This window comes from Xenopus laevis, chromosome 9_10S (assembly GCF_017654675.1).
Source record: "Xenopus laevis strain J_2021 chromosome 9_10S, Xenopus_laevis_v10.1, whole genome shotgun sequence".
NCBI classification, from domain to species: Eukaryota; Metazoa; Chordata; class Amphibia; order Anura; family Pipidae; genus Xenopus; species Xenopus laevis.
The window spans coordinates 100994165-101119481 of record NC_054388.1 but is presented as its reverse complement, the minus strand read 5'-3'; the positions used below and the strand labels follow the sequence as shown (position 1 = coordinate 101119481).

General features: G+C 41.8%; 2 protein-coding genes across 2 annotated transcripts; both read left to right on the top strand.

Moving 5' to 3' along the window:
- The first annotated feature begins 27729 nt into the window (after positions 1-27729).
- Positions 27730-98280, top strand: crebbp.S (CREB binding protein S homeolog). The gene is made up of 31 exons (XM_018239249.2): positions 27730-28922; positions 53809-54500; positions 62491-62667; positions 63620-63869; positions 65036-65146; positions 65315-65539; positions 66450-66549; positions 67269-67415; positions 68967-69084; positions 70699-70891; positions 70997-71050; positions 74817-74941; positions 76830-77009; positions 77129-77551; positions 80917-81072; positions 82463-82646; positions 84089-84207; positions 84358-84597; positions 84699-84787; positions 85039-85119; positions 85957-86013; positions 87290-87367; positions 88389-88456; positions 88808-88958; positions 89301-89447; positions 89571-89684; positions 91971-92136; positions 92968-93135; positions 93278-93439; positions 94356-94637; positions 94745-98280. The coding sequence occupies exons 1-31, from the start codon at positions 28835-28837 to the stop codon at positions 96872-96874; spliced, it is 7275 nt and encodes a 2424-aa protein (XP_018094738.1). The 5' UTR covers positions 27730-28834; the 3' UTR covers positions 96875-98280.
- Positions 98281-104070: 5790 nt separating this feature from the next.
- Positions 104071-121531, top strand: trap1.S (TNF receptor-associated protein 1 S homeolog). The gene is made up of 18 exons (XM_018239248.2): positions 104071-104282; positions 110760-110927; positions 111056-111138; positions 111274-111414; positions 111608-111679; positions 112239-112399; positions 112616-112725; positions 112856-112929; positions 113027-113182; positions 113571-113691; positions 115100-115169; positions 115751-115898; positions 117253-117438; positions 117558-117696; positions 117777-117862; positions 118931-119076; positions 119184-119256; positions 119765-121531. Exons 1-18 carry the CDS (start codon positions 104189-104191, stop codon positions 119864-119866), a joined length of 2130 nt encoding a protein of 709 aa, XP_018094737.1. The 5' UTR covers positions 104071-104188; the 3' UTR covers positions 119867-121531.
- The last annotated feature ends 3786 nt before the right edge of the window (positions 121532-125317 follow it).

The following is a 125317-nucleotide window of genomic DNA, read 5'->3' as shown; positions in this document are numbered from 1 at the left end:
AATAAGAGAAAGGCATTTAAAAACTACTAAGTCTGTGGTGACACTACAATAAATGTAAAACAGCAATACGGAAAGCAAAGATAGAAAATGAGGAGTGCATTGTGGAAGAGGCTAAGTCTAACCCAAAAAGTTTTTAAAAATATATTAATAGTAAAAAGATGTGGGTTGTGAGCGGTGCTTCTTTAAATAAAATAATGGTACCAGTATGATTGTAACAGATACAGAAAAGGCAAATGTGCTAAATCAGTTCTTTTCTTCAGTGTATACAGCGTATTCAACTGCGCAACATTGCTCGAATACGACCCTATCTCAGTTCAGAATCAACTAAAACACTGATTCAGTCTCTCATCATCTCCCGCCTTGATTACTGCAACTTACTCCTCACAGGTATTCCAACAAGTCACCTTTCACAACTCCAATCTGTTCTAAACGCGGCCGCTAGACTCATTCATCTATCTCACCGCTCAACATCAGCTGCTCCCATATGCATGTCCCTTCACTGGTTCCCAATCTCCTCTAGAATCAAATTCAAATTACTTACACTCACATTCAAGGCCCTTAATAATGAAACCCCTCCCTATATTTCATCTCTAATCTCCAAATACTCTCCTTCACGAAACCTACGCTCTGCTTCAGATCTTCGCCTCACTTCTCCTCTCATCACTTCTGCCCATTCTCGTCTACAAGACTTCTCTCGGGCTTCTGCTTTTCTCTGGAACTCTCTGCCACAAGCTGTCAGACTTTCTCCTTCCTTCCAAACTTTCAAGCGCTCCTTAAAGACCCATCTGTTTAAAGAGGCCTATTTGTTGTACCTTAATTAATCATTGCTGTATCAAAAATGACAAAGTGTTTATATGATCCTTTTGTCTCAATTGTACCCTAACCTTTTAGTTTGTAAACCCTATTGTACTCTGTAATCCTTGTCTGTTAGCCACCATTTATTCCCTGTTTGCTATAACTGCAGTAAAGCACTGTGTATCTTGACAGCGCTATATAAATAAATGATGATGATGATGATGATGATGATACAATAGAGGAGTCAGAGTTCCCAGACTCACTTTATAGCTGTACTGATGGATGAGCTCAATCTAGTCAGTGGCTGACTCAGGATATGGTTCATAAAGCTTTAATAAAAATGAATGTAAACAAGGCGCCAGGGCCAGATGGCATACACCCCGGGTTTTAAGAGAGCTTTGAGAGCTTAGTTTAGGTGTCGGACTGGGACACCAGCGGCCCATCCAAAAGCCTTAGACCAGGGGCCCACTCTCAATATTATTATTCTTCCTCTCCTCACTCAACCTCTATTCTCCTAGTCTCTTTTCTTTACATTCAGATGTGCAGGTTAAGGAGAGCTTGGGATGCTGGGTGCTATGGACCCCATGGCAGATAGTATGCACAAGGTTGCCTTATGCCCATAAGTAGGCTCGGACAGGGCCAGCGTGACACCAGGAAAAAACCTGTTGGGCCCCAGCACTTATGGGCCCCCACCAACCCAGGTCTGCTAAGTGCTCTTAAGAAATATAGACAAGTTAGAGATGTCGGCTCGCACACCCAGGCCTTCAGTCAGGATAGCCAGGTGCTCAATGCTGGAGGGATCGGCACCCTCCCCAGGGTCAATAGTAGAAATACATTTGACCCCCACAAAGGGGTACTGCCCCGAAACGTTGCTTCTCTGCAAATAAAGACACAAGGGATTTCCCTGTTTGAATTGCCGTGTGTGCCAGTGTATTTCTACTACTGCTAAGTGCTCTAACACTTGTGTCCAGGACTTATCGAAACGACTGCTATAAAATATATACAATGGAATGCCTCCATGGCCGCTGTAGTGCCTCCATTTAGCCACAAAGTGTCAGTGTTGCACCACGTCATCAATGAAATGCATCAGCTGTGAAATAACTTCCCATTCCTGCAACGGTAATTTTAGCGATTGTGTCCCAAATGCGCTCAAGGTATTAGTTTGTTCCTAATAATTGGGCCCAGGAAGCCACTTGCCAACAGCAAACAAAATGAGATTTCAATATGTCTGGCAGAAGAGCGATAACTCTTTTTTCCTGTGAAAGATATCTGCCGCTAATGCATTTTCCACATCATTTACAGGCCTGATTTGTATTTGTATTTCTTAAATTACAATGATGTAGATCAAGAATTATATAGAACAACTGATCTCCTGCACCAGTGGTATAACTTGAAGTTTCTGGGCCCCTCAGAAAAGCCATTCTCCCTTCCCCGATGCTGAGCTCCATGGGACCCCTCTGCAGCCTCAGGGTCTGCTGTCACTATAACTACACCCGGTGCTGCCCCCATTATAGAACATATAGAAGAATGTCCAGGGAACATTGCTGGAGCACTATTTGTATGTTATTTGTCCAGACGTATTACATAAGGGTTAAAGGGGTAGACAGTAGGGTGGAATGAGTTCACCCCCATACCCCAAACCTCAATTTTGGAACCGGTGCAGGCTGAGCAAGAGGCTCTCACTAACTAATGTACAAAGTGCTGGCTGCAGAAAGTTCGGCATGTTCTTTTTCCCACAATGCAGCATTTTAATAAACAATTTCCTGGGATAAAATGTGGGTTCAAGCTATGCAGCTAACCACAGTCCCACCTGTTCTCTCTCCAAATGCATTGCTCCAGTCAGGGCCTGGCAAAGCCAACCAGGAGACCTAACCCTAACCCCGTGCGCTCACATACCCAACAACACATGGGCCCATACCTCGAAACTGTCCCGTTTTTCACGGGACAGTCCCGATTTTTGTTACTGAAGTGTCCTGACTTTCTCGTTGATCTGCTCCACTGAACAGCTAGAAAAAGATACAAAATTTCTAAAACTGAATTTGCTTTTGGCAGAGAACCCAGGATACGTGGCAGGTTGCACTTATATACTTTTGTAACAATTCAAGATAAGCAAAGAAACAATTGTAACTATTTAAGATAAGCAGGTCTCTTGTGACGTGCAGCTTAAATGGCAGATCACTGTCATTTGCATAACTATAAAAACACAGAAATGTGTTCAAACTTTCATAACTTGGCAAATTTTGTAAAACGGACATGTAATTAGGGGGTGTGGCCATAAAATGGGCGTGGTAAAAATGTTTGCCGCGCTGCATGTGGCAAAACTTTTTTTCCCTCTTTCTCTTTTCAAAATGTTGGGAGTAATGCATGAGCCGTGGCCTGTGAAATGTATCTTGTATTGGATTTGTTCTGATTGGTTTCAATAGAATATCAATCAATAGAATAGAGAGGTGTTTGTAACTGCTGGTAGGGTCCTTAAAGGAATTGTTCAGTATAAAAATAAAAACTGGGTAAATAGACAGGCTGTGCAAAATAAAAAATGTATCTAATATAGTTAGTTTGCCAAAAAATGTAATGTATAAAGGCTGGAGTGACTGGATGTCTAACATAACAGAACACTACTTCCTGCTTTTCAGCTCTCTTGGTTTCCACTGATTGGTTACCAGGCAGTAACCAATCAGAGACTTGAGGGGGGGACACATGAGTCATAACTGTTGCTTTTGAATCTGAGCTGAATGCTGAGGATCAATTGCAAACTCACTGAACAGTTATGTCCCATGTGGCCCCCCTTCAAGTCGCTGACTAACTCAGAGTTAAGGTGGCCATAGACGCAAAGTCGCCAAACGAGCGGATCTTTCTCCGATATGCCATTAACGAGCATGGCTATATTGGGGGTAATCTGATTGTTCGGCCATATGGCCGAACAATCAGATTACGATGTGCCATGGGCTCCGGCGTGATCGGTCGGGTCAAAATCAAACATGACCGATCGACCAAACGACCGATCTCCGCCGGGCGAAAGTTGTCGGCACACGCCACACACGATCCGAAAATCGTACGAATCCTCGATTCGTACCATAGGATCTGTGTGTCTATGGCCACCATTAGAGAGCTGAAAAGCAGGAAGTAGTGTTCTGTCTATTATGTTAGACATCCAGTCACTCCAGCCTTTATACATTACATTTTTGCCTAACTAACTATATTAGAAACATGTTTTATTTTGCACAGCCTATCTATTTACCCAGTTTTTATTTTTATACTGAACAATTCATTTAACCACCTATGAATATGTACAGAGAGGAATAAAAGGCAGAAATTCATGGGGTTCCTATTTTTTTAATATGCTGATTTTTTTTTATACAGATCATGAACTCCGAGGTAACTTCTAATATCCTCATATTTTACAACTGGGGGTACTTTATTTATTATAATACACAAATGTCAGTGAGTCATGTGACAGAAATGAGATCAGAACTCACCGTTTATAACTGATGACATCAGAACTCACCGTTTATAAGGATATAATTTACAGGATATTCATGGCTTTTCTGTATTATTATTATATTATATATATATCTGTATATATATATTACATTAAACTGTATGAACTTTAGATTGTAAGCTTCGCTGTCACTGATGTAGTGGTGCATAGCATCTCAGCTCTGTAACAACAATAGGCCACAATATGAAGGCCTCTCCCTGGTATCAAGATGACAATGAAGAAAAGCAGTAATAACTGTTCTTTCCCCAGTTGCAGCAAAGAGCAGGATTAACCCTCATTATTAGCAGACTGAGCAAAAGTCGTCACCTATCAGACGGCCCCTTGTCTTTCTTTCATCACATGTCAGAGTCAATAAAGCCTCTCCCTTAACATGGTTCACAGCATAATCTTATTAACATTGGGAAAGCTTCATGCACAGCTGCCTGACAAACTATGTCACCTCCTTTCTTCTGCATACTCCTCATACTAACAACACATTGTCATGCAGGAGATCCTACACAGAAATGTCCCATCTTGTCATGTGGTCTGACCATTGGATAATAAATCCAAGTCTCTGAGAGCTGACACCAGTCAATGCAGTTGGTTTAGACCCTGAGCAAGTTCTTGTGCCACCACAGTGATCCCCAACCAGTAGCTCGTGAGTAACTTGTTGCTCCCCAACCCCTTGGATGTTGCTCTCAGTGGCCTCAGAGCAGGAGCTTATTTTTGAATTCCAGGCTTGGTGGCAAGTTTTGGTTGTATAAAAACCAGGTGTCCTACCAAACAGAGGCTCCTGTAGTCTGCCAGTCCACATAGGGGCTACCAATAGTCAATCACAACCCTTACTTGACACTAACCAGGAACATTTTTCATGCTTGTGTTTTTCCCCAACTCTTTTTACATCTGAATGTTGCTCATGGGTGGAAAAAGGTTGGGGACCCCTGGTCTAATGTAGAGTATCTATGACGATTGGGATTCCTCTACACTTGGCAGTGCTTTTTAGACACTTTTTTTGCCCAAGCTCTCCATCTAAGGTCCAACGTCTGGTCAAGGTGGTCCTTTTAGCTCATAGCTCATATCAATGTTACATATAACATTGTTACATATAATATAAAGAAATCTTTCAGTTAAGGTATTCTTTCTTCACTTCCAACTTACAATAACTGATCTCACCTTTCCTTGCTTCCAAGTTCAAGCCAAGTTCAATCTTTGACTGCGCCTCCTCTGCACCACCATCAGGGTCAGATTGGGGTGTGCGAGGCCCACCAGGACTGATACCCCAGGGGCCCCTATACCCACTTTAAGGCCCCTGCTGCCTAACCACTTACCCACCACCAGCCCATCCCCCCACAAGCGTACCATCCAGATGCTACTGGGGCATCTTTGGAGACACAGATCTTTACTGCTAAAGGGCTGTGGTTGCCTTGGGCTGGTACAGAAGCCCAAAACATAATGTACAACATTTCTAGCTACTTCTTTAGTTAGGTTTTAGTTCTCCTTTAAGGAAATACTGCATCAGAGCCCATAGTAGAGGGTGCTCTAACATGAAGAAGCATGATTTGTGCATCGTAAGAGGTGCTGGGCTTGTGTGGATCAGGCGAGGTTTGGGTTACCGTGGGCAGAGTTTCTGCAATCACTGGGGATCAGGGTGACCACCCAATGGACCCCAATGATTAGCCCACTGGTGACCTGGGCCGCCTGGGTGATCCCTGCCAACATAGTTGTATGGTTGTATGATTACTGATGGCGCCCCCTGATGATAATCATTATAATTACTATTTTCTATAGTAGGAGAGGACTTCACTCTATTCATCCCTGATCCATGCGATAAAAACCTGTTTAAATAGCACACGAATCCCTTCGGTGGGTGGGGGCACAATGATTTTGAAGTCGGGAGGGAATTTTTCCCCTTCTAAAGCAAGTTAGAGAATTGACATGTGCCTTTTCTCAGCCTCGAATACTCTGCTACAACAATACGACCTGAAATGCTGGAAACCTTTTGTCAGGGATTTGTGTAAAGCTACAAAGCCAATCTTGCAGTTTTGTGCCTATTTAAATGGGGTCCGACTCAGAAGAAAACAAGTTGTAACCTGATAAAGGAAAATAAACAAAGGCAGTTACTACCTGTTTGTCCAGCTGCTTTCTTAAAGGGGAAGCACAAGGACCAAAATATTAAATATACACAAAAAAGGGGTGTGTAAATAATTGGAAATCTAGGTTTAAAAACTGTAAGTGACAAAACTGATTGTGATCTAAACATTGACTACAATGGAGAGCAGTGTGCTCCCTCGTCCTTCATTATTTCCCCTGCTGCAGACAACTTAAGGGGGCCTGATATTGATCGGGGAGCCCGTCGGATGGTCCCACACACGGGCCAATAAGCTGCCGACTCGGTCTGTCTGCAGCTTTTATCGTCCCGTGCATGGGGGACTTTAATGGCAATGTCACATGGGGCAAAGCCCAGCATATATATCAGAGAAGCTGCTCTTGTGACAAATTGTTTTTTTTTTAATAAAAAAATAAAATAACATTTGAGTTGGTTTGCAGAGCATTTAATGAACATCAGAGGTACGCAAGGTCAGAAAACATGGGAGGAAATCGTACCACCCAAGGTGGAGGAGAACATACAAACTCCTTACAGATAGTGCCCTCTTTCCTATGGACATGGAGTCATTATTGGTTCTATTATTATTTATTATTTATAGTAAATATATTTATTATTACACTCTGGATGGTGGATAATCCCTAACTGCTAAATGTTTGCTTCTATTGACATTTTAGAATGTCGCATGGTGAACTGAAAGAATTTACCTCCCCCCCTTGCTCACCCAGTTTGTTTTGTATGAGTTTGTTCATAAAGGTTTCTCTCTTCTCCTCTTTGGTGGAATCTAAATGATCAGGTATCAGTCTAGTGCTCCAAAAATGATATCTCATCCATACCTCCCAACTTTTCTGTTTTCTGCAGGTCAGTTTCAATTTCGACAGCTCAGCCTGCAGTCCCGGGTTTCTTACTGAGAAGTCCCAAGTTTCTCTTTGATCTCCTGCGTAATTAAAACAAGAGGCTTTTTTTGGCAGAGAGCCCGGAATGCTGTGCAGCTACACTTAGATACATTTGTAACAATTCAAGATATGCAAAGAAACAATTATAACAATTTAAGATAAGCAGATGCTTGACTCACCGCTTAAAGGGCAGTTTCACCTTCATTAGCAAAACTGTTATGACAAATAAAACATGTCCCTAAAATTCCCAGAAATTAGATTTCATATTTCATATCCTGCTAAATTTTGTAAAATGGACATGGTAATTAGGGGGTTTGGCCATAAAATGGGCGTGGTCAAATATTTTGCAACTTATGTTTTTTGTCTCTCTTTACATTTTTCAATGTTGGGAAGTTATGCTCATCATCTTTCATAATCTTGACTGCCTATAAATAATTGTCGGAATTCCTTTCCCCCCACATGAGTTTTGCCCCTGGGAGTCAGACAGGTGTCTATTGCTAATATTGCTGATATCCTAACCATGACCAACGCATTTCTGGCGGGTGCCGGAGCTGACTCTGCCCACACCAAAAACGCAGCCGGTCAGGTTGGGACCAGATTGCCTTGGATGCGGGTCAACAAGTAGTATCCATCACTACCAGTGATGTGTCTTAAATGGTGAAAAATGTAATTTGTGGTATAGTATTTAAAAGGTTTTGTGAACTGCTCCTTTAAATACAGTAAATATAGAAGATCTGTCTAAGTGAATTAAACCCCCATTTGGTGGGTGCCAGGAAAGGTATTGGGGGAGAGATAAATTAGAAATACCGGGGGAAGGTTTATTTCTCAATTAAGTGGAGAAAATATATAATTACAGAGACGAATTAAGACTAAAAGGGGTCCTAGGCAAGGTGTTTTTTTTGTCCCCCCTCCATTGAGCCCACCTCAAAAGAAATGAGAAATAATCTGCCAAAATAATCTTGTGAATTTTTTTGATTAATATCATCGAGAGAGGAAGAAAAAGTATGACCCATATGATTGCACCTTCCCACATCCATTAACTGAGTCCCAAAACGAAAAAAGTAAAGCGTAACTTTTATTAATCACATTCTAAAATTAATATGGAGAAAAATAAACTAAGTGTGTATTAAAAACAAGGTTAGGTGAGGAAGCCAAACAAGACTCATGGTCCGTAGCTTATAAACGGTGTTTGAAAGTGGGAATAGTGTGGGTTTTTAGACACCAATGATGGCAATTTGTCCACACCTATCACCACAGTAATGGAATGCTGGCGGTCCACTGAGTATATATGGAGCGGGTGTAACGCAGGGTAAGGTTGGTATTGGAAATCTGGGCCACGTCTGATTAGGGCAGTCTGTAGTCACTTGAGCGCTATATTAAACCGTCAGAATTAGCTGCATATGGAACTTGGCGTGCGTGTTTGGGCAGTCGCCTACTATCCCCGTTTGATACGCCTGTCAGCGTCGGGGAGGAAAGAGCAGGTCTCTATTTTGAGCTTAACTGCCGACTTAACCCCGCACCGCCCTTCCTTAGTGAAGCAATAAGACTGCTAGACAGAAAGTGTCCAACACACGGAGCGCTATGCGCTGTGTTGGCGTACCGATACAGCCCAAACCAACCTTCCACCCTTCCACCCTTCCGTTTTAGCCACCAGTTTTTCCCTTGCACCGTCCCTGCCTAACAATTAAAAAAGAGAAATTCTAAGAGCGCCTGACGCGCATTTCGCTTGCTGAGCTGCAAGCTTTGTCAAAGAGGCGCAGTAGATCTCCCCACAAAGCCACAATTTCCTCACCTCATCAAAGGCTTCCCAGTAAAATATTTAATAATGCTGTGAACTATTCCATTTGCCTTATTCCTGTGATCCCAGATTGTGCCGGGCCTGTGGGTTCCAGGAATGGTGTTGCCCTATCATAACAAAATGATTACACAGTTCCGCCATTGGGCTTGATAACTGTGCTAGAGGTTGAGCAAGGGATCAGGATTAGGGGGTTCTAGGAATTACAGACTATAATTCACCCCACAGCCGTTTAAGCAATCTCTCCCAGAGTTCTTGTTCAGCTGAAAGCCACGTGGGTTGGGAGTGAGTTTCAGACTCTCCAGTTAAATGGGAATAAATTGTTATTTTCTATTTATATTTGTCTAATGGGAATAATAAGTAGTGACAGTATACTTATTGCCCAATAATTTGCCAATAGTTTGTATGCCCCATGCTGGCTGCTTGTTTGCCCACCACCTTCCCCTCTGGTCCCTTGCGCATCTTCCCCTGCCAACCGCTAGCTCACTGCCCTCCGCTCCAGTTGCACCCACCCACCCAGTTGCACCCACCCACCCAGTTGCACCCTACGCATGCACCTTTGTCACCCAACCCTAGTTCCAACTTTGAGCCATGCTACATTTGCTTTTATGCTCATGCCCAACCCACCTCTCTGACATGACCAAAGTGTGTAAGGTGGGCAGGAGTCCATAAATGAAAGTGGCAGATGGGTTGAGCTGAAGGAGGCACCCTAGTGGGGGCTGATGTGTGGGGAGTGATGCCACTGATGGGGAGGGCCCTAGGTACAGTTAGATCAGGGGTACCCAGACTTTTGTACCCCTACTCTTGCCACCTGACGCCGTCATGAGATCTACTTTAAGAACTCATAGAAGGTTGGCACAGAAGCAGTTCCATGTAGAAATACCCCAATTTGACAAAATACTTTAAAGTCTATGGGGGACTTTTACACGCAACAAATTTTTTCCACGTGACAATTTTTGACATGGTCAACTGGTATACCATGATAGACATCTTGGGCACCCCTGAGTTAGGTCTACAACCTGCCGACAACCTGCCAAAAAAGTAGTTTCCACCTTATATTATTGACTTTTAGGCTGTATATACAGTGGCGGAACTACCAGGGGAGCAGGGGGTGCGAGCGGGCCCGCACCCCCTCAGGGCCCCCCGGCAGTCTGCGCGCCGCTTTGCGCCGCATATTCCCGGCCAGTTCCGGGTGTACGGAGGGGGCGGGGGGCACGGCTGCGCATCCTGCGCCAGGGCCCGCCCCCCTCTAGTTACGTTTCTGTGTATATAGCCTTGTTTTTTCACCTCCTAAATCCCTCCTTCTGTGTTATAGCCCCTACGAAGAAGCTAGACAGGCTTGGCCTACTATTCTATAATGGAAGAGGGTCTGATATAATTGGGAGCAGGGAGACTAGCAGGGAGCAGAGAGATTCCTGCAATGGGTCCGTTACCTGTTGGTATAGGAACACTGGGATCAGACTCTTTTAGGGTTCACTCAGTTCTAAATATGTGAATATTAATACTTTGTTAAATGACATTTCTTGCACTATTCTATCCTTTAGCTCTAAACTCAAATTACGATCCCCTCCGGTTCATCCAGATATTGTTTAGGCTGGAGGGACAAACTGATCAGCCCCCATCATATTATATCTGGATCCAAGTAATCTGCCCCCTGCCTTGTTCTGCAACAGCCCCGTCCCTTCCTTTGCTCCCTCCCTGCTCCACTACTTTAGACAATGTTGCAGGACTAAAATACAGCCACTTCTTAACTACAGTATATCACCTGTATGAGAGGCGGCAACTTCATACATTTATAGGGCCATGGAATGCAGCAGCCACTTCTAACATGCTGATTTTTAACAGTATGAGACTTTTTATTCAATATGGCACTTCCGGTGGTACATTATTTGCTAAAGTGACCCTTAAAGATGTTAGATGTTTTATAGCAGAATGTTTATATTAGTATTATCTACATATACATGTATTTGATCATCACAATGAAATAAAAGGGAATTCCAGCAGAGAATAATGGAAGAGTATTATTTCCCTCCAGTACTTAGAGACTCCTGTACTTTCCCATATTATAAGAAAAAAGATCTATTCTGTATTGTGTGTTACTGTCATTGCTTTGTGCTCAAACAATTGGAGGAAAATAAGACCTCTGAGTATATTTGCACTGTACTGAGATATCCCTGGTGCTTATAGCTGCGTTCAGGTATAGATACAGTAACTCCTAGCGTAGCAATATTGGCATAAAACTGATTTAAAATTAAAAAAAAAAAAATTGTACTTTAAATTGCACCTTTAACGTTATTAAATGTACTACTGAGTCCAAGAGACAATTCAATTACATTAAAAAGATGTTTAAAGTAACAGTTCAGTGTAAAAATAAAAACTGGATTATTGTGCAAAATAAAAAAAAGTTTACAATGTTTCCAATATAGTTAGCCAAAAATGTCATCTATGAAGGCTGGAGTGACTAGATGTCTAAATTAACAGAACAGAACACTACTTCCTGCTTTTCAGCTCTCTAACTCTGAGTTAGTCAGCAACTTGAAGGGGGACCACACATAACTGTTCAGTGAGTTTCCAATTGATCCTCAGCATTCAGCTCAGATTCAAAAGCAACAGTTATGACCCATGTAGCCCCCCCCCTCAAGTGACTGCCTGGTAACCAATCAGTGGAAACCAAGAGAGCTGAAAAGCAGGATGTAGTGTTCTGGCTATTATGTTAGACATCCAGTTACTCCAGCCTTTATAGATTATATTTTTGCCTAACTAACTATATTGAAAATATTGTTTTATTTTGTACAGCCTGTCTATTTACCTAGTTTTTATTTTTATACTTTACAATTCCTTTAAGACAAGGCTAATACACATACCTCATAAGAAAAAAAAATTGTGTATAAAGCCACCTTCATTAAAGGGATTCTGTCATTATTTTTTAATATAGTTTTTATTTCTACATTACACTGTTTACACTGCAAATAACTCTACAATATGAAATTTCATTCCTGAACCAGCAAGTGTATTTTATTTTAGTTGTAATATTGGTGTGTAGGTGCATCTCAGGTCATTTTGTCTGGTCATGTGCTTTCAGAAAGAGCCAGCACTTTAGGATGGAACTGCTTTCTGGCAGGCTGTTGTTTTTCCTACTCAATGTAACTGAATGTGTCTCAGTGGGACCTGGATTTTACTATTGAGTGTTGTTCTTAGATCTACCAGGCAGCTGTTATCTTGTGTTAGGGAGCTGTTATCTGGTTACCTTCCCATTGTTCTTTTGTTTGGCAGCTGGGGGGGAAAAGGAGGGGATGATATCACTTCAACTTGCAGTACAGCAGTAAAGAGTGATTGAAGTTTATCAGAGCACAAGTCACATGACCGGGGGCAGCTGGGAAATTGACAATATGTCTAGCCCCAGATCAGATTTCAAAATTAAATATAAAAAAATCTGTTTGCTCTCTTGAGAAATAGATTTCATTTCAGAATTCTGCTGGAGCTGCACTATTAACTGATGTGCTTTGAAAAAAAAAAACATTCTTTCCCATGACAGTATCTCTTTAAAGGTACTGCATCAAAATGTCCTATTCACACTTCCACAGTGACCTAATTCAAAGGGCACGGCACAGATTAAGGTGCACTCGTCACTCAAAAGCTGAACACCGGAAATGACAGCAGACAAACTTGGTGCAACTGTACAAAGCATGTGTGCAATTGGATTAATTATTCCAAATCAGTGTATCTGTGTCAGAATCAATGACCCTTTGCTACCGCAAATTTGCTACTGGAATTCTAGGAAAATCACTACATTGTGGGCAAAAAAAAACATGGCAATTGAGCTCAAAATTGCACCTTGTTCACTGCGATTGCGAATGTATATGAGCCCTACAGTAATCGGAAAAGTTGATTAAAGGAGAAGGAAAGCTACTAAAGCAGTTTATTGCCAATAAATTAGCCACAATAATGCAAGCTATAACACTGTATTTATTCTGCAGAATGCTTTACCATATGTGAGTAAACAGATCTAGAAGCTCTCACTGTATGTTTAGGATAGCAGCTGCCATATTAGCTTGGTGTGACATCACTTCCTGCCTGAGTCTCTCCCTGCTCACTCATAGCTCTGAGCTCAGATTACAGCAGGGAAGGGAGGGAGGAGGAGCAAACTGAGCATGCTCAAGCCCTAGCCCTGGAGGTTTAAGCTGAAAACAGGAAGTCTGATACAGAAGCCCATGAGTACACAATAGAAGGAAAGAAATGCTGTGTTTCTTTTGACAGGAGATTCAGAGCACTACTTTGGGGGTTTATTGGTATATTTAGATGGACCTTTCTGATAAGGCTTACTTAGTTTTAACCTTTCCTTCTCCTTTAAGGAGGCCAAATAGTCATCCCAGATACACAAAACATTATCATGGAACACTCAGACAACTTTCTGATGAAGGATCATGTAAACCACTCTCTGCTCGCCCATCTAAAAACTTTTAAACAAACTGACCAAACTTATTGATGAGGCATTACAGAATTACATTATTGAAAACAAAATGGCAGATTCCATTAAAACTGCTATTTTTAATTACCTCCCAAAGACTTACAAACAGGAGAGGTCCCCTATAGGGCGACCTACTATTGCAGGTATGGAATGGTATTTAGGGGGCAGATTTATTAAGGTTTCAATGTTAAGTTATATATATATATATTTTATCACTTACAGTATCTTTCTATTCAGGCCTCTCACATTTATATCCATACACCACTGCTTGGTTTCTAGGGTATTTTGGGCCCAGCAACCAGAAATCATAAACTGGAAAGATAAATAATTCAAACACCACTCATAATGAAAAATGAACACCAGCTACAAATTGTCTCAGAATAACACCCTCTGTCATATTAAAAGGTAATTTAAAGGTGAACAACCCCTTTAAAGGAAGAGTAACACTAAAATGGTATCAGTTAATTAGACTTTTTTGTGTGAAATACAGGATGAAGCTAAACCACCCTTTTGTGGGAAGCAAGAATAAAGTGGTCACTGGTCTGTACAGCTTACAATCAAAGATAAAAAGATGCTGAATGTGAACAAAAGTATCCTGAGCTCCTGTGATAACAGTTTCCATACGTGTGGTGAGAATAAAGTTTGTGATCAGGGTGCGATAATGTAGCCCATTTATGCTTTGTTATATGCAGAGTATTGTTTCTGCTCTGTGGGTGCAATGTATGTGTCCCACTTTTACTTTAGTTACTTGCACTTCTACCCACTGAACCTAACTTTTAAAAGGGATCCTAGAATGAACAGTGGCAGGGGTGTAACTACAGAGGAAGCAGACCCTGTGGCTGCAGGGGGTATAGGGGCACCACGAGGCCCTAATAAACAAGCAATTTCAATATATTTTAGTAAAACAGGACAACCTCTGGATATATTGGGGGGCCTAAAATTTTCTGTGGGGCCCAGTAACATCTAGTTACGTCACTGAACATTGGGTGAATAAAGGCCACAGACCATATATGATATAATACACAGCTTCTGGTTGCAGATACAGATCAAAGGTATAAGGAAGAATTACCTTCTGCGTTCACGCCGACGCCATTTCGCATTCCAAGATGGCAAGGTCCACAAGGTTCTTCCTGGGCGCAGTGCTGTGATGCCAGCGTGTTTTCAACAGTGTCAGAATGGACGCCAGCACCTGAATGAACTCCAGCGTCAGGACGCCAGAGTAATGACGCCCGCGCAATGACATCATCACGTCCATCTTTTGGCGCCAAAGGAGGCCTTTTTAAGGAGCCTGAAGGTCTGCAAACATTGCCCAATTATAGGTTCTACCTCGTGAGTTCCTGGGTGTGTTATTGTGTATTCTTATTGATTCCTGATCTTGACCCTTGCCTGTTTATCGTCTATTGAACCCTTGCCGCCTGAACTGACCTTTGGCCATTCTTTTGCCTAATCCTATTGTCCCGCGAACTGTGCTGGACTAACAGCTTCCTCTTAGGTCCGCTACTCCAGACTGAGCCTTCGGGCCCTTACAACAGGCTTTTACAGCTGGTTTATGATCTGCCTTTGTTTTCCCATGTTCTGGGAAATAGAAGTGGCAACTGTGGAGCACATTCATGAAACTTGTCCACTGTTGTCCTGGAATCAAGAATCCCCAGCCATTTTGGCTAATTAACAACAATGAGATTAGGCAGGGCCGGATTTACATAGCGGGCACCCCTAGGCCCCTGATGTTCGTCTATTCCCTTTTATTTGCGCAAATTTTAATCATCAGTACCGGAGCAATGGGAATAAGAGCACAGGAAATTTTAAAAACTATTTTATCTCATGCACACCCCCAGTGTTGAACCAAAAATCCTGCCGCCCTAGGCCTGGCCCTTGGTGGCCTTTTTCACAAATCCAGGCCTGGGATTAGGGTTTTTACCACGAATAGAGGTTTTTTTGGTGTTAAAACTCACAAACTTGAATTATGTTAAATCAAGTATTTATTATGCTTTTTTAAACTCAAGAAACATGGATTTGACATCGAATTGCTTGTGAGGTCCTGTAGAAGTCAACAAAAGCTGTCCTAGGCAAAATTGTAACTATACATTGAATTTCGGGTTTTTGTTATTTTTTTTTAACTTTGTAAACTCACAAATTTGAGGTATTCGTGTTTCCCCCCCCCACAATTTTATCCAATTAAGTTTTTATATTAGTTTTTCTTAAGAAAACTTTTTATATTTGAGTTTATTCGAGGTAGAAAAAAACATCTAAAGTTACACAAATTCATATTTTGATAAATATTCCTCTAACAGACGTACTTTTACACTAACAATGTCAACTTACTTTTTTGAGGGGCGGAGGCTTTTGTGCACACACACCCATGTTGGTCACTTTATTTTGACCTCATGAAGTGTTTTTTTAACCACTGAAAGTGTTTTATTGTCCAACTTGCATGCTTTTTAAATTGCACAACTTTTTCATCATTACTTTGATGATTTAATTGTAGCCATTTATTGCCTTCTACATTGTACATTAGTTGATTGCTTGTTTGTGAGTATATAACGTTTGCCACAGCGAACGTTTACGTAGAACTGCGATTTTGACCACTGATCTCGCTGTGTGGTAAACTTTTATTGGCAGAATAGTGATTTTATTTAATTCCGCATAAACCTTTATTACTCGTTTCTGCCTATTGTGTGCGAAAATCTTATATTGCTGTCTCTACAAGCCAGATAGGTAGCAAAGCTATCGTTTTTTAAGAAATGAAAAGAGGGACATAATAAGCCGCCCAACTGAAAATTTAAAGGAGACATTTTTTTGTAAAAAAAAAAGAAAAATGTGCCAGTGCATTATGCTCTTTTGAATAGAAGGAATGTGCTTTAAAAAGTAGTGTTTCAGGTTTAATTATTGAATATCTCTGCATAAACCCTTACAATACACAAAAGCCATGAATATCTTGTAAATTATATCCTTATAAACGGTGAGTAGTGATGTCATCAGTTATAAACGGTGAGTAGTGATGTAATTTCTGTCACATGACTCACTAAAATTTGTGTATTATAATAAATAAAGTACCCCCAATTGTAAAATATGAGGAGTTCCATGACCTTCGGCCTCGTGTTTTTATATGGTCATGAAACTCCTCGGTAACTTATAATATCCTTATATTTTACAAGAGGGGGTACTTTATTCACTATATAATTCCTCCCTTCTCTTTCACTTCCTGCTCCCTGAATTCCCAGGCTGTGCAGGGGAGCCAATGGCTCTCAGCTCACTGCACTGTAGGGCAGGAACCAATCAGCAGCTAGCAGGACCTGATAGGGAACTGATGCCTGTCTTTGCTTGTGTGACTGCAGGGCTGTGATTGGCTGTTCCCCTCCTACTGTGCTTCTGGCAGGGACCGTTAGGACACCCCTCAATGGAAACACAGACAGAGACCAGAGAACATTTATGGGGAGCTCAAATAACGGGGCAATTTTTGAGGACAAAATTTATTTACAGCCAAAAGTAAAACCAACACCATATATTATACATGATTACCTATAAAATTAGGGGGGTTTCATTTATCCTATAAGTCTCCTTTAAAACATGGCTACTTTATAGGATACAATACAATACTCATTTAACAAAAGATTACTTTTTTCCCCAAGATATTTGCTGAAGCTCAGAGGCAAAATAAATGCACTTTGTTAAGCCTTATGGAGGCCACAGGTCTGAGCAGTCGCAACGGAGCTCTACAGTGTATATGTGTCAGTCATGCATGACATTTGACATGTGACTCGCGACTAGCAAATAAAAATCTATACATCTCACTCCGAGGTTACTTCTAATATCCTCATTTATTTATTTATTATAATACACACGTTTTAGTGAGTCATGTGACAAAAATGACATCACTAAGTTCTGTTTATAACTGATGACATCACTAAGAGCTGTTTATAAGAATATCATTTACCGGATATTCATGGCTTTTGTGTATTATAAAGTTATACATAAAGCTGTAATTTATGGATTCAGATAAATACCAAATCCAGTGGTGTAACTACTCAGTGCCCTCCTGCAAAACAAATCTTTGGAGGTGCCCATACACACATCTTTCCCTACCCAGTTCCTCGTCTACTCATGCCATTCACAGGGAGGAGAAGGGCTGGGAGGGGGAATTTCACTATAGAGGAAGCAGACCCTTTGCTCTGGGCTTCCCTGTCCCCTGTTTACCCCCACAAATATAGGGTCCACTTTCTCTATAGTTAAAGGGATACTGTCATGGGAAATTTTTTTTCCCAAAATGAATCAGTTAATAGTGCTGCTTCATTTTCTCAAAAGAGCAAACAGATTTTTTTATATTTAATTTTGAAATCTGACATGGCGCTAGACATATTGTCAATTTCCCAACTGTCCCAAGTCATGTGACTTGTGCTCTGATAAACTTCAAACACTCTTTACTGCTGTACTGCAAGTTGGAGTGATATCACCCTCCTACCTCCCCCCCCCCCAGCAGCCAAACAAAAGAACAATGGGAAGGTAACCAGATAGCAGCTCCCTAACACAAGATAACAGCTGCCTGGTAGATCTTAGGGTAAGGCCACACTAAGCGATAGCGCGGCGATTTGACTCGCGGCGACTTTTCGCGGCGACTTTTAATCCGCAATCGCTGGCGAAACTTTGGCACTGGCGTCTATGGGGAATCGCGCAAAATCGCCAGCGTAAAAACACACGCGGCGATCTTTTTTCTATTGTCGCTTGAAATCGCCTAGCGAGGCGATTTTCGAGCGACAATAGAAAAAAGATCGCCGCGTGTGTTTTTACGCAGCGATTCCCCATAGACGCCAGCGCCAAAGTTTCGCCAGCGATTGCCGTTTAAAAGTCGCGGCGAAAAGTCGCCGCGAGTCAAATCGCCGCGCTATCGCTTAGTGTGGCCTTACCCTAAGAACAGCACTCAATAGCAAAAACCCATGTCCCACTGAGACACATTCAGTTACATTGAGAAGGAAAAACAGCATTCTGCCAGAAAGCATTTCTCTCCTAAAGTGCAGGCACAAGTCACATGACTGGGGGCAGCCGCGATTTGACTCGCGGCGACTTTTCGCGGCGACTTTTAATCCGCAATCGCTGGCGAAACTTTGGCACTGGCGTCTATGGGGAATCGCGCAAAATCGCCAGCGTAAAAACACACGCGGCGATCTTTTTTCTATTGTCGCTTGAAATCGCCTAGCGAGGCGATTTCGAGCGACAATAGAAAAAAGATCGCCGCGTGTGTTTTTACGCAGCGATTCCCCATAGACGCCAGCGCCAAAGTTTCGCCAGCGATTGCCGTTTAAAAGTCGCGGCGAAAAGTCGCCGCGAGTCAAATCGCCGCGCTATCGCTTAGTGTGGCCTTACCCTAAGAACAGCACTCAATAGCAAAAACCCATGTCCCACTGAGACACATTCAGTTACATTGAGAAGGAAAAACAGCATTCTGCCAGAAAGCATTTCTCTCCTAAAGTGCAGGCACAAGTCACATGACTGGGGGCAGCTGGGAAATGACAAAATGTCTAGCCCCGTGTCAGATTTCAAAATTGAATATAAAAAAATCTGTTTGCTCTTTTGAGAAATGGATTTCAGTGCAGAATTCTGCAGGAGTAGCACTATTAACTGATGCATTTTGAAAAAAAACATGTTTTCCGATGACAGGATCCCTTTAAGCAAGATCCCTTTAAGCAAGAGACTGAATGCTCAAGAAAAAGATTGGCACAAATGCCAAACCCTAATTTGCATATTCCAGTTTGAGCTATAATCCCTCCAAAATTGCATCCCATTGAAAAGAACTGTCATCTTCAGCATTCAAGTCATATAACTTTTAGGGTTTGGTTTCAAGGGTTTTGAGACCAAATCCTGCAAAAAAAAAAAAGTGCTAGGATTTGGCTGAAACTAAATTTGGAGCTTTCCTACACAAGTGCATTTACCAGTGACTGTTCGCTGGGTCTCCTATGTCTCATCGGATTGAACGTTTTCCATGTGGTTTTCACATCAGATTTTTGCATCAGTCCCATTATATTTTGACCCATGTGACTACATCCGACTTGTAGGAGGCAATCTGCCGATCTGAGCCCATCCTACAAAATATTCCGTGGAGTTTAGCCCATTGGGTCTAATTTCACTTTGGTCACACACCTGAATAAACAGGAAAACTGGTGGCAAACTAGAAAATGAGGTTCGGTGTTGATGAATGCAAGGTTATGCACTTTGGAAATGTAATATAAATGCAAGTTATACACTAAATGGCATTGTGTTGGGGGTTTCCTTAAGGAGAACTAACCCCCCCTACCATATAAGCCCCCCCAAGCTTCCAGGTATTGCCCCCTCTCCCCATTATGTGCTTTAGTGTTAAAAAAACCATTTTAGAAATTGTGACCCTTAAATGCAGAGACGTGCAGTAAAGCTGGTCTTCGTGTCGTTTTCAGGTATCTTCGCTAAACAAAGCTTGCCAGCGCAGGCGCAAATCGGTGTTGAGACCTGAAGACTACGCGAAGATCCGCAAGATGGCGACCGGGAGCTCCGCTGCGCGTCTCTGCATTTAAGGATGAGAATTTTTTATAGGGTTTTTTTTACACTAAAGCACATGGCGGGGAGGGAGAGAGGGGCAATAGCTGGAAGCTTAGTGGGGTTTATGGTAGGGAAGGTTTAGTTCTCCTTTAACTAAGAACAGTGGCGTAAATAGCATAGCAAATTCAATTTAGGGCCCCAAAATATTGATAAATTGGCCTATTTTACCAAGATATATTAAAATTGCTCATTAATTAGGACTAGAGATGTCGCGAACTGTTCGCCGGCGAACTTGTTCGCGCGAACATCGGGTGTTCGCGCTCGCCGGAAGTTCGCGAACGTCGCGCGACGTTCGCCATTTTGGGTTCGCCATTGTTGGCGCTTTTTTTTGCCCTCTCACCCCAGACCAGCAGGTACATGGCAGCCAATCAGGAAGCTCTCCCTGGACCACTCCCCTTCCCTATAAAAACCGAAGCCCTGCAGCGTTTTTCACTCTGCCTGTGTGTGCTGAAGAGATAGTGTAGGGAGAGAGCTGCTGCCTGTTAGTGATTCAGGGACAGTTGAAAGTTTGCTGGCTAGTAATCGTTTTGATACTGCTCTGTTATTGGAGGGACAGAAGTCTGCAGGGGTTTTGAGGGACATTTAAGCTTAGGTAGCTTTGCTGGCTAGTAATCTACCTTCTACTGCAGTGCTCTGTATGTAGCTGCAGTGGGCAGCTGTCCTGCTTCTGATCTCATCTGCTGACTGCTGCAATAACAGTAGTCCTTGTAAGGACTGCTTTTATTTATTTTTTTGTTGTTTTACTACTACTACTACTACTACTATAAGAGCCCAGTGCTATTAGTCTAGCAGTGTTGGGGAGTGGGACTGGTGTGCTAATCTGCTGCTCCTAGTAGTTCAGCAGCACCAACTTTAATTTTTTTTTTTTAATATTCATTTTTTTTTATTTTACTTTTTTTTATTTTACTACCGCTGTAGTAGTGTATAAGTTGACCTTTTAGGCATTATTTGCCCTGTAGGCATTATTTGCACACTGTTTTCTTCAACCCGCCATCTAGCTGTGTGACCTTGTTCACATTCTGTCTAAATATCCATAATATTACCCGTCTCCAGAAAAAACACCGGAGTGACTTTTTTCAAGCAGCCATAATATATTTTACGTAATCCGTATCCACCGCTGTAGTAGTGTATACGTTGACCTTGTAGGCATTATTTGCACACTGTTTTCTTCAACCCGCCATCTAGCTGTGTGACCTTGTTCACATTCTGTCTAAATATCCATAATATTACCGTCTCCAGAAAAAACACCGGAGTGACTTTTTTCAAGCAGCCATAATATATTTTACGTAATCCGTATCCACCGCTGTAGTAGTGTATACGTTGACCTTGTAGGCATTATTTGCACACTGTTTTCTTCAACCCGCCATCTAGCTGTGTGACCTTGTTCACATTCTGTCTAAATATCCATAATATTACCGTCTCCAGAAAAAACACCGGAGTGACTTTTTTCAAGCAGCCATAATATATTTTACGTAATCCGTATCCACCGCTGTAGTAGTGTATACGTTGACCTTGTAGGCATTATTTGCACACTGTTTTCTTCAACCCGCCATCTAGCTGTGTGACCTTGTTCACATTCTGTCTAAATATCCATAATATTACCGTCTCCAGAAAAAACACCGGAGTGACTTTTTTCAAGCAGCCATAATATATTTTACGTAATCCGTATCCACCGCTGTAGTAGTGTATACGTTGACCTTGTAGGCATTATTTGCACACTGTTTTCTTCAACCCGCCATCTAGCTGTGTGACCTTGTTCACATTCTGTCTAAATATCCATAATATTACCGTCTCCAGAAAAAACACCGGAGTGACTTTTTTCAAGCAGCCATAATATATTTTACGTAATCCGTATCCACCGCTGTAGTAGTGTATACGTTGACCTTGTAGGCATTATTTGCACACTGTTTTCTTCAACCCGCCATCTAGCTGTGTGTATTATCGTTTCCAGAAAAACCAACTGAGTTTTTGTTGTTGTTGTTTTTTTAAAAATAATGCCAGGCAAAGGCAGGCCGCCACGCAGAGGCCGTGCTAGGGGCCGTGCTGCTATGCAATCCTGTGGCCCTAGCAAATTGCCCAGTTTTAAAAAGCCAATGACCCTGAACTCCCAAAATGCTGAAGAGGTAGTTGACTGGCTTACACAGCACACCCCATCCTCTACCGTTTCTAACTTTACCACAACATCCTCCTCATCCTCCACTGCTATGGCCACCCCACGTAACACTTCCTCCACCACCGGTGCCCCTTCTTCACTGGGGTCAGAGGAGTTATTTTCCCATGAGTTTCTTGAACTGAGTAATGCGCAACCATTATTGCCAGAAGAAGATGAAGGAGATGAGGACCTTACACCAGATTTAATTCTGGCAGAGAACACGATAGAGATGGACATAATGAGTGATGAGGAGGAGGTCCCCGCTGCTGCTTCCTTCTGTGATGTGTCAGAAGAAATTGATGCATCTGAGGAGAATGATGATGAGGAGATTGATGTTTTGTGGGTGCCTAGTAGAAGAGAGCAAGAGGAGGGTAGTTCAGATGGAGAGACGGAGAGTCAGAGAGGCAGTAGGAGAATAAGACTTAGAAGAAGCAGGGAGGACAGCCCGCAGGGATCAGTAGGGCAACAACATGTATCGGCACCTGTGTTCAGCCGGCCAACGCACCCGCCATTGCCGCCAATACCGCCAACTCCTACTGTTACCGCCAGATCGCACACTTCCAAAAAGTCAGCAGTGTGGGATTTTTTTAATGTGTGTGCCTCTGACAAAAGCATTGTAATTTGCAATGAGTGCAGTCAGAAACTGAGCCTTGGTAAGCCCAACAGCCACATAGGTACAACTTCTATGCGAAGGCACATGAGCGGCAAGCACAAAGCACTTTGGGAGCAACACCTCAAAGGCAACAGTCAAACTAAAAGCCACACTCCTTCTGGTCCAGCATCTTACTGCTCTACCTCTGCTCTCCTTGACCCGTCTGAACCACCCTCCACTCCGCCTTCCACCTTGACCACCTGTTCCCATTCCCAGTCATCTGCCACCAGCCAAGTTTCTGTGAAGGCCATGTTTGAGCGTAAGAAGCCAATGTCTGACTGTCACCCCCTTGCCCGGCGTCTGACAGCTGGCTTGTCTGCACTCTTAGCCCGCCAGCTTTTACCATACCAGCTGGTGGACTCTGAGGCCTTCCGCAAATTTGTAGCAATTGGGACACCGCAGTGGAAGGTACCCAGCCGCAATTTTTTTTCTAAAAAGGGAATACCACACCTGTACCAACATGTGCAGAGCCAAGTTACCGCATCTCTGTCACTTAGTGTTGGGCCAAAGGTCCATATGACTACTGACGCATGGTCCTCCAAGCATGGTCAGGGCAGGTATGTCACCTACACTGCCCACTGGGTGAACTTGGTAATGGCTGGGAAGCAGGGAATGGGTAGCTCAACAACAACAGTGGAGTTGGTGTCACCACCACGGATTGCACGCGGTTCTGCCACCACCTCTACTCCTCCATCGCTCTCTACCTCGTCTTCTTCTTCTTCTTACTCTGCTGCTGGGTCCTCCTTCTCCTCCTCCACACCTGTGCACCCCCAGCTCCCCCTAGGCTATTCGACGTGCCAGGTACGCCGTTGTCACGCTGTCTTGGGGATGACGTGCCTGGAAAGCAAAAAACCATACCGGATCTGTACTCCTGTCATCTCTGCAGTCACAGGCCGATCGGTGGCTGACCCCACACCAACTGCAGATCGGAAAAGTGGTGTGTGACAATGGAAGCAATCTGTTGGCAGCGTTGAGACTAGGCAATTTAACACATGTGCCCTGCATGGCACATGTGTTAAATTTAATAGTCCAACGTTTTGTCTCCAAGTACCCAGGATTCCAGGACGTTCTCACCCAGTCCAGAAAGGTGTCGGCCCATTTCAGACGTTCCTACACAGCCATGGCACGCCTTGCTGACATTCAGCAGCGCTACAACATGCCAGTCAGGCGTTTGATTTCTGACAGCCAGACTCGCTGGAATTCAACGCTCCTTATGTTGGAACGTCTGCTGCAACAACAAAGGGCCGTCAACGAGTACCTTTTTGAACTGGGTGGTAGGACTGGATCTGCACAGCTGGGGATTTTTTTCCCCCGTTACTGGGTGCTTATGCGCGATGCCTGCAGGCTCATGCGACCTTTTGAAGAGGTGACAAATATGGTCAGTCGCACCGAAGGCACCATCAGCGACCTAATACCCTTCGCTTTCTTCCTGGAGCGTGCCGTGCGACGAGTGACAGATGAGGCTGTAGACCAGCGTGACGAGGAGCTGGAAGCGCACGATTTCTGGTCGGAATCACCAGAACGAACCCAGGCACCTGCTGCAACGCAGGGAGAGGTGCCAGAAGTGGAGTCAGAGGAGGAAGGTGGCTTTGTGGAGGAGGAGGAGGAGGACCAACAGGAGCAGGCTTCCCAGGGGGCTAGTGGTGACCTTTTGGGGACCCCTGGTCTTGTACGTGGCTGGGGGGAGGAGACCGTGGATGATGCAGTCCTTGATAATGAGGAAGCGGAGATGGATAGCTCTGCATCCAACCTTGTGAGAATGGGGTCTTTCATGCTGTCATGCCTGTTGAAGGACCCCCGTATCAAGAGGCTTAAGGAGAAGGACCTGTACTGGGTCGCAACGCTACTAGACCCTCGGTACAAGCATAAAGTGTCAGAAATGTTACCAACATACCACAAGTCCGAAAAGATGCGGCATTTACAAACCAGCCTGCAAAACATGTTGTACAATGCTTTTAAGGGTGATGTCACTTCAGGAACTCATCAACATTCCAGGGGCAGAGGTGCCAGTAATCCTGCCACGAGCACACCTGCAAGGACAAAGCCCTTTGGCCAGTCTGTAACGTCAGACATGCAAATGTTTTTCTGTCCAAGGCAGCGCCACAACCCTTCTGGATCCACCCTCAAAGAACGCCTCGACCGGCAGGTAGCGGACTACCTGGCATTAACTGCAGATATCGACACTCTGAGGAGCGATGAACCCCTGGACTACTGGGTGCGCAGGCTTGATCTGTGGCCAGAGCTGTCACAATTTGCCATGAACCTCTTGTCTTGCCCAGCCTCAAGTGTGCTCTCAGAAAGGACCTTCAGTGCAGCAGGAGGGATTGTAACTGAGAAGAGAACTCGCCTAGGTCACAAAAGTGTCGATTACCTGACCTTTATTAAAATGAATGAGGGGTGGATCTCGGAGGGTTACTGCACGCCGGAAGACTTGTTCTGACTTCTATGCAGCTGTCCTTCTCTTCAAGCCTCATGACTCCACACACAGCTGTCCTTTAGCGTCCTCCTCCTCCCTCCGCCACCGTTACAAACTAGGGTGCAAACCCTACTGGTTTAATTTTTTCTGGCCTCTGTGCTTCAGTGGCTGCAACCAAAAAAACTGGGCAAACAATGTCTACAAGGTCAACGTATGGCAAAAAATGACTATTTTCAGCATTTATATGGCATATTTTTTCTGGCAACTGTGCTTCAGTGGCTGCGTCCAAAAAAATGCATATTTTCTGCATTTATATGGCATAATTTTTCTGGCAACTGTGCTTCAGTGGCTGCGACCAAAAAAATGCATATTTTCTGCATTTATATGGCATAATTTTTCTGGCCTCTGTGCTTCAGTGGCTGCAACCAAAAAAATTTATATTTTCAGCATTTATATGGCATAATTTTTCTGGCCTCTGTGCTTCAGTGGCTGCAACCAAAAAAATTTATATTTTCAGCATTTATATGGCATAATTTTTCTGGCAACTGTGCTTCAGTGGCTGCGACCAAAAAAATTACTATTTTCAGCATTTATATGGCATATTTTTTGACCTTGTAGGCATTGTTTGCCCAGTTTTTTTGGCCGCAGCCACTGAAGCACAGAGGCCAGAAAAAATATGCCATATAAATGCTGAAAATAGTAATTTTTTGCCATACGTTGACTCAACGTATATGGCAAAAAATGACTATTTTCAGCATTTATATGGCATATTTTTTCTGGCAACTGTGCTTCAGTGGCTGCGTCCAAAAAAACTGGGCAAACAATGCCTACAAGGTCAACGTATGGCAGTTGTTTAAAGAGAACAGTAGATTACTAGCCAGCAAAGCTACCTAAGCTAAAATGTCCCTCAAATCCCTGCAGACTTCTGTCCCTCCAATACAGAGCAGTATCAAGCAGATTACTAGCCAGCAAGCTTACTATCATCTGTCCCTGAAATCACTAACAGCTCTCCCCCTACACTATCTCTTCCAAGCACACACAGGCAGATTTTTCAGATACATTTTTGCCCTTGATCCCCCTCTGGCATGCCACTGTCCAGGTCGTTGCACCCTTTAAACAACTTTAAAATCATTTTTCTGGCCAGAAATGTCTTTTCTAGATGTTAAAGTTCGCCTTCCCATTGAAGTCTATGGGGTTCGCGAACCGTTCGCGAACCGCTCGCATTTTTGCGCAAGTTCGCGAATATGTTCGCGAACTTTTTTTCCGACGTTCGCTACATCCCTAATTAGGACCTCACTGGGCCCCCTACACTACTGGGCCTTGCTGCAACTGCAGGGTCTGCTTCCTCTTTAGTTACGCCCCTGACTAAGAAGGATCTATGGGTTGTCTGTCATTCTGTGGCCACTAATGGCAGAGACACACTCTCAGATTCGGGGAGATTTATTCGCCCGGCAATAAATCGCCTCTTCTTCGGGGCGACTAATCTGTCCAAATTACCTCCCGCCAGCTACCATTGTTTAAATTGCTGACGGGATGGCACTCGGAGCGCTTTGTTTTCTGAAGCCGCCTGAAGTTTCCTCGCCAGGCAACAAAGTGCACCGATTCCCATCCCGCCGGGGATTTACACAATTCTAGCTGGCGGGAGGCAGTTCGGGGAGATTAGTTGCGCGCATTTTCCGGTCACCTGACGATTCCCCGTCAGGCAACTTCGGAGAACGAAGCGCACCGATTGCCATCCCGCCGGCGATTTCCACAATTCTAGCTGGCGGGAGGCAGTTCGGGGAGATTCGTCGCCTCGATGAAGAGGAGATTTATCACTGGGCAACTAATCTCCCCGAATCTGAGCGTGTGTGTCTCTGCCCTAAAGCAAATAAAGCTCAAAACTGGCGGGGATGAAAATGAACAAATTGCCATTATGCAGCCAACAAAATGCCACTAGTGTATGCCAATAACAAACTAGGCCGGGCTCAGTACGTGTAGCAGGTATGTAAAGGAATGTAAAGGAATGCAGGTGCGACATTGTACTTGAAGGAATAACAACACCTCACAAAACGCCTAAAGGGGCTCAGTAAGGTTTGTTTTGTGACTGGGGTCTGTCACAGGTGCGCTCGTGATGTCGCAATGAGATTCTGCGTTACACCTTCCACACAGATCCCATTACTGACAAGTCACCGCACCTCTATCCATCCCTACTCAGCTCCCACCTTAGGCCCTGGCCTCTGGGCGTCGCCAACTAAACGTAAGCGGGCGCGGTCATTGACGGTGGGCGTGTCCTCCCCCTCCCCGGTGGGCGTGTCCATCTAAAAACACGGCTATACAGTCCTACGTGCTTTACCTTCAATCTTCGTTCTGCCTCCCGGAGGCCCCGCCCCTTTCCCCCTGTTAAGTACGCGTGTTATACGTATTGCGTAACCCAGCCTCCCTCCTCCCACCGCCCTTACAAGAGAGAGGAGGAAAAAAAAAACTTTTTTTTTAATTGAGGAATCAACAGCCGCCATCTTGTCGCGGCTCGGTCTGCGCCGGAGCTATCCGGGCCCTGCCAGGCGGTGGAGGAGGAGGAGGACAGGGAAGAGGGAAAGAAGGAAGCTTGTTCGTACACAGTGGGGCTCTCTGCGGCACAGGCGGCGGCTCCTTCTCCCCCCAACACCCGCTATCTCCGGACCGGGCTTCTACTGCTGATTATTCCCCAGTTCGAGGCCCCGCTCCCTGGCTGCTTCTCATTGTTTTCCCCTCCCCGAGAAGGAAGCGGCTGAGCGCTTATTGCGTGTGCTGGTTGGATCGGCGAAGGATTGGGGCACAGGCCTGACTCCCTGCACCTATCCCCGGGGTCGGGGGAGTGAGTGATGCTCCGGGCCTACACACAACCCCTCTGAGTCTGACCCATTCATTTTCAGTTTTGGGGGGAGCAGTCCCCTTATTAGATTCCCCCATTTCTAGTGTTGGTCCATCCCTAATTACCTTCTTCTCTGTATATGAAATACTGGGACTGCTCACTTCTCTGTTCACAGGGGGTCCCATTTTGGGGGGTGATAACAGTTTGGCTGGATTACTACATATCCCATCTTATTGCTAAAGGTTATTGGGGTTGTTTAATAAAGGGTTCACGTTAAGGATCACCCAAAGGGGTTTTTAGAGGGGGACACAGATTTCCAATGGTTATTTTTGTTGCTGTAGAAGAATAAGCGCTTTAGAGACCACCATACATATAAAAGGGTGGGTGCCCCCCATATTTTGGGGTGTTTTTTGGGCTAATAAGAAATTCTTGTTATTTGGACCCCCTGCAGAAGACGGGTCTGTTATTTCTCTCTATTAGGAGAGCCCCCCCCCCCTTTTAGGTTAGAAGAGTTTGGGTTCTGTAGTTGCATTGGGGAATAGGGGGGCTCTGCTCGCAGGGTCCCCCAAAGAATAAGGCATGCGGGACCCAAGGGGCTGGTGAGGATTTACCTGGCACCTGTTTCTTCTTGGAGTGATACTTTGACTGGCTGTCAAGTGACCAATCAAGAAAGGAGAGAAGATGGCTGAGAACCTGCTGGACGGGCCACCCAACAGGAAGAGACCCAAACTGAGCTCCCCGGGCTTCTCTGCTAGCACTGACAGCACAGGTATGCAAGGGACCGTCCTTGGGGGAGGCATAACCTAGTGATGGCTGAAGAGGATGCTGAGCAGCGGGGTGGGGGAGAAAGTGATCTTATACCTGTGGCTCTCTAGATGCTTTAGGATAACAAGTTTCCAACATCCTAAGACAGGTGCCGGGAATTTAGCAGTAGTTTGCGAAGCATAGGTTGAAGATGCCTGAATGTTGAGAATAGTGTTTGTTACCCCAATCTTGCAGTAATAGAAGTCCCCAGCATTCTCTGCTAGTTAAGGTCGCCATAGACGTGCAGATTTACCTTCACATCAGACGAACGATCATTCGCTGCCATCTCCCGACCTGCCACTAACCATTCAGATCAAATAAAGTAGTAAAAGAACAGATCAGACAATGTTCTGGCCCTTAACCGTAATTTTGCAAAAGTTATGTCCGACAGAAGCTGGTGATCGAAAGATCAGCAATACATGCAGAGATTATTGGTAGCTGACAGAAATTTTAAGGGTAATGTCACACCTGGAGATTTGGGGAGTCACCCGGCGACTAATCGCCTCTTCTTTGGGGCGACTAATCTCCCCGAACTGCTTCCCCCTGTTTTCCGCCTGCTACAATGAAAAAAAACGCCTGCCACATGGCACTCGCGGTGCTTCGTTTTCCGAAGTTTCCTCATGAGGCAACTAAGGAAAACGAAACACCGCAAAAGCAGGCGGAAGCTGGTTGGGGTAGATTAGTCGCTCCAAAGAAGAGGCGACTAGTCGCCGGGCGACTACATTTCTCCCAATCTCCACGTGTGACTTTACCCTAAATCTGCTACATTAGTGGTTGACATGTAGCAGATAAACTCTAGTATGCACAAGGTGCACATGCAACAGAATGAATTGCAAGCATGATTTATAGGATTTTTTTTTTATTTGTGTAAAGGGGGATTTTATTGTTTTTTAATGCTAAATCAGATGAGTAATTCAGTAGTTCATTATGGACGTAAAGACTGATGGGTGATTGTAATGGGGTGCTAGGACAAACTGTTGGGCAGAAAATGAGGTCCCAGCGGTCTTGTCATGGGTTAGATGGGTAACGTTTAGGAGAGTGAATGAAGATTTAAAGCGTATGTTGTTGGCTATTGTAATGGAATGTATGGAGGGAGCTGTCTGAAGCTAGGATGCATGGGAGCAATTGCACAGTATCGCTAAGAAATGGTTATTGAAATAAAAGTATTTCCTTTACTGGCACATCACGGATCTGAATAATCACATTGCACTTCTTGATGCCTTAAGGTGGCCATACACGGGCAGATAAAGCTGCCGATATCGGGCGTTTAGACCAATTTGACATCTAATCTGCCTGTGTATTGAGGCTTTCTACGGGTCTTTCCGATCGATATCTGGATATATGGATCGGGAAGGTTTGATTTTTCTCCCAACCGGCCAGTTGGAGCCCATTGCGCTCGTCGTCATCCGATTGTTCTGCCATAGGGCCGAACGTTCAGATTACCCCGATATAGTCCTGCCGTTAAGTGACATATAAGGGAAAAGATCCGCTCGTTTGGCGATATCGCCAAACGAGCGGATCTTATAGTGTATGGCAACCGTTACAGTGGCTGTTATCACATCATTTGACAGACAGAAGCAGAAATAAAGACGTCAACATAGTCTAAAAAGGCATGTTTTCTTTCAAAATGTGAATATAGTCCTTTAGTTACTGCAGCACGGTGAGGATTTAATTAGTCGTGCATGAGCGTTCATTCATTATTTCATTGCAAATGTGATCCGGAGTGGTGTGTGGTGGAAGCTAGAGATGCCAGCAGCACATGCTATACGTGATGAAGGCGTGATGCGGAGCAAATTGACAAGGAATGATGCTGGGAGATGTGGATCCGATTGTGAAATCACACTATGGTCCAGGTGTCATAAACTGTTTTACAAATGAAAAAAAATGTTGTGATGCTTTCAATGTTATGATGGTATCACATGCAATGTGCAAGCGATGCTACATAAAGTGTAATTGTTAAAATGTAATGTATTTGAGGCTGTTGGATTAGTTTGCAGTCACATGAAACAAGGTATCCAAAGAGTTCCCACTCCGTTAGAAAAGTGCTGGAAATAAATCTGACTTGTGCTGCCGTCTCATTTGACAAATTGTATCGACAATCACTGTGCATGGTTCATAGGTACATTCTTCAAGTACAGGGAGTGGTCAGTATAAATGTAAACAAAACAGGCTTTAAAATGTTACATCAGCCCTATTTGCTAAATAAAATAGTTTAAAGGAAATCCTTTCTTTTCCCCCTCAACATATATTTGCTTTAACTATTTTTGTTTATTCTGTATTTAGAAATAACATATTGGCTTTTAGAATGTTTTTTTTTTTCCCCTAGCGATTTTTGAAGTCCACTTTTAAGAGGCTATTTGGATTCAGATGTGTCTGTGGTGGTATTTTCCTCTTTATAATGGAGTGTTATTGTATTGGGGTGCACTGTATCGTCTCCCAGCTCTTGTTCAAAAGAGCAAACCAACTAAATTCTGCTAAGACAGAAACTTTGGTAATCGGGTAGTTTTAGAACTATAAATATCTGGCATACTGGAACTGTAGCAGCAACTGTTTCTGTTGTAGTGCGAGTGAGGTATGGCGAAAGCTGAAAACTTTGTTTATTATTTAGCAGTGTGTTTTGACTACGGTATATAATGTCTTATCGTCTTTGAATAAATTAATATATTTGTATTGTCTATTAAACTCTCATTTTAGTTTTCACATGCTGAGACTTTGGTTTTGTTCTGCTGAAAGTTATGATTATTGCTATGGAATAGTGTACTCATCCTAATGCTGGGGCACACTTGAAGTTGTGTGCCCGTCAGGGCATTATGGCGTATTATGGTGCAAAAATGCTTACTTTTTTTTTTTAACGGGAATCCGTTCCATTTGTGCGCTGACAGGCAGATGCCTTACCTGTCGGTGCACACGGAAGACGCAACTATCCTAAAAGTCAGACCTGCTGAGGCTTATTTACTCATATTGGGTAAATTGGACACCTAGCCTATTAATCCCTGTCCATTTAATGCCACACTAAGTGTACAGATGAAGTGTCCATGCAGCCTGTCATTTGGTTAAATGAAAGGTAGGCATGTTCCGTTTAGCAAAACTACGGGGTGCAGGGGATAAAAAAGCATATAAAAAGCAAATGGGATAAAAAAGCAAAATACCATGGGGTATATTTATCAAAGAGTGAAGTGAAATTAATGGAGTAATTAAAACATAATGTACCGTTTTCCTGCACTTGTAAAACTTCTGTTTGCTTCAGAAACTATTACTTTAGTTTGTAAACAACCTGCTGTGTAGCCATGGGGGCAGCCATTCAAAGTTGAAAAAGGAGAAATGCACATGATACACAGCAAATAACGGATAAGCTCTGTAGTATACAATGTGATTCTGTAGTGCTTATCTGCTGTGTATAATGTGCTTGAATGGCTGCTCCCATGGCTACACAGAAGCTGGTTTATATAAACTATAGTAGTACTTATCTGTTATATACTGTGTATCCTGTGCTTGAATGGCTGCCCCATGGCTACACAGCAGCTTGTTTATATAAACTATAGTAGTACTTATCTGTTATCTGCTGTGTATCCTGTGCTTGAATGGCTGCTCCCATGGCTACACAGCAGCTTGTTTATATAAACTATAGTAGTACTTATCTGTTATCTACTGTGTATACGGTGCTTGAATGGCTGCCCCCATGGCTACACAGCAGCTTGTTTATATAAACTATAGTAGTACTTATCTGTTATCTACTGTGTATCCTGTGCTTGAATGGCTGCCCCCATGGCTACACAGCAGCTTGTTTATATAAACTATAGTAGTACTTATCTGTTATCTACTGTGTATCCTGTGCTTGAATGGCTGCCCCCATGGCTACACAGCAGCTTGTTTATATAAACTATAGTAGTACTTATCTGTTATCTACTGTGTATCCGTATCTACGGTGCTTGAATGGCTGCTCCCATGGCTACACAGAAGCTTGTTTATATATAAACTATAGTAGTGTTATTGAAGCAAACACCCCAGTTTTACTAGTGCAGGGTAACATTACATTATTTACTCATTACTTAAAAACATGTATTTCTTGATGTGACTGTTCCTTTAAAACTGTTGCTGGGTGATGCCCATTCTCAAATAATCCATGTCAGGCAAATTGGTATTGACGGTCGTTAAATCACTACCAGTATATATAACCCTATTGCCAAAATTGGTCAAGCTATGCCATAGCTCTGCACAGAGGCCACTTTTGGAATTGATGTGCTCATGTCAGTTGGAGACCATTATTTGCAACAAGGCTACTTTTGTTTTGATGTTTGCTGAATATACAGAGATCCAGGGCAGCTCAGTTTGGGTGACCATGCTCTTTATTCAATTTGCCCCTTTCCTATTATGTTGCAGAGCTTCCATTCCCCCCTATTATGCCAGTGGCATAGCTTTGCCATTGCATATGCTGGGAGTAAGGGAGGTGTGAGTAGGACAACTTGCTTCCCCACCCTACAAAATAAGTGTTCTTTCATGCCGTCTGCCAGCAAATAATTAAGGTTTCTACCTACTGCCTGACTCTTGTTAGCAGTAGCTTTTATTTACTTAAACCTGCCAATACACATCCCATCTTTTACTTTTTTAAATGTACCCATAGACGCCCCACTACTGATTGAGAAAAATCCAACCTTTCCAACGCCAACTGTGCTCCTTCTCAAGGATATCTTCATTTTTGACAAGCAGTGGTGGCATGTGAGGTCTTGCACACATCTGTGTTTAAGGATTTGTATGCATCTCTATATGACTTTAATAATTTAAAATGTGGATAGGTTATGTTCACTTAATCTCTTCATAGGACAGTATATTTACAGGGGTAAGGTCATCCCATAAGATCCATCCCATTTTACATTGTATTAATCACACTGAAGTAGCTCTATTGTGCATCTGAAAGGGTGATGAAAACCCAAAATGAAAAAAAATTCTAATGCCGAGCAACTTTCCAATATACATTCGTTACAAATCTGCTGCAGTTTTAAAGGTATTCTAACTGCAATTCAAAGCAGTGTCCCTTTCTGCATTCTGTTTCTGGCTTGAAACAGTGTACAGGTATGGGACATGTTAACCCGGAAAACCCCTAGTCCCCAGAATTCTGGATAACTGATCGTTCTGTGATTTGGATCATCATACCTTAAGTCTTCTAGAAAATCATGTAAATATTAAATAAATCCAATAGGCTGGTTTTGCTTCCAATAAGGATTAATTATATCTTAGTTTGGATCAAGGAAATGATTTTAGAAAATCTTGTAATATTTGATAAAATTAAAAAAAAAAATTATATTAACTACGGTATCCGTTTCAGACGTTTGTATATGAATTAATATAAATATTTCCGTGTAGGCAAACCTATAAGTACAAAAGTGCAGCTTGTCAAGTGAAAACTAAATGGAATATATAGGATCCATTATCCAGAAAGCTCTTAATTACAGAAAGGTCATCTCCGATACTCCATTTTATCCAAGTAATCCAAATTTTTTAAATTCCTTTACTCTAATTGTAACAGTACCTTGTACTTGATCCAAACTAAGATATGATTAATCATTATTGGAAGTAAAACCAGCCTATTGTGTTTATTACATGTTTATGTGATTAGACATAGGGCATGAAGATCCAAATTACAGAAAGATCTGTTATCTGGAAACCCCCAGTTCCGAGCATACCTGTATAGGACTTGTGGTGCACAATACCCTATAAATGCCATGTCTTGGTTACTTCACTCACGAATGGTGCAAATGTAGGTGATATAATTATTATAGAAGCTAATGGCACTATGACAGGGGGTTACTTGAAATTAGGGAGCAGGTAGTTTGGGAAGAGAGTTTGGTATATAACCAGCTGCCATTCCTTTCTTATTGCTATCACTAATTTAAGCACTTTTTCCAATCGCTGGGCTGTCTGTACAACATGGGGACACAGGACATTGCATAGCAGATTCCATTTGATTTCTACATTATACCACCTCTGCAAAGACGAGCAGTCAAAAAAGACAATCAAAAAAGAATTAAGACCCACTCTAAACTAGTGGACTATTCATGTATATTATATGTATCTTATGTCCTTACCTGTTTTACTCTTATTTTAATTTTGGTTTCATTGATGTATTGTGCCACTTTGATAACATCTTACAGCAACAGGAGTTGTAACAATGTTCCTGACAGTAGAGCTAGAAAAGTCCCTTTGTTTCCAGGTTCCAAATCCATACCATATTTTGTGGTTATTATATAAATGATCTTGGGAAAGAATCTAATGAAGTAAACTGGTGGCAGTCTGTGTAAACGTGTTGGTTGTTCATTTGTCGCAGCCTGTTTAGCAGATATTGGTTCAGCTTGAACACACAGTAAAGGGGAAATTAAACACACTTTGGCTAAAATATATTCTATACATTATATATACATTATATGTATGTATGTGTGTCCAATGTATTATTGTACACAATTTCCACACTTGCCTATTGTACTTATATTTTGAAGCATCCTTGGCAATGTTGTAGTGAGATCCAAAAGTGGACACTAGCTGCGTTTTAAAAGCTTATGTTCTTTGGAGTTTTCTGATAGTATGCATTGGAAAATATCCTGTGACACCCGCATCTTTAATGCTTGCCTGTAGGCTTGACCTAGCTTGCACAGGAGAGTGGCACTGTGTGTTAGAGTCCTGCACGGGTCCATTTTTTTGAACCCCGCAATTTGACCCGCATGTTTTCTCTACCCAACCCACAATAGGCCAACTTAACTTCTGACTCGGGGGACATGTGAAACCGGGAGTAACATCACGTTTGCCCGGAAATGACATCACTCCGGTCCCAAATCTTCCCAATAAATTTAAAAACTGGAAGAACCATGTGGGTGGGAGGGATCAAGCCATCACCTTTGTTGGGTACCCAGCCATGTTACCCTGAGACTTTTTGCCCAAAAACTCAACCCAACAGGTACCCAACCCGATGCAGGACTCTACTGTACAGTGGTGTGAAAAACTATTTGCCCCCTTCCTGATTTCTTATTCTTTTGCATGTTTGTCACACTTAAATGTTTATGCTCATCAAAAACCGTTAACTATTAGTCAAAGATAACATAATTGAACACAAAATGCAGTTTTTAAATGAAGGTTTACGTTATTAAGGGAGAAAAAAACCTCCAAATCTACATGGGCCTGTGTGAAAAAGTGATTGCCCCCCTTGTTAAAAAATAACTTAACTGTGGTTTATCACACCTGAGTTCAATTTCAAAGGTTATAAAGCCATTTCTAAAGCTTTGGGACTCCAGCGAACCACAGTGAGAGCCATTATCCACAAATGGCAAAAACATGGAACAGTGGTGAACCTTCCCAGGAGTGGCCGGCCGACCAAAATTACCCCAAGAGCGCAGAGACAACTCATCCGAGAGGCCACAAAAGACCCCAGGACAACGTCTAAAGAACTGCAGGCCTCACTTGCCTCAATTAAGGTCAGTGTTCACGACTCCACCATAAGAAAGAGACTGGGCAAAAACGGCCTGCATGGCAGATTTCCAAGGCGCAAACCACTTTTAAGCAAAAAGAACATTAAGGCTCGTCTCAATTTTGCTAAAAAACATCTCAATGATTGCCAAGACTTTTGGGAAAATACCTTGTGGACCGACGAGACAAAAGTTGAACTTTTTGGAAGGTGCGCGTCCCGTTACATCTGGCGTAAAAGTAACACAGCATTTCAGAAAAAGAACATCATACCAACAGTAAAATATGGTGGTGGTAGTGTGATGGTCTGGGGTTGTTTTGCTGCTTCAGGACCTGGAAGACTTGCTGTGATAGATGGAACCATGAATTCTACTGTCTACCAAAAAATCCTGAAGGAGAATGTCCGGCCATCTGTTCGTCAACTCAAGCTGAAGTGATCTTGGGTGCTGCAGCAGGACAATGACCCAAAACACACCAGCAAATCCACCTCTGAATGGCTGAAGAAAAACAAAATGAAGACTTTGGAGTGGCCTAGTCAAAGTCCTGACCTGAATCCTATTGAGATGTTGTGGTATGACCTTAAAAAGGCGGTTCATGCTAGAAAACCCTCAAATAAAGATGAATTACAACAATTCTGCAAAGATGAGTGGGCCAAAATTCCTCCAGAGCGCTGTAAAAGACTCGTTGCAAGTTATCGCAAACGCTTGATTGCAGTTATTGCTGCTAAGGGTGGCCCAACCAGTTATTAGGTTCAGGGGGCAATTACTTTTTCACACAGGTTTGGATTTCTTTTCTCCCTAAATATAAAAACCCTCATTTAAAAACTGCATTTTGTGTTTACTTGTGTTATCTTTGTCTAATAGTTAAATGTGTTTGATGATCAGAAACATTTTGTGTGACAAACATGCAAAAGAATAAGAAATCAGGAAGGGGGCAAATAGTTTTTCACACCACTGTATGTGTCTGACATGGTCTATCAACTAGGAACATAACAGGCCAGCACTTCTCTGTTGTGATTCTGCCCGGTCATTCACCCCTTTGTTTTATTACTAATATCCCAAAAAATTGTTTGTTTATAAAAGGTGAATGTTTGCTGTATATTAAATCTATAACTTGAGCCCCTGAGAGTCACGATATACACAAGTTCATGTAAGGACATCCTTTAAATTGGCCTTTGTTTAGTTATAACTAAAATTTGTGGTGATTAGTTGCTAGTCCCTTCCAGAGGGAATTCCCAGCACAGTGTGTTTGTGCATTGGTTTTAATATCTCTGCTTGTCTCCTAAGTTTATTTAATTAAACAAATAATATTAAAGCCATTTCAGTTAAGAATATCAGCTGTGATTTGGTTTCACTATTATCAAATGTTTTCATTATTTTTATTTAGTGCTTTATGCGCCGGAGGTTTCTGCCCTGTGGGTTGCCTGGGAATGCATGGTCTCTGTATATTTCAGACAAACCAGATCTGGTGTTAATGGATTAATGGCACTTTAATGCCGGCACCATGTATTGTGCAGTGCTTGAGACTTAAATGCTAAAGAGAACTAAATGCTAAAAATGCCATATTTTATATACTGAACTTGGTGCACAAGGCTAAAGTTTCAGCTTGTCAATAGCAGCAATGATCCAGGACTTCAAACTTGTCACAGGGGGTCACCATCTTGGAAAGTGTCTGTGACACTCACATGCTCAGTGGGCTCTGATTGGCTGTTGAGAAGCTAAGCTTAGGGCTCGTCACTAATTATCCAGCAGAAAATGAGCTTCCCCTGTAATATAAGCTGATGCTACAGGTTTGCTGATTATTAAATTCTGATGCTAATTGCACTGGTTTCTGTGCTGCCATGTAGTAATTATCTGTATTAATTACTAATCAGCCTTATATTGTGACATTTCTATTCTATGTGTACTGTATATTGTGAGTGGGTCCCTAAGCTCAGTAAGTGACAGCAGTACAGAGCATGTGCAGTGAAACACAAAAGAGGCGGAGCTACTGGGGCATCTTTGGAGACACAAGATATTTACTGTTAAAGGCTGTGGTTGCCTTGGGCTGGTACAGAAGCCTTGCCTACGTCTTGCACGGTTCCATAGAAATCCATAGAATGTCCTATTCTTCAGCGTTTACTTTTGTATTGTTTTTGAGTTAATGCTGCGTCAGGCTACAATTGTATTGTCATTGTTACATATCTTTTCCATTAAGCCTTCTGTTTTTCATGTTCCACTCAAAAACGTCTCAGCAGTTCTTATGCAAACTGCAGCCTGGTTGCTAGGGTAAATTAGACCATGGCAGCCACTTAACTCTTGAACAAAAAGCTACATTTCAAAAACCATGTAAAACAATAGACTAACTGCATGCAGTGTTTTAAAATGTCTCTGTACACTTGGGGTTATCAAAATCCCAATTTTTCTTACCTTTTAAATTTAAAAAGTCCAACCAAACTAGAATCCATGATTTACCCATTTTTATCATTAAAAACCCACGAAAGAAACAACTTTCGAATTGTGACACAAAAAACGCGACTTTTTAGGACTGCCGCACAAAAAATCTGATATTTTTTTTCAGATTTGACGCCAGTAAGACCTGAATTTTGTGTGAAATTGGTGGAAAAGCCCGAATTGCTTGGATTGTGTAGGAAACCCAACACAGACTATAATATCTTCAAATTGCACATAGGACCTCTGTCATTGACTTCTACAGGACCTCGACAGGTTGAAGATGGAGTGTTTTTGGATTCTGAGTTTTTGCATCTCGTAAAATTGGGGGGGGGGAGTTTTTTTTCCCCACTAAAACTTTGGATTTTATAGTAAAAATTTAATTATTCAAGTTTTTGCATTCCGAATTTAAGAAAAAACCCCCTAAAAGTAAGAGGTGAACTACTACTTTAAATCTGCCGCTAAAGCAATTAGAAGTTAATGGACCAGTAAAAAAATAGTTAGTATACATAGGAAAAAAAAACCCACCAAGACAAATTAAACTTTAAAATCACAAAGCCTTTATACAAAAATAACTCGCCGAATCTCCACTTCCGATCCTCTTCAGAAAAGGAGACAGGACGGCGATCCATCGTGCGGCGCTCGATTTCTCCTTAGTGGCTGTCTCCTATAGGCAGGGAGGAGAAATCAAATGGCTGCACAATGGATCGCCCGATCGCTTTCTGAAGAGGAGTTACGGTAAGTTATTTCTTAATAAAGACTTTAAGATTTTAAAGTTTGTCTTTTAAAGTTTGTCTTGCTGTTTTTTTTTTTTTTTTATTTCGAACCCCAGCAGCCTCTGACTTATGTTCCTGTCTCGGATGAAATAATGTTCATATGTTATAAAGTCTGTAAATAGTTTATAGCAATACACAGATCAGTCTGCCAAAGACTGCTGTAACAGCAGAGCCCATACACTCTCTCGCTCACACTCGCCTCTCTGGGAGCGTTGTCTCTGGATCACCACCAACAACCCACTCATCACTTGTAGCGGCTGCACGCAAGGACTTTTACTTTGCTTTATCCCCTCCCCTTTATTATTGCTGTTTTAGAAGACCTATCGGTTTCTCTTGTCCACGCATAAATAATTGTGACGCTTGGTTTTAGCTGTCGGTATGATCCAGGAACACTCCAATGGCAGATACAAGATGACACTTTGCTAGTGAGTAGGGAGGGCAGGTGATCTAGCGACCTGATAAGTCTCACCCTTACCGCAAATCTTAGTGATGTGGTTTGTTTCTGTAAGCTAAGCAGCTTTGGCAACCCTTTTCAGTTCCTGAATACACACCACATTAAGAAAAAAATTAATGTATTCATTATGTTCTTAAAGGAATTGTTCAGTGTAAAAATAAAAACTGGGTAAATAGGCTGTGCAAAATAAAACATGTTTCTAATATAGTTAGTTAGCCAAAAATGCAATGTATAAAGGCTGGAGTGACTGGATGTGTAACATAATAGCCAGAACACTACTTCCTGCTTTTCAGCTCTCTTGGTTTGAACTGACTGGTTACTTTGGTTACCAGGCAGTAACCAATCAGAGACTTGAGGGGGGGGGAGATGCACATGGGTCATAACTGTTGCTTTTGAATCTGAGCTGAATGCTGAGGATCAATTGCAAAGTCACTGAACAGATATGTACCATGTGGCCCCCCTTCAAGTCGCTGACTAGCTCAGAGTTATAGAGCTGAAAAGCAGGAAGTAGTGTTCTGGCTATTATGTTACACATCCAGTCACTCCAGCCTTTATACATTACATTTTTGCCTAAATATATTAGAAACATTTTTTATTTTGCACAGCCTTTCTATTTACCCAGTTTTTATTTTTATACTGAACTGTTTCTTTAAAGGAAAACTAAAGCTTAACTAAAGAAGTAGCTAGAAATGTTGTACATTATGTTTTGTGCTTCTGTACCAGCCCAAGGCAACCACAGCCCTCTAGCAGTAAAGATCTGTGTCTCCAAAGATGCCCCAGTAGCTCCCCATCTTCTTTTCTGCTGATTCACTGCACATGCTCTGTGCTGCTGTCACTTACGGAGCTTAGGGACCCACTCACAATATACAGTAAAGATATAATTGAAATGTCACAATATAAGGCTGATTAGTAATTAATACAGATAATTACTACATGGCAGCACAGAAACCAGTGCAATTAGCATCAGAATTTAATAATCAGCAAACCTGTAGCATCAGCTTATATCACAGGGGAAGCTCATTTTCTGCTGGATAATTAGTGACGACCCCTAAGCTTAGCTTCTCAACAGCTGCTCAGAGCCCACTGAGCATGTGAGTGTCAGACACTTTCAAAGATGGTGCTGTGCCCTACACACAAGTGGGGGATGTGATGGGTGCATTGACATCCAGGAATTGCTGAATGGAAAGTGAAAGTAATTGACTGGCCACCCTCTATGCCTCCGGTATTGAGACGGGGCAGGTAATATTTGATTGAGAGCTCAGATATTTAAAAATCTTTATAACTAGGGATGCACCGAATCCAGGATTCAGTTTGGGATTCTGTTTGGTATCCGGCCATTTTCAGCAGGTTTCAGATTTGGCCGAATCCTTATGGCCGAACCAAATCCTAATTTGCATATGCAAATTGATAGAGAGCTCTGACATTTAAACTTGTATGCAAATATAATAGTTGCTTATTCAAATTAGGGGCAGGAGGGATATTGCATGACTTTTTGTCAAAAAACAAGGAAGTAAAAAATGTTTCCCCTTCCCACTCCTAATTTGCATATACAAATTTGTGTTCGGTATTTGGCCAAGTCGTTCACGTATTTGGGGGTTCGGCCGAATCCAAAATAGTGTATTCGGTGCATTCCTTTTTATAACCGGTATGGATGTTTTAATAATAAAAAAAAGAATTTGGCTTCCAGGTTTAATTTGCAAGGGCTTTAATTATACAGTTTTTTCTTGTATAGGTTACAGGTCTGTTTTAAAGGTGAATTAACCCCTAAAAATGAGTGGCTAAAACGGCCATATTTTATATACTGCGCTTATTGCACCAGCCTAAAGTTTCAGCTTTTCAGTAGCAGCAATGATCCAGGACTTCAAACTTGTCACAGGGGGTCACCATCTTGGAAAGTGTCTGACCTTAGATCCCCAATACTGGCCCATACACACAATTTTGGGGTGATACACAATTTGTTTAACAAATTCCCACTAAATGGTTCCTGCCTGCTTGCTGTAATTGTGTAATTCCAAGATTGAAGGAAACACAATTTTAATATAGTGTAAGTAAAATCTATTTTGCTCAACTAACATGATAGAAAAGAATTTGGAATTATTTTTTAAAGGATCAGTTCAGTGTAAATATAAAAACTGTTTAAATAGACTGTGGAAAATAAAAAATGTTTCTAATATAGTTAGCCAAAAATGTAAAAAATGTAATGTATAAAAGCTGGAGTGACTGGATCTCTAACATAACAGAACAGAACAGAACATTCGTTACTGCTTTGCAGCTCTTGGTTTCCACTGATTGGTTACCAGGCAGTAACCAATCAGTGACTTGGGGGAGGACCACATGGGTCATAACTGTTGCTTTTGAATCTGAGCTTAATGCTAAAGATCAATTGCAAACTCACTGAACAGTTATGTCCCATGGGGCCCCCCTTAGTCACCGACTAGCTCAGAGTTAAGAGAGCTGAAAAGCAGGAAGTAGTGTTCTGGTTATTATGTTAGACATCCAATCACTCCAGCCTTTATACATTACATTTTTGGCTAACTATATTAGAAACATTTTTATTTTCACAGTCTTATCAATTTACATAGTTTTTATTTTTACACTGAACTGTTCTTTAAGGTGACAGGTCCCCTTTAAGCAGTAGACAATAATCTTGTATCCTTCGGGCTGATATACACAGAAGTTCGCAACTCACGGCATCCTTGGCTGTCTGTCCTTTTGCCCTGGTCGCTGAGAGTTGCAGCAGTTGTGTAAAGTACTTGTGCAACAGCTGGGGCTTTGATGTTGCTTGCCAGTTGTATGGTAGCTGGCTTTTGTAATGTGAGCTGCAGGGAACATGGCCAGTAGATATGTTAAGGGATTGCTGAGGCATGTCGGAATCCATTTGCCCATATTTTCTAATAGTTGTAATCGTTTTCAGTTTTAATAGCTTTCTTTCTTTGATTTAATACACCGACTTGGGATCTGCGAGGAAGCACAGAATCCATACAATTAAACAAAATCCGGATGTAATTTGCATACAGATGTGTAAGCCACATTGAGAATCTTTGCTCCAGCAGGGGGAATACAAGTCTTATTCAGTTGTCCAGTGCAGATACCGTATGAGGGGATATTCAAATGTATTTTCAATCAGATAATCCTTGATCTGACAGGATTCCATTATTTTAAATTGTAAGCTCTTTTGGGCAGGCCCATCTTTACATCTTGGTTTTGTATGTTTAACGTATATACTGTACCCTTTAACATAGAAAACTGTGGAATATGGTGTTTTATAGATACACCTATTTACTAAATGTGCCCTGATCAACAGGTGGTATAAACGAAATAGGCCTTGTCCTTCCGTCTGTATGGTGTTGGCACCACGTGTATCTGCAAACAGTGCCAGTTTCTACAATGCATGGGTATGATGTTTGCTGAACTGTTTGGCTTAAAGCAGAGCTGCCACCCACACATAAAAAGCTGCATAATGAAAGTCCATAGCAAATTAAACATGAAACACAATTGTTTTTTTCTATTCAAACATCCCAATTGCAAATTGTTTCAGAATATCACTCTACATCATACTAAAATTTTATGTAAAGATGAACCCCTTTAAAGGGTATAAATCCTAGGGCTACTGTTCAGTATACACAGCAGTACATCTCTATGGCATCTCAGGGCTGGTCTCAATGAGAAATAGTTCCCTGGCCGGCGTGTGTCGTGCATGGGTTACTTTTTAACACTGGCTGATGTCTGACAGAATGTATTTGCTGTTTCTCTGTCAGGTGCTGGCAGGGACTGGTCGAGAGCACAGCGACATCTGCACTCCCAGCCCTGATTTATTATTGCAGCTGGCTAGTGCTTAAAGGAGTATTATCTGTTAATCTTGATGTCTTGGCACTTGAAGTGTTAATGTTTACCTCTTGATCAGGGACAAGCAGATGACAGCCTGTTCTTGTGTCTAAAGGTGGCCATACACGGATAGATCCGCTCGTTTGGCGATGTCGCCAAACGAGCGGATCTCCCTCCGATATGCCCACCTTGAGGTGGGCAATATCGGGCTGATCCGATCGTGGGCCCTAGGGGCCCAACGATCGGATCCTAGCGTTCGCCAAACGGGCGGTCGGATCGCGGGACCGCATCAACGAACAGATGCGGCCGCGATCCGACGGGATTTTTAACCCCATCCGATCGAGATCTGGCCGACTTTCGGCCAGATCTCGATCGGGGAAGCCCGTCGGGGGCCCCCATACACGTGCCAATAAGCTGCCGACTTGGTCTGTCGGCAGCTTTTATCGGCCCGTGTATGGCCACCTTTAGTTCTATACACATGCTGATACACAGGACATTTTCTTTCGTAGTGACTTTTTTATTACTCCGTTGCCCGGTATTTTTTTCAGAAAAAGGTGGCAAACCTAACTAGAACCCCCGTTTGTAGTTGCGCCCCTGGTGACAGGCGAATCTGTCCCATTTTGCTTCATGGAAACATTTGAAAAGATGTATTTTTCATATACATTTATTTATTTATTTATTTATTTTTTCAATGCACATACAGTATTATGCTATTTTTTGGCTACTTTTGAAGTGCATCTTGGCTGATTTTGGCTAGTTTTGAAAATTAGACCTGGCAACCCTGATTTTGCTTTACATTTTACATAAAATACTCTTGCTCTGTTTGGGCCACCAATGTAACTGCAGCATTATCTTAGTGTAAGATCCATCATTTCATTTTTGGGATAACCGAAAAGTGTCTCCTCAAATATTCAGTCTGCGTTGTGAGTGTATTCCTGGTTCTTACTCATGTGCCATATGCCCGGGTTGCTGTTTCAAAAAACTGCTTGGTAAGTTCCCCATGTCAAATACCTTTTGAGCTTTTGGTCAAGCGGGGATCCCACTGTTGCTGGTTTGTCTATCAGCACTTTTCCCCCTGGTGTAGATTAGCGATGTGCCCACTATTTTGGGATTCTGATGATTGCCAAATTTTTCACAAAGGATTTGGTGGAATTCAACTCCTAAATTGCATATGCAAGTTATGTTAAGGAAGTGGACCTGTCACACAGACACAGAAAACTGTATAATAAAAGTACTTTTCAAATTAAACTTAAAATCCAAATTCTATTTTTTATTAAAGCATTCATAGCTGTTGTAAGTTCATTTAAAAATCTCAGCTGTCAATCAAATATTGTCTGACACTCCTCTATGCCCTGGGCAGACAATTACTTTCACTTTCCATTCAGCACTTCCTAGATGTCACTGCTCTCCCCGCATTCCCCCGTTCTCTTTACCATTTAATTGTGTTGCCAGGGCATGGGGATGGACATCAGGTCCCCCGTTCTGGTGCACAAACAAGATTCTGAGATGATACAAGGCTTGCCTTGATAAGTGTCAACAAAATGGCTGCTGCCTGCTTGCTATAATTATGAATTCCCAGACTGAAGGAAACAAGATTCAAATAATTTATATAGTGTGATGAAATAGGAATTTGAATAATTTTTTTGGGTGACGGGTCCCCTTTAAAAAGAACCGAATTCTCCTTGTTGGTGGGATGAACAGTCACATGATTTTAAAGGTTTTGTTTGGCTGAATCCACATCCTGCTGAAAGTGACTCCCCAATAGTTATGTGCGGGCTGACCCGCTGGTTCGGGCCGACCTCGCAACCCCGCCACCTTAAACTTCCGGTCTTATAGCTTCCGGTCTTCCCTGCCCCTTTTGTGGAGGGTCTATAAAAGGAACCCGGTAGTCAGGCACGGGTGGAGGGCTGGTTTGGGTTGGGTAAACCCGCACATCACTACTCCCAAACAAAATCCTGAATTCGCAATGTGTCACACTGTGTCACATGGCTTTAAAGGACCAGTAACGTCAAATTTTTTTTTTTTTACAAAATTCGTTAGTATACATCGAAATATAAACACCAACACACTTTAAAATTTTAAATTGCAAAGCCTTTATTAAAAAATAACTTACTGAAACTCCACTTCCTGTCCTCTTCAGAAACGGCGACCATCCATCCTGCAGCAGTTGATTTCTTCTCCCTGGCTATCTCTCCTTGCCACCCTATGTCTGCCGCACTCTGGTCTGCCAGCAAGATTGACAGCCAGCTTCTTCTTCTCCTCCAGTCACTTCTTGATGCAGCCGTACTGGTCCTGGTGGTGATCATCTATGGGGCAGTTGTGGTTGGCACGAAACCCGCGTGCGCTGGCCTTCTCCCTGCACACTCGGTGTGCTGCTGACTGAGCCCTGCTGCCCCTTGTCTCCGCTGAACCCTGTTTGATGGAGGTCCCTGTTGGTGGTCTGCGACGGAGAGCGCTTGTTGTTGCTCCCACTGCCGGCCTGTCACTCCTGATCTCTGCTCCCATTAATAGTAGCGCCATGGAGAGCCTGTCCCGCAGTGCTGCTGCAGATTCCATTGCCGTACTTCTCCACCGATAACAGCTTCAGTTCAAGCGGCAGCGCCTGGGACAGCGCCATGCTGACAGGCTCTCCTGTCAGATCCATGGCGCTCTTCACCGATAACTGCCGGCCTGTCCAAAATGCAAAATGCAAACCTGAGCATTTTAAAGTCTTATTCATGGGATGACAGCGCCTGGGACAGCGACACGCTGACAGGCTCTCCATGGCGCTCTCCACCGATAACTGCCGGCCTGTCACTCCTGATCGCTGCTCCCATTAATAGTAGCGCCATGGAGAGCCTGTCCCGTAGTGCTGCTGCAGATTCCATTGCCGTACTTCTTCACCGATAACAGCTTCATTCAAGCAGCAGCGCCTGGGACAGCGCCACGCTGACAGGCTCTCCTGTCAGATCCATGGTGCTCTCAGCCGCCCCCCACACGCTGCAGACCCCCTGTCAGCAACAACTAATGAAAAAATATAATCTGAGCACGTTAATAAATAAAATCGATGAAGATTTCTGTATTGTCCTAATGAGAGCCTGTCAGCGTGGTGCTGTCCCAGGCGCTGCCGCTTGAACTGAAGCTGTTATCGGAGGAGAAGTACGGCAATGGAATCTGCAGCAGCACTGTGGGACAGGCTCTCCATGGCGCTACTATTAATGGGAGCAGAGATCAGGAGTGACAGGCCGGCAGTGGGAGCAACAACAAGCGCTCTCCGTCGCAGACCACCAACAGGGACCTCCATCACACAGGGTTCAGCGGAGACAAGGGACAGCAGGGCTCAGTCAGCAGCAGCAGCAGCACACTGAGTGTGCAGGGAGAAGGCCAGCGCACGCGGGTTTCGTGCCAACCACAACTGCCCCATAGATGATCACCACCAGGACCAGTACGGCTGCATCAAGAAGTGACTGGAGGAGAAGAAGAAGCTGGCTGTCAATCTTGCTGGCAGAGCAGAGCGCGGCAGACATAGGGTGGCCAGGAGAGATAGCCAGGGAGAAGAAATCAACTGCTGCAGGATGGATGGTCGCCGTGTCGCCGTTTCTGAAGAGGACAGGAAGTGGAGTTTCAGTAAGTTATTTTTTAATAAAGGCTTTGCAATTTAAAATTTTAAAGTGTGTTGGTGTTTATATTTCGATGTATACTAACGAATTTTGTAAAAAAAAAAAAATTTGACGTTACTGGTCCTTTAAGTGTTTTTCCATTTTGCCATTTCAGCACCTATCTGGTTGCTACGGTTCAATTTACCCTAGCAACCAGGAAGTGGTTTGAATGTAACAGTGGAAGATGAATAGGAGAGAGCCTGAATAGAAACATAGTATAGGGACCTGTTATCCAGAATGCTCGGGGCCTGGGGTTTTCCGGACAATGGATCTTTCCGTAATTTGGGTCTTCATGCCTTAAGTCTACTAGAAATTCATGTAAACATTAAACCATTAAATAGGCTGGTTCTGCTTCCAATAAGGATTAATTATATCTTAGTTGAGATCAAGTACAAGCTACTGTTATATTATTACAGAGAAAAAGGAAACCATTTTTAAAAATTTGGATAAAATGGAGTCTATGGGAGCCATTCCGTAATTCGGAGCTTTCTGGATTTAGGGCATTATTCTCCTAAAGTGCAGGCACAAGTCACATGACTTGTGGCAGCTGGGAAATTGACTGTCTAGCCCCATGTCAGATTTCAAAATTGAATATAAAAAAATCTGTTTGCTCTTTTGAGAAATGGATTTCAGTGCAGAATTCTGCTGGAGCAGCACTATTAAATGATTCATTTAAAAAAAAAATTATTTTCCCACGACAGTATCCCTTTAAACACATTGTCACTGTGGAATCCAGTAGAATATCTCCTCTGAGTTCTTGGTTGTTTCTGTGACATGTAACATAGTATATATTGATTGGCACGGGCTACTGATGTGGAGAGACATGCTGGGTGTTATCACAATGACTTTGTATCTTACTCTGCCCTAGTGCTCGCACCATGTGGAGAGTGCTTGTTTCTTCTCCGAGGGGCCCAGCTGTGTGACACAAAACATACAGGAGAGGCTGATGTACTGCTTGTTAGCCTATCCTACAACATGACTGAGAGCTCACTTGCATCTACCTAGCAATGTGTATGCGGCATCCCATGCAAATCCCTTTTTTTATTGGCGGGAAAAAAGCACTAATGACTCAAGCCAAATGTGCCAGGTCCTCCTAACACACACAAGCGATTTGGCATATGTCTTTTTGTTTTCTTTTTTTCCCAATGGTTTCCTGGCAGGCAGAAATATTGTTTGTTTCGCTGTTGGATTGTGATGGAGCTTTATCCTTGCTTCACCTCTGTAAGTTCTCTGAGGTAACGCAGGCCCATGTGTACAGGCTTTATTCACTTGCTGCTGATAAAGTTCATGTCAGATCAGAGTAAGCGGGAAGAGATTGTGCTGCAATGGCTCCCTGCTTTCTTTGTCGCCAGTGTGTCAATGATACTTGTGTAGTGAGGAGGTAATGTTTCCACTTATCTAAGTAAGTTGTTTACTTTCTGTTCCACATTACCACTGGCTAATGCAATGGCATCTACAGACCTCTTACAGGGCCACTATAGCTCTTGTTTTTATTGGGTTCAAGGAACTATGGAAGACTTCCCGGATAACTGATCTTTCTGTAATTTAGATCTTCGTACCTTAAAGGGGTTGTTCACCTTCAAACAACTCGTTGGTTTCAGATAGATCACCAGAAATAACGACTTTTTCCAATGACTTTCTATTTTCTATGTGTGACCGTTTTTCTAATATTGAAGTGTAAAATGTCATTTCTCTCCTTCTGAAGCAGCTCTGGGAGGGGGGTCGCCGATCCTGTAAACTGTTCTGATATATTTTTGTCCCTGCTGAGCAGAATCTCTGGGTTTCCTTAAAGGCAGCTGTTAGAATTGATACAATAGTTGCTAATACTCCAGAGATGCTGCTGAGAAATGTATCAACTAAATGTTGCAAAATTGTAACAGTTCAGAATCTGCACCTGAATTACTGAGCTGCCAGACTCAAAACACCAGAGACATGAACATTCAACTTTAAACTTAGATTTTGGAAAAAACGTAAAAAATAAATAATGGAAAGTAATTGAAAAAAGTCTTTATTTCTGGGGAACAATCCAAAAACAACTGAATTGAAAAAAGTGTTTGGAAGGTGAACAACCCCTTTACGTCTACTAGAAAATCCTTTAAAGGAGACATATAGGATAAATGAAAAAAACCTATGGTGCTCAAACTAATATAATCTTTATTTATATACGCCCCTTTATTGGAACTACCTATAGATGTTCACTGGTCCCTGTTTCAAATGAGGGGTGGGCGTGTCCTCGCCAGAAGCACAGTAGGAGGGGCACAGCCAATCACAGCCCTGCAGTCACACAAGCACAGACAGGCTTCAGTTCCCTATCAGGTCCTGCTAGCTGCTGATTGGTTCCTGTCCTACAGTGCAGTGAGCTGAGAGCCGCCGGCTCCCCTGCACAGCCTGGGAATTCAGGGAGTAGGAGGTGGAAGGGAGGGATTATTAGGGTTTTTTTGCATAAATAATCAATAATCGGCCTGAAACCCTTTTTTTTATTTATTTTTTTAATGCGCAATTCTTCAATATCTAAATGAGTATAATGCACTGGTACATTCTTATTTTTTACACAAAATGTCTCCTTTTTAACATTAAATAAACCCAATAGGCTGGTTTTGCTTCCAATAAGGATTAATTGTATCTTAGTTGGATCAAGTACAAGCTACTGTTTTATTATTACAGAGAAAAAGGAAATAGTTTTTTTTTAAAAATTGGATTATTTGGATAAAATCGAGTCAATGGGAGTTATTTCTGAATAACTGTGGTTTCTGGATGATCCCATACCTGTACCTATTTCCCTATGTCCTGCTTGATGTGTCGTTTTTACCCTTGCCTAAGCTGCATTTGTCTAAGGCTGACCAAAAGATTCCTTATAACCTCCCAAAGCCCTCGGCTAAATAATCCACAAAATATTTTCAAAAATTAATCCAGTCCATGGGATGCTTAGCAAGAACTCATATGGGGTTCTGGTTGCGGGGGCCTAGCTCTTGGGCAAGTAGAAGAAATGTGGGCATGAGTGATTGCAGTAGGTTAGACAGAAAGTAGAAAGTAAGACGCAATGGAGGAACTGGGAGTATGACTTAAATACCTGCTCAATGGGAACTAAACTTACCGATAAGAGTTTGTACAAATTCTGCATGTGTGCAAATATGGGAGCTTTTTTTTTTCTCTTGCAAATATTTTCAAATTCAGCCCCCAATACCAGTGCTGTAGGGACAGGCATAGGCGCGTGTGACTAAATGCTCCCGGGCTGCATGTGAAGGGGCAACACTGTTTGAGACTGATGTCAGTGCTGTAATAGATACAGGAGCCAGTGCAGCATCAACTCTTATTACAGGTCCAACTCTTTTCCGCCTCTTAAAGGAGAAGGAAAGGTTAAAACTAAGTAAGCCTTATTAGAAAGGTCCACCTTAAACCCTCAAAGTAATGCTGCTCTGAGTCCTCTGTCAAAAGAAACACAGCATTTCTTTCCTTCTATTGTGTACTCATGGGCTTCTGTATCAGACTTCCTGTTCTCAGCTTAAACCTTCTTGCCATGGGCGTGAGCATGCTCAGTTTGCTCCTCTTACCCCCTCCCTTCTCTGCTGTAATCTGAGCCCAGAGCTATAAGTGAGCAGGGAGAGACTCAGGCAGGAAGTGATCAAGCTAATACTGCAGCTGCTATCCTAAACAAACCGAGAGCTTTTTACTCAGGTATGATAAAACATTCTACAGAATAAATGTAGCATTCTAGCTTGTACTATTGCAGCTAATCTAAAGACTATAAAATGCCTCCATAGCTTTCCTTCTTTAATTCTGTAAAGCAAAATTTCCACAATCCCATGGCCATTTAAGATGGAGATCACTGAGCAGATGAAATATGTAGGCCCAATAAAAGTCTTGCCTCCAAGCCTCTGCTGTCTGCTCAGACACAATTGTCACATCCCCAGGCCGGGGAGTGTTTGGAAATGCAGAAACAAGTAAATATGCTGCCGACTTTCTAAGCATTACTTTCTTAACCTGTTATTTCATTGTGGGATCACAATCACAGCAGCCTGGATTGCACGTGTGATGTTCGCCTAGGCCTTGCTCAGAACTCCTAGTTCTAAAGTACTTGTAGTTTTAAGGTACAGATATTCTCATGCAGCAGGTGTTTTTAGGTGTTTTGGCAGTGCTCTTTCCTTTGGTAGTTTTGATTGTTTTTTTGCACAGGGTTTGTCTATTGCTGTGATGTTGCATTGGCTTCTGTCCTGTATCTCCTGCATATGTGGGGAGAACACTTGTGCTCACTTCCACTGTGCTCTGAAAGCAGAAGCAAAATTGTTACAGCTTAATGACGTTAATTAGTAGGACAAATATATTTTTAAGAATCTAATAACATGGTTGAGGAAATAGTGCTGCAGCCAAGCAACATTGGCATAGATGCTCGCACTGCAGTTAATCAGTTGTATGATATAATTTTACATGATGTGGCCAGCTTTTGCTAGCATGCATGCCATAATGGACACGGAGTCTTTTTCAGCCATTCTCAATTGCAGCCTGTTGCTTGCACCCATTTCCCATCCCACAAGTGAAACCTGAGTTTGTCCATACAGCCTTTATTGACCGCTTTATTGGCAGGCTTTTCTTCAAATCGGATTGGTTGTTTGCTGTACATGAGACTGCTCAGTCCAGCCCTTGACAAACTGCTAGCGGTGCTTTGAGTTCAACCCTGTAAGAATGTTTTGGAACTTGGTAAATGTTCATCCCTTTTTGACACGTGTTTTCCGCCAGTTTGGCTTGGGCTTAAAAGCCTGCTAAAGACTTTGCACCTTGCTCAAACCTTGTTCAGCTTGAAAGCAAAGGATGATTGGATATGCAGTTCTGCTACATGCTCAGCAACCAGTGTATGCAGCCCAGTGTGATTGATCCTGCATCCTCAGGCATTGGTTTATTGGCTCAGCCTGTGACTCCCTTCTCTTTCTTCCCCTTCAGCACATTTTAGTAAGTTGTCATTCATTTGCTCCTTCATCCATCGCTACTTCCCTTACTTGTCTGCTTAATCCCCCTCATTAGCACTACAGTTATAAACCGGAGCAATACTGATTATTTCCAGTGCAGGTTAGGTATGTTCTGTACCAACCTTGGATGCAGTACAGGACTATGTGCCAGTGGAGCAGGAGCACATATTACAGAAATTAACCAGAGTTTATGAAGACTTAAATAGTTCAGGTGCTGTATGGAGGCAAGATTAGATTATAGTACGGCAAAAATGAGGTTTTTCATATTTATTAGGGATGCACCTAATCCAGGATTAGGTTAGGGATTGGGTTTTTTAAACAGGATTCGGCCGAATCCTTCTGCCCGGCCAAACTGAATCCTAATCTGCATATGCAAATTAGGGGCGGGGAGGGAAATCACATGAGTTTGTCCCAAAACAAGGAAGTAATAAATGTTTGCCTTCCCACCCCTAACTTGCATATGCAAATTAGGATTTGGTTCGGTATTCAGCAAAATCTTTTGCAAAGGATTCGGGGGTTCGGCCGAATCCGACATTAGATTCGGTGCATCCCTAATAGTTATTGGATAGCACGTGTACAATGTAGGGCGGGCACATATGAATCAGGGTATACATATATTGGTTTACGAAATATGGATTGTTTTATCACGGTCATCTTTGTATAGCTCAAGCATGTTGCATAGCCCTTTATAAATGTATTTCTATTACTAACCGGGCCAAATGTGTGACAAACATGGTTTACAGAATAAAAGAATAAAAGTTTTTATGCCCCTGTATATCCCCCAATTACAAAAGATGTGCAGATAAGACACTTTGCCTGGCAAAGCTTTATTTGTTTAGAAAGGAACAGAGTAAATGCTAAGAAAAGAATGGAAGTGATGGAGCAGAGAGCAAATGAAACAAGTACAGTGTACAGCAGTTTGAAATAAAGTAATAAACACCAACCACAAGCAGGTAATCTGCTTCTGAAGTGCTCCCCTCTTTTCCTATGAACGATTGATATTTTGGATGGATCTATTTAAGGGGGATTGAAGCACTCATTTAATGTCTGCAATTGGCTGTGCGCAGATTCATCTATCTTCAGCAAATGAAACAACCTGTGGAAGAAAATTCAGAAGCAGCAAGTGAATGTATGGCAGTGAAAGTAGATATGGCATGAACATTATTCAAGTCTGGTACCGTTTGCATGGAGTTTAAAACCGTACTTGGTGTAACAGCTATTGGACAGCAGGGTTTGGCCTTCCTAGTTTGAAAGTAAATCTGGGTTCACATTCTATTGCCTGATTAGGTCTTAAGTGTCTTTTTCTTTTCTATTTACAGACTTCTCCTTCTTCGACTTGGAAAATGACCTCCCTGATGAGCTAATTCCCAATGGAGGAGAACTAAGCATTTTAGGTACTGGGGGGAGCCTGGGGCAAGATGCAGCTTCCCAAAATAGGCAACTGTCAGATCTCCTGCGTGGTGGAAATGCAGGGCTTGGAGCAGCTATGGGCAGAGGAAGGTCTGGCAGTCCAGTGCAACAGGGATTGGGATCTCAAGGACAACAACATAGCCCTGGACTTGGAAATCTTGGCAGTCTCAACAAGAGCCCACTCAATCAAGGTTTATCTGTCACTTCACCCGCTGGACTTACCAAGACAACTGGGACACCTGGTCCATCTGTTCCTGCCTCCCAAGCACAAAAACAAGTTAGTATGGTGGCAGGCAGCACAGCTCCATCACAGGTACCTACAGGCTTATGCATGAACTCCAATTTTAACCAAGGTCATCAGACACTGCTGAATAGTAACTCTGGGCACACACTAATGAGCCAGGCCCAACCAGCACAGGGACAGGTCCTTAACGGATCTTTAGGTGTTGGAAGCAGGGGTCGAGGAACTGCACTTCAGTACAACTCACCTGCCATGCAAACTAATCCAGGAAGTGTCTTGGCAGAAACATTAACACAAGGGACAGCAACTATGCCTACTCATGCAGGAATGACAACTGCACAGACTGGAGCTATGAATAAAGTAAGTAACCTGTTCGCTTTAGAGCTATGACACATGCTGCATTTTACATGCCACTACTTGTGCCAGTGCTGAAAGCATCACTAAGGGCGCAGATTGATCACGGGTCGAAATTAAAAATTCAAAGTTTTTTTTTTTTATGGTCAAAAATATTCAACTAGGTAGATATTCAAATTAGGTTTGAGTTTTAAAAAAAAAAAAAATGTAATTAGATTTTGGAAATTTCATACTCTTGCCCTTTAAGAACTTGAATTTGACTATTCGCCACCTAAAACCTGCCGAATTGCTGTTTAAGTCAATGGGAGAGATCCAGGGATCAATTTGCCGTTTGCAGCCTTCCCGACATTGGAGAAAAACCTCCGAGTTTTTTTTAAAATCAAATTTGATTCGAGTTTTCTGGGCGGCTTTAATTAATCAGAGCTTTTAAAAAAAAAGTTTTTTTTCTTTTGGTAAATTTCAATCAAATTTCAAATTTATTTGAGTTTAGGGGAGTTTTTAAAAACGAATGAATTCTAAATTTGCCCTTTGATTGTTTCATATTGTTTCTCATTCACTGAAATAAGACTTGTTTTGAGTAGGTCAGCACATTAAAAATAAGCAGTCATATGAAAAAGTTTGGAAACCACTTCTTGTTCTTTAGAGTTTTGTTTATCATTGGCTGAGCTTTCAAAGTAGCAACTTCCTTTTAATATATAACATGCCTTATGGAAACCGTAGTATTTCAGCAGTGACATAATGGTTATTGGATTAACATAAAATATGCAATATGCTTAATAACAAAATTAGGTGCATAAATTTGAGCACCCCAACAGAGATATTACATCAATAATTAGTTGAGCTCCTTTTGCAAATGTAACAGCCTCTAGACGCCTCCTATAGCCTTTGATGATTGTCTGGATTCAGGATGGTGGTATTTTTGACCATTCCTCCATACAAAATCTCTCCAGTTCAGTTAAATTTGATGGCTGCTGTGCATGGACAGCCTGCTTCAAATCATCCCATAGATTTCCCATCATATTCAAGTTCGGGGACTGTGACGGCCATTCCCGAAAATGCCTTTGTAGATTTCCAAGTGTAACTTCAACTTTGTGACTGATGTTTGAACATTATCCTAAAGAATTTGTCGATTGGGGTTGAATTCATCCGACCCTCAACTTTAACAAGGGCCCCAGCCCCTGAACTAAACACACAGCCCCACAGCATGATGGAACCTCCACCAAATTTGACAGTAGGTAGCAGATGTTTAACTTGGAATGTGGTGTTCTTCTGCCATGCAAAGCAGATTTTGTTATGACCAAATAACTAAATTTTTGTCTCATCAGTCCAAAGCACTTTGTTCCAAAATAACACTGGCTTTTGCATACAATAAGCGACTGTTTGTGGCGTGAGTGCAGAAAGGGCCATACAGATTTGTGCAGATTGCGCTGAATTGTAGAACGATGTACAGATTCACAATCTGCAGTAAGATGTTCTTGCAGGTCTTTGGAGGTTATCTTTGGGTTGTCTGTAACATTCTCACAATCCTCCACATAAGCCGCTCCTGTATTTTTCTTGTCCTGCCAGACCTGGGTTTTACAGCAACTGTGCCTGTGGCCTTCCATTTCCTCATTTCATTCCTTACAGTTGAAACTAACAGTTTAAACCTCTGAGAGAGCTTTTTGTAGCCTTCCCCTAAACCATGATACTGAACAATCTTTGTTTTCAGATCTTTTGAGAGTTGCTGTCACTCTTCAGAGGAGAGTCAAACTGAAGCACAACTTGCAATTGGTCACCTTAAATACCTTTTCTCATGATTGGACACACCTGCCTATGAAGTTCAAGGCTTAACGAGCTAAGCCAACCAATTTGGTGTTGCCAGTAATCAGTATTGAGCAGTTACATGCATTCAAGTTGGCAAAATTACAAGGTTAACCAAATTTTTGCACAGCCAGTTTTTCACATTTGATTTAATTTCATACAACTGAATACTGCTTCACTAAAAATCTTTGTTCAAAAAAAAAAAAAAAACCACCCCAGTACTCAGATGTTCATGTGAAATGAAAGACATACCACGGTTATTTTTTGTTGTTGTTAAAAGTGGAGTAAATTTTTATGCAGGCTGAGGGGTTCCCAAACTTTTTCAAATGACTGTATATAATACTAATTGTAGGTGCTACCGACATTGTGCATTCCATTCAAGAGAAATTATCTGGAAATGGTCTGTTAAGGATATTTAGCCTTTCTGCTCTGTCCCTTCTTTTGTCTTATTCAGTTGCAGCTGCTTTTGTCAGTATGTGATTCCCTTAGGGCTCTTACTCACGAGCGGTTGTAGCTGCGTTCCCCTGCGTTCCGTTTTTCTGCATTCAGCCGCAGGGGAGCGCAGGAATAGAGGCATTACATTTTTTCTAATGGGGCTGTACTCACACAGGCGTGTGTAGACGCCGAACGCAGGTTGAGATGCAACATGCTGCATTTTTCCTGCGTTCGGCGCCTACACGCGCCTGTGTGAGTACAGCCCCATTGGAAAAATGTAATGCGTCTATTCCTGCGCTCCCCTGCGGCTGAATGCAGAAAAACGGAACGCAGGGGAGCGCAGCTACAACCGCTCGTGAGTAAGAGCCCTTAGTTGGTTCAGGTTTGTTTGTTGTGCCTCTCCCTGTGTGTGTGTCCGTATAATCACCCAACTGATCCTGTTCCTTTAAAGATATTTGACTTTACTCCCACAAAACTATTAACTGCAAGACTTTTATTCTCAGAGAAAATTTGACTTACTCTGTGACGAAGTAGATCAAAGTAGCAGCATGCTGTTTGTTGCACAGGAAATTTATCTTCATAATTCGGTGCTGCGATGCACCTTATAACAACTACCGAGACTAACCAGAAAGTGATCCCCATTCATATCCCGAGGACACCTTAAAGGGATACAGTCATGGGAAAACGTTTGTTTTTTTCCAAAATGCATCCGTTAAGTTCTGCTCCAGCAGACTTCATCACGGGGCGAGTCATTGTTAGTTTCTCAGGTGCCCCCAGTCACTTGTGCTCTGAGGAATTTCAGTTACTCTTTACTGCTGCAATGCAAGTTGGGAGTGATATCATCCCCACTGCAGCCCATCAGCAGAACAATGGAAAGGTAAACAGATAACTGCTCCCTGGTAGATATAAGAACATCACTCTAGTAAAAAATCCATGTCTCACTGCGACACCTTCAGTTAGTGAGTAGGTGAAACAGCTTGCCTGAAAGCAGTTCCATCCTGAAAGCACATGACCAGGCAAAATGGCCTAAGGTACTTTGACCAATAAGCTGCTTACTTGATCTGAGGGTCCCAAGGGGGCAACTGTTATCAACCTATGTATGTCTAGCTTTCCTTACTGAAAGTTTAGTTAGGTTGGCCGAATCTCACAGATGCTTAATTCAGATTGCGGCTTTGACTACAACTTAAGTATTGAAAGACATTTTTCCTTTTTTGTTTCATTCCAGTGCTACATTTGACATCATGGTACTGCTTAAATGTAAATGTTTTAGCAGCCTAAGGGTGGTGGAGATTAGTCGCCCAGAGACAAATCGCCTCTTCTTCGGGCACCTAATCTCCCCTAAATGCCTTCCCGCCGGCTAGAATGTAAATCGCACTGGGGTGGCTTTGGCTTTCTGAAGGTTCCTCGTGAGGCGTCTTCGGAAAACGAAAAACGAATCTTTCAGAGTGCCGTCCCCCGGCGATTTACATTCTAGCCGGTGTTAAGGCATTTAGGGGAGATTAGTCGTTCGATAAGAGACGATTTGTCGCTCAGCGACTACTCTCCATCAGTAGTCTGCCACCACCCTAAACCAGGTTGTTTGCACCACACACTAAAAAGTTTAAAAAAAAATTTCTAACCTAAACAATGTGATTAGAAAAAAAGGTCGAGGACCTTGAGATAAGATTTCGGAGAACAAAATGTAAAAATGTGTTTTTCATGGTCCAAATTCTTGTACAGGTATATACAGAATAACTCTAATATAAGATATCCACATCCAGAAATGGCAAGGTTGGTTTAATACGTCTACACAAGTAATCTGAACTATTTGTGCACTTGTGCAAACTAGATGTAAAGAAGGTTCCATGTTTTTTTGGCTACGAACAAAAGATAGACACATAAAGGTGCAAAGCAAAAATGCAACATCCAATTGCAAATCTGCATACTAGTGTGCCTAATGGGTTGTGCAATAACAGGTGTTTAGACTAAACAATATTTAAATGAATGCAACCAATTTTTGGTGTACACAATACCTTTTATGCCTGGTGTATGACTTGATATCTAATTGTGTGACTCATTAGAGATTCACTAAATTGAGCATTTTTTTTAGACTGAATACCGTATCTGCATATGCAAATTGGTAAAATGCCAGCAGGGGGAAAATATGCCGTTTTTGCAGTCATGTTGGCTAAAGTGTGATTTGAAGGGTTTAAAAAATAGTTCAACCAGGCACCTGGTTTTGGCTGAATTCTTGGATTTGACTAATCCCAACCAAATCTAAGATTTGGTGTCTCTACTTATAATACCTAAGGCCCATGGCATACCAGGCTCCTGTTACCCATAGACCCATAGGAGAACTAAACCCCAAAAATTAATATGGCTAAAAATGTCTTTTTATACTGAACTTATTGCACCAGCCTAAATTTTCAACTTCTCAATAGCAGGACTTCAAACTTGTCACAGGGGGTCACCATCTTGGAAAGTGTCTGTGACACTCACATGCTCAGTGGGCTCTGAGCAGCTGTTGAGAAGCTAAGCTTAGGGGTCGTCACTAATTATCCAGCAGAAAATGAGGTTGGTCTGTAATATAAGCTGATGCTACAGGGCTGATTATTAAGTTCTGATGATAATTGCACTGGTTTCTGTGCTGCCATGTAGTAATTATCTGTATTAATTACTAATCAGCCTTATATTGTGACATTTCTATTCTGTGTACTGTATATTGTGAGTGGGTCCCTAAGCTCAGTAAGTGACAGCAGCACAGAGCATGTGCAGTGAATCAGCAGAAAAGAAGATGGGGAGCTACTGGGGCATCTTTGGAGATACAGATCTTTACTGCTAAAGGGCTGTGGTTGCCTTGGGCTGGTACAGAAGCCCAAAACATAATGTACAACATTTCTACTTCTTCAGTTAGGCTTTGCTTCTCCTTTAAATGTAATACCAGCATTACTTTGAGGTTTTAGCTGTCCCAATGGAGAATCAAGTCACAGGTGGTACTGATGCTTTGCCTTTTTACTTTTTACACCACTATAGATTGGGGAGGCTTTAACAAGTTGAATTAGCAAGGTGGTTAAAATAATAATTAGAGCACAAGGTAAACACTAGCAAACTTAGTAAATTGTTTCGAAAAAATATATATATTTAAAAACTGCTGCAGCCTGAAATTGTCTGATAAATGCTTGTATTGCCTAGTTTACATTGTCTTGCAAACTTTATAATAATGCATGCAAAACGTAAAGACACATGGTTAGTCCTGGGTGTATGAGCCATTAAAAGCGAACTAAAAGTTTAAAAAATAAAATAAAATATGGCTAGGGCAACTTACAGTACCAGCTGAAAGGTTCAAAAACCATATAACAATAATGCCTTCCATGTCTTCTAAGTTGTACATAGCAGCTCACCGTCATGGATCTTGTTAGTCCATGGCACTGCACATGCTCATTGTGCTCTCGGCTGCTGTTGGAAGCTTTTGGGTTATTGGAATTACTCAAAACGTTAGCTGAAAGTGTGGTTACTATGGGCACCTTCAGAAGCACTGATCTTCATTGCTAAACTGCTGTGGTAGACTTGATACAGATGTCCAAAAAAAAGTGATGTTTGTCAAGACGGACTCTTAATTGAGCCTCCAAGTTCTTTAGAAGAGGCAAGAGTTGTGAATGTATTGATCTCCATGAACTGATGCATCTGATCCACCAGCAATATGCTAGGGTGAATGAGCAATCACTTCGTTTTTGTTGCCTTCTGTTGTCCTGTTAATTTTAAAGGGGAACTATCATCAAATATAAGCTTCAGCATACTGAAGTAAGAAACTTTTTAAATATAATCAATTAAATATTCTGTACAGAAATAATCAAGTTTATCTTCACTATCCCTCTCTCAGCATCTGTTTCTGTTCATTCTTTCTTCATTCAGGAGTTGGGTGTCAGATGAATGCTCCAATATATTTTATAGGGGGCTCCTTTTGCCTAGAAGATGTATTAGAGCTTACTCTATTAAAATCACCAGACATCGTGTCTCTCTACATGCAGAATTTGTGCAAAAGGCAGTTATTTTGTTAGATTTTGTTGGTACTGGAATCAGTTATTTCAGTGAGCTCTAATTCATCTGCTAGGAAAGGAAGCCCCCTTATTAAATACATTGGGGCTAAAGGTGGCCATAGACGCAAAGATCCGCTTTCCCCGGATATGCCATTAACGAGCATGGCTATATCAGGGGTAATCTGAACGTTCGGCTGTATGGCCGAACTATCCGATTATGATGCGCAATGGGCTCCTACGGGATCGGTCGGGTCAAAATCAAACCTGTCCGACCGATCTACGCCGGACGAAAAATGTCGGCACTCTCCACACACGATACGAAAATCGTACGAATCCTCGATTTGTACGATAGGATCTGTGCGTCTAAGGCCAGCTTAACTGTCAATGAATATCTGACACCCAACTGCTGCATGAAGAGAGAATGAAGAGAAACCAGGGTTGGACTGGGCTGGCAGGGCACTGGGAGAAAAACCCGGTGGGCCCATGTCCGCACCCACATCTGGCTCTTAATGCCGCGACCCCCTTTGTCAGAGGTTGCGGAGGAAAACTTTGTGTATGCACACAGACGCTCCACACACGCCAGCACTGTAGGTGGCCCTGGGGCAGCAGCCCCAGTGGGCCCTGGGCCCCCCAATCCGACGCTGAGAGAAACAGATGTTTAGAGAGGAATGGTCAAGATCAACTTGATTATTTCAGAAACAATACCAAATATTTAATTGATTGTATCTAGAAAGTTTCTTAATTCAGTGTGAGGAAGCTTATAAAAAATTTTTTGCGATAGTTCCACTAGTGATGTGCAGCCCGGCCAGGTCTGGTGCAGGTTGGGTCCGACCTCTCATTCCTCTTCATGGGTGGTGGGCAGGTGCGGCTTGAGTTCTTCTCCTGCTCTCCCCACGCCAGCCACATTGCACTGCCGACTTCCGGGTTCTTCTTTTATAGATGCAGCGCCTGCTCGTCCCACCCCTTTTTTGACGTCATTGGCGGCCGCGGTTCTATAAAAGGAACCCGAAAGTCGGGCGCAGGCTGAGGGAGGGCGGGTCGGGTAAAACCTGACCTGCACATAACTGTCCCACCAGCAGAACAATGGTAAGGTAATCAGATAACCGCTCCCTGGTAGATATAAAAACAGCACTCCGTAGTAAAAATTCATGTCCGACTGCGACTCCTTCAGTTACATTGAGTAGGAAAACAATAGCCTGCCAGAAAGCAGTTCCATAGTGCTGTACTGGTTCTTTCTGAAAGCAGGTGACCAGGCAAAATGACCTGAGATGGCTCCTACACACCAATTTTACAACTATAAAAAATACACTTGTAGGTTAGGAATTACATTGTATATGGTAGTGAATTTGCAGTGTAAACAGTGTAATTTAAAAATAAAAACACAATCATGACAGAATCCCTTGAATGAATTTCATTGTGAGCTGCTGTTTGCACCACCCTATTCTGGAATTATTAGATATTGGCCAGTTCTAATATATATTGCCTTGGGCATGTATTTTCTCACAATTTTTTTATGGACAATGTATCTATTTTCAATGTAAGTCAATATAGACTTGTATTGGAAATGCCTTGTACATGTTCTTTAATTGATACAAATCTGTAGGTTGCATCTTTACCCATGTAAAACTAGTTTATACCTTCTGCTTGAATTTCATGTGGCCGTAAAGGATGGATTTATCCATGTCACATTCTGGATTTCTTGGAGAGAATGACATTTATTCGTCTATGCTAATTGTGTTTTATAGATGGGACTTCCAGGCAACACTAGTCCTTTTGGACAGACATTTAACCAAGCCGCAGGTCAGCAAATCCGAGCCCAGGGAGTCAGCCCTCAGCTACCTGCAAAGCCTGCAATGGCAAACAGCCTTCCTCCTTTTCCCTCTGACATCAAAAATGCACCTGTTGCTAATCTACCCAATATGGTAAGCGTCTTGTTAGTCTGTACATATGCAGCTAATGTACCATCATGTGCTATACACAGTATTTAGGCTTTTTAATATAACATTTATACTGTTAGGTCCCTCATTTTTGTTTTGATTTTCTTATTGAAGACATGTATGCCAAAAGACTTGGCTCCCATCCTTAAAGGGGTTGTTCAACTTTGTGTTTGCTTTTAATATGACTTAGAGAGGGATATTCTGAGACAATTTGCAATTGGTTTTCATTTTTTATTATTTGTGGTTTTTGAGCTATTTAGTTTTTTTGTGTGAAAGCTTGAGTCAGACGAAGAAGGCAAATTAATGCAAAAAATGATAAAAAATAAAAAAATAATGAAGACCAATTGAAAAGTTGCTTAGAATTAACAGTTCTATGACATACTAAAAGTTCAATGAAAGGTGAACCAACACTTGAACGGAACAGTTCAGTGTAAAATGAAAAACTGGGTAAATAGGCTGTGCAAAATAAAAAAATGTTTCTAATATAGTTAGCCAAAAATGTAATGTATAAAGACTGGAGTGACTGGATGTCTAACATAATAGCCAGAACACTACTTCCTGCTTTTCAGCTCTCTAACTCCGAGTTAGTCAGCGACTTGAAGGGGGACCACATGGGCCATATCTGTTGAGTTTGCAATTGATCCTCAGCATTCAGCTCAGAATCAAAAGCAACAGTTATGACCCATGTGGCTCCTCAAGTCCCTTATTAATTACTGCCTGGTAACCAATCAGTGGAAAGCAAGAGAGCTGCAAAGCAGGAAGTAGTGTTCTGGCTATTATGTTACACATCCAGTCACTCCAGCCTTTATACATTACATTTTTGGCTAGCTAACTATATTAGATACATTTTTTATTTTGCACAACCTACCGATTAACCCAGTTTTTATTTTTATACTGAACAATTCCTTTAATTATAATTTTTTTTTTTTTCCCTCAGTCTCCTTTGCAGGCTCAAGTGCAGCAAGTTGGTATTGGCACAACGCCTTCCATGGGAACAGGCCCAACAGCTGACCCAGAGAAGCGCAAGCTTATACAGCAACAACTTGTTTTACTGCTTCATGCACACAAATGTCAGCGGCGAGAGCAAGCAAATGGTGAAATGAGGGACTGCTCCCTGCCCCATTGTCGCACCATGAAGAACGTTCTTAATCACATGACCCATTGCCAGGCCGGGAAGGCCTGCCAAGGTAAGATGGACTCGAGTATATATAGGGATGTAGTCACCTGCTTGGTTTGTCTGCATTGAAATCAAATATGGGACATTGGCAGGGCCACTTATTATGATTGAAACAGGAATATGAACGATTTTTGTATTTTATGATCCTGATTTGCTGCCATGACATATGTCCTTGAGTGTGAATCTTTGAGATGTGCATGCTTACAGAGGGAGGATAAGTAGAAGCGTGCATTTTCTTCTCCATCAGAATTGTCTTGTATGTAGAGCAGGGGTGTCCAAAAAGTAGATTTCAGATCTATGGATTACAAGTTAAAGGTCTACTGGTAGATTCCAGACACTGTCAACAAACTGCTTGACTAAATTACCCTCCTGTTTTATTCTTTTCATTCAGATATTTATTAGATTATTAATTAAAGGACATGTAAAGCCTACATTTTCCTAACATGTATGTAAGTTGGGCATATCTTCCCCACCCAAGCCACATCATTTGTACTGCATATACCCCCTCCATTTGCCAGCGCCATCACATTTTCCTAAATCAAATAGCAGCTTTCACCCGGCAGCCATTTTCCCTCTAACATCAGTAACATTGGCATCTGCAAACAGAACATGTATGCTTTAAAGTTCATACAATGCAGAATGCAGGTTACACAGACACAACATGCTTTGATAAAAAGTTCTTCTGGGGTTGAGCACTGTAATGGTTAAGCTGAGCTCTGGAGAGATGGTTAGAAGAAAGGATCAGACAGCTAGAACCATCAATGCTATCTCTTCATTGACTGTTAGACTGTAGGGTGTGTTTAGTAAACTGAGCTGAGAAGAACTGAGCATGCTCATAAGTCAACAGCCAAAGCAAATTTTTGAGGGAGGGGTCAGATTGGTTAGAGGAGGATAAGGATTTCTAAGTGATTAAGGGGATGCTGCAGCCTTACTGTTAACCTTTTAACAACCAGAATGGCAGTTATCCGAAGATTTACATGTCCTTTAAGGTTACATAATACACAGTTTGTTAAATACAGCAATATACATTTGCTCATAAATTAATATAAAGCGAACAATGCTTTTATGGATGTAGATCATAATGGGACAGCATGACTAACAGTAGACCCCTCATTCGCTAGTAAAGTATGGGCACTCCTGACTTAAATCTATACTTCTCTTCTCTCTAAACCTCAGTTGCCCACTGTGCTTCCTCAAGACAAATCATCTCTCACTGGAAAAACTGTACGCGGCATGACTGTCCTGTGTGCTTGCCATTGAAGAATGCCAGTGATAAGCGCAATCAAAGTGAGTTTAATTTTTTCCTTTTATGGCTCTTTGATATGTATGGCAGGGTTTTCTTTTTGCATGTCTGCAAACAATATAGATAATATTAAATCCTTCTGGTACCGGAACACTCCTGCTTTGCTTGAAATGTAAAATAACTTAACAACTTGGCGTTTTGACTCTCCACAGATCTCCCGGTTTCTTTAGCAAGTGGAGTACAAAGCCCCATTGGCACAACTGGAGGGGGCCAGCAGACTGCTCCTTCACTAAGCAGCCCGAATCCTATAGACCCCAGCTCCATGCAGCGAGCATATGCTGCTTTAGGACTTCCCTATGGGAATCCAGCTCAAGGCACTGGGCAGCAGCCAGCGCAGACTCAGGTTCATCAACAGATTCGTAACATGAATGCACTAGGTAAGTTCTAAATCTGTTTTGGGAATCTTTTTGAAACCTATCTCTCTGATCATGTGATGAACTTTCTTTTCATGGCTTAATAATGTTTAAACCATACATGAAGATAATTCAAGATGTGACCAATGGAAACTTTAAAGGGATTCTGTCATGGGGGGAAATCGGTTTCTCAAAAGAGCAAACAGATTTATTATATTTAATTGTAAAATCTGACATGGGGATATCCATTTTGTCAGTTTCCTAGCTGTCCCAGTCATGTGACTTGTGCTCTGATAAACTTCAGTCACTCTTTACTGCTGTACTGCAAGTTGGAGTGATATCACCCCACCCTTTCCCCCCCAGTAGCCTAACATAACAATTGGAAGGTAACCAGATAGCAGCTCCCTAACACAAGATAACAGCTGCCTGGTAGAACCAAGAACAACACTATAAAGTAAAATCCAGGTCCCACTGAGACACATTCAGTTACATTGAGTAGGAGAAACATCAGCCTGCCAGAAAGCAGTTCCATCCTAAAGTGCTGTCTCTTTCTGAAAGCACATGACCAGGAGATGCACCTACACACCAATATTACAACTAAAAAATACACTTGTTGGTTCAGGAATGACATTTTATATTGTAGAGTAAATTATTTACAGTGTAAAAAGTGTAATTTAGAAATAAAAACTGCACCATAAAAGTCATGACAGAATCCCTTTAATCTTGTTAGAGCAAAAAACATTTTTCCCATATCATAGTAAATAAATTATGGTATGTTTTTGAAACAGACAATTACAACAAATCTGCCTTTTGGCCTTGCACCTTATTTAAAAGTTAAGTCTTGTGTTAATAGTCATCATGCTCAAATGTATTTTAACATGTTACAGGAAAAGCATGTTATAATGCACAATATTTGAACCGTCCTTATCTGCAGGTGGAAACCAGATGAATCTTACAGCGGGAGGAATGACTGTTGAACAGCAAACAAATCTGATCTCTGACACCGCTCTGCCCACTGCCTTGGCAAACTCAAAGTAAGACTGAGCCTATAGTTTAACGAAACACTAGCGTTTATTGTAATATGCACCTCCGTTCATTCGTTGGCTAATGTAACCGAGCATGTATGTGTGTCCATGGTTTGTGTTTGTGAGCACAGAGCCTCATATAAGCTAGAGGAATGCAGACTTAAGTGCATACATTGCCAAAATTGGCCCCTGTGCCAGGTGCTTAGTAATAGTAAAAAGCCAAATCTTGAGGAGAGGACTGCATCAAAGCACTAATGCAGTTCTTGCCTGATGGGATTTTTTTTTTTAAATTGCTTGATCAATATCTGACCAGCAATTGTAAGGTCCCCCACACACTACCCAATAAACTAAGAACACTATAGACTGCTTTAGACTTTGTTTAGCAAGCAATAAAAACTGGATACAGCAAAGCGTATATCAGACAAAATGCAATATAAGTCCAGGACATCTGCTTTAAAAAAAAAGATTGTTTTGTAGCATATGAGACAAATATGTTGCCAGATTCCATATATTTGTTGTTACGTGCCCTTTAATTGTCTAGCTATCTCTTAAAATCATTTAAAAAAAAAAAATGATAAAACGTGCACTTTTCTCTGCCACCTTTGTTGTAAGTAACCTACAAGGCAGTAACTTGAGTTTATCATTTAGCACTGACAAAAAAATCTACGGATAATGCAAACCTTTGTGTAGATTGTTGCTGATCTTTGCTGTGATTCTTACCACTTTAGCTCATTGTTGAGTGATGGGAATGGCCAAAGTACAGTTGGCAACCATGGCACTATGCCTACAGCAGCACCCCCCTCATCTACAGGAGTGAGAAAAGCATGGCATGAACATGTGACACAGGATCTCCGTAATCACCTTGTACATAAGCTGTAAGTAATAAGTGTGTGTGTGCGTGTGTGTGTGTATCTGTGCTTGAATTGGGATCAAAAAAGTGGAGGGATGGTATGTTCGCGAGCTTAGCGCCATTGCAATCTTTTTGCCCACACATATAAGCCACACCCACCCTTATATTAAGCCTCGCCCACCAATACTTTTTAGTTGCAGACACTTTAAGTCAAACCATTTTACCATTTACATGTTTATTAAAGGAGAACTAAACCCTAGGTATGGGACCTGTTAACCAGAATACACAGGTGCTGCGGTATTCCATATAAGGGTTCTTTCTGTAATTTGGAACTCCATACCCCAGTCTGCTAAAAATCATGAACATTAAAGGGATTCTGGTTATGATGTTGTTTTTTTTTTCTAAATTACACTGTTTACACTGCATATAGTTCACTCTACAATATACAATTTTATTCCTGAACCAGCAAGTGTGGTTTTTTTTTGTTTTAATATTGGTATGTAGGTGCATCTCGGGTCATTTTGCCTGGTAGATCTAAGAACAGCACTTAATAGTAAAATCCAGCTCCCACTGTGACACATTCAGATACATGGATCAGGAGAAACAACCGCCTGCCGGAAATCAGTTCCACCCTTTCATGTGCTTTCAGGAAGAGCCAGCACTTTAGGATGGAACTGCTTTCTGGCAGGCTGTTGTTTCTCCTACTCAATGTAACTGAATGTGTTGCAGTGGGACCTGGATTTTACTATTGGGTGCTGTTCTTAGATCTACCAGGCAGCTGTTCTCTTGTGTTAGGGAGCTGCTATCTGGTTACCTTCCCATTGTTCTGTTAGGCTGTTGGGGGGGGGGGGGGTGTTATCATGCCAACTTGCAGTAAAGAGTGACTTGACGTTTATCAGAGCACACGTCACATGACTGGGGGCAGCTGGGAAACTGACAATATGTCTAGCCCCATGTCCGATTTCAAAATTTAATATAAAAAGAAAATCTGTTCTGCTCTTTTGAGTAACTGATTTAAGTGCAGAATTCTTATAGAGCAGCGCTATTAACTGATCTGTTTTGAAAAAAAAAACTGTCCCTTTAAATAAACCCAATAGTATGGTTTTCCCACCAATAAAGATTTGTTATATCTTAGTTGGGATGAAGTTCAATATTCTGTTTTTTTTTTATTACAGAGAAAAAAGAAATAGGTTTTTTACATTTTGAATTATTTAATTTAAAATTGACTCTATGGGAGACAATCTTCCTCTAATTTGTAGCTTTCTGGATAATTGATCTTATACCTCAACTGCTTAATACAGCCAAGTACAGTAGGTTTTTTTTTTTTTCTAAACATTCAACCTGCAAGCCCTGTTTAATAGCCTACCTGGATTCTCCAACCGACTTGATGCAATTTAGTTAAAAAAAAAAAAAAGCCATCCCGCCTCAATTCCAGCACTGATATTTCTTTTCTAAATCGCCAGCATGCGGTGATGTTCTTTATCACCACTGGGACACGCAGATGCACATTTTGTTGCTACTTGTCAGAAATAACGTTTGTCCAACATGCATCTAATGTGTGTCATCCTTCTTGCAGAGTTCAGGCGATCTTCCCCACTCCAGATCCTGCAGCCCTGAAGGATAGGCGCATGGAAAACTTAGTGGCTTACGCTAGAAAAGTTGAAGGAGATATGTACGAGTCGGCCAACAGCAGGGTAGTTATGCTCGCTTTCATTTATTTTATCATTAACTTGACTGTGCTGCTAAAATAATCACCTGTTGCCTCTGTTACTAGCTGGCTACTAGGCTCTTAAAGACATTTCACGTAGGAATTGCATTAAAAATGTCATAGTGAACATGACCATGCTGAATTCCGTCCTTGATAGTTGGATTTTAGACTTGCCTTAGCCGGTGGAGGAAAGAGGCCACACTAAGTAAATTTATTTTAATTCGAGAAATAAAGGAAAAAATAAAACAAAGGGAATATGATTATTTACCCTTTATAGTCTCCATTTCTCTCCACAGACAGCACGCCAAATTCTTAATTAAAATTCGCCTTTATTTGTTCCATCTTGGGGCAGCATAAGCATGCGACGTTTCTAGTGGCACTCCACTCTTTATCAAGCTTTATAGTCTCCTACAGCTTCCATAAAATGTTTCTTGTTCATAATGCACTTTTATTCCTTCCTGAGCTGCAGTTAAGTCAGTCTGGCTTGAACCATCCTTAAAGGAGAATGAAACCCTAAAAATGATTGACTAAAAATACCATATTTAATATACTGAACTTATTACTCAAGCCTAAAGTCTGTTTGTCAATAGCCTCAGTGATCCAGGACTTGTCACAGGGGGTCACCATCTTGGAAAGTGTCTGTGACACTCACATGCTCAGTGGGCTCTGATTGGCTGTTGAGAAGCTAAACTTAGGGCTCGTCACTAATTATCCAGCAGAAAATGAGCTTCCCCTGTAATATAAGCTGATGCTACAGGTTTGCTGATTATTAAATTCTAATTGCACTGGTTTCTGTGCTGCCATGTAGTAATTATCTGTATTAATTACTAATCAGCCTTATATTGTGACATTTCTATTCTATGTGTACTGTATATTGTGAGTGGGTCCCTAAGCTCAGTAAGTGACAGCAGCACAGAGCATGTGCAGTGAATCAGCAGAAAAGAAGATGGGGAGCTACTGGGGCATCTTTGGAGACACAGATCTTTACTGCTAAAGGGATTTGGTTGCCTTGGGCTGGTACAGAAGCACAAAACATAATGTACAACATTTCTAGCTACTTCTTTAGTTAAGCTTTGCTTTTCCTTTAACAGCTTGTGTAGCCCTCCTGCTTTGTCATATCATATGGGACATGTGTAGGCTGGGCATTAGCCATAAATGGAATATTCTAAAGTAGGAATAAACCCCAAGTTCTTTTTCATAGGTTTCAGATGGACACCACAACACTGTTCTCAAATGTATCCCCATGTAATAAGGAGCAGAATATGAATGATGTAAACCAAGCCCTTGTAGGCAACAAGATGCTTCAACGGATTCATTCTGGATAAAAAATATTGAAATTTAGTCCTGAATCTTATTTTTTATTTCAGTTATAGAACCCAGGCAATGAAACAAATAAATATAGGCAACACTTTGTTCCTCAAATCTTGCAGGTTAGGGGTGACTGTGCACTCCGGCTCCTCTGAATATTATTTTTTGTGTCGATGGGCACAGCATGTATTTACACTCCTGGTGCAGTAGTATAGTTTAAAAAATGTTGCCAAGCTATTTTAGGTGCCTTTTATACTTGGTTGGTCAGTTTCCATTTTCTCTCACCCCATAGGATGAGTATTACCATTTTCTGGCTGAAAAAATATATAAAATACAGAAGGAGCTTGAGGAGAAGCGAAGGTCACGTTTGCAGAAACAAGGAATTATGAGCAGTCAGGCACCCTTACAAGCCCCTGGAGCACAACCTACGGCCCTTACACAGACATCCCCTGCACTGGGACAGACTCAGCCTGTGCGGCCAACCAGTGAGTGCAAATAGCACAATGTGTAATTTGGGCTACTTACAGAGGGGAGGTTGCATTCATACAATTTATTCCTCATGTTTTCCTCCCTTTTTATTTTTCCTGCAGACGGCCCTATATCCATGTCTACGGTACCTATGAACCGCATGCAGGTAGCTTCAGGTAAATGTTGTTTTCAGAATGGCTTTTGTTGCCTAAATGAATGACAGGTCACTCTTTAAGTTAACCCCGCATGCTGTTCACAATTTTTAAATTGGGCTTAATTTTGTCGTCCTGTTATTCTTAGCCACCTTTTAGTTTGGCTTATTATTTGCCTTCCTGTTCTGCCTTTTTCAGCATTAAAATCTGTCTGATAGTGGGTCCCTGACCTTTGCAACTAAAAAATCTTTTGCAGCATAAGGCTGCATTTTTATTGTTACTTAGTTGTTACTTATCTTTCTAGTCAGGCCTGCTATTGAAACCACTACCTGCTTGCACATTAACTGGAACACTAGAAATCAAATAATGGGTGTAATTTCAAACTAGAAGGCCTCTTGACGAAAAGCTGCAACCAACGTTTATTAAATGGTTTTAAAATAGTCACTTTCTTTTCCTGCTTAAAGGGGTGGTTCACCTTTAAGGTAACTTTTTATTGTGTTCTAGAACGGCCAATTCTAAGCAACTTTTCAATTGGTTGTCATTATTATTATTTTTTTTTATAGCTATTTGCCTTTTTCTTTTGACTCCTTGCAGCTTTCAAATGGGCTGACTCCCTTCTAAAAAAACATATGCTCTGTAAGGCTTCAAATTTCTTGTGATTGCTACTTTTTATTTCTCACCTTTCTATTCAGTTCCTCTCCTATTTATATTCGTCTCTTATTCAAATCAATGCATGGTTGCTAGGAACCTAGCAATCAGATTGCAAAGTTGCAAACTGGAGAACTTCTGAATAAAAAGCTAAACTCAAAATTCACAAATAATATAAAGTGAAAACCAATTGCAAATTGTCTCAGAATATCACTCTCTATATCATACTAAAAGTTCTCAAAGGTCCCACGATTGCCAAACTCCAACGCGCTGACTCGGTAATAACCACGGATCCCACTGAAATTAATCATATCATGACGACCTTTTACACAGATCTTTATAGTTCTAAATTGGAGAGTGGGGATGAAGCGCTGGACCAATTTTTAGATGGTTTGAGGTTTCCTACCCTTTCTGAGGAATTTCAGCAGTTTTTAGATCAACCTTTGTCATTAATAGAAATCCAGGAGGCAATTGACTCTTTCCCTGTAGGTAAAGCTGCCGGCTCGGACGGCATTCCGATAGAGTTCTACAAAAAGCATGCCCCGTTATTAGCCCCAAAACTGTTAGAATCCTTTAATAACTCCGTCTTAACCCAAAGCCTCCCCGCCTCCATGTATGAGGCTACTATTGTACTTCTACCCAAACCCGGCAAAGATTTAACCTCCCCGGAGGCTTATAGGCCCATATCGCTACTGACATCGGATGTAAAAATTCTAGCGAAGGTGCTTGCCAGGAGACTTAACAATGTCATCTCCCACATTATTACTGAGGACCAAACCGGTTTTATCCCTCACAAAACCACCGCGCACAATATTAGAAGGCTGATGCTTAATTTGTCTGTGGACCACTGTAATAAGGGGCAAAGAGCTGTGGCTGCTTTAGATATAGCTAAAGCTTTTGATACAGTGGAATGGGCGTACCTATGGCGTGTCCTTAAAGCATTTGGGGTTGGCCCTCATTTCACTTCCCTAGTTCAACTTCTCTATAAGACCCCGGTGGCGTCCCTAAAACTCAATGCTTCACAAACTGAGAAATTTACCTTAGCTAGGGGTACACGCCAGGGGTGCCCTCTGTCTCCCTTATTGTTTGCCATGGCCATCGAGCCCTTGGCTTTAGCAATTAAACAAAATCCACGCATTACTGGCCTACGCCTGGCAAACAGAGAGGAAAAAGTGCAAATGTATGCTGACGACACTTTAGTGTATTTAGGGGACACACACACTTCACTGACAGAACTTCTGACATTAACTGCAGCCTTTGGTCGTATTTCGGGCCTTAAAATTAACCCCTCCAAATCCACACTTTTTCCAATAGATCCCATAATTGGTCCCCTGAACCCGGATTGTGCAAAACTGCATTTGGTTGATAAATTTACGTACTTGGGCATTCAGGTTGCTACCCCTGTATCTTCCTATTATGCTCTTAATGTCGCACCTTTACTACACTGGGTTCAAACTAAATTTCAGGCATGGGAACTTCTCCCTTTGGGTCCAACCGGGCGAATCCAACTTATAAAGATGGTGATCGCCCCGAAGCTTCTTTATGTACTGTGGCATGCGCCTATTAAGATCCAAACCCCCTTTTTTGCCCACTTAGAGACTCTCTTTCGGCAATTTATCTGGGGAAACAACAGATGTAGACTAGCTATCAAAACGCTGCAGAGACCTAAAACTGATGGGGGCATGGCCCTCCCTGACATGCACCTGTACTACTTGGCGGCCCAACTCGCACAAATCCGCACTCTGAAAGGGGCTCAGCCGGATGACGCCTTGTTTCAGCTATGGCAGTGTTTGTTAAAGTCTGATCTCCCTCCTTTCTATGCCATTCTGGCCCTGAACCTTTATAAGACTAAACAGTTGATGAGCGACTGCTCCCTGGTGGAATCCCAGAAACTCTGTCTGCAACGGTCTCTCCAACTGGCCCATCCTGCGGTACTAGAACTGCAAACCCCCTTATGGTATAACAGTAAACTGACCCCCCTAGACAAACTCTCCAAGCCAAAGGAATGGATCCAGGCAGGGATTTGGTGTGTAGGCCAGGTTTAGACCGACAATGGCATGGTCTCCTTTACTGAGTTACGACAAACCTACTCATTGCCCAAATCTCAATGGCTAGTATACCACAAAGTAAGGGCTGCGCTTTATAGACTGACTAAATCTAAACATCTACAATTTGGTACCTCCTCCATAATGGAACAATTGATCTCAGAAAATTCCCGTCATTCCATCACCCACTTTTACAAAGAATTACAAACTTTGGTATTGCGGAGAATCCCTATCAAGGCAAGGGCGCGCTGGGAGCACTCCATTGACTATATTACTGATGAACAGTGGGCCCAGGTGTTGTTAACCCCTTTATCTATTTCTCCCATATATAAGTACAGAATTTTACAACTGTACTTGATACACAGAGCATACTATACACGTTCTCGGCTGCACAAGGTCAACCCGGATATTCCGGATATCTGTATTAGGTGTAATGCTGAGGAGGGAACCTTACTGCACACGTTCTGGTCATGCCCTATTTTACAGGAGTACTGGGTTGGGATACAAAAACGTATTACCACCATCCTGGGTTTTGAGATCCCGCTTGACCCCAAGTGGTATATCTTAGGTATGGACCCACCTACTCAGTTGACTCGCCCAGCAAAAAAAATACTTCATAAAATTCTATTTCAAGCGCGCAGACTCATTGCCCAGGTATGGAAATCTCCACTTCCCCCTCTCTATGCTGACTGGGAAAAATCGGTCCAAAACATGTGTAATGTAGAACAATTGATTGCTAAGCGTAACAATACCTCTGATCAGTATTTGAAAGTATGGCAGCTGTGGATACTGGAGAATGTATAAACTGACAGGTTTACAGGATGTTCTGTGACGTGGATAACTTGTTTTTTCTGATGTTGCCTTATCACGGTTGTTTCTTATAACCTGTCAATTATGTATGCTAATGTAAGGTTTGTTATGCCTGTGTGTGTAATTGCTTATACCAAATAAAAATCTCACCTGAGTTAAAAAAAAAAAAAAGTTCTCAAAGGTGATCAACTCTTTTTAGGGTGTTATTTTATGCTCCTTGGAAATATTTGCACATTACAATGACTGTTAAATACAGCAATTGTTTTTGTTTTGATGTGCATCCCCAGGGATGAACCAGTTCAGTAATATGCCCATTGGGAATGTTCAGATGCCCACAGCTCCTATGGGCCCCCGTGCAGCCTCTCCACTCAACCACCCTGCCCAGATAAACAACATGGGATCGGTGCCAGCTGTAAGTAACACCAACCTATAAGATTGTTAGCAAACACCATTATCAATTTTGAGCAGTACAAGAATGGTGAAATCAGTCTTCGTTGTGTGACAAAATAGGGAATGGGCCCTTTGGAGAGTCTGAGAAATGCCATAGCCTATGCAGATGCTGCTCGTTCAGTATCAAAAATAAGAACTGGGTAAATTAAAGGCTGTGCAAAATATGTTTCTAATATAGTTAGATGAATATGTAATGTATAAAGGCTGCAGTGACTGTGTGGAACAGAACAATATTTCCTGCTTTGCAGGTCCCTTGGTTTCCACTGATTGGTTACTAGACCGTAACCAATCAGTGACTTGTGGGGAGGGGGGCACATGGGCATAAGTTAGGATCAATTTCAAACTCACTGAACAGTTGATTGACTCGGAGTTAGAGAGCTGAAAAGCAGGAAGTCGTGTTCTGTTGTATTCGACATCCGGTTACTCCAGCCTTTATACATTACATTTTTGGCTAACTAGCTCAGAAATATTTTTTTATTTTGCACAACCTATCTATTTACCCAGTTTTTATTTTTACACTGAACTGGTCCTTTAATAAAGCACCATTTTGATGGAGCTGCACAGGGATTGTGCGAGATCCTTAAATTTTTGTTCTGTAACTGCTAATGGACATTAGAAAACTCTGTCAAGGCTGTTTAATAGTTAATAATCAGCTACTCTCGGTAGAGGAATCTGTGTAGATAGCAGCCAACAGAACACATACCACTATTTCTAATTAATCTGTCCGTTGTCTTTCTTGCACCTTGGTTTTATTTGGGATTATGGGAAATTTCTCAATCCATTCAATAATACTTAAAAAAGCAAATATTTTTTTTTATTTATTTATTTTTTGCTTTGGTGTGCCAAAAGTTAGGCACCTCCAAGTGATTGCATTTACTTACCTCACCCCCGGGCTGGTGCTCCTATCAGCATTAAACTGCACTTACCCAGGGTTCAACCACCAAGCGATCCTCTTCCAGCTTCTTCTTTCTTCATGTGGCTGTGAATGCATGGTAGAGTAAAAAGCCGAACCAGCTGTTAAATTCTATTCTGCGTGTGTATGCCCTGGGAAATTTGAAGAAGTGAAGAAGACTATGACTCCATAATATTGCTTGCTGGCAGAACTCCAGGTTGGTGCAGATTTCTGCTCATAGGTGTCTGATATAAAAATACAACGACTTGGGGGTTCGTTACTTTTGGCACCCCCCCCCAAGCTTAAAAAACTTTCCTTCTCCTTTAATAGAGGTGTGTTTACGTGTAACATGTCATTAATGATGATCATGCAGAACTTAATCGGTTGCCCCTAAGCTGTCCCTGATTGCACTTACCACTTCCAATGCTCTGCTCAGGCTTAAAGGGAAGCTTCAAAAACTTCAGAATGAAAGAAAATGTAATTCTAAGCATCTTTCTTCTATTCTCCTATTAATTAAACATTATCTGTAGTGTAAAGTTAATTGTAATTGCATTGAAAAAGCAGGAGCTTTCCATTTATCTTCTGCACTTTGGGATCTGACTGTTGAAACAGTGCAGCAGAAGTCAGAGAGCTGATTAACAAACCCAGAGACTAACAGCTTTCAGTTTCAATTACGTTTCACATTCATTGAAATCTTAAATTGAAATATAATGTATATTGGAAAATTGCCTAGTGATACCACCTTTGATTTTGCAGAAAAATTGGATGGCGTCCTCCATTAACTTGCCTGAGTTCAGCTTGTCAGTCTCTCTGGTCTTGTGGCAGCTCAGGGGCCTGTTTGAAACAAGAAGTGTGGTGCTGCATGATTATTAATACCCATTCTTTGTAGATATAGGAGCATATCAATGGTTTAATTGGTCAATCATTGCTGATTTACTTTATTTGTTTGCATGTGTAGATGGCCATGTCTCCTTCCCGAATGTCCCAGCCACAACCTATAATAGGTGCACATGCAGGCAGTATGATAGGGCCGACACAAACACAGAGCCAATTCTTGCAACAGAATCAGTTTCCAGCAAGCGCTGGCACCATATCTGTGGGATTGGGCCAGACTGGAGCAGGAGCTGCAGTTTCTCAGGTAATTGTTTTTTTCTTTTTTCTTTTTTTTTTTTAAATAGTACAAGTGGTGTGACTTAGTCATGAAATTCTGGGATTGTTTCTAATGTCCCCCTCCCCTTTTCCTTCCACGTTTAACAGCAGGGACAAGCACCGTCTGCATCTCTGCCCATCAGTAACTCCATGAACATGTTAGGCCCACAGACGAGTCAGCTTCCGAGACCAGCACTTTCCCAGTCACCCCTTCATCAAACCCCACCTTCTGTTACTGCTTCTGCTGCTGTCATGCCACCAGTACAGCACCCTGCTCCAGCTGCTATGACCCCTCCCCAACCCACTGCACCTGCTCAGCCATCCACTCCGCTGCCTAATCCTGGGCATGCTCCAACTCCTGGCTCTGTTCCTAATGCCATGCAGTCACAAAGCACCCCAACAGTGCAAGCGGCGGCCCAAACGCAGCTCACTCCACAGCCGCAAACACCTGTGCCCGTTCAATCGGTACCCACACCACAGCCGGCCCAGCTGCAACCTACGTCTGTGCATGCACCAGCTCCTGGCACTCCGGTAAGTGTATTCTACTTTAATAACATACTTTAAAACTGAATGTAACACTAGCCAAACACTATCCTGTATTGGTTTCATGGTGTTCTACTGCAATGTCATAATGCTATGCTGCTAATTTTTCACATTTCTCCAGTGTTCAACTGACCCAACAAAATCCATACCCTTAAAGGGATACTGTCATGGGAAAACATGTTTGTTTTTTTTTCTACACTGAAATCCATCTCTCAAAAGAGCAAATCTATTTGTTTATATTTAATTTTGAAATCTGACATGGGGCTAGACATATTGTCAGTTTCTCAGCTGCCCCCAATCAGGTGACTTGTGCTCTGATAAACTTCAGTCACTCTTTACTGCTGTACTGCAAGTTGGCTTGATAAATGGCCCGGGTGGCCCGAAACGTTGCCCTGTTTGAAATATTTTGATACAATAAATTTCACGTTTATTCAAATCTACGGAGTGCTGCTGATAACTGCTTTGACTGCAAGTTGGAGTGATATCACCCCCCCACCCCAGCAGCCTAACAGAACAGAACACAAGATAACGGCTCCCTGGAAGATCTAAGAACAGCACTTAATAGTAAAAGCCAAGTCCCACTGAGACTGATTGTTACATTAAGTAGGAGAAATAACAGCCTGCCAGAAAGTAATTCCATCCTAAAGTGCAGGCACTAGTCACATGACTAAACCAGGAATTCAGGATTCGGTTCGGGATTTGGCCTTTTTCAGCAGGATTCGGCCGAACCGAATTGGTCGGGAGGGAAATCGCGTGACTTTTTGTCACAAAACCAGGAAGTAAAAATAGTTTCCCCCTTCCCATCCCTAATTTGCATATGCAAATTAGTATTCAGTTCGGTATTCGACCGAATCTCTCGTGAAGGATTCGGGAGTTCGGCCGAATCCAAAATAGTGGATTTCGTGCATTCCTATTCTAAACCAAAAAAAACGTTTCATTTGCAGTTCACATTAGTATTTTTTATTGTTAGCGGTGTTTGAGATGAGCAATTATTGGCTGAACAGAGCTACAAGTCAGCAAGAGTGAGGGTTAACTGAATGCAGGAAGTGAATTGAAAATATATAGACCGTATCGACACTCTCTGAACTTTAAAGGGGAACTGTTGCAAAAAATTAAAAATATAATATAAGCTTCCTCATACTGAAATAAGAAATCCAATCAATTAAACATTCTGCATTGTTGTTTTTTTAATCAAGTTTATGTTCACTATTCCTCTCTCCGCATCTGATTTTCTTCCTTCTGTCTTCATGCAGCAGTTGGGTGTCAGATGAATGATCCAATCTATCTTATAGGGGGGGCTTCCTTTTCTAGCAGATGTATTAGAGCTCACTCAAATAACTGATTCCAGTACAAACAAGATCTAACAAATTAACTGCCTTTTGTACATATTCTGCATGTAGAGGATTTCTGGTCATTTTAACAGTGAGCTCTAATACATTTTCTAGGCAAAAGGAGCCCCTTTATAAGATGTATTGGATCTAACTGTCAATGAATAATCTGACACCCAACTGCTGCATGAAGAGAGAATGAAGAGAAACAGATGCTGAGAGAGGAATAGTGAACATAAACTTGATTATTTCAAAAACGGCACAGAATTTTTAATTTATTAAATTTAGAGAACTTCTTCAGTATGTTGAAGCCTATAATACATTTTATTACATTTCATTTTCGCAATAGTTACTCTTTGAAGCGAGTTCTTGAGCTGAAAGCTTGGTCCATAACTGCTAAAATCTCGAATAGTTTATTATAGAAAATGAATGGATGTAAAAGTGCTCAGTTGACCACTTCTCGGTAAGTTTACATTAATTTATTTTTGGGATAAATCTACCTCTGATGTATTTTTGATAATGATCTGATTTTCACTGGCTTGTGACCAGAACAAAAAATGATGGCACAAAGCAGTAGGATATAACTCTATTCCTGGTTTGTGAATTTAATTTCGCAAGGCACAACTAAAAGTGGCCATAGACGCACAGATATCGTACAAAACAAATTTTCGTAGGATATTCGGTGTATGGTGGGAAAAGAGCCGAACGATATCGTCAGAAGACTTGGATATCGGTCGGCTCGTCGATCAGGCTGGACGGAAAATTTTGATCGGGTTTTTGAAGGCTCCCAAACATCGGCCATTGTTGGTGCTGAATTGTCAGATACAGGTAGAATTCTATTGTTTCTATCTGTATATCTACCTTTATATCTGACGATCCAGCTCTACGTGTGTATTGAAACAAACTATATTTCTTGGAAAGATCGTAATTGTTACGTCTATGACCACCTTAACCGCAGTACAGGTGGCGCTGACTTCTCATGTTCATCCTAATATACACAATACACACAGCACACCAATCATTTATTTACTAAAATGTCTGTATGGCAGGTCATTCATGGGCTGATATTAAAGCTTATTAGCCTGTTTATATCCGTCCAAAACTAGGCTTCCCACATATCTGTTTGTGCTGCCTGGAAAAAGCCCCACGTATAAAGATAAATGTTTGTCAGTATCTACGAAACTATGGCTGACCGTCTGATCCACACACTACATTGTGATTTTTGGAATTAGAACGCTTAATTTTTTTTTCTCTTCCTACTGTGCTTTTAATACAGAAACTGAATCTAAAACAGGTTTAGACCCCACCTAGATCTGAACAGGGAGTGACCGCCATTTATTTTCTCTCTTTCTTTCTCTTTCTTTCTTCCTTATAACTCCAGCTGGCAAATTTTTTTTTCTCATACCTTATAAATCTTCTTAGAGACTAAGATCACTGATGAATATTATATATGTATGGTCTTGTTCACAGATTAATCTAGCTTCCATATAAGCAAGTTAAAGGATGTGGTTCACCTTTAAGTTAACTTTTAATATGTTATAGAATGGCCAGTTCTAAGCAACTTTTTAATTGGTGGCCTTTACATTTTATATATATATATATATATATATATATATATATATATATATATATATATATATATATATATATATATATATATATATATATATATATATATATTTATTTGTTATTGCTCTTCTTTCTATTCAGGCCTCTCCTGTTCATATTTCAGTCTCTTATTAAAAGCAGTGCATAATTTGTACCCTAGCAACCAGCTGGCTGAAATTGCAAACTGGAACTCAAAAACCACATAAACACCATGAAAACCAATTGCAAATTGTCTCAGAATATCACTAGACTTCTGGTAAAGTACCATATAGACAAAATATAACATCAATCACTCTTTGAGGACTACATAGGTATATAATTTCTGTGGGCCACAAGGTCCAACTGGCCTGATTATTAATAAATGTTTCAGTATTTAGTTTCTATTGTTTCTTTCCACCCCTCCCCTAATTATCACAGGCAGCAGCAAGTGTAGATAATCATGTGCGGACCCCAGCTTCTGTTGCCAGCACGGACAACCAGCCAGCTCCAGATCATTCTATGACAGAAGTGAAAGTAGAAGTGAAAATGGGAGAGCCAGAGGTGTGCGAAAACCAGGTGGAGCCCAAAACAGAGGTAAATAATAATCTGACCCGCATGATCGTTTGAAACTATAGCAGGATATAAAGCTCATAAACGTTTCTTACAAGAATAGCTAAAAGTACAATAGAAAAGGCACAGTATGGAAGATCTGTCACTGCCATCTGTTAAAGGAGAACTAAAGCCTAACTAATGAAGTAGGCTAGAAATATTGTACATTATGTTTTGTGCTTCTGTACCGGCCCAAGGCAACCACGGCCCTTTAGCAGTAAAGATCTGTGTCTCCAAAGATGCCCCAGTAGCTCCCCATCTTCTTTTCTGCTGATTCACTGCACATGCTCTGTGCTGCTGTCACTTACTGAGCTTAGGGACCCACTCACAATATACAGTACACATAGAATAGAAATGGCACAATATAAGGCTGATTAGTAATTAATACAGATAATTACTACATGGCAGCACAGAAACCAGTGCAATTAGCATCAGAATTTAATAACCAGCTCTGTAGCATCAGCTTATATTACAGACAAACCTAATTTTCTGCTTAATAATTTGCGACGACCCCTAAGCTTAGCTTCTCAACAGCTGCTCAGAGCCCACTGAGCATGTGAGTGTCACAGACACTTTCCAAGATGGTGACCCCCTGTGACAAGTTTGAAGTCCTGGATCATTGCTGCTATTGACAAGCTGAAACTTTAGCCTCGTGCAATAAGTTCACTATATAAAATATGGCATTTTTAAGGTTTAGTTCTAGGTTTTGAAGCCCTGGTTGACCAAAGTAGAATTGAATATATTCCCGTGTCATTAGACCTGGCTTCATGCACAGCTCATGTTGCTGTTTTAAACTGTAGCTCCCAGCATTCATAAAGAGCTGTGGTGGTGATTAAAAGCTCACACTTATAGTGAACTAGTTGGCTCCTCTCTCTCTTCTATCTCAAGGTTAAATTATATAGTTTAAAGAACACTGAATCCTGGATTTGGTGTATCCCTTATAGGTGGAATGAGCAGATTCAAGGGGGGAGGGAAAGGGGATTCTGCTATGGTCCATCTGTGCTCTTCTTGTAAATAATTGTAAGTCTTCAGATTTAATATGTGCCAGATCAGTAGTATGACAGTTCTTTAAAGCAATTAGGGATGCACCGAATCCACTATTTGGGATTCGGCCAAATCCTTGGTGAAAGATTCGCTGAATGGAAAGGAAAAAAATTAAGTTATTTTGTGACAGTCACGTTATTTCGCCACCCGCCCCTTATTTACATATGCAAAGTCGGTTTGGCCGGGCACAAGGATTCGTCCGAATCCTACTGAAAAAGGCTTAATACCGAACTGAATCCTGGATTCGGTGCATCCCTTAAAGCAATCAATATGCAGTGACTAGATACCATTTATAAACTGGAGTTCCATTTTTGCACTGATTTCTTTGCAGGTGGAACCCAATGCTTCCACTCAAGCGAAGGAATCGGTTTGTGAGGGTCCTGAGATCAAATCGGAGCCAATGGAAGTGGAGGAAAAGAAAACTGAAATAAAAACGGAGAACAAAGAAGAGGAGGAAAACGGTGGCACCAATGGTTCTCTTCAGTCCACTTCACCGTCTCAGCCACGGAAGAAGAGTAAGTAACTATTGTCTGTCTTTAAAGGGGTTTTTCACCACCTATTTTTTTTTTTCTTCAGTTTTAGTTCAAAAATAAATACTTTTTCCAATGACTCTCTCTATTTTGTGACTGTTTTTTTCTAATATTGAAGTGTAAAGTTTAATTTTTCACCTATTGTCTTTCTAAACAGCTTGTCACTGCTTTATACATTTATCTTTGTCGCTGCTGAGCAGAATCCCTGGGTTTCATTAAAGGCAGTTGTTGATACAATAGTTGCTAATGTTCCCACAGATGCTGCTGAGAAATGTATCAACTAAATGTAATAAATTGTAACAGTTTAGAATCTGCACCTGAATTACTGAGCTGTCAGACTGAAACACCAGAGACACGAACATTCAATTTTAAAGGGGTGGTTCAATGTGTGACCGTTTTTCTAATATTAAAGTGTAGAGTGTCATTTTTCACCTTCTAAAGCAGCTCTGCGAGGGGAGTCGCCGACCCTGTAACCTGTTCTACATTGATACATATAGTTGATACATTTCTTGACTTTGTTCCTGCTGAGCAGAATCTCTGGGTTTCATTACAGGCAACTGTTAGACTTGATACAATAGTTGCTAATACTCCAGAGATGTTGCTGAGAAATGTATCAACTAAATGTTGCAAAATTGTAACAGTAGAGTCTGGTCTGAATTACTGAGCTGCCAGACTCAAACTTAGATTTTAAACTTAGATTTTGGAAAAACAGTAAAAAAAAATAAAATAATGGAAAGTAATTGAAAAAAAGTCTATTTCTGGGGAACAATCTAAAAACAACTGAATTGGAAAAAAAGTGTGGAAGGTGAACAACCCCTTTAAACTTAAGTTGTGGAAAACCAGTAAAAAATGAAAAGCAATTGATAAAAGTATTTATGGAGAAAGCAATAAACTTAAAATGCATAATAGTATTTAAGTGATCCATGGGGCAATCTCTGGATCACCTTAAAGGATAAGTATGCCGTTTATATTAAAATCCTTCAAAATTACTCTAAACACCCCCACAAATAACATAATTTCTTGCAGCATTCAGATTTGTTTTGTTTCTCGAATACAGCCAGTTGAATTGCAGCTTTTAGTTTCTTTGTCTAGAATGACACCCCACTCATCCTTTCTCCGACCATGAAGACATCAAAGCGGGGATTCCCATTGGAGCAGAGGCAGTGAGCATGCTCAGTAGGCACTTCTTTGCAGTCTTTATTGTCAGAGAGAAGGGGTTGTCTGGAAGAGAACAGTTCATTATTTTGGGGAGCTGATTATAGTAATTTTAGAGACGGGGAAGTTTACTTAACATTTAAAGGTTTATTTGGTAGGTAACTATGTAAAAGCTTTTATATTTGAAAAACGTTCTGTACATGCATGCACAATATGTGTATATATTGTAGTAACTGCTTCCATAAAAATAAACCAATGTGTGTCCATTTCAGTTTTTAAGCCTGAAGAACTGAGGCAATCTCTGATGCCCACACTTGAAGCCTTATATCGACAGGATCCAGAATCCTTACCCTTTCGCCAGCCTGTTGATCCTCAGCTGCTTGGAATCCCAGTTAGTGTCACGTTCATTTACACTTAAGAATTTTTTATCCTGTCCTTAAGACGCATTTTTTTTAACTTTTTTTTTTTTACTATTCCCTATGTTTGCGGTTTTCCCTAAAGCCATTCCTGTCTGACTATCTTTCTTCCATTGTTGCTGTAGGATTACTTTGACATCGTTAAAAACCCTATGGACTTGTCCACTATTAAACGAAAGCTGGACACTGGACAGTACCAGGAGCCGTGGCAGTATGTGGATGATGTCTGGCTAATGTTTAACAATGCCTGGCTGTACAACAGAAAGACCTCCCGGGTCTATAAATACTGCAGTAAGCTTGCGGAAGTCTTTGAACAGGAGATAGATCCCGTCATGCAATCTCTTGGCTATTGCTGTGGGGGCAAGGTATGGGATAAGGGACATTTTTTTTATTTTTTATAATGCGTTTGTGTATGGAGGTGATTATGTTGTATGGCTATTAAGTATCTTTTGTCTTCTCTTTGCAGTTTGAGTTCTCTCCTCAAACACTATGCTGCTATGGGAAGCAGCTCTGTACCATTCCACGTGATGCTGCCTACTTCAGCTATCAGAATAGGTGAGCTTGTGCTGCAAGATAAGAGAGTCTGCTTCCACTGTTTAGCTTGCCCTGGAGAGCCTGCAGCCAGGCCAATTTTGCGGTCTGCTTATAGCGTGCATTATTTTCAGACTATTCCATGAAATTGGAGGAAATAGTTGATTTTCCACTGTTTAATCCGTCTATTACTGTGGTAGTAGTATTCCCAGTGTACTTTTAAATGTGACTGTTTTTCTGCAAAAATTGATTTTGCTTGTCTCTTCTTGCTGCAGATACCACTTCTGTGAAAAGTGCTTCACAGAGATCCAGGGGGAGAATGTAACTTTAGGAGATGATCTTTCACAACCTCAAACGTAAGTAGATACTCCACATCCTCAATTCCGGCAACTGTTAATACAAGCCACTTGTATCCTTATTGCTGCACCAGTGTGTGTATATAGGAGGCTATCCGAGGGAAAAGTAAGTTTTCTCACCCAAATATATAACCACAATGAGTATAATGTTCCCTCAAAAACCGTTATGGTCCATGACAGTCTTTACTGTGATGTGTAAATGTTATGTTAGTGTAACAGTGTGGGGACACTCTCTCTCGATTCACTGACTTTACCTGTTGAGTTGGATAGAGTATTTACATTGCACATCTGTGGGAGAAGCTTATGTTGCTCCTGAACACGCTCATCGACCTTTACTAATGTCCATAACCTCAAATCGTAAACAATATAAAAAAAAATATATTTTCTACAATATGGGGTTAGTCAAAAAATAGATGATTTGGCAAATACAAAATACAAACTATTAATCTAAAATTCTTTATGGCAGTTTTTGCTCTTGAAATCAAGGCATTTAGGGGCAGATTTATGAAAGTGTGAGATTAGTTAGCAACAGAAAAACTCACCCACTTTGTATTTATTCCTGTGGGATTTTTTAGAAATCTCTTTATCAAATGGCGAACTCCATTGATAAATCCACTTCAAAAAATCCCATGGGAATGAATGTAAAGTTTTAACACATCCATGGCCCTGTAAAATTTTGTTTTAATTAATTAGTGCCAGAATCCAGTATTTCTGTGGTATCCGGTGCTTTTTGGCCAGAAAGTTTGATTTCCCTGTCAGTGAGCATATGCCAACCATTTGGAACATGCCACTGCAACATGTTTAAATAACCTGGTTTCATGTTTTGTTTTCATCCAGTACAATATCCAAGGAGCAATTTGAGAAAAAGAAAAATGATATGCTTGATCCAGAGCCGTAAGTAGCAATTAGTTTTTTTGGTGGTGCAGCTACTTCAAATGTTCTGCTATGTATCGTATGCATGCAATGTTGATAACGGATTGATGTTTTTATTGCTTTTAGCGTTAAGCCTCAATTTCTGCAAGCTGCTTAAAGGGATACTGTCATGGGAAAAATTTTTTCAAAATGAATCCGTTAGTGCTGCTCCAGCAGAATTCTGCATTGAAATCCATTTCTCAAAAGAGCAAACAGATTTTTTTATATTCAATTTTGAAATCTGACATGGGGCTAGACATTTTGTCAATTTCCCAGCTGCCCCTGGTCATGTGACTTGTGCCTGCACTTTAGGAGAGAAATGCTTTCTGGCAGGCTGCTGTTTTTCCTTCTCAATGTAACTGAATGTGTCTCGGTGGGACATGGGTTTTTACTATTGAGTGTTGTTCTAAGATCTACCAGGCTGCTGTTATCTTGTGTTAAGGAGCTGCTATCTGGTTACCTTCCCATTGTTCTTTTGTTTGGCTGCTGGGGGGAAAAGGGAGGGGGGTGATATCACTCTAAAGCTGGCCATAGATGCAAAGATCCGATTGTACGAATCATCGTACGATCGGACTTTCCCTTCTCCCGACCCGCCACTAACCATTCAGATCAAAGTCTTACCAGTCAGATTAGTTAAAGAACAGATCAGCAATGTTCTGCCCCTGACAGCAATCGTACGATATCTATGTCCAACCAAAGCTAGTGACAGTCTCCCACTGAAAATCGTACGATCGGCAATACACACAGAGATATTATCGGCAGCCGACAGAAATTTTCCAACCTCACCGATCGACCAAACGACCGATCTCCGCCGGACGAAAAATGTCTGGACTCTCCACACACAGTCCGAAAATCGTACGAATCCTCGATTCGTACGATCAGATCTTTGCGTCTATGGCCAGCTTTACTTGCAGTAAAGAGTGATTGAAGATTATCAGAGCACAAGTCACATGACTTGGGGCAGCTGGGAAATTGACAATATGTCTAGCCCCATGTCAGATTTCAAAATTGAATAAAAAATAAATCTGTTTGCTCTTTTGAGAAATGGATTTCAGTGCAGAATTCTGCTGGAGCAGCACTATTAACTGATTCATTTTGAAAAAAAATTTTTTTCCCATGACAGTATCCCTTTAATATTTTGTTTTTATATAATATTGATATTCATTTTTTTTATGTGTATGTCTTGGTCTTGGGTGCAACAGTTTGTTTATTCTAAATGCCAACTCACTTTATGCTTAATGTTTGCTTCTCCCACCAGTTTTGTGGACTGCAAAGAGTGTGGAAGGAAGATGCATCAGATCTGTGTCCTACATTATGATATTATTTGGCCATCTGGGTAAGTCCGACATTGCCAGATTGTTTAGAATAGAATATTCTCTGATAAACTGTTCAATGCATCGAATAACTCGCATTACTTGCGTAACATTGAAATAAAGTATTTCCATTGTATTTTGATACTACTGAAACTATGAACCAGCCTTTATTGTGTGACTTAAAGGAAAACTATACCCCTCAAACAATGTAAAATACATACCTTTTCAGTAGTGGGTGCCATTGGATAATCAGAAAATAGAATATTACCATTCTAAAAAAAAAAAAAAAAAAAAAAAAAGGGCCACCCCTTAAGCTACCAACATGACTGACATTAGGTCTACAGTTGGTTATTTTGTTTGCTGGCTTCTCCATCACTGAAATTATTCTATACTGGGCTCTGTTTCCAACTGCAGCAGACATGGCCACCCAATAACATTCCTGTTGATTCCTTTTACCTCTTTAAAGGTGACAATACATACATAGGTAGGTTTTAGCTGCCGATTTGGCTCCTTCGGTCCATTTTTGCAGTTTATCTGCCTGTGTGTGGGTCACTCCGACTGGCTTTTATCAGTCCCTATAAAAAGAACCCTTTCATGATGTATTTATAATTCTGGGTAGATATCCTACTGGATGCAATGCCAGAGGAACTGCACATACCCGGTCTTTTCATCTCTGCAAATTTGCCATGAAATATTCAATTTTATAGAAAATTTTAAAATAGTGATGCTGCTGGTGGATAATCCCCAATAGCTGGCTGAGATAAGCACATCCTTGCTGAATAGAGGGTTGTCCAGGCAGAGCTTTTTGTTGGCAGATTGCTAGGAGTTTGCAAACTGGGGGCAACAAAAGTTTCTGCTGTAGAGAAACTTTGATAAAGAACCCTTGCTGTTATTTCAAGTTCATTGTGTATTTGTTTTATGGGGGTTTCTTGTTTGCTATGTGATTTATTTATTTATTTTCTTTTAATCATATTTTGTTCCCTGACTCGTTTGGCTTTCTCTCTCTTTTTTTTTTTTTTTTTTCTTCTTTTTTTTATAATTTAGCTTTGTCTGTGAGAACTGCTTGAAAAAAACAGGGAGAACAAGAAAAGAAAACAAATTTTGTGCAAAGAGTGAGTCCTTTATGCTTCAAATTTCATCTGACAAATTAACAGCTCCTGCATGAAGCCATGTTTTAACTTGTATACACTGAAGGATTGGCAGCAGTTATGGAGGAATGTAAGAAGAGGTGCAAAGTATGCCAGGCTGTATTAACCCATAGTTACAGATCAACTGTGTGATTTTAAACAGGGGGCTGAATGGAAACTTGCTCATAGGCGATTAGAGCAATAACTAATTTTGCTCCTTTATTGTATTGTCCCTTAGGTGTGCTTTAGGAAGCCTATTCTGCTTCATGTTCAGTTACAACTCCTAGCCTTAAGTTATGTTTTTAAAAAATTTAAATTTCTACTTTCCCTCCTTAGGGCTCCAAACCACCCGACTAGGAAATCACCTAGAAGAGCGAGTAAATAAGTTCTTGCGGAGACAGAATCATCCAGAGGCTGGGGAAGTGTCTGTAAGGGTTGTGGCCAGTTCAGATAAGATTGTGGAAGTGAAACCTGGAATGAAATCCAGGTATGATCCATAGTTGCAGAAGTTACCTACTTAAGGGGGGACGTCAATGGAAGATAAACGCTAATCTTCAGCATACTTGGGTTTGACTGGGTAAATCCTCGTGTTTACTCTGGGGTGACATCGTTGACAGGAGTTGTCTTGCTTTTTTCTCAGTTTGTTTAAACACTCAGGTTGAATGGCAGGCAGTCTTCTAAACTACATTTTATTTGCCTCCAAGGTCTTCCCAATTGCTTCTCCAGGTCATCCCCACATTTTGGAGCCCCTGCTTTGAACTGAGCTATTGAGATGGCTTAAACTGTATGTATTGGGCTGCATAATGAATGTTTTCTTGTTTTTTGTTAGGTTTGTAGACACAGGAGAGATGCCAGAATCCTTCCCATACCGTACAAAAGCTCTGTTTGCCTTTGAGGAGATTGATGGTGTAGAAGTGTGTTTCTTTGGCATGCATGTACAGGAATACGGCTCTGACTGCCCTATGCCCAACACCAGGTACTGTCCAACAGACCATGAAAATTCTCACTAATTTTATTATATTTGGCTGCATAGTACTTTCATATATGTTCATCTTGAGCTGCAATATTGTTTATAGTGATGCATTTCTCTCTACAATAGACGGGTATATATCTCCTATCTGGACAGCATTCACTTCTTCAGGCCACGCAGCCTTCGAACTGCTGTGTACCATGAGATACTCATTGGTTACTTGGAATATGTGAAAAAACTTGGGTGAGTGTGCTTGAACAAGAAATTACTTCTTTCTGTACCAGGGAGCAGTGCATTATTAGCTTTTTTTTTTTTTTTGGTGTTAGTATTTTAGCATATACTTCAACCTACTTTATATATTAATTAGGGATGCACTGAATCCACTATTTTGGATTCGGCCGAACCCTCAAATCCTTCGAGAAAGATTCAGCCGATAACCGAATCCTAATTTGCATGTGCAATGGGAAGGGGAAATCATTTTTTACTTTCTTGTTTTGTGACAGTCAAGCAATTTCCCTCCCTGCATATGCAAATTTGGATTCGGTTCGGCCGGGCAGAAGTATTCTGCCGAATCCTGCTGAAATAGGCCGAATCCCGAACCGAATCCTGGATTTGGTGCATCCCTAATATTTAACACTACTACCTTGTAGAAATGTGACCTTGTATGGTTTAAATTTGGTAAGAAATTAAGGGCTAAATGAAAGGCATGTTTTTTTTTAAAGGTTATGTTTTATTCGTTTTAATAAACATTACAAAAAAGAAAAAATTATAGTAATATATCAATAAACATGTGTACAGTTAAAACATGCGACACTGGTCCTGAATTATTTGCTCTCAAATGTTGCAGTTTAGATTGAGGTTTAATTAACATCAAAAGTCATTACGGGTACCATGTAAGCATATGTATTAACCGGTTGCAGGATCATTTCTAGGTTGCACGCCCGGGCCCATTTCCCACCAAGGACTCCATATCTTTTTAAATTTATCTGCTGTGCCTCTTGCTTTATGGGTAAGCTTTATTTTGGGTATAGTTGAATCAACTAGGTTAATCCAGGAGTCCTTTGTGGGAGGGGTAGGTCCCATCCAGTGCATAATCACACATTTCTTAGCATAGAATAATAACGCTCTAAACCTTAAAGGGGACCTGTCACCCAGACACACAAAGCTGTATAATAAAAGTCCTTTTCAAATTAAACATGAAATCCAATTTCTATTTTTTATTAAAGCATTCATGGCCGTTGTAAGCTCATTTAAAAATCTCAGCTGTCAATCAAATATTGTCTGCCCCTCCTCTATGCCTTAGGCAATTACTTTCACTTTCCATTGAGCACTTCCTAGATGTCACTGCTCTCCCCACATTCCCCCATTCTCTTTAACATTTAATTGTGTAGCCAGTACATGGAAATGGACATCGGGTCCCCTATTCTGGTGCACAAACAAGATCCTGAGATGATGCAAGGCTTGTCTTAATAACAGTGTGCACAAAATGGCTGCTGCCTGCTTGCTATAATTTTGAAATCCCAGACTGAAGGAAACAAGATTCAAATACTTTATATAGTGTAATTAAAGTTGAGTAATGTGATAAAATAGGATTTTAAATAATTTTTTTGGGTGACGGGTCCCCTTTAATCTTGCACTGACAGTGGGTACAAGGTGTTCCACCACGCCCAGAAGACACACAGTGGGGGAGAGTATATGTGGGAACTCCAGTGTGTTTGCTAGCGAAGCCATTACTTGCGACCAGTAAATATTTATAATTGGGCAAGACCAGATCATGTGTAGAAAGTTGGCTTCAGGAGTTCCACATCTGGGGCAGGAGTCATTGTCCTTCTTACCCATTGCCTTTAGTTTAAGTGGGGTGATATATAGTTGATGGAACACCTTGTACTGTATCAGTCTATCCCTTATTGCTATCAAGCTTTTATACATATTTTCTGTTGCTTCGTCCCAGTCATCCTGGGACAGCTCTGGAATGTTTGTTTTCCATCGTACCTGAGCTGTATGGAATGGAGGGGGGACACTGGCTAGAAGATTTCTGTATAGCCTGGACACCAACTTTATCGGTTGCTCAGCTATGAGGGTCTCTTCAATTGTCATTGTGGAAAGGACAGGAGAAAGTGTACCAAACTGGGCCTTAAAAGTGTGCCGAATTTGGAAATATCTAAAAAGTGGGAGGTTCTGAGATGTACATTTGGCTCGAAGTTCAGTATGGGAAGGGAAGGTACGGTTTTGCAAAAGATCGCCCAGGTATTTGATGCCCTGCCTTGGCCAGAAGAGGAAGTCCTCCAGGTTTCGGAAGTGAGGCAGATTGGAGTTGCCCCATAGTGGTAAGAGGGGGTTGAGCCGAATAGGTCCTTTCTTAAATATTTTCAACACTTGGGTCCAGGCTCTATGAGGAGTGGAGATGGTGGATGGCAGACTGCCTGCGTCCGAAATTTTCCGGTGGGGTAAATGAAAGGCATGTTTAAACCATTTGTGGGTTGTACTTCAGATTTTCATGTGTTTGAGTACATTTCTTCCTTCCTCAAGCTATGTCACAGGGCATATCTGGGCTTGCCCACCAAGTGAAGGGGACGATTACATCTTCCATTGCCACCCAGCTGACCAAAAAATCCCCAAGCCTAAGCGTCTGCAGGAGTGGTATAAAAAGATGCTGGACAAGGCTTTTGCTGAGCGCATTATTCATGACTATAAGGTAAAGGAGACGGACACCTTTGCTTTCTCTTAACTTGAAAATCATTATGAAAATAATCAGTCTGTGCTTTTACTGCTGACGAGTTTCATTAGGGGCGAGGATGAAATCTCATTATATGAAATCTTGCTTTCTGTGGCGTGAGACACAAGGGTATCAACCATGGCTCCCCTTGAGTCTTATTGGTTATCTCTTCATGGATGCTCACTTGATGCTTTTATGACTCTATCAGATATATTTGTGTCTAATTGGCCTCCAAGTCATGTAAGGTATTCCTAAGGAATAGGAATGGCTGCTATATGTAGTTCTTTAATTTGGGAATTACATCTGAAGACGATGACGCACAGGAATTCTGAATGTTTTGTTGCCTAGGAACTATAGATCCAGGGATAGTTTACAGAAAGCCAAGAATTCCTCCCCACTTATTTCAGTGATTAGTCAGGTCATTGCTAATCAAATCAGTGTAAAGTGATTTGGAGCATTTTGTTGCCCTGCAACAGCGCTATTAAATGTCAAACACTGTGTACTAAATGTCCCTCTGCTCTAAAAGCCTAGTATGTAGATGCTCTTTGACCTATAGAGTTAATCCATGACAAAGAAGCCTAGATAGCTGAACATGGGGATGTGGGCTATATGTATTGTGGTGTACTCTGGACAAATGGCACATCTTCCATAGTGAAGCAGCAATGACAATCCTTTATCTTCCAGACAACCCCCCCCAACCAGCTCTGACAGCTATAACTTTCAGTAGCCTGAAATAAACTCTTAGCTAGTGTTCAACCATTGTTCTACCAGAGTAGGCATAAACTGAATTTGCTGCTTGCCTTTTTATAGGATATCTTTAAACAAGCAACTGAGGATCGTCTCACTAGTGCCAAGGAACTTTCATACTTTGAAGGAGATTTCTGGCCTAATGTTTTAGAGGAGAGCATCAAGGAACTTGAACAAGAAGAAGAGGAGAGAAAGAAGGAAGAGAGTACAGCTGCTTGTGAGATCCCAGAGGTACATATCCGCTAGTATAAATAACTGACCTGTCTCTCTTTGAGACATGGTGAATGCACCTTTTGCCTTTTTGTTTCCATATTGTGCTCTGCAAAATTGCATGCAGTGTGATGTAACTCAGTCTTGTCTGTTCTGCACATAGGGCTGCCAAGGAGATAGCAAAAACGCCAAGAAAAAAAATAGCAAAAAGACCAACAAAAATAAAAGCAGTATGAGTCGCTCCAACAAGAAAAAAATCAACATGCCTAATGTTTGTAATGATCTGAGCCAGAAGCTCTATGCCACCATGGAGAAGCATAAAGAGGTACCGTACTATGAAATTTCATACAAAATATGTAAGCAAGTAGCACTTAGTTTCTGTTTAATGTCTTAAGGTTGAGTAGGTTGGGCTTTGGTAAAAGCTGAGCTGCTGCACATTGGTATTTTTCCGGAAAGTTAAGACTTGCTTTTAAATTTACTTTAATGCATTCTGAAGCTGCAAGAGGGACAAAAATATTTTATTAAAAGATCAGTAAACCTTAAAAATAAGTGAATGTAAAATTAATATGGGTACTATTCTAAGCACTTTTGCAATATAAATGTATTTATTTTTAGTTCCAAGATATTAAGGGATACATGTACTGTTAAAGGAACATGAACACAAAAAAATTAGTGTCTTAAACTAATGAAAATAATAATGTACTGTACTATAGTTGTTTCTGCAAAAAACATCAGTTTCACCAATACAAGGCAACAGTATATTGTCATTCCATTAAAACTTCATTTTTTGGTGTTACTGTTCCTTTAAAATGAATGCATTTTGTACAACAGCGCCAAAATCTGCTGGTTATTATCAGACCATTCTGACCAAGTAGCCAAGGAAGTTGTCAGGAGAAAGAAAGAGGCTGCTCTGATGTTCTTCTGCTTAGGAAAAAAAACATTAGAAACTTTTCTCCAATCTTTCCTAAGAAGAACATCAGAGCAGCCTCTTTCTTTCTCCTGACAAATTCCTTGGCTACTTGATCAGACTGGTGGGAAACTGACCAGCAGGTGGCATTAATTTTACATTTACTTATTTTTAAGGTTTACTTATACTTTATTGGACCAGTAACCAGACAATTAGCAATGTTTTTCATAAATTGTGCATGATTTTAGCAAAACCTGTAAGCGTTTGTTCAGCAAAGAATTTTTTTTTTGTTTTTTTAATTTAAAATTAGTTCTTAATTTATTTCTTCTTTTAGGTGTTTTTTGTGATTCATTTTTATGCTGGGCCAGTTATAAATTCCCTCCCACCCATTGTGGACCCGGACCCACTCTTGAGCTGTGACTTAATGGATGGAAGGGATGCATTCCTTACTCTAGCTCGTGATAAGCATTGGGAGTTCTCATCGCTGCGACGTTCCAAGTGGTCCACACTTTGCATGCTGGTGGAACTACACACACAAGGCCAGGACCGCTTTGTCTACACCTGCAACGAATGCAAACATCATGTCGAGACACGTTGGCACTGCACAGTGTGTGAGGTGAGTGTGGCCTTAATGTTGCTGTTAAAGTTCCACCAAAAATTTGTAGTCAGATTCTTCAAATTGCTTCAGTTTTTTGACTGAGTTATCCCTTTGTTTCCCCTCAGGATTATGATCTGTGTGTGAACTGCTACAATTTAAAGAACCATGAGCACAAGATGGTGAAATGGGGTCTTGGGCTGGATGATGAAAGTAATGGCCAGGGTGATGCACAGTCTAAGAGTCCTCAGGAGTCCCGTCGGCTTAGCATTCAGAGATGCATTCAGTCCTTGGTGCATGCCTGTCAGTGTCGCAATGCCAATTGTTCCCTTCCCTCGTGCCAGAAGATGAAGCGGGTGGTACAGCACACCAAAGGTTGCAAGCGCAAGACTAACGGTGGCTGCCCTGTTTGCAAGCAGTTGATTGCCTTGTGTTGCTACCATGCTAAGCACTGCCAAGAGAACAAATGCCCAGTGCCCTTCTGTCTAAATATTAAACAAAAGTTAAGACAGCAACAAATTCAACACCGGCTGCAGCAGGCTCAACTTATGCGACGACGGATGGCCACTATGAATACCCGAGCTGTTCCTCCGCAGAGCCTCCCATCCCCTACCTCAGCAACTCCTGGAACACCTACACAGCAGCCGAGCACCCCACAAACTCCACAGCCTGCTCCACAACCATCTCCAGTAAGCATAGCTTCACCAGGCTTCCCCAGTGTTCAGAGGACTCAGCCCCCAAATGTAGCATCACAGGGCAAGCCAACAATTCCAGTTCCACCCGTGCCTCCCACTCAGCCCACTGTGCAGCCCCCACCAGCTGCTGTGGCAGCTGCCCGGCAAATAGAACTTGAGGCACAACAACAGCAGCTGTACAGGGTCACCGGCATTTCAGAAGGGATGACTAATGCACGTCCTGGCATGGTCAACCCATCTGTTGGATCTGTGAACCCCATGCCGCAAATGGGTATGAATGTGCCACGCCCTGGTCCCATTGGTGCACCCCCTATCATGTCAGGAATGCAGCCTGGGCAGTGGCCGGCAGCTCAGCTCCCTCAGCAACCTCAAATGCAGCAGAGCATCCAGCGACCAGTGATGCAAATGGCCACTCCACAGCAGGCAGTCGCAGGACCTCGTTTATCAGGCGTACCACCACAGCAGGCACGTAATATAGCACCTGCACCTAATGCCTTGGTGGATCTACTGCGTACCCTCAAGTCACCAAGCTCTCCACAACAGCAGCAACAGGTGCTTAATATTTTGAAGTCCAATCCACACCTAATGGCAGCTTTTATTAAGCAAAGGACTGCTAAATATGTGGCCAATCAGCCTGCAATGCAGCCCCAGCAAGTACCCCAGCAGCAGCCACAACAAGCTGGTATGCATCCACAAGCCGGCCTGCAGAACATGAGCCCCATGCCGGTTGGAGTGCCGAGGGCAGCTGTTCCTCAACAGCAGGGTCAAGGCATTGGTTTGATGAACACGGCTCATAATACTAACCTAGCAAATATCAACCCGCAATACCGGGAGATGTATCATCGACGACAACAACAGCAACAACTGTTGCAGCAGCAGCAACAACAACAACAACAACAGCAGCAGCAACAGAGTGGAGTAGGTATGGCTGGGGGATTGCCAGCCCATGGGCAGTTCCAGCAACCCCAGGGAGCATACCCACAACCACAAGCCTTGCAGCAGCAACGCATGCAGCATCTTTCTATCCAGGGAGGTACAATGGGACAGATTTCACAGATGGCACAGCCGGGCCTTGGCAATGAAGGTTCACAGACAAGCCTCCAGCATGCTTTGCATCAACGTATCCAGCAGCAGATCAAGCAACAGATTGCTTCAGGACAGGCTAATTCTATGAGCCCACAGCAACACCTTCTGACTGGCCAACCCCCCTCTTCCCATTTACCCACTGGCCAACAAATTGCAACTGCTCTAAGTAATCAGGTGCGTTCACCAGCCCCTGTCCAATCACCTCGGCCTCAGTCACAGCCGCCACATTCCAGCCCTTCGCCCCGTGTACAGCCGCAGCCCTCCCCGCACCACGTTTCACCCCAGACAGGCTCTCCCCACCCAGGCTTGGCAGCCTCTATGGGTAACTCCCTAGACCAGGGTCATTTGGGAAACCCAGAGCAGAGCGCCATGCTTCCGCAGCTTAACCCCCCCAATCGTAGTGCCCTAACGAATGACTTGTCCCTGGTCGGAGACACTTCAGGGGACACCTTGGAAAAATTTGTTGAAGGGTTGTAGCATCTGCAAAACGGCTGTGAACTGGAGGAACTTCATCAATGGAGGTTGGGGTTTTAGAACCCCATACATCTCCTGTTTTGTTATATATAAATATAAATATATAAATATCTTATCTACCCCCTCAGTGGACATTATTTTAAAATACATTTGTTTTGCCTATTCTTTTGCTGGGTCTGCACATCAGGGAAACAGGGCCTCAGTCTGGACTGAGACCCATGCCCCATGCCTCCCTTTCTCCAGGCTAACCCATGCGCTGCCAGAGAAGTTCTATAGTGCGCTGTTGAGCATCGCCACGCCCCCTTCTCTAGCAGTGGTTGCTATGACAACTGGACAGATTTGTTTTTGGGGATATTAGAGCAGTGAAAATGACTGGTTCCTTGGGTCATTTTTGTCTGGCAGTAATAGTGCTTAACTGCCCTAGTTTTATTCTCACTCTGGCCTCTTATCCGTCAGCCATCTTGTTCTGGCAGAGTGTAATTACGCCGATACGTGTAATTTCTTTATATTTCTTCATTTTTTGAGGACTGTCTTACTTGGGTGTTTTTTCATCTTGCAGCTGCAGAGCCAAAAACAATGGAAAAAGGGGGGTTGTTTTACCACTTGTAATTGTAACATATTCTCCAGAAATATCCACATTTCCATTGGACTTCAAAAAAAGAGAAATGGGGGGCTGCAGGTGCGCTGTAAAGAAACACATTTTGATTTTTTTTTTTTTTTTAATTTTCTCTGCTCTAATGTATGACTACAGAAAAGCTCTTCCACCCAAGCCGAACCCCCCCTCCCTCTGTTTACATTTTAAAAAGGAGTCAGAGGGAAAAGTCGTGCAATCTGATTTCAGCCTCAAATCAAAAACTCTAATTATTTCTATTTTATTATTATTATGTTTTTGTTTTTATGGCTGGGGCATGAGACATACTAGTTCCTGCAAACATTTTTTTGGGTGGTTGTAGTTAAAAAAAACAAACAAAAAAAACAAAAACAAATTTCAAACAATCACAATGTTAAATCATGCAAGTTCTACCGGTATAAATAAGAAGAGCTTGGGAAAGAGACTCTGAATCACTGTACAGAATGTTAGAAGGATTGAGAAACACAATGGGAGCATTTATCTCGATGACCTTAACTCTTTTGCTGCCAGAGGGGTCAAGCCGGGCTTCATTGACCTCTCTGACAGTGGAGTGGAAATACTGTCTTGACAGCAGCTATTTTCTTGCCGAGTAAAAGTGTACATGGTATTAAAACTTCAGTGTTCTGGGATTTTTTTTTTTTTTTTTTCATCCTTTTTTTTTTTTGTTTTGTTAATGAAAATTCTGTTTTCAACATTGTACGCTGGACTATGCATGTTTTTTTTTTTTAATTGTATATAAAGTATTGCTTAAAATTGATATAAATTACTGAAATTTTTACCATGTATTCTATTCCTTGCAGCCTTGACCTCACTTCCATCAGGTTAGACTGCACCACACTTAAAATAAACCAATCACTTTACTGGTTCATGAACCTACTCTAAGAAACCCACTCAGGTGTCGGGGTCCGGTGAGTTAAACTCCAGTTGGAAGTCCACCTGCCGTGGCTGTATAGACTATAGAATGATCAGTAGAGGGACTAGAAATCCCTGATCTTTTCTGCTGCATGTGACTTGAAAATCATGTGTATTGCATGAGTGATCCTATCCGAAACAAAACACACAAACCTCTCTGTTGTAGGGGTTCTGTTAAAGGAGCACTAAACCTTAAGGGTCAAGGCAAATAGGCAGATTAGTCACCCTGCGACAAATTTCCTCCTCTTCGGGGCGACTTCTCCCCGAACTGCATTCCTGCCGGCTAAAATGTAAATCGTATGCGGTATGGCACTCTGAGCCCTTCATTTCCGAAGTTTACTCATGAGGCGTCTTCAGAAGACGAAGTGCTCAGAGTGCCATCCCCGCCAGGCGACTAATCTCCCCGAATCTGCCTGTGTGCCCTTATCCTAAAAATGACTATCGCTAAAAATGAAGTTTTTTTTATAATGAACTTATTGCACCAGCCTAAAGTTTCAACTTGTCAATAGCAGCAATGATCCAGGACTTCAAACTTGTCACAGGGGGTCACCATCTTGGAAAGTGTCTGTGACACTCACATGCTCAGTGGGCTCTGATTGGCTGTTGAGAAGCTAAGCTTAGGGCTCGTCACTAATTATCCAGCAGAAAATGAAGTTGGTCTGTAATATAAACTGATGCTACAGGTTTGCTGATTATTAAATTCTGATGCTAATTGCACTGGTTTCTGTGCTGCCATGTAGTAATTATCTGTATTAATTACTAATCAGCCTTATATTGTGACATTTCTATTCTATGTGTACTGTATATTGTGAGAGGGTCCCTAAGCTCAGTGACAGCAGCACAGAGCATGTGCAGTGAATCAGCAGAAAAGAGGATGGGGAGCTACTGGGGCATCTTTGGAGACACAGATCTTCACTGCTGAAGGGCTGTGGTTGCCTTGGGCTGGTACAGAAGCCCAAAACATAATGTACAACATTTCTTACTACTTCTTTAGTTAAGCTTTACTTCTCCTTTAACTACTCTTGTGGCTTCGTCCAGGGCTTCAAGAGGACTTCATTGATACCCTGCCAGTACTGTCAAATATCTACAAAAGGCACATATACCTTGGATACCTTTATTTTGGTGGATGTCTGTGCATAGCTCTTGTCCTGGCTTGCTGCCATCTATATCAGAAGGTTCCAAATTTTCCACCCCAGAAGGGGCATTATTGTATATGTAGAGACTTCCTACAATAACCAATGTGGTTGAGAAGCTTTACTTCTCCCTTTAAGGGTAGGACTACATGGACATTTTCGGCACGATCCGACGCTCTGCGACAAGTTGCATGCAACAAAAATAAGGTAAGTGAATGTTTTGCCGCATGGCGTCGCAGCGTTGATCCAACTCGTCTGTCTGACGTCTGCATCTGGCAGTCGTGTTGCATCTGATTAACGCTGTGACGCCATGCGGCAATGCATTCACTTACCTTATTTTTGTTGCATGCAACTTGTCGCAGAGTGTTGGATCGTGCCGAAAATGTCCATGTAGTCCTACCCTAAAGGAGAAGGAAGTGCCAAAAGGTAGGCACCCCCCAAGTGATCGAATGTCCCTTATCTGGAAGTATATAGGAGTAAACTGCACTGGCCTGGGATTCTTCCAGCAGGAACTACGGAGCGATGGTCTTCTGGCTTCTTCTTTCTTCAAATTTCCTGGGGCAGGCGCATGTGCAGTAGAATTAAATAGCTGGCTTTTTCATTAAAGGAATTGCTCAGGATAAAAATAAAACTATGTAAATAGGCTGTGCAAAATAAGTTTTCAATATAGTTAGCTAAAAATGTAATGTATAAAGGCTGGCATGACTGTATGTGTAACATAATAGCCACAACACTATCACTTTGGTGCGCGCTGGAAGAATCCCGGGCTGGTTGAGTTTTCTCTTAATAGGTGTAGCGGCCCAGGGGTTACAGGTAAGTACGTGCGATCACTTAGGGGTGCTTAACTTTTGCCACCCCCAAGGAAAAAGACCTTTCCTTCTCCTTTAAGTTGCTAGAGGAAGTTGGATCAATATAAAAATCACTGTTGGACAGTATTATCAATTATATAACACTCAAAATGTTTCTAAAATCGGTACTACGGCTTTGAAACATTTTCTGACACACCTTGCTTGGTGATGGTAGGGATATAGTGTGGCAAACTCCAGGCTACACATGAGTGCTTCTACTAGTAGGCAGATTCTGGCCCTCTTGGTTGGTGAATATGACCTGAAACCTGCGTGCACTCAGCTTTTTTTTTTTTCAAGCAGAATCTACACACACACACACTCACACACACTCACACTCACACACACACTCACACACACACTCACACTCACACACACTCTCACACACACTCTCACACACACTCTCTTATAGACAGTAACTGGACAATGTACCTCTGGGTTTATTATGTAGTCTTATTTATAGCAGGCAACACTCAAAACTACGATACACTTTCAGAATGCTGTAAATGTTGTGTCTGGGGATCTGTCATGTCGCCTTCACTTGCTAATAAAATCTATAGTGAAGAAAAAAAAAACAAAAAAGACACAGCCCATTGTCCATAATTCAGAAGCAGTTCTAGTGGAGATGTATAGCTTAGTTTAAGTGCACATTCCTTTTACAAGAACAGTCATACCTTCCTTAGCAGCATGTGTGTTTAGTCAAAGAAAGTGCACGCACTCCCGCAGCCAGCCGGTGAGGTAAGAAAGAAGCTTTATTCCATTTTGTTAAAAGTCAAAACGTCCTAACGCGTTTCGTATCAAAGGATATGTAATCATAGGCACCGTGTTTGTCGCTCTGGTTAGTGTATTACTGTCAGCTGCCATTTCTAGCGCCAGTAGCATCAGTGAAAAACATGAACTCCGACTCAGTCCGTGAGGTAAGTGTTCACAACAACAGAAACTTTCCTGGTTATTGGTCTTTGCCAGTGTTTGGGATTTGCAGTTCATAATTTCCTTGACTGCCATTATCTGTTTCATGCGCTTCAAGAGAGGAGTGGGGCACTTGATCAAGGATTGGCCAAGCTTGCTTACAGAAAGAATGTGCATATTTCAGTGCCCATACTGAAACCCTACTACAGGTCAAATTTTAAATCACCAGTGTGCAAAACACTCCTATACATAACTATGCTAATCAGCCTGATTGGGTGCATTGCTTTTGGTGGGTTAATGGTAGCAACGGCTGGTGTCTTGTCTCACAAATTGTAAAGGTGCAGATTGGACTAGAACTAATCTTCGGAGGCCCATGACAATAGTGTGATGTTCTCACCTGTTCTGTACTTTGGGGCTCTGAACAGGAAGTAGCCATTAGTTTTCCTTGCTTCCTCATGAATGTGGGAGGGAACAGGGTGCAGTGGGCACAGCACCCAAGGGTAGGTAGGCAGGAGGAAAGGTCTGCCACTCACTCTCTTGGAGATAAGGAGGAGATGAGACTTATAAGCGATTTAATGACACCCTGTCATAACATTGGATGAAATAATGTGTCTTTTATAGGGACTTTTTCAAATGTTCTTGTATAAACAACTTAGAATTAAAATTGATTTAATATTGGATATGTTTTTAATCATTTTGAAGGTCCAGAACTTTGTAGTCAAAGAACCCCAAGGTCCTTTTGAGGATAACAAAACAGTAATAACTTGATCAAAGGTGTATTTCGAGACCAAATTAATCCGAATGTATAAAAATTTTATTTTGCTATAAAGATTTCCATTATAAACCTGGCCGGCCAGGAACCCAACATATAACAATATAAATCACTTAAAATCACAGTAATAGGAATTTTCCAGATCTCCGAGGTTGTATTGAGTGATTCCCCAAGTCTTACAACAACAATTATGTAGAGCAAAATTGGTGTGAGTTATAGTTCTCCAACTTGGAAGTATTACGGTGTAAGTTATATTTCTCCAATTTGGTAATCAATCAGATACTATATCTGTCATGTTTAAAAATCTCATCAACCAACCAAGACCCCATAAGGTGTCCACACCTTATCTGCCGTTCTATGAGTCCCTCCTAAGGGCCTGGCCAACCAAAATCTAGCTGAACATATTGGGCGTTAAAAAGGTGATTGAGTCCCATTGGGTTGACGACTGTGTTGGCGCGTAAGTGAAGCGCTCACCCCGATGGCCTGCTTTCCAGTTGTTGTGATCTGAGGGCCAATCAGATAATACCAATATTTGGTTCTGCTATTTTGCAACATGGCCAAATGACCGGACCTTTGAAAGTATGGCCAGTTTGGGGGATACGATTTGCAAACTGGTCCACCTAATTCTGATGTCAAGAGCTGTATAGATTTTAAAGGGGTGGTTCACCTTTAAGTTTTTAACTTTTAGTATATTCTAAAATGGCTAATACTAAACGACTACTCAATTGATCGTTTATTTTTTTCTATATTTTTTTAATTATTTGCCTACTTCTGCATCTTATAGGGATGCACCCAAGCCACTATTTTGGATTCGGCCAAAACCCCCGAATCCTTTGCGGAAGATTCGCCCATATAGGGGTGGGAAGGGCAAAACTGTTTTGTTTTGTGACAAAAAGTCAGGTGATTTCCCTTCCCGCCCCTAATTTGCACACGCGGATTCGGTTCTGCCGGGCAGAAGGATTCGGCCGAATCCTGGATTCAGCGTATCCCTAGAATTTTTACAGCTTTCAAAAAGGGGGGGGGGTCACTGACCCCATCTAAAAAAATGCTCTCTAAGGCTACACATTTATTGTTATTGCTCCTTTTTATTACTCCTTTCTATTCAGACCAGGGTTGCCACCCTTTCTTGAAAAACAATACTGGCCTTTCTATATTTTCATGCATTTCCCCTATTAACATTGGGATGAAGCTTAACTTTTACCGGCCAGGCGAGTAAAATACCAGGCAGGTGGCAACCCTAATTCAGACCCTCCTCCTGCTCATGTTCCAGTCTCTTATTCAAACCAATGCACGGTTGCTAGGGGAATTTGGACCCTAACAACTAGACTGCTGAATAAAAACCTAAATAACTCAAAAACCACACATAAAAACCAATTGCAAATTGTCTCACGCTAAAAAGTTAATTTAATGACGAACATCCCCTTTCTTGTGGTGGATTAAAACTAAGCAAAGCAACAACGTCCATATTGTTTCTGTGACAGAACCACTTTTATTGCTGCTTTGGGGCATACCTCCCAACATTTTGGAAGTAAAAAGAGGGACAAAAATTTTTTTTCCGCATGTAGCGCAGCAATTTTTTGACCACACCCCTTTCTGTGGCCACACCCCCTAATTACCATGTTTGTTTTACAAAATTTGGCAGGTTATGAAAGTTTGAAAATATTTCTCCTTATCTAAACTGTGTTTTTGTGCCTCAAAATTGTTACAAAGTATCTTATTTGCACCTGTGGCTGTTCTGGGCTCTCTGCTAAAAGCCAATTAAGTTAGAAACTTTGTTTCTTTTTCTGGCTGTTCAGTGCAGAGAAAAGAGGGACTTTCCAGTACACATGAGGGACTGCGGGTTGAGCTGTCAAAAGAGGGACTGTCCCTCCGAAAAAGGGACAGTTGGGAGGTATGCTTTGGGGTCGTGTCTATTGTTACACAAGGATGGAATTAAACGATATCCCTTTCCTTATATAAGGCCCACAGGCTGTTCCAAAGAAACAGAAAACTCTGTGACATTGGTACGTTCTATTTGGGGTCAAAACAAACTCAGGTAGGACACATCCGGTCACGTTACTGTCCCCGGCGCACAGTTTTGACGTCACTCAGCCGGCAGCAGCGCAAGAGAGAAGCATGGCAACCGGAGCTCTAGTGAGAGGCGTTCTGAGTCGGGCGTTAAGAGCCCGCTGCCTTCCCTTGACGCCCAAACAGGGGAGGAGCGTGAGCGGTGAGTGTTTTCCTTGCAGGAGTGTGTCAGGCAGAACTGCTGTTGGACAGTGACTGGGTTTGTAGTTCACCAAGGTCCCTGGGGTTAGATGACACTTTGTAGGCGCTATTCTCGCTGTCAGAACGTGACCTTAATCCTCATACCATAACCAGGGACTGTTGTAGCTGAAGGATCTAGTTCTCCTTACTGTACATGCGCAGGACCCCTGGTCCCCAATAAACTGCTACATCAGTGAGATCTCTGGAAATGTCCTGCTTTAAGCTGTGGCTGCAAGGGCACTAACACTCCGCCAGGGTTGTCATTTACATTTCTAAACCAACCAAAGACTATCAAAAAAACTAGCCAAATGCTGTTTAAGGGCAGAAACACGCTGCTGTTTTGGAAGATTAGTCGCCCAGGGACAAATCGATTCTTCTTCAGGAGACTAATCTTCCCGAACTGCCTTCCCGCCAACTAGAATGTTAATCGCCGGTGGGATGTAGTGATGTGCTGGCTGACCCGTTAACCGCAGGACCCGGGCCAACCTTGCACGCTCTTTTCCGAATGCCGGCTTTCGACTTCCAGGTTGAGTTTTTATAGCCACACGCCTCTCGCCGGGCCCATTTGTGACATCATCAGTCTATAAAAGAGAGCCGGAAGTCAGGCACGGGTGGTGGGAGGTCGGGTTGCAGGATGGGTGCGGGTCTGCAAAAACCCAACACGCACATCACTAGCGGGATGGCACTCGGATCACTACGGCTTTTCAAAGTCGCCCGAAGTTTCCAAATGAGGCAATTTCGGGCGACTTAGGAAAACGAATCGATCCGAGTGCCATTCCGCCGGCGATTTATATTCTAGCAGGCGGGAAGGCAGTTCGGGGAGATAAGTCGGCCAAAGAAGAAGCAATTTGTCGCTGGCCAATTAATCTCCTGAAATAGCAGCAGTTTCTGTGCCCTTAAAAGTAGCCCAATTTGTACAGTGAATAATCCACGTGACAACAGCATATAGAAGCAGCTAACTGTCATTTTATTTGTAAGGCACATGTGATTATCACATCACAGAGGCAGCGGGGCTGTAGCACAGACAGGTTGGAACTGATAGGATAGAACTGTCTCATTTTTCTCAGGACAGTCACGATTTTGACAGCTCAACCCACAGTCCTGGATTGTTACTGAAATGTTCCAACTGTCTCATTGATCTCCTGCACTGAACAGCCAGAAAAAGATACAACGTTTCTTAAGCTTAATGGGCTTTTAGCAGAGAGCCCAGAATATGTGGCAGGTGCACTTTGATATATTTGTAACAATTTAAAATATGCAAAGAAACAATTGTAACAATTTAAAATAAGCAAAGAAACAATTGTAACAATTTAAAATAAGCAAATAAACAATTGTAACCATTTAAGATAAGCAAAGAAACAATTGTAACAATTTAAAATAAGCAAAGAAATAATTGTAACAATTTAAGATAAGCAGGTCTCTTGGGGAAACTGTGACTTGCAGCTTAAAGGGCAATTCACCTTCATTAGCAAAACTGTAAAAACACAGAAATGTGTTCAAACTTTCATAACCTGACGAATTTTGTAAAACGAACCTGGTAATTAGGGGGTGTGGCTACAAAACGGTTGTGGTTAAAACTTTTTCATCGCTCTCGTGCAGCAAATCTTTTTGTCTCTTTTTCTTTTTACAAAATGTTGGGAGGTCTGTAATTGTAAGTACAAAGTCTGACATGAGCAGCCTTCCAGCCATCAGTCAGATGCTCAGAACTGCAAACAACAGCTGCAGTCGTGACTTTCCTGGTTTGTGCTAATCTGCCCCCCCCCCCCCATTTTACTTGCCCTTCAATAACCAGGTTATCTGATCCAGGTATGGGACCTGATATCCAGAATTCTTGGCAACAGGGGTCTTCTGGATAAGAGCTCTTTCCATAATTGGGATCTTCATACCTTAAATCGATTTAAAAATTATTTGTACATTAAATATACCCAATATGAATGTTTTCTCTACAATAAGGATTAATTATATCTTCGTTTAGATCCAGTATAAGGTACTGTTTTTATTACAGAGAAAAAGGAAATCATTTTTAAAATTAGAATTGTTTGCTTATAATGGAGTCTATGAGAGATGGCCTTCCCATAATTTGGAGCTTTCTGAATAACGGGTTTCCAGATAACGGATCCCATACCTGTAATATAATTCAGGTATATACAGTAGTTATTCCAATGGGCTGCCCAAAATGCTGTAATTAACAGTTAAAGGGGATGTTCATCTTTAAGTTAACTTTTAGTGTGATGTAGAGAGTGATATTCTGAGACAATTTGAAACTGCTTTTCATTTTTTAGTATTTGTGGTTTTTCAGTTATTTCACTTTTTTTTCAGCAGCTCTCAAGTTTGCAATTTCAGCAATCTGGTCGCTAGGGTTCAAATTACACTTAACAACCCTGCATCTATTTGAATAAGAGACTGGAATATGAATAGAGACTTGTATAGAAAGATGAGTAACAAAAAGTACCAATAACAATACATTTCTAGCCTTTGGAGCATTTGTTGTTTAGATGGGGTCAGTGACCCCCATTTGAAAGCTGGAAAGAGTCAGAAGAAGAAGGCAAATTATTAAAAAAAAATGTAAAAATAAATAAATAATGAAGACCAATTGAAAAGTTGCTTTGAAGTGGCCATTCTAGAACATACTAAAAATTTACTTAAAGGTGAACCGCCCCTTTAATCCTTGAAAGGCCATTGGTTGCACTTTAAAAATCTTCATATACATGAAGATTTTGAATGCCTATAAATAAGATCCTTTGTATCAGTGGCAGCAGCTATGCTGGGCTCTAGGGACAGATTTTTCACAGCAGGTGCAAAGGATTTTTTTGTTTTGTGGTCACTGTCTCTTTAAGGAAAACCTCTAGGGCAGGTGTACAGTTTACATTAAAAGTAATAGCGACCTTGATATTCAGAGACATCTGTTTAAATTATCCGTAGTAAGAAACTAGAATAATGTGGTAGCTGCTTTTAAAGGAAAACTTTACCCCCAAAACAAACATTTGTTTACATCAAATTAAGTGGCATATTAAAGAATCTTATCAAACTGGAATATATATATTTAAGTAAATATTGCCCTTTTACATCTCTTGCCTTGAGCCACCATTTCGTGATGGTCTGTGTGCTGCCTCGGAGATCACCTGACCAGAAATACTGCAGCTCTAACTGTAACAGGAAGAAGTGTGGAAGCAAAAGACACAACTCTGTCTGTTAATTGGCTCATGTGACCTAACATGTATGGTTTGTTGGTATGTTTGTGAGTACAGTGAATCGTACGATCCCAGTGGGCGGCCCTTATTTTTAAAAATGGCAATTTTCTATTTAGGATTACCCAATGGCACATACTACTAAAATAGTATATTATTATGAAAATGGTTTATTTACATGAAGCAGAGTTTTACATGTGAGCTGTTTTATGTGATATATTTTTTATAGAGACCTACGTTGTTCGTGGGTATAGTTTTCCTTTAAAATGCAAAAATGCTTTCATTTATTTGAAAGAAAATGTATAAATGGTTATTTGCAGGTCAGTTCTTTCTCTCTCTACATGAAAAATACATTGCAGGCCGGCACATACAGCACCATGTATTTTTGTTGAGAAGACAGAGTTTTAAAGTTTTAAAGATTAACATGTTTATTTTCCATTCAAAACAATAAGCCTTACGCGTTTCGTGTCTACAGGGAGACTTTATCACAGGCTGTCTATGCAGGCAGGAGTCTGCCTCTCTCTGACCTCATTTCTATTTGTTTCTTTTGCTTGTTTTTCTGTCCTGGACGTATTCAGTATGACAGACAAGCATGCCTGGTTTCTCGGGTCAGTTCATCCATAGCAACCAAATGACATTACGTTTTAGATTTAACTGTGTATTAGATTTAGATACGATATGAAACAATGCTTGCATGATTACAATGGGAGAAACCATCAGACATTTGTCAGGTAGTTACTATTAAAAGAAAGGAAGGAATTTATTGTTTTGCATGTTCTTGTCCTGTGCTGACCCCTCCCCCACAGCACTAACCCAAAGTAATGTGCCCTGACACTGTGTCTGACACTGTGTCTGTTGGCCAGCCTGACCCCGCCTGACCCGTGATTAAAGCGAGTATGAGTGCGTTAACCATTTATAAATCTATGTTCTGTTATTTTGACATACTTTTATTTGTTTACAGATAAGACAAAAAATTGAGTGACACAAATCTGTAATCTAGTAGGGTATTTGAAGGGCATGTAAAGGCAAAAAAAATAAAATCCCATTTTTACTTTCTATAATGAAAAAGAAATCTATCCCCAATATACTTTAATAAAAAATGTCTACCGTTTTTATAATAAACCTGACTGTATGCAGTGAAATTCTCCCTTCATTTACCGCTGCTGATTGGAATTGTCAGACAGTCCCTAACTGCTCTGCAGGGAAACAATCATACTCATGAACAGCAGGGGGAGCCCCCGCCTTACTTCCCAGACATGCAGAACTCAAGCAGCTTTGTTTGTTTCCCTGTAGAGCAGTCGGCGACTGTGTAGAGATTTGTATTGGATTTTATTTTTGCCTTTACATCCCCTTTACTGTTTCCAACTCCAGCTGCCGGGACAAAGATCATGGAGCCAGATTTAAACAGATAAACTGGGATTCTATTTGGAGGATTATTTTGCTGCAGTTACTGGTTCTGCAGAGTTGGAGAAAGTTTGTATTAAACAATACAAAAACTATAAAATCCACATCAGATTACATGACAACACAGGACCCAGTGCAGTCTGTATATTCTGATTATTAATCAGTCTTGCTGTATCGGCTTCTGGCAGATTTTATTTGACTTGTGCTGTTTTGATAATTTATGACGATCCCTAAGCAGCCCAGACCACACTGAGCATGTGCACAGTCTTGGTCTTGCAAAGATATTTAACAAAGTTACAAGATGGTGACCCCCTGTGGCCAACTTTGAAATCATAAATCATTTGTTTGATTAGGCTTGTGGTGCAGTAAGGGCTCTTACACATGAGCGTTTTTACCTGCGCTCCCCTGCGTTCCGTTTTTCGGCGTTCAGCCGCAGGGGAGCGCAGGAATAGACGCATTTAATTATTTCAAATGGGGCTGTACTCACACAGGCGCATGTAGGCGCCGAACGCAGGTTGAGACGCAACATGCTGCATTTTTCCTGCGTTCGGCGCCTCAGAGCACTAGAATGAATGCAATAGAAAATTGTGCAGGATTTTCAGAAAGGTTCTTTGCTGCTAAGGGTTCATTTCAAGGAGGGATTATGGGAGCGTTTAGCCTTATCTGATGAATTGCTGAGCCCTATGGTCACTGGCAGCAGCACACTCAAATAAGAATATTTAAAATAATTCTAAGGTTGGCCTAATTATGTGCTTCTGTGTCTCTATCTGAGCCAGGTCTCCGATATATTTGAAAAAAGACCCAGATCCTCATCCCCCCATTGTTAACTGGAATAAAGCAGCTCATACTATGTCATTACTGCAGTGCAATGAAATTAAATCTCTATATACACAGGGTATTTATATTCCTTGGTAATGTCTTTTGCATCCCAGCAGGATTTTCTGAATTCCCAATTTCACCTCATTTCCTTTGTGTCTGTGGTTAAGTTTTCAACTACAACCTGTCTGGCCCACACGTTGTATGTGTCCATCACTAGTGGCTTTCCTGGGAAAATGTAGAGAAAAAAAATATACTGTAGGAATGAAATCATTTTTAATCTGGCCTGTTGGGGCAGAACTATAAAGCAGTAGTATGCTCACAGGGTGCCCTTTGCTGTCCTGAGCAGCGTATATACCATTTCTTCATGAATATAGATATTGGCTATATGCATAAAGAATAGTTAACCCCTATTAAAGGGTAATTTAGGTATTGGGCAATACAAGCTTGAAAAAAGGCTCTGTGTAGCCTGAAACGTCGCTTATCCAGGTCCTGCCAAATGTTCTAATAAAGGCATTTTTATCTACAAAAATCTTCCTGTTTTGGTGCTGTATGTCAATCAAATACATTGGGCAATACAACCCTAAAAGTAAAGTTATCCAGGCGAACATTGGCTGCCGACTCCTCTTACTGCTCAGTGTATGGAAGAACAACTTGCCATCTCAATATTGGGACTGGACAAGTTCGGACTGAGATTCTAAATAGGCCCTGGTATTTCAAGTGAACAGAGGTCTCTGAGCCCCACACCAGCCCAGTAAATAACAACTGTCTCTGTCATTTTACAGCAGAATTTGCCAGAACCCACAGATTGCCAGTCTGGGCCTGGGATTGCAACGACCTACTGATTCTTTTTTGAGGGGTCTTCATTGGTTACTATTCTCACCAACCTCTGTGGTGGCCAAATCAGGAAAGATCTGCTCCTTTTTATCATTGCTTCAAGTCTTATTCTGCAGCGTTTAGCTTTACAGTTGTTTTGTCATGCCCAGTTGAAATACAAATAATAATAGTGCTGCAATTCCCTGTTTTCTCAGTGTGCATCTCCAGAGGTCCATCTGGCACCTGGCATCCTGTGACTCGCTCCAGAACAAGGCCGTCTGCATTATGTGCTGCATCTGGGAGAAGCTACACCACCCAGGCCACCGAGACCAAGGAGGAGGAGGTTCTGCATACAATCATCTCTGATACAGAGAATGTGCAAGGTGAGTGTCCACTGGTTCTTTGCTAAAAGCATATTACAGGCCCCTACATTTGCATACTGCCCAAATCTATAAATGCTGGACCCCTGAACCTCAAGCCAGGCTGTTTTATGATGTTAAGTGTTTTCTAGGTGCTGCCTCCAAACATGAGTTCCAAGCTGAGACCAAGAAGCTTCTGGACATTGTTGCCCGTTCACTGTACTCTGAGAAAGAGGTAGGTCCTTGCCTATTGAAGGACATATTGTTAGTAGCACTCACAGGAATTGTCACCTTTTATTAGGTAACATAAGTTAGTATTGGTTTGCCTGTTGTGTATTTTATACTGACTCCCTTGCTTTGGCGACCTCAGGTCTTCATCAGAGAGCTGATCTCAAATGGCAGTGATGCTTTAGAGAAGCTTCGACACCAGCACCTGGCACAAGGTACCGCCCTTTCTGACATGGAAATCCACCTACAGACTGACGGCGACAAAGGAACACTCACAATCCAGGTGAACAGGGAGATTGCAAGTAATATAGAGTGTACCTTCACTTATCAAGTCTCTTTATTCCCACTGGCTTGGACCAGCATGCTCTGTGACCAGTCTTCCATTAACACGAGTGATGTTTACTAGCGTGTTTAAATTAGAAAGTGAATTTTAAATCCAGCCATGCTTGACTGTAACTTTAACCCTTTCCCTTTAGGATACAGGGGTTGGCATGACAAAGGATGAACTTCTCTCCAACTTGGGCACTATAGCACGCTCCGGATCCAAGGTAAAACACTGTCCTACTGTGTGATGTGTCCATAAGCTCCAATGAGTAGTACCCTCTTTTTATTGGGCACTATGGTATGTTATTTTTTATGTGAATACCTTTCTGATGTGTTGCTCAGGGGCAACAGACTAGCCAGTTTATAGACATTTATAAAGAATGCCTCTTTTTTTTTTTTTTCCTAAGATAAGTGGGTGAGCCCTTGGTTGCAAGAAAACCTAGCAGATATTATTAAATGTATTGAATGTAATAGGTACTTGTTGTACAATTATGCTTAGTACTGGGTAATACCTGTCATGGCATAGAGTTACGGTATCTGTACAGGCTGTAAAAACACCAAGGCAAGTTGTCCCTGCTATGGGGAATCCAATTTGCATCTCTGTATGTTCTATGACAACACCTATTGCTGTCAGTCTGTTTTCCTTGTTCATCATTTTTCTAATAAAACTATAACCTAATAGGAGGGCTGTGAGAAGTAAGGGAGCCCGCTCTTCCCTTTTATCCTCATGTTCCATATATTATAGGCCTACTCTAAAGCTCATTTTCACCGTTTGTCCTGCAGGCCTTTCTGGAAGCTTTACAGAACCAGGCAGACAGCTCTAATAAGATCATTGGTCAGTTTGGTGTGGGCTTCTACTCGGCCTTTATGGTGGCAGACAAAGTGGTTGTTTACTCACAGTCATCAGAGGCAGGGAGCACTGGATACTGCTGGAGTTCAGATGGGTAAGTGAGAGCAACAACATATACACATAGAATCTGGATTTGGCTCTAAAAGCCAGACCCAGCACCCATCAGACTCCTCTGCCCAACTTATTGTGTTCTGTTCGCTATTGGTCTGTTATTGAACACTGTCAGATAATGCAGAATCTATGTCACTGGTGTAAGGGCTACAGATCATCACAGGGATGTTAAATGCTAAGCCCCCTCTTTCCTTTGCAGCTCTGGTGTCTTTGAGTTGGTAGAGGCCAATGGTGTGCGCCCAGGGACAAAGGTTGTGATCCATCTCAAGGATGACTGTAAAGAATTTGCCAGTGAGGACAGAGTAAAAGGTGAGCGGCTGGAATATACTATACTATATGTACCGCTATATTTATATAGTTCGACTAGTCTCATAATAGAAAGATTTGTTGAGCATGCAGTTATGTTAGCATAATCTTTCTCCCTCTTGCCAACCCACAGAAGTGATAACCAAGTACAGCAATTTTGTCAGTTTTCCCCTGTACCTGAATGGCAAGCGGATCAACACCCTGCAGGTAGGAGCAGTGCCAGGGACAACTTGGCACACCTAATTTTCACACAACAAGCATAGCATAGTTAATATTTTACCTTGCTTTCCTTTGTGGTTATCAGGCTCTCTGGATGATGGATCCCAAGGAGATCGGGGAATGGCAGCATGAAGAGTTCTACAGGTTCATCGCTCAGGCGTATGACAAGCCACGTTACATGCTTCACTACAAGACTGATGCACCTCTCAATATCCGCAGTATTTTCTATGTTCCAGAGATGGTGAGTGTGTATGTACTGCACCTGCAGCCAGAGAGTCATAGTACAGTTGTAGAGTGTAATCTGCACATTCTGGGATGTGTAGTTCTGTAATGGTGTGAATGAGCTAGCTAAAGGCTTATAGATGAGTAGCCACAAGTAAAAACGCCAACAACTAAACTGTAAGTGGGTGGGACTAGTATGCACTTGTTGTTGTACTGTATTCTTAAAAATGGATGCTGGGCCCTTTAACAGACTGGGTGTTAGTTGAACCCTAATTGGCCTTTGGGCTCGGCCCCTCTTTCCAGTGTTTTGTATTCTCCTCATGGGACCAGCCCCAGCGTTTGGAAATGACAGGCCTAAGTCAAATAAACCACTGTTTTTTTTGTGTTGGTTTTTTTGCCCTTTACAGAAGCCTTCCATGTTTGATGTGAGCAGAGAAATGGGCTCCAGTGTATCTCTTTACAGCCGCAAGGTACTGATCCAAACCAAAGCTGCAGACATTCTACCCAAATGGCTACGCTTCCTGAGAGGTAAGTAAGAAATATACTCCTTTGGGTTTCGGGAACAGCTTACCTGTGTATTATACAGTTTCTGTTATATATAACGTATAAAAGTCTTGCCAGTTACAAAACATTCGATCGTACAAGGTCTATTAATTGATGAAAATGATGAGACCATTAAATATAATAAACTGTCCCTGTGCACATACCAGTAGCAATCAGCAATTTGACTTATCAACAAGTTTTGAGTTATTTGAGTATACTGCAAGTTTGAAAATGAAAGCAGAGATCTGATTGGTTGCTATGGGGAACTACACTGTTGCAGTTATGTATTTGTAAATTAACGTCTACTTCGTAACATAGGCAAAAATTTGCCCTGGATCAATATTCCATATCGGCCAATTAGCACTGAGCTTGCACTGGTCTAGTACAGTTAGAATAATGAAAGACGGCCTTTAAATTTGTTACTCTCAATTCTGGACTGAGATTCAGGGGTGCTGCACCAATGAGGCGAGTTGAAAAACTCTCTTCAGGCGGCAGTAGCCCGTAAGTTACCATGGCTGGCAAAAAGCTGCTCCTGGTAATGCAAAGAGATGAAATTTGGCTAAATTTCTCTTAAATCTCAGCTCTTCTAGTACAGAGCGCGCAAGGCGATAGGGCGACTCACTCTGCAGGATCTGCGCTCCACATCTCCTCCTAACCCTACTTCTGCTAAATCCGGAAGTTAAGCGATACAGCTGTACGGAGGATTTTTCATTATGCGTCAGACTCATTTATTTCTGTATATGCTGTGAGCAGTAAGGGTACCACACAGGTAAGCTATAAATCTTAGGACTGCAGAACTCCCCATAAAGTCAGCGCCGCTCTTCACTCGTGGCAGCACTTACAGACATAAATTACACAGAAATAATGCTGCCCATAAGCTCCCATTACCTAAACTACATGAAGACTGATATATTACAAAGCGGCTGAAAAATCCTCTGTACAGCTGTATCGCTTAACATCTGATTTTGGCAGAAGTCAGGTTAGGAAGAGATATGGAGCGCAGATCCTGCAGAGTGAGTCGCCCTATCGCCTTTTTTCAGTAGACAGGAAACAGTATTTTCTCATAGTATTTTATAAAGCATTGATAATACTAAACTTTATGCACGGTATATCTATTATTAGTGCAGTGTACATTCAAGTTACATAGAGGCCCAAAAAGCCATAATAAATAGTGAGTGTCTGTGGCATCTTACAGCAGCCATTTACTAGACAGACTTCTGGACTAGTTACTACAAGTTGCTACACTGCTTCCACCTAGTAGGCCTCAAACAAAGTAATCTCCATACTTGTCAAGAAACCAACACCAGCTCTCTGAATGACATTGCTAAATGGTGGCTCTGTCCTAACACCACATTGATTACTCCCCTTACCTCTATCCATTCTTGCCTTTCAGGAGTTGTGGATAGTGAAGATATCCCACTGAATTTGAGCCGTGAGCTGCTTCAAGAAAGTGTTTTAATTCGGTGAGAAAAAAAACTATTCCTGGTGTTCTACTCTTTTTGCCTTTATGATGGAAAACAATGGGGCTAATATAACAAAAGGTACAAAGTTTCCCACTGCAACCAGCCAGCAGATGGCATTTACTGCTCACCTGTTTAAGAGCAAACGTTTGATTTGGTTGCTATGGGTGACTAGACCTGTACAAATGCTGCATGTTTTATTACATAACCCTGAATGTCTTAAGGAACATGGTGCAACATGACATTATATTGAGTTAGGAGCACTGTCTGGGTTTTTACAACTTCAACCTAGGGCTAATGACGTGACATTTTCTCTACTGCTGGAGGAAAAGATCTACTCTACATTGACAGACCTTTAACGGATTCAAATTTAAGAATGCAAAGTTGTTCGTTTTTTAGGATGAAATCTGCAGAGAAAATCCCATTTATCAACTGGTCGTTTGCATGTGCCATTGTAGATTTTCCAGTCAGTCAGTAGCGATTCTATTAATAGTGGCATTCACGTATGATAGAGAGATCAGTGCAAGAATTTGATCAGGTAGTCTTCTTCACTTCTTCATCTCATTCTGTACCTTCTCCACCAGGAAACTACGTGATGTTTTACAGAAGCGGCTGATTAAATTCTTCATCGATCAGAGTAAGAAGGATCCAGAGAAATACGCCAAATTCTTTGAGGACTACGGGCTTTTTATGCGAGAAGGAATAGTGACCACAGCAGAGCAAGAAGTCAAGGTGGGGCACCACACAGTGTTGTGATTCTCTGGGTTGGGACCCAACTAATGGGTGCACGCACTATACAGTGATTTCTGCATAAAGGAGATGCATAACTTATTGAGAACCAGTTTTCAGGCTACAAATCTTGGCTTAGATGTTGGGTACACAGGTGTCCAAACTTTTTGCAATGAGGACCAGATTTGGTGAGGTGAAAATGTGTAGGGGCTGACCATTCAGCGTGACATTCTTTGAACCATTATTGAGTTGTTTTGTGACTTGGAAGCATTTGGCCACATGTTAATATATCTAGGACTGTCCCAAGCTCCCCTATAGGAAGCTATTCAAGGCTTTCCAAGTTCCCAGTGGGATGGGTCCCCTTCAGGTGTTCTTTACCCACTAGCGTTGAAATGACACGACTGACCATGGATATCCATCATGAGATGGCAGCAAAGGGGCCAATGCAGTTCGTTCTAGAGGGAGTAGGCGAGATGGCATTATATTCGGATACTTTCTCTAGAATGAAATCACTCCAAGTTGGTCTTGACATATTTATTCATAGGAGGCAATGGGCTGATAAAAGCAAATAGGTGACATAACACAAACTTAAAATAAAGATACGTTTTCATCACCAGAGATGCATCTGGCGCCGAAACGTTCAGTCAAGCTTTGCACCATTGTAAATAGTGTGGGCATGTTGTACATTCTGGGCTCTTCAAATGTTGAGACCAACCACCCAAAGTAGTAAACTGCCAGCAGTCTGTCATGGTGGGAGGAGTAATCCTGTTAGGAGACAAGTCCTGCAGCAAAACTGGATGACAGCCCCGTGGCAGCCTCCGGCGAGAACTAGCGCCTAATCCAGTGACGTCACGCTCTAACGTGCGATTGCATTACTGAGCGCAGCTGGCACGACAAGAAGATAGACGGCTATACTCATCTCTGCTCGCGCTGGCCAGTTGGGTGACAATTTTTATCTGGGCCTTCCCTTGAATGGGCGAATCCTTGTTTAAGGCTGAAATTGAAAACAGCCCGCAATTGGCCCGTGGGCCAGAGTTTGGACATGCCTGTCTAAAACATAGAGAAATAGACTGTTTGTTTTGGATAAGGATGGTTGGGGTGGCAGAACCATGACTAACAACAGGAATTCCCATACTGACCCTATCAGATCTTTTAATGTGGTGGGTCATCATTACACAATGTCTGCTTGAAGGTTGGTCTTACATCAGGTTAAAAGTACAGTATTTTGTACCTGCTGCGCCCCAAGGAGCGTTACTCTGTCTGTGCGTGTATTTATAAAATTCATGTTATTAAAGACCCTTTTTATATGATGATATGCCTGTGTATAACGTCACTTCTTTATTGACTACTATTTTAGGAGGATATTGCAAAATTGCTTCGCTTTGAGTCTTCATCACTTCCCGAAGGCCAGCAAACCAGTTTGACCGAATACGCCAGCCGCATGCAGCCAGGAACGAGAAATATCTACTACTTGTGTGCACCCAACCGCCACCTTGCAGAGCACAGCCCTTACTATGAGGCTATGAAAAAGAAGCAAACAGAGGTGCAACACCAGAGACCGTTTGGTTCTCTTTAATATTCTCTTGCTGAGCTGTGCTGCAGGTCACCCTTCTTTCTCAAGAAGCCAATGTTTATTTAGCTGTTTTATCCCAATCTCTGCAGGTTCTTTTCTGTTATGAGCAATTTGATGAGCTCACCATGCTGCATCTGCGAGAGTTTGACAAGAAAAAACTCATCTCTGTGGAGACCGACATTGTGGTGGATCACTACAAAGAGGAGAAATTTGAAGAGAGTACACCAGGTATCTTGTTACTCCCAGGGTTAGAGTGGGAAGAGTATTGTATTCATCAGCTTACACTTTTGTCTGTATCCCACCACCAGCATCAGAGCGTCTGTCTGTGAAAGAGGCTGAGGATCTTATGGCATGGATGAGAAACGGTTTAGCAACTCGAATAACCAATGTAAAGGTAAGAGGCAGAAATCATGTGGACAGGTCACTTCCTGTATTGTTTGTTTGTCTTAATACTTGGAAGTAGGGATGCACCAAATCCAGGATTCAGTTCGGGATTCGGACCTTTTCTGCCCGGCCAAACCGAATCCTAATTGCATATGCAAATTAGGGTTCGGTATTCATCTGAATCTTTCGTGAAGGATTCAGGGGTTCAGCCGCATCCAAAATAGTGGATTTGGTGCATCCCTACTTGGAAGAAGAATGAACTATCATTACAGAATGACTTTATTGTAGAGTTGTTTTTCTATCTCATCCACCTCTCTGTTGCTAGGCACGCAACCCCCTACCCCAGGGAATGAAATGGCTAACTTTGTTTTACCCAGGCTGGAGCCCCTCATTGGGGAAATACAGTGCATCGGCCCGCTTTTCTAATTCTACTATACTGTGCATGACCAAGTCTAATGTAGTTTAAGGAATCCTTTGGAAATACAGGTAACAGGGTGGCACAGCACCCCGGACTGATGCAATTATTTCTGATGAGGGGCACCAGCAAAGGGAAAGAAGTTGGTGATTTAAGTCCCTGGGGCATCCAAACAAATCTTCATCTTCCATACTATAACTATGAGTTCTAGTAGAATTGTCATTCCAAGAAGTTTCTAAAGCTCTTGGGCAGAGCAAGTCCCTTGATGGGTACCACCAGCCCCTCTCTGTAACACATATACTGTCAATAGGAAAACAAAATATTTTGCATTCCTATTTAGGTATTGATATCATTAAGAGCAAGAAATGTTCTTAGGGAATCCGGGCTTTCATAAACAAATTGCAATTTGCAGACCCTTCTTTCTCAAGTTGTAAACGTCCGCTTTGTCTGCAGAAACTGTAGCTTGTAGGTGCTATTTTGTTACAAGCTTATGGGATGATTAAAACAGAAAGAAAGTTGTACTGCAGGCGATGCACCTATCAGAATGGTTAAACCCGATCCTACAGATGGCAGAACTATTAAGACACTAGCTATCATTCCTGGGAAGTGCTCACTTCTCATTAGAGGGGTTTTCAGAAGTCCGAACTGCTTTCTGCCCTGCAGGTCACACCCCGATTGGATACTCACCCAGCTATGATCACCGTGTTGGAGATGGGAGCAGCTCGGCACTTCCTGCGCACACAACAGCTTGCCAAGACCAGTGAGGAACGAGCACAGATTTTACAGCCCACACTGGAAATCAACACCGGGTGAGTTTAGTAAAGTGAACTGTTTTCTTGCCTTTTTGCTGTTTGTTCATTTTCTTAACCTTATCAGACTGACAAGTGATGGTTCTGGGTGTTTGTTTTTCTTCTAGACACGCTCTTATTAAGAAGTTATGGCAGCTAAAGGATGGTGACCAGGAGCTGGCCAAGTTACTTCTGGATCAGGTAAAACAACTGTACATTCATGGGGTGAGCCTTGAGCCTTGCTGCCTCTACAATGAAAAGCCAAAGCCCAGTGAATACCATATCCAGTGAATACTTGGCTTCCATTTATTTTCCCTTACATAGACAGTCTGTTATACCGGAACACCTGTTGTGCAGAACAACATTCCTTTGCATATTCATTTTATTCATACATATTAGTAAAACAGCTGAGCTATTGCATAAAAACCTATTTATTGTAGGGAATGCCAAGGTGAGAAATACTGTAACTCCCACTTCAACATATATGTAAATTCAATGACTACATTTAGCATCTTTACTGGTCTTAAACCTTCTTGCATAATTTGCGTCAATGCATCATCCATGCTCTCAAAGCCGCAACCATCTATTTAAAAAGCGACTCAAAAGATTTAAACTTAAGGATTTTAAAGGCCAACCATATGGTTTCATCTATCTTGAGACTTACCAATATCTTGCACGTCAAGTAGTAACTCCTTGAAATTCTTTGCAGATATATGAAAATGCAATGATAGCAGCTGGGCTTAACGAAGATCCCCGGCCGATGATTGGTCGTCTTAATGAGCTTCTGACTAAAGCATTCGAGAAACACTAATGGAACTTTGTCTTGCCCTGTGCAACGATAAAGGGATGTTCATCTGTCCATCACGTTGCATTTGCTTTAAGTATTTGTCATGTTTCCTATGGAAAGCAATCTAAACAATTTGCAACATAATCTCTGCTTTTTTTTGCCATTGGTGGATTTGTCTATAATATAAATTCTCTACAGACAAACAAATTCAATTAAAGAGCAGCAGTGTTTTTGTTTGGAGTACCCCAAAGGCAAATACGAAGTTCACTGTCAATTTTTTTTTTTGGTTAATTTCATTTTTATGTTGTATCTGTCAAAATTTAAAAATGTTCTTTGTTTTAGGATCGCCGGCATTATGTGTGATTTAGTGTTGTCTAGGATGTGAGTGTGAAGGATGACTATTTATTGTGTTATGCTTGTGTTGCACCACAGGAGGAGGGAGATCCATGGTCAGACACACTGAAGTGGGAGGGCCCAAGGAGTTCTATAAGAATAATGAGTATTTTTCACTTCCCCTTTGGCCAGATGGATGTCAGGAGATTGGGTTAGAAGGAATCGTTTGCAGAAATCCGGTTTGTTATAAACTATGTTAACAGAATAATCTGATCCCCCAACAAGGAGTCGGTAAAGGGTTAGTACCCCAGGAGCTCCCCACAGTGGTTCCCTCAGGCTAGAGAGTAGTCTCCTGATGGTTACAGGTATAGCACATTAAAGGAGACATTTTGTATGGAAAAACAAGAATGTACCAGTGCATTTTACTCTTTTAAATATAGAACAATTGTGCTTTAAAAAAAGTGTTTCTGGTTGATTTATTGAATATTTCTGCAAAAACCCTAATAATCCTTTCACTCTCTTCCACTTCCTGTTTGCTGAATACTCTGGCAGTGCTGAACTGTAGGATAGCAACCAATCAGCAGTTAGGATGACCTGATAGGGAACTGAAGCCTGTCTTTTCTTGTATGACTGCAGGGCTGTGATTGGCTGCCCCCCCCCCACTCCCCTTCTACTGTGCTTCTGGCATGGACCATTTGAAACATGGTCAGGGAGCAGAGAACATCTATGTGAAGACTAGTGATGAGCAGGTCGACAATTTCTCGACCCGCCCCCTCCCAATCCGCACCCGGTCCGCTGCTGCCAATCTATTTATAGACCCACGCCCGCCCCACAGTGATGTCACAAAATAAACAATAAAACGCATGTCTATTTTTTTTGGCGCTGGAAGTTCTAGGTCGCGGGCGGGGAGAGCAGGAGAAGAGCTCAACCCAGACCCGCCAGTGACCCGATTTTGTGCAGGAGTCGGCCCGAACCCACCCGACCCGCAGGTAAACCCGGCCCACACATCATTAGTGAAGACAATATTAATTTACAGACAAAAGTAAAACCAGCAGCATATAGTATTCATTATTACCTACTATATGTCTCCTTTAATAGATGCCCAAAGGGTAAAGGGAACAACGGGTGGCTTCTTTCTGTGATCTGTTACTGATGACTCTGAGTATAAGGTGAAAAGGGCTAACTTTGAAGTGTTGTTTAGTTCTAAGGCCCGAATGTGGAAGAGGGATACCAAAGCCTTTCTGTGGTTGTAGTAAGAAAATAAAACTCTAAAAAGTAATGAAATAGAAAATAGTAATGGATGAAAAGAAAATATTGAGTGTTCTTAAATAAAGTGCAGGCTTGCTTTTGTATTTAGTATATGTTTTAAAACTTCTAAATGTGTGCGGTGCATTAAAAGTCACACGCAAAGATGCCTATTTGCCATACTAAGTTTGATTAAAAATGTATGCATGTAGATGAGCACACCCAAGATGCTCTGCTGGCCGCAACGAAGGGATCTAGCCCTAATGCAATCTACACTAACCTGCAGGAGGCTTTTGTATAGTGCACAAAAAGCCTATGATCTGGGGGAGAAAAACAGGAAAGCATTGGCCCATCTGTCTTCTCTGCCTTTTGGCTAAGATCAAGTGTATTACCTTCTTATGATCCTATGTGAGGAAGTGGAAACACTTGGTCTTTGGGCCACTAAGATCATGTGTAGTCCGATCCGCTTGATCCGCTGGAATAGGCCGATGAAGTGGAAGCTTGACCAAAGCGATGCACAGTGATCCTTTATGGAGAAGTGCTTGATCCACCATATTTTGGGTCTTGCATTATACACGTGCTTGCTTAATCTTGCTTTGCTTCCCATATCCCCTGCTGCTTGGCTTGGGGGGGGGGAAATCTTCTCTCCACTACTCCTTTCCTCTTCTTTCTTTTTGCCGGCCGCCAGCCGGAGCCCTAACAAGGCAATCAATGGCATTGCACCGCTCTCTCCAACACCCTTTTCGTGTTTGGTTTGAGCACCCTGGATGGGGTCCTAGTCCCTTTGGCTGGACTCACAGGCCATGACACGCCCTGGGGGAAGCTTGGGCAGAACCCAGGGTAGACTGGCTTCGGCGAAGGTGGAGAAATGAAAAAAATATAATGTAAAAACTGGGGAAATGTAAAATCTGGAAAATGCAGTTTGGGAGTGGGACCAAAAGAAACAAGGTTATGTGAACAGGTCTGGACTGGAAGTCAAATTTAAAGCACTCGATAAAGCCAATTATTTGATACTAACCTGCCAGACTCCGATAATGCTTTGAACAGCGCTATACAGCGGTAACAGAAGCGTGCAAGTGGAAGTCAAATAGGCCCTGGTATTTCAAGTACACAGATGCCCAACCAGTCCCCCCACCAGCCCAATATATTGCGACTGTCTATGGCAACTTACAGTAGCCCCTCTGGCATTTGCCAGAACTCACAGATTGCCAGTCCGTACCTGTATGTGAAATTGTTTTTTTCAGGGTTGCCACCTTTTCTGGAAAAAAAATACTGGCCTTCCTTTATATTTATCTTTTTTTTCCCTATTAATAACATTGGGATCAACCATCGTTTTTACCGGCCAGGTAGTACAAAATCAGGAAAAAGAAAAATAGTCAGTAATAGGCTACGGTCGGTAAAGGGACAGGCAAGGGTCAAGAACAAAGAAACCAGACTAGAATCTTGCAGGCGCGTCCAACCCAAAAGTGTCGCAAGAAGAAAGCTGCGTGTAGGAGAGGAGGCAAAGGGCATCCCCCCAGGTATTATTACAGCTGGATGTATTTTAGTTGGCACAGAAACTGGCAAAGCAAAATACATTGCAAAATTCCAATACTGGCATTAGTGGGGGTGTTTTTTTTTGCATTTTTCCACAATTTTTTTTCAGCAAAACAAAACAAAACACGGTGTAGAGTACATTTTTGGCACTTGCAACTCTTTATCAGGTGAAAAGATTCACTGTTCCCTAATATCCTACCTTGCCAACTTCCAAACGTACTGTAATTTAAAGGCATAGGTTGTAAATAATGAAGATTTAGGGAGACATAATCTCCCCAAAAGGAGACTTGCTGCTATTCATTCCTATATAAGGAGATCATTTAATATAGGAAAGATATTTTCATGTTAGTTTCCCTGTAAATAATGAAATGTTCTGTGCTTACCTTATATTACATGCTGCCTCTATGAAATGAACAGTGCTGGGGAACATGAAGGCGCCAGTTAATTAGCCAGACAGTTACAGAAAGGAACCAATGAACCGTCAAGTGCTGGAAAGGTCAGGCTATACAGATACATGGTCTTTTGCAGTGGGGAGCATGTGTCTTCTAGCTCACTGATTCTGCATTCTGCTTCAGTGGTGCGGGCACGCAATTTAGAGAGGTCTTGCTTAACAAATGCAAAATCTGATTTTAACCCATCCATTTTGTCTACCAGCGCCTCGTGGTCTTGCTTCATGATATGCACAATCTCCAAAGATAGTTATATAGTTACATAGTTACATAGTTAAATTGGGTTGAAAAAAGACAAAGTCCATGACGGCTCAACTTCAGGGCCTGTAGACGGAGTTTGCGGTGAAATCACCGAGGATGGACTGGCTGGGGCACTATCACTCACCTCCAGAGATGTATCTGTAGCAGGTATTGTTGGTTCATGTGCAAAAACCTCTCATTTTTTAGCGGCAGAAGCGCTCATTGCAGCTTTGGTAGTACTACTCGCTTGCCGGATGGGTGCGGATGCTCTTTAATGGATTTGGCGCCATCTTGGAGTCGCGATGTTTCTCTGTACTCCCATCTTTTGGAGGCACTAAGGTTTTAGTCACTGAACTTTTTCGTATGTCTTGAGGTTTTAGTCCCCAAGGTCTAACTCCACCACTCAGCTCTATTTGTAGTCCAACAAGGCACTTTAATCAGGATTTCCTTAGGATAATAGCGAGAGCAGTGAAAGGTACGTCTACTTGCTAACTCATGCTGGCAATGCCCCTGTAATTGATGGTATTTAGTAGCTGCTCTTTTTCTTGCAGTGAAACATGGGACACATTTATCAAGTAGACTATGGAACAGTCCTACTGCCAAGTATTTGTCATTCTTGTGTACAAGATAGTTGAATGGAATCGGAGCACTGCCCAAGAACTGCTCTAGTGCTTGCTAAATATGTCCTACTATATTTAGTAGGGATGCACTGAATCCAGGATTTGGTTTGGGATTCTGGCTTTTTCACCTAATCCTTCTGCCCGGCCGAACCGAATCTGAATGCAAATTAGGGGCAGTGAATGAAAAAAGTTTTCGGCCGTCTCTTTCGCGAAGGATTCGGGGGTTTGGCTGAATCCAAAATAGTGCATTCAGTGCATCCCTAATATTTAGTACAGGGATCAGTACCAACTACATTTTTTCCGTCTGTGAGATCAGCTCCTTGGAGATGGTAATGCTTCCAACCTTGACGTAGTTGGCCAGCTTAAATATATTGCAATATATGGACAAACAATCCCTGTTTTGTTTAAAGGGTAAGGCATTTTTCAGTAGCAGGATGCACAAAATGTCGCTGTCTTAAATATATTGATAATGGGTTGAGTGCAGAGGACTCATGGCCTTAACCCAGTACTACCAGCACCCAACTCAGTCCACTACAGTGACCACACAGATGGGGAAAACCTGATGAAATCACCATGGGGAATGTACTGATGGAACCCCACTAAAACACTCCCATTGGTGTAGGCCAAATGGTACAGAATGAAAGCTGCTAATTCATGTGTTCCCCTTTGGTGCATGTAAAAACACCTATGCTTAAGAACAAGGCCAATCGTTTTTTGAATAGCCAGCTGATAAACAGGCCTTTGAAACATGCAAGTATTGTTGGAACTAGAATCTAGTCTGGAGGGGAGATGGCTTCTGCTACTGAATTAGAGCCATGGGTCCAGAAAGGGAAAGAAAAGACACTGCTTTCAATTGCAATTACTTCTACAAATAACCTTTAAACCACTGAAAGCAGGTTTTACTTATATTTACTAGAAAGTCATTCAGAATTACATTGTATTTCAACAAGATTGTAAGCTCTACAGTGCAGGGATCTGCTTCCTTTTGTCTCTTAAAAGAATGTAACACCAAAAAATGAAAGTGCTTGAAAGTAATGAAAATATAACGTAGT

Excerpts from the sequence above, each read along its gene's own strand:
- crebbp.S (XM_018239249.2), top strand. The coding sequence starts at position 28,835 with ATGGCTGAGAACCTGCTGGACGGGCCACCCAACAGGAAGAGACCCAAA. Across the intron at positions 28,923-53,808 it reads TGCTAGCACTGACAGCACAG|ACTTCTCCTTCTTCGACTTG; the intron begins GTATGCAAGGGA and ends TTCTATTTACAG. Across the intron at positions 54,501-62,490 it reads AGACTGGAGCTATGAATAAA|ATGGGACTTCCAGGCAACAC; the intron begins GTAAGTAACCTG and ends TGTGTTTTATAG.
- trap1.S (XM_018239248.2), top strand. The coding sequence starts at position 104,189 with ATGGCAACCGGAGCTCTAGTGAGAGGCGTTCTGAGTCGGGCGTTAAGA. Across the intron at positions 111,139-111,273 it reads CACTGTACTCTGAGAAAGAG|GTCTTCATCAGAGAGCTGAT; the intron begins GTAGGTCCTTGC and ends TGGCGACCTCAG. Across the intron at positions 112,726-112,855 it reads CAGTGAGGACAGAGTAAAAG|AAGTGATAACCAAGTACAGC; the intron begins GTGAGCGGCTGG and ends GCCAACCCACAG.